We start from the raw sequence: 142309 nt of genomic DNA, 5'->3' as shown, positions 1-142309 counted from the left end.
AAGGGATGTTCTGTGTATTGGGCCGGAGGTGCTGGCAGTGTGATTTATTACCCCGTGTGTTCACAGGCGGGGGCTCCAATCAGTGCAGTCCCGCAGGAAGTTCACCACGCCTGCTCCTCCTCACTTCCTGTCCCCAGGGGAGGGGTCACATGACCTTGCAATCCCCCGCTCAACCTCTAACCTGATTTCATTTCTACTCACAAACTTCTTCCTATTCAAATTGTTTTCCGAGTGATGGGAAACCCATCCCTTCTCGTAGCGTTGGAGAGTCTCCGTGTGCTCGTTTCAGTAACGCACAAGCCGTTCTGTGCTGACTGTCTCAAATTCTCCACTCAGTAAACTTCCCGTGCCCGATTTGAATGCGGCACACATTATCAGTGTAAGCCTTCCACACTCAGCATCCCAAATATAAATCACCAGTGTTACCGTGTGTCGCAGCGCCCCCCAGTGGCACGGCGCGCTCGCTCATGGCCGCTGTGTGTTTGTCGGGCCGGAGAATGTGAAACAGCGGCTGTTCTCCTTCTGACGCTCTGATTAATGTGTGTTATTAGCGATCTGCCTACAGACAAATGAGCTTGACTCCACCTCAGAGTCTCTGCTGATTATGATACAAGCGGCAAATCAACAGAATCTGCTCTGTTTTGGAGAAAAACCAAGACAGATGTGTTTCAAAACCTATAAAGACGGCATCTGAAGGCATCATATGCACACTTCTGAGGATGCTGTACAGATACTAGGCTGCAGAATTAACCCTGTAAAGTCTGATGTGTGAAATAATCAGAAAAGTCTTGTTTGTAAAAAAAAAAAAAGTTTACTGATCCTTTAGACAAAATGTTAAAGAAAAAGTGTGCGTATGTGGTTTTTGTTGGGTATCATACATAACAAAAAAAAAAACAGCTCAGTTTTATTAAGAGGCCCAAAAAAAAAAAAAAAAAAAAAAAAAAAAAAAAAAAAAAAAAAAAAAAAAAAAAAAAAAAAAAAAAAAAAAAAAAAAAAAAAAAAAAAAAAAAAAAAAAAAAAAAAAAAAAAAAAAAAAAAAAAAAAAAAAAAAACATGGCTTTATGTTTGCGAAACAGCTCAGTTTTATTCAGATTAACAGAAAAAAAACAGCTCAGTTTTATTCAGAGGCCCAAACTGAGCAAAGATATGCAATTTGGTGCAGATGCTGATATTTATATGGCTAAAAATTAAGTAATTAAGATTTGTAATATAAATCATTTACATGAAATGATATAAATATCAGTTATCACCCTATATCTGTTATTAATATGTCTTATAAAGATGATATTTAAATGCTTAGTTTGATGAGCAAAACATATAATGCAATACAATGGTGACTGAGAGTTTGAACAAATAAACGTCCCTCTAAAGATGAGATTTGAGATGTTTTGGAGGCTTGTGAAGATCATTCCTCCACTGAGGAACAGTGAAAGTAAAACTTCTGGAAACAAACACTCCTCGAAAAGTAATCATGTAAACTTAAGCTGTTTCAGTCCAGTACGTGTTCATCTGGAAGTATTACTAACAATATCTAAGTACCTGTAAAGTTTACTTTATAAAAATCAGTAAAGATTTGACAGCAAAAAGATATGAAGCACAAGATGAAGTGTTTTGTACAACAATATTTGCGTGTGCTGCTCACTGGGTTTGTGTAACAGGTAGTTGCTGTATGTCTGTTTGTGTGATATAAGTGATAGTTTTGTTGTTGTTTGTCTGTTGTGTGTTGATCTTTTTGTCATTTTGTGTTTCCAGGGTGGATATGCAGCATACAGATATACTCAGCCTTCAACAGCTACAGCATACAGCGACAGGTACAGGTTCATACACACATGCAGTGTTGCATGACATGATAATAACAAAACATACATTTTGACATGCATCAAGTTTTTGAGATAAACGAGATCCCTTTAAAATTTTAGTTAGTTTTTCTATTAAGCTTCAATTTGTATTTGGTTAATAAACAGAACTGCATGCATCCCATGGAAGAACATTCTTACCGGAGCTACTTCTCCAAGTTTATGTCTATGGCGATTCACACGGGTATGTGTTACTCCGCAGCGGTGACGACCCGAACAGCATACAATAGTCCAAAAATAATCATTTAATAATCATAATCATAATCAATAGCCTATAAGGCCTTAATTAAAAACTCAAAACTTCACAAAACTAGGTGAGCAAATGTTACAGGTGATTCTTAACAAGCATGCAAAGTTGTATGGAGATCGGACCTCAGGTGGCACTATAACAGTTAAAAAAGCTTCAAAAACACTATATTTCTATGGTAAATTACCTCAAATTCCAGAAAATGTTCACATGTTCACACATACACTAGATCTTCACATCGTACAATCGATCTCCTCATTCTGAAAAAATTTGCCTATAGGAACACTGCTGTCAATCAAATTGTTCTTTAAATATTCAACATTATTTAAAAAAAAACTACTTTTGCAAACTCCTCCAATCCGACCATAGGTGGCACTGTAACAATCATAAACATTAACAATCATCAAATTTCTATGGTAAATTACCTGGATTTGCCAAAAATGCTTTTTTAAATCATCGATTTAGGTGGTTACAGGCTTACTAAATACATAATGTCTTTTTTCATAAATGCTTTAAAGTGTTTGAATCCCGATAAGCACTGCTTGCAGCTATATTTTTACTATTTAAAATAAACTGAAAACAGTATTTTTTTATAGTTATAGTATGCATTAATAATTTGAGTTTTTATTAGTTTATTAATATCATTTTGTATATTAATTTTATTTTATATTTAATTTCTTTTTATTTTAAGTTTTTGTTTTAATTTAAGTTTTAGTACTTTTCCTATGTGTTTGTCATTTTGTTTTGTTGCTTTTTTAAATGTTTCTCCTTAGCTTTAATTCACATTTATTTCAGTTTAAGTAATTTTAGTGCTTAAATTTATATCTCTACAACAACAACTTTCCAATTTGTATTTACATTTTCCATCTAATTTATTTCAGCTTTATCTCACATGAGGAGAAAATAAAATACAGCCAGAGTCTGTATAGCGAGTGAGTGTGGCTGCAATTTGCTAATGAGGAACTTGATTCAAGACCTGTCACCGAAACCAAGTCAACATTTTAATATGCAATTTTGCTTTGCAAGCAAATTTGTTTTAAAGGATGTTTTGATATTTTCACTTTAAAACAAGACAATAATACTGATTATACAGATTAATTAAATGTTTTGCGCTGTGCTGAAGTCAGTGTTGTGCTTTCAAAGCAGGTTTCTTGCCAATCCAGACTGAGTCAGCACACTTAATGTCCAGTTTCAAACACACACACAGCGTATATATCTCTTACGGTAAAGCTGGCCTTTTCTCTCTCGTCCTCCATTCGTCTGCTGGAGTTGTTGCCCGCAGCCGAGGGCTTGTGTTTTCTTATCTGCTGTCTGCAGACCTTCATTTGCAAGCTGTATGTGGAGAAGAAGCATAAGAGAGTGGAATATGTGCAATATATAAATGAAAGGAAATTACACGTGTTGTCTGTCCTGTGGAGAATTAGTTCCAAACCAGCGACACAAAACCCACAGCACCTTGTTTGCCTCCTTCACCTTTTTTTCCCTCGCTCATTATCTCTTTTCAGTCATTCTTTGGCTCTCATGCTTAATTTGTTTTCTTCAGTCATCTTCTCTTTTCTTGTTGTTTACCTGAAGAAAGTTCCCTTATGCAGACTAAAACATGCTAAAAGCATAAAAAAGATTTGACTCCCTGTGAACCCGTTCACATCAAGTCTGAAAAGTTTGATGCAGTTTCAGTATGCAAAAAGCCACAAAAATTCCAACACAGACTCACTGAAAAAGACAAAACTCCAAAAACTTACCTACACATACAATTCACTGCAGTCTCCAGCTGAAATGAACACTGGTTCTCACAAATTTTGATTACAGGAGCAGATTATTGATTGATAAATGCTTATTTTAATTCGCAAAACTATGTTATGACCTCAACAGACTTTTATCATAGCACCTGGTTTGTAAACTAACACATTTTGAGGTTTGCGTCACATAATCAGCTTCATTTTTATGGCTTTTCTGATGTAGTAAACTTGCTTGGTAGCGCACCCGGTACAGCATTGCACTTGTGATGCGAATCATGATAAAGACATGTGATAGTGAGCTAAAATGTCATGGTTGCTTCAGCAAATGTATTTTTAATCTCATGTTTACTTTTGTTAACACTATCGGTTAGGTTTATGGTAGGGTTTTTTGTAGGTGATACACTATTTTCAACGCAATAGAGCATTAGCATTTTAGCAGCACTCACTGAACATTTCATTTACAAACTTCCACGATATTGGACTAACTAACATATTAACATATGCAACATAATACAATTTTGGAGAAATGTCACCACAGACACTTTTCACCATTTTGTTGCATGCCATGCTTTTTAAATATAGTATTTATTACTTTTTGTAACTTTTTTTCGGATTTTTATTACATTACTTGGGTTAGGGTTAAAAATAAAATAGGGATATCAGAAAGGCATTTATTTTTAATTGATTATTTTGTAATTAATAATATTGAATTAAAGCAATAAATTGAATCTTTTTAAAATTGTTTTATTATATTTTTTAGTTTCATTTTTAATGACACTGCTTGTTGTCCATATGAAAATTCTGATACAAATTAATATTCCAAAAAATCATACTGGGCTTGGTGAGAATAGTTTTGGTGCATATAGTGTTTTTTAAATTATAATATTTATTAATATTTTGAAATGGCTTTATTTTTTTCCAGTTTTTTTGTTTGTTTGTTTTTTGTTTTTGTTTTTGTTTTATATAATTTAGCATTACTTATTATTATTATTATTATTTTTTTATTGTTTAATGCATTTTTGTTTTAGTAATTACACTAAGTATTCATGCTCAGTCAAAAAATTTTGGTGAAGTTTCTTTGTGCAAAAAGTCCAAAAATTCATACCAAACTTGGTAAAAAAAAAAAAAAAAAAAAAATTTTGTGCATACATTGTATTTTTAATTGGATATTTGATAGTTACAAATGCGGTTTCATGAGTGTTTACATGTCTTAAAGTATCTCTTTTTCTCCAGTTATGGGAGAGTCTATGCAACTACTGACCCATATCACCACACCATCGGCCCGGCAGCTACTTACAGCGTGGGGACCATGGTAAGATAAACCACTGTTATAAACCCAGAAGAGTCAAAAACAACATGCAAATGTATCATGCACTTTGTTAGAATTGCATAAAGAACTGTTTTCCACCTTTTTTGTCCACCACATATGTGCCAGGTGTGTTTCTGTGAGTTGTTTTTACCATGACACGCTCCCTGACGAGAGGAAGTCAGTCGGTTAATGTCTGTTTTTAGCTAGCGTTTGCAGCTAACATCAAAGATGAAGGCACTAATGGGCCGTCAGAGTGAGGAGAGCTCGTCTCTTCTCCACTGCGTGGTTTGCTCTCTATTTCCCCTAATTTAACGAGCATGCAACGCATGCAGCAGTGTGCCGTGGGACAGACTCGACTAAAGGAGATGACAGAGGACGGTTTGTTTCCAAAAAAATGACTCTTGTTTGGCACTCCAGAATGCATGCAATTTCTCAACGACAAGGATGTCAGCAAAACACATTAAAATGAAATAAGAAAGAAAAAAGAAGCAGTAGTAAACAGTTCCCCGGTGCAGCTGCTAGCTAAAAGCTTTCATTAATTAAGACGCTTTCTTTGAGACTCCCTTCTTTTACTTAATTAAGACTGTGCTTGTACGTTTTTCTTTAATTCCTGCTTCCCTGCAAATTTTCTTCCTTGTTTGTTCATCAACAGTGAGAAAAATGACCCCATCACAGAGCCGAGAAGCCCCATCAGTGGCTCTGTTCCAAAACATAGTGAGCTGCCTGTCTACTGTTTACAAAGAGACTGTGTTCTGCTATAAACTGCTATAGAGCACAATTTTTCACAGCTGAACTTTTGTCTTGATACAGTTCGTTTGAAAATATTCTTAAAAATTTTGGATGGATATTTTTATTGCAGTGCATTCTGGGAATGCACACAAAGGATGCATTGCAAAAAAAAAAAAAAAAAAAAACTTACAAGGGTTTGAGTTCCTTCTAAAGTGCCTCTATATTGTCTAGTTAGGTAGCTCACTAGGTTTTGGAACAGACCCCAACTTGTCTGTTTAGATATACAGTATTTGTGTGTGTGTGTGTTTTAATACTGATGTGGAAGAACCTGAGAACTATGACTTACAGAGCAATCAAATGATCCCTCATCTGTCAGAGAAAGAGCACTTTGGTTTTTGGCTCTTTCATCATTACTGATTAACGCACAAGATAGGAGAGCTTTCACTTTAAAAATTCCTTTAATAATTAGTTCCTCTGAGGTTGCATTACATTTTCTTTGCTGGTTTCCTCAGCATCATGAAATTGCAGAAGGCTTCCTCCCAGACCAGCGAGTGGGTTCCCCTTAAATTAAGGAGAATTATCCTTTGAAGGTCTCCGCTTTCTGGAGTAAATTACACGTATGGTCTGGTATTGCTGGGCATGTTCGAAGACGATCACTCGCACCCAACGCCTGCAAGCTTTCTGCATGCTAAAGTTTAAAGAGAATAATTGTACACGCTTTCGAACACCATCAGCATTAATTTTATGCATAGTAGTTTGAGGTCTATAATGCTTTCAAAGGCGACCGATGCCATTTCTGCACAATGAACGCAGACTGAGCACTAGTGAAATTGCTAGTAAGTGACTCTGTAATGAAATACCAAAAAAAGCATGGCAATCTCTTCATGCGCTGCATGACCCCTTGATCTCACCATTATTAAACTTAAGTTTTGAGAAGTTTTCTAAATAAGTTCTCAGAGTTCATCATCATAAGTGAACACACACACACACACACACACATACACCTTTAAAGGAATAGTTCATGCAAAAATCAAAATTTGCTGAACATTTTGTCACCCTTAGGCCATCTAAGATGTAGATGAGTTTGTTTCTTCATGGAAATGTAGAAATGTAGCATTACATCACTTGCTCAGCAATGGATCCTCTACAGTGAATGGGTGCCGTCAGAATGAGAGTCCAAACAGCTGATAAAAACATCACAATAATCCACAAGTACTCCACACCACTCTAGACCACCCCTTAATGTCTTGTGAAGTAAAAAGCTGCATGTTTGTAAGAAATTAATCCATCAAGACATTTTTAAATTCAAACCGTTGCTAAAATAGTCCTCTTCATAATATTGCATTTTCACTGAAAAGGTCGTCTTGTCTGAATCAGGTGAGAAATGTGCACAGATCAAGCACCATCTACAAGCCAAAACAGTTCTGAATGAATATGTGGGTGGATTTTGATGTGAGAGGAAAACAGGGGATGGACTTTTGTGGATTATTGTGATGTTTTTATCAGCTGTTTGGTAGGGGTGGGAATCTTTAGGCACTTCACGATCTGATTCTGATTCTGGGAGTCACGATCCAATTCCAAAATGATTCTTGATCTACTTTTTTTCCTAATTAATTCTTCTGCTGTGCAAATACATTTTACAACTTTACATTTTAACCAAAAATGCTTTTCGTTTATAGTTGGAATCTCTTTATGTCAGTACTGCCATCTTAAAAATAGGGGTGTGAATCTTGACTGGTTTCACGATTCAATTCAATTATGATCATTATTAACTCAATATCACGATGCGTCACATTCTCAGTTTTCAATATTATTGCACATGGCTATATTTTCATACAAATTTATCAAATTTAATTTGTGCAAAATTTACTTAATGCATTTTGTCTGATCGAATAGCTATCCGATCGTGAAAAGACCAGGTGTAAATGCCCTCTGAAACCTATTAAAGACTGATATAATCCGATCGCTCAAACCACTTCAGGAGGTCGTGTGGGACGCATTCCAGACGAAATTGGACCAGTGTAAATGCATCTGGTTGTTGAAACCACATATGGATATTTTACTCCTCCCAAAATGTTGAAATAATAAACGTGTGAGAGTGTGTTATAGGCTATATGACATTCTAGTCAGATATGGCTGCACTAACGCAACTCGCATCACCGCAGACGAGTAGCCGACTATCTCTTCAGCAAACCGATGCGCAAACTGCCGCGAATTAAACAACGTACGATGCAGACGGTCAACACACAATCATCTTCATTAAAAGTAGTAAGACAAACTTATTTTTCCAGTGCTGATGCCGCACGCTCTCCTATTGCAGTCTTTGGCGCTTATCTTTTGATTTCGTTGACGTGAACTCCTTTAAATTTAAATATAAATCGGGAAGTGAAGATCGGATTTAATCGTCTCTAGCACACACATATGCCATTTGCGGGAAAGAAAAAAACAAGCTCAGAAATATTCTGAAATATTCAGAATTGTTGAAGAGAGAATCGCGATGCATCAGAGAATCTGTTTTTTCTCCCACCCCTACTGTTTGGACTCTCATTCTGACAGCAACCATTCACTGCAGAGGAACCATTGGGGAATGATGCAATAATATAACTATATAACTAGCTTTCTTTCATTTTTTGAGTGAACTGTTCCTTTAAATTAATGCCTGAATTCTAAAGGAAGGAAATCTGAGGAGCAGGAATTCCGTCGTTGCCGTGACCACCAGCTTGACTCTGATTGGTGCTCTGTCATCTTTGATGTTGCAGGCGAGCCTGTACAGAGGAGGCTACAGCCGCTTCACACCCTACTAGAGAGACTAAACCACTGATTACGCAAACTAACACACTAAACCGCTAGACTCGTTCTGCTACATGGAGTGCGATTTCAAACTAAAATGCTTCCAGGTCACCCTATGACCTCATCCCGACAACATTCTCTCAAGTGGACGTTATGGAAATCAATGGGAAAATCAGAAGAGCAGCTCATAAATGTGGAGTTGATGTCTGATTTTTTGACGATTTTTTTTACGTCAGTTTTTGCATTTGTGTTTGGTCTGCAAAAGCAAGGACAGTATTTTGAAATGTGTTTTAAAATAGGAAGAATGTGAACTATCATGTGGTCCTTTAGATTTTTGTTTTTCATTATTGATCATTTTGTTATGTATATAAGCTGCTAGTGTGAATTCAGACATGAGACAAAAATATCTCAGGACTCTATTCAACTTTTCTCTTAATACAAAACCACTCCAGCAGACATTTAGATTGACTATATCTCACCAGATATCGCCAGCATACTGTAGTCTCAGTGGTCTGAAACTGTGTGTTTGCTGTATGAATAATCTGTTCTTGTATAGTTGCTGGGATTTTATTTGAAGGGTTTCTATGCATGCTGGTTCAGAGATGAGAGGACTCGTCATGTGTTCGGCCCTCTCACGTTTGCACTAACAGATTTACCTCTGTAAAGAGTGGACAGGTTTAACTCACGCTAACTAATGCTGAATGGATGTGTGAGTGCTTGTACATTAACATATAAAAGATTAAACCATCATTTCATATATGGGAATATTGCATAAAGTAATTTTAGAAGTTAACAGAGACTTTGGGAGCAATATGTAGAGAGAAAGGAGATTTTAAAAGCAAGGAGAAATAATTAGATTCATGAAAATATAAGGAAACTTAAGACATGATGGGGTTTAAAGAGATGTGAAATTTAAAGAGAAATTTAAAAATAACTATAAATAGTTAGACTTTAGAAAATATATAAGGAGATGCAGGGAGATTGAAGGAGATATACAGAGAAATTAAAAAATAATAGTTAAAGATTAAGAAAATGTTTAAGGAGACATAGGGAGATTTAATAAGATTTATAGGGAAGTGAAAAAAAAAATATATATATATATATATAAATTATTATGGTTAAGAAAATATGTAGGGAGACATGGAGAGGTTTAAGTGGATATATAGAGATTTAAGGGAACAGGAGAAATATTTAAATTTAAGGTAAGACACTACAGGCAAAACAATGTTTTATGCCACTGTTCAATTTTGCGATTTTGGGCTAGAATAGTGGAAATAAAGCATCCAAAATACATATTTAAGTGTTTATTTTATTACACGATTTTATTATTGCGCTTTATTTGCATCTGCAGATTTCAATTAGAATATATATCTTTAAATCTGATTTCTTAAAAGTTTTTTTTTCTCCCCCCTCTTCAGTTTTACCTACATACAACAAACTTAACATATTTATTCCTCTCTATATTCTGAAGGTTCTTATAGAGGGGTTTGTTCATATATAATTCACTTGATTTTATTGCACTGCAACTATTTATGTCTGTAGATTTCAATTACAATACATATCTTTAAAGACAGTTTTCACAAAATGAATTTATTTCTCCACTTCAATAGCACTTAAATATACCAAATTTTAGAGTTTTATTTCTATCTATATTCTGAAAGTTTTTACAGAAGGGTTTGTTCATACGTCATTTGCTTGATTTTATTGTTGCACTTTATTTGCGTCTGTAGATTTCAATTACAATACATAAAATACTTTTTTTTTTTTCGAAATGAGTTTATTTCTCCACATTAGAAGCACTCACATACACCATATTTTACAGTTTTATTCCTATATACATTCTGAAGGTTTTTATAGAGGAGTTTGTTCATATATCATTTGCACTGATATTACATTTTATTCCTAAAAACATGATGAAAATGTATTTTTATTTCTGGCTGTTGAAGGTATTTTCTAATTTATGGAGTGACAAAAAGAGATATTAAAAATCTCTTCTGTAAAATCCTTCAACTCTAATATGTCAACAAAATCAAACTAATTTTTTTAACCTGGCTTTATCCACTGCTATTCTCTGGAATTTTTTCAAATAAGTGCATATTTATTTAGAAAATGCCTCATTTGCGTATTTAAACATAACCTTTCTGAACAATTGTAATACAACACAGTTTTCTTAATATACTATATGTATGATGAAATATTAGCGCAAATTTTTACTCTGTTCACCTGTAGTGTCTTACCTTAACAAAAGGTAGTGAGGCAAAAAGAATCATAGAAAAGTATAAAGAAACCTAAAGAGACATGAGGAGAGCAGCTGTCTGCTGACAGTTCCTTGTCTTCATCAGATGTCATGGGAAGGTCCTGCACTTCCTTTTCCTCTCCAGACCTTCAATCTGAATGCAGTAATGATTAAATGTGAATCAGTTCAGACCGAATGTCTCTACCTCACTGATTCAAATGCAAAACATGGATAGAGACCTTAAGTAGTGCGACACTTGTAAGAATTAAGATGCAAACTCTCAAAATCACATCCCTGAGCTCATGTTTTGATGCTTTGGACTGAATTCAGCTCTCATGAGCTGAAAATTGTCATTTGATTAACATAATTAGGGCTATATCCTTAAGGTGTACGTTTAAACTTAACTTTGAGTGAAGTGTATTCAAAGTTAACAATGTTTACACACAAACATATCAGCAGAATCTTTAAAGACATTTCCTTTTTTTTCCCAGATCTGCTGCAGATTTTTGCGTCTCTTAAAGTCAGTGTCACATTCATTTATAACTTTTCTTTTATGGTCTCTAGGGACTTAGTTTGCTGTTTTGAGAGAGGTCTTGTCATTTTTCATTGTGTAAAAATTGCATCTCCAATTGCAGTTACATCTTCTCTGAAGGGAAATTGCATCAAAGTGTAATAGAATAGTTTACACTCCAGTATTAATCATGTTTTTGCACTGAATTGCAGTATATGCAAGTCTCCAACAGACAGCTGCTCTCAGTTTTCCTCTCTGTATCTCCTGCGCTTTTATTCTGCTTCGACCTGTTAATGTTGCTGCTGCTGCTGCTGATGAAGTTCAACCAGAAAGAGCCTCTGTGGATGTGAAAGATGTGATTTGTTGTTTTATTTCCACTGTGTCGACTCACATTAATGTACAAAGAACCAGCAGACGGTAAACTATACATATGTATTTGCTTATTGTTTTAATATATTAAGTACTCTTATAACTATTCTGCAGCTCATAAAGTCAACATATCAGCACAAGGATTGATATGATTATTACTCACGTCTATGAAGTCTTCAGGTCTCGACTCATTCAGGCCAGCATGTTTACCTGCTGTTTGAGCAAAAAAAATAAAAAATATAAGGCACTTAGAGTTGGGGGAAAAAAAAGAAAAGAAAAGGACAAAAAGCAAAAAAGTTTGTAAATACATTTATATATACTTCATGAATATATGATTATCTTCCTAACCGTTTCAATACACATATATAATGGATTTTATGTGTGTCTGAAATGTTTTATTCTTTAAACTCTATGTAATTTATTTTCATTTGTTTTTGTCTGAGAGTTTTGTCAAAAGTACATTGGTTTGGTGCATTCAACACTGTATATGACGTGATCTTTTTGCATATGAAAATATTTGATGTTTATATATACAAGTTCATTATAATTCATGAATATGTCTACATAAAATAAAGAGCTTACATGCGCTGGGGTCTCTTCCCTTATGTGTATATAAAATACAGTGGCTTCACGTTTAAGAAATGTTGTGCTTACAAAATGTGCCTCTGCTGTCATTCTTGAAAATAAATTACAGTCGGTTTAATATTTTGTTATATGATTTAAGGAATAGTTGATTCGCCCTCCTGTTGTTCTTGTATTCTGTAATTTTGTGTTTTTAGCACAAACATTTTTGAACAATCTTTACATTGTGTCATTCTGTGTCCCTCACTTAATTTAAGGGAAAAACAAGACAAAACACAAGTTATTTTTGTTATTGTTTATTATTTACTTTATTTTATTTGTATTTTTTATTGTATCATTTTTTATATTTGAATTTCATTCATTCATTCATTTTGCAGTGTATGATATCTTTGTGTGAGGAACAGACCGATAAACTTCTCCATGAAAACTGTGAAATGTCAATAATGTTCACACTCATATTTAAAAACTGATGTTGTGCCATGCATGTTTGATGACTTAAGGTATTGTTTACTGTCAATAACTTTAATTTGGGTCTGTTCCTTACATAAAGCATCATACAACTTATACAGTAAGACTTATAATATAGTGCACAAGTCATATGGGTTGACACGAGGGATTTGGGGGCTGCTGTATATTTCATCCTGAAACTGAAATAACATCATCTGAAACCAACAAGCACCACTGAATAAATTCTTATCTGCTTTTGCTTTTCCAGTAAATACAGCAGAAGAAAAAAAAAATAACTATGAGAGAGAGCGAGATCTGTACTGAGCACTTCAGAAAAGCAAGGACCATCATGAGAAAAGCAAATCTAGAGAAAACCAGAGGAGAATGAAGAAAAGTGCCAGCAGAGAACATAAAGGACAAGAATACAAACGGATGGAAGAGAAAGAAAACACATTCAGAAACATTTTATTTTTCTATATGTTAGCCGTCATGGATGGAGCAGAGACGTGTGAGACAGACAGTAAACTGACGCTTATATGACTGTGATATGATCCTCATGCTATGGCCCCGCCCACAGCATCATCCACCAATCAGAGGCGATATATGACAGAGGCGCTGAAGGCTTCATGACTAATGTGTTTCCTGTGGGTGGAGTCGTCGTGTGCGCTGTGATTGGTCACTTCGCAGCACTTCCCAGAAAGGATATCACTCTAGCCACATGGGGGCACCACTTGTTGCGTCGTGTGCCCCAGTCCTCATTGGTCATCCATTCACTCGTTTCTTGTGGAGACATGTCGTCAGACCACTTACAGAATTCGATTCATCATTTGTGGGTGGAGCCGCTCATTCACTTCCTCTTGCTGATGTCATAACTGATGTGATTGGCCATGCCACTGACCAATTTCCTGTGGTGTTCCTGGTGAGGGCTCTGAAACTAAAGATGTCAACTACTGATCAATGTTGTCTGTTGGTGGAGTATGTGGGTGTTGGTTCAGAGGGGGCGGAGCAAAATCTCTAGTTAAGATTTACAGTTTATATAAGAATGATTTTATGGACAGTTTACATTGATATTCATTCTTTTGCTCTTGTTTCATTAAGAATTTTATTAAAGCGCAGTGCATAATGCCTCCTCTGCCAAGTTGCAGTCAAATAAAAAAGTTGCCATGCCAACTTGCTTATGTAAACAAAAACTTACAATGCTTGCCCCGCCTCTGGGGTATTTTGATTGGTCCACTGTTTTGGAACTGATGTTGATGAGCAGCGCTGCGTGTAAAATTTAAAATTCTTTTAACTTGACACAGCGTTAAAAACACGGCACTCTTGTGAGACACTGCAAAAGATGCGAGCGCAACTGTAATACACGTCCTTCTAGTGTGTTTACATAGAAAAACTATAGAAAAGTATTGCATTGGATTGGAAAAATGCTTTCTGTGTGAAGAGCCCCTAAGATTTTACCATGTCAACTGCCACTCAGAATTTTGAAGTAATTAAGATTTGTTTATGTTTATTATATTAGTCTTGCATTTATCAAGTCTGCATTTATCTGATCATAAAATACAGATAATATTGAGAATTGAAAACAATAATATTTGAAAATGTATTACGATTTAAAAGAACAGTTTTAATATATATTACAATAAATATTTTGTATTAACAATGTTGAAAACATTTTTTGTTGTTTTTCATATTAAATATTTGCTGTTTAATTAATATTTGCTAATATTTTTCAACATTGATAATCAGAAATGTTACTTGTGCAGCAAATCATCATATTAGAATGAGTTCTGAAGGATCATGTGACACTGAAGACTGGAGTAATGATGCTAAAAAATGCAACATTTTACAGTATATTCAAATAGAAAAATGGTAATAATATTTAACTTTTTACTGTATTTTTTATCAAATAAATGCTGCCTTGGTGAGCAGAAGAGACTTGTTTTCAAAAACACTGGAAAATCTTAAAAGATTACAAACTTTTGAATGGTTATGTAATGTTATATGCATTTCTTTTACTTTATTTATGTAATTTAAAATTATTTTATTTGCAATTATTTTAATGTGTCTCAGCAAAGTAAGGGCTGTAGATTTCTGCATGAGTTTCCATGTTTACCATTAACAGTGCCAGGTGTATGAAACATGAGTGGAATGAATGTCTATGTAAATCATTTTTAATATTTATGCAACAATTTATGCAAAAAAAAAAAAAGCTTTGCATTTACACCTAAACAAACTGACGCTCCACCCGTTCGGGTCCAGAGCCGACAAAGATGTTGATCAGTGATTTCCGGTCTACGAAACTCACTTGACTGAAGCGTGAGATTACGATGTTTACTCTTAAACCAGGGGACAAACTTTCAGCCAAAATGAACTGAACTGCAAATGTATCTAGTATTTAACTTAGGGAAAAAAGAGAGAAAGAAAAGAAAAAGTAAAGTATTATTCATTGAAATATCATAGTGTTATATGACAAATATATCTACACGTTTATCTACACCTACATTAAATGCTTCCTTTAAACCATGTTTTACACAAACAGTGACTGTTAACCTGTTCTTTGGTAAATTTTGTCAGCTGTATGAAGTGTTTCTTTGGTTTGATACACCTGCAGGTGCGTTGGAGGGGGAGGGATGGATGTAACAAACAGAATTTTATTTGGGGAAATGGCTTAAATTTTTAAAGCACTCTTTCCCTTTCCACATGTTTTAAAGAATGTATTGATATCCGTTTAGAGTGTAACAGTAGTTGTATTTGTACATACTGTACGTAACATATTTATTATCGAGTTGAGAGCTGGGGCTGTGTGTGTGTGTTTCTGAGTGTGTGTTACGTGTATCTTATTCTGTTTTAATCCATTTTATTCTGTTTTAATTTGACTAATATTAAGCTTCTTATATTTGCAGCTCTAAATGCCCTACAGAAACCCTTGGCATGTTTAGCGTTTAATTAAGATGTTAATTATTCAACAGTTTTATTTATCTAACCGAACCTTTAGAGAAATTTCTTTATAAGTGCATCTACATTTCTACAAAACTTAGACTTGAACTCATTGAATAAGCAACCAGAACATTAGCAAAGGCACTTTATATGCAAAATGAAATCAGATTAATGGATTTATCCGAGAGTGCTTTAATGACTTTTATATTTGGTTTTATAACTTTTACCTGGTAAAAGAACACTTTAAGGTTTACATTTAATGATTATTAAACAGCTTACATCAGGGATTCCCAAACTTTTTTGTCAGCCAAATTTTACTTTGACATTTTTATGATTTAATTATAAGCTTTTCATTGCAGTTCCCTGATGAATTCCCGGGGGTTTTGCAAACACCAGTTTAGACCAGAAAAGAGGTTAACAGTTTAGCCATTTATTTATTTATGTATTTTTCTTGGGGGGGGGGGGGGGGGGGGGTGTTAGTTTTTATTTTTATACAGTTTTTTTATTATTATTATTATTTTGTGCTTTTTGTCAATTTTAAATCGTTTTTATATTGTTTAAACATGTATTTATTTATTTACCTGTATTTATTTTTATTTATTTTCATTTTGCCTAAATATTTTTTTTTTCCTTTTATGTTTTACTTTCAGTTAATATATATATATTTTATTTAAAGTACTGAAATTGGTTTTAGTTTTAGTTTAATAACCCTAATCTGGATCACTCATCGTTCATGAAGTTCTATACATCTCCATCCCATTTCTGTTTGTTTATTAAACTTTATATTATTAATAATGTTGCACATTTTACCATATTTTAATTCATTCCACAGATTCCCCTTAAAAATCAACATAAAAAAATATAGTTTTTCTGGTTCTGCTTGAACTGGTAAGCTGACATACTTTTCATGTATCATACATCATAATTCTGAAGCATCTGCACTCATTACATTTACTTCAGACATCACTGCACCTCATACATCTATAGTTGAAAAGGACTTCACCCAGGGTGAAGGAGGAGCTGTGTGTGTGAAAAGTCTGGTTTTACCGTGGTAAACGGTTGTTTTTCTATCTCTGCTGTGCTGTAAATATCAGTCACGTCTCCTCTACCCCTCAACCCAGCAAAATCTTGTATTTTGTCCTAAAATGTTTACTTGTAAGGATTTTTACAAATCTATCTCTTTCTCATTTTTGTAAGCACTCAAATGATAAAATATCTTTAAAAAAAAAAAGGTTTAAAGATGAAATCCTGAAAGATAAATGTGTCTCTCTGAAGCCCTCCAGATCTGTGACCGTACCAGTTTGTGTTTTCTTTCTCTTCTACTATCGCAAGCCTCAGATGAGAACTCTATTTGTTATTCTGACATTAAAATTATTATCACCATGACATCATATTTATTACTACCCATTGATATGAACCCCATCTTTATTATTACATAAATAAACTTGTCTACTTAAGAATTTGGTGGAGTTTATTTTTTCTATATTGTCTACAAATGTAAATAATAATTTTCTCTTTAAATATTTCCCAGATAATTTTTCATAATTCACGTTATTTCTCATGTGCAGTGCAGGGATTCCCAAACTTTTTTTTTTTTTTTTTGTCAGCCTTACCTCTTTCAACTATATTTATTTAATGTACCACCTGGGATTTTAAGGTAACAAGTTAGTAACTGACTAATACATTTGCACTTCACGGTTCTCTGATGCTGGTTAATGTTCTTGTCACGTGACATGCAGATAAACAATGCATATTTTTACTAAGTGTTTTAATTGGCATAATGTGTAATGCACTACATGTTGTTATTAACAACAAATGAATATATATTTTCATTCTAAGCAAGAAGAGAGGAAGCGAGCAAATCCCCCTTCAGGACTGTAAGTTGGAAAGCACCTGTCCGTCTCCTAGGCAAAAAAACACTCATGCTGTTACACTGAGACATATAGACCATAATGGACAATGACAATGCTGTTAAGACAAGGCTAATTGTCATACTTTTTCCAGTGAATTCCAGCAAAAGGGAGACTTTTGACTACTGTAGCTATTTAATGAGAATATAATGCGTTCTCAAGTAGCTTGTTTTCAAATCAGTTAATGTAACAGGACATAACTTGTTTAATTTGAAAGTTTAATGCCAGAAACTGGATGATGTTGCATTGATGTGTGAGTGCTGTGGGCAGTGGAGACTTCAGTGCTGCTTTACTCACATCTAGTGGTGAAATGGTGCAACTGACTCAAAAGTTGATGTTTTTAGGTCCAGTAGATGACCGTGTTTGAACATCATCTTGAACATCAAAATAAATCATAATGTCTATCATAACATCTCTTACAACCCCCCATTTCACCACCACAAAAATAAATAGTAAATTTATAATAAAATAAATAAATACATTTTTAGGGATCAAATGTGGTTTTGTGGCTCCAAGTGAATTTTATTCGATGAGAAAGGGGCCAAAATGGCTCTTTTAATGTTGAAGGTTGCAGACCTCTGGCCCAGCACTTGAGACAACTAGCCTCTTTTCCATTCACAAACTTTAATATATACACACAATCCCATCGTGAAAGAGAGAGAGAGATTTGCTCATCATCCTGACATGTTTCTTGTGTGGAGGATGTTTTCCTCCTGTAATCAGACCCGGACCGCCGGTCATCCGGATCATCAGTGATTTGTTGTGCTGTTCTGATTGTGTCCAGGTAGATGACCGTGTTTAAACATCTACAGTGTAAGACTGTCAGAATTAAAGCCTTGATTAACTAGACTTTGACTAGGTGAATATAACACATGAGGGAGATTTTGGATTGGACTGACTCAATAACTTTTTCTGAGGAGCTAGAGCTCTGTCTGTTGCAAGGTTTTCAGTATTATGCTTACAACTTTCACTGTAGTTTAGTTTTGAAGGGAATCTTGTTAACCAGTGCCAGCACACATGAACTTGAATAAATCTTGATGGTGCTGTCTGACCTGCCACACAACATTCCCAAAGATGATCAAAAACTGGTCCACCCTATTAAAACACATACCAGGAAGCCAGTCTCATTATTTCACTCTTCTCTGTCATACTGATGTGTTTATGAATCTATGGACATAATCAAAACACTTTCAAACAGGACTTCTGAGGAGTTTGTTTCTGAACAGACAGCGGATCATTGTGATTCTTCTGGTGATTGATTTTTGAAACCATCGTTCATAAAGTGAAAGTTAAGTTTAGATCGCTGGAGCTCAAACTGTGAAAATGGATTCACTAAATGTACCTGTAGAAGAACTTTCTTGTCCTGTGTGTCATGAAATCTTCAAGGCTCCTGTTGTTTTATCATGCAGCCACAGTTTATGTACAGAGTGTCTTCAACAGTTCTGGAGAATCAAGGGAACTCAGCAGTGTCCTGTCTGCAGGAGAAGATCCTCAAGAGTCAATCCTCCATGTAATCTAGTGTTAAAAAACGTGTGTGAGCCGATCCTGAAAGAGAGAAATAAGAGGCATTCATCGGGATCTGAGGAGCTCTGCAGTCTACACAGTGAGAAACTCAAACTCTTCTGTCTGCAGGACAAACAGCCGGTGTGTTTAGTGTGTGTTAACTCTGAAAAACACATCAATCACACATTCAAACCCATTAGTGATGTTGTTCCATCATTTAAGGTAAGACATAACTCTTGTTTCAAATGTGAAGAACAATAAATAGCTATTAACACAGATAACATTACATTCATAAACTCCGTTTTCAATTTGTTCAAATGTAGGAGGAGTTGAAAAAAGCACTGACCTCCTTACAAGAGAAACTTACATATGAGGAGAAAATAAAAGGAGAGTTTGAGAAAACAACTGAACACATCAAGGTGAGGAAACAGAAACAAGAATCAAATGCACAACAGTCACAACAGAGTTTATCATGAACTTACACTAGAAACATGTAATAGATATAACTGAAAAAAAAGATGCTTGTTTAAAATCTAGCCCAGCCCTGTTTAAAGTTCCCCTATTATGGCTTATGAAAGGTTCATATTTTGGTTAATACCTGATAAAGCAGCGTTTGTGAGCGCAGTGCTGCTTTGTGTACAGTGTTACCGGGGAAAACATTATTTTTTTACTGCCCCAAAAGCGACACTTAGTGGCAAAGAATGAATTTGCATTTTCATTCAGACCAATGCAAAAAGACCAATAAGTGGATGGACAATATGCTAATGTTTTATGTTGACATCAACGTGAAACTGCTTGGGATTCATTTTAAAAATGACTCGTTTAAATGATTCAGAGTCGACTGAATTATGTAAAAGTGTTTAGGCGAACCTGAGGCGTAAGCTCGGTCACAACTCTTTCTTTCATCACAATTAAAAGAACCAAATACTTAAACTACTTCAGTCTGTGTGCACTGAATTTATTTAATACACGAGTTTCACAATTTTAGTTGACTTACTGAAATAAATTAACTTTTCCACGACATTCTAATTTATTGAGATGTACCTGAACACCACTGTGTTTATATCATATATTCCTTTATTAAAAGTAAAAAAAAGAAAAGAATAATAAATAAATAAAAATAAGCATTTAAAAGTAATTCAAGTTTAATGAACTCTGGATCTCTGGAGATGAGCCCTTGTTCAGCGGGTGAACTGCGAACCTCAGACTGCCACCCTATGTTTCACTCAAAACTGAAAGATGCTGTGACTGACTCCATAACCTGTCTATAAACAAACAGTGCACAAACATTTTTAACATTATAGTAACTGGATTCAGTATTTTTAGAAATAAAATCTTTTTTATGCAAAACAAAAAAGTAAAATTCAAATCACAAATTGTATTGCAGCATTTGAATGTTGCTGTTGTTTAATGTAAGATTTACATTATTCGGTTGTGTTGAACTGTTATAAAATGTTTGGGGAAGGGCTGCCTCACTCCCACGTGTGTGTGTGTGTGTGTGTGTGTGTGTGTGTGTGTGTGTGTGTGTGTGTGTGTGTGTGTGTGTGTGTGTGTGTGTGTGTGTGTGAGGGTTACTGGGGGAAAAGAGGCAGAGGAGTTTCCCGCTGGTTCAAGTTTGGTTCTCTGAGCAAGTCAGGGTGTGTGACCAACACCTGCATTAATAAGCAGCCCTTTTGGTTCAACAATGGCATGTAATCGTCTCTAGATCACTATAGTATCTTCTTCAAAGTTGCCAACTTTCATAGATTTTTTATGCATTAATACATTTCTTAACTTGTACAGATAGACACAAGTCGTATATGTCTACAAAACTGATTTAGAACATTTAAGCAGAAGGACATAAAGGGTTAGTTCACCCAAAAATGAAAATTAGGCTGCGTTTTACTTACCCCCAAGGCATCCTAGATGTATATGACTTTCTTCTTTCAAATGAATCCAGTCGGAGTTATTTTAAAATTGGTCTTTGATCTTTCAAGCTCTATCGTTGCAGTCAGCGGGTGTTGCATTGCTTCAGTCCAAAAGATGTGAAATAAAAAGCGCCCTTCCATAAAAAAGTCTCTCACAAGGCTCCGGAGGGTGAACAAAGGCCTCCTGTAGCGAATTGATGCATTTTTGTAAGAAAAATATATATATTTAAAACGTAATAATCACTTTAATCTAGCTTAGGCTCACTGTTGTAAACGAAGCAGTTCCAGAGGAATGTAGTATGAGTCAGCTTTGCGCATGCGCCGCTCAGAAGTGACACATGCGGAAACGCAGTGGAGATATCAAAACAAAACAACGGTTACTAATTAGAACTACAAAATGAGGATTTGTAAAGAAGAATTTTTATTTCACTTCTTTTGGACTGAAGCAATGCAACACCCACTGACTGCAATGATAGAGCTTGAAAGATCAAAGACCATTTTTTTATAACACAGACTGGATTCGTCTGAAAGAAGAAAGTCATATAGGATGCCTCTGGGGTGAGTAAAACGCAGCCTAATTATAATTTTTGGGTGAACTTACCTTTAAATCGAAAGGTTAACAGAGATAACTTTAGTCTGCACATTCGACTAGTGCTGTAGATGAAGTGATATTTGTTGATTGAGATGACGTAAATGTGATTTGATTTCAGTCTCAAGCTGATCAAACAGAGCATCAGATTAAACAGCAGTTTGAGAAGCTTCATCAGTTCCTCAGAGATGAAGAAGAAGTTACAATCACTGCACTGAGAGAGGAAGAGGAGCAGAAGAAAAAGATGATGAAGGAGAAGCTGGAGGAGATCAACACACACATCTCAGCTCTTTCACACACAATCAAAGACATGGAGGAGATGATGAAAGACAGTGACATCTGCTTTCTGAAGGTCTGATTTCAGATCATTAATTGATTGATTGATTGATTGATTGATTGATTGATTGATTGATTGATTGATTGATTAGTTGTTGATGATGAACTGTGTGTTTGTTCTGCAGAAGTTTCCAGACTCAATGGAAAGGTGAGTGATCTGCTGCTGTCTCTGCTCTCTCTGCTTCTGATCCAAAGTCACTTCAGTTCTGATCCTGAATGTTCTTCCAGAGTCCAGATCTCATCACAGCCGGATCCACAGACTCCTTCTGGAGCTTTGATTCATGTGCCGCGTTACTTGGGCAACCTGCCCTTCAGAGTCTGGAAGAAGATGCAGGACATCATCCAGAACAGTGAGTCTGCAGAAGATCTGAGCTCTCTCTCTCTCACACACACACACACACACACACACACACACACATACACACACACACACACACATACACACACACACACACACACACACACACACACACAGGAAATGATGCAAGGGGAAAGATTTACCGATTTAAAGATGTCTGTGTTTGATCAATAGGATGAGTGTCATTATATTTATAATCTGTGTTGGGTTCACTCTTGATCATTATATAAACATCAGAATAAAAGCAGCTGTTGATTGTGTCTCATCAGCTCCTGTGATTCTGGATCCAAACACGGCTCATCCACGTCTCCTCCTGTCTGATGATCTGACCAGTGTGAGATGGAGCGAGAACAAACAATCAGTTCCTGATAATCCAGAGAGATTTGATGACTGTTACTGTGTTCTGGGTTCAGAGGGTTTTAACTCAGGAACACACTGCTGGGATGTGGAGGTTAAAGAGAGTCTCTGCTGGAGTGTTGGAGTAACTACAGCTTCAAACCAGAGGAAGGGGTGTGATTTCTATAACACTGATGTCTGGAGTGTGCAGTATGATCAGTATGAACTTTATGAACGGTCTGGTTTTAATATTAAACAATATCTTGAGCGTGTGAGAGTGTATCTGGACTATGACAGAGGAACAGTGTCATTCTCTGATCCTGTAACTAACACACATCTACACACATTCACAACCACCTTCACTGACACTGTCTTCCCATCCTTTGATAGTTTTTCCCCTCTCAGGATCTTACCATTGAATAGTGAGTAAATGTTACACCTGTAGGTCTGAATCTTCCTGCTTCCATCTTTTATATTTATCAAATAGTTTTAATTTTTCTGTAGCAAATCAGGTGTTTTTTTTTTTTTTCATTTTTTTTTTTTTCATTTAGTTGTTTTATTAACTCCCTGCTGTCTTAAAAGTGTGTGTGTGTGTGTGTGTGTGTGTGTGTGTGTGTGTGTGTGTGTGTGTGTATAATATATATATGTTTTCTGGGTTAGAGTTATTTAGACTAAAATTAAATAACTGTTACATCTATGAGGTAATGCTGTTATTCTTTGTTGTTGTTGTTTCTGTTGTTTGCTATTTCTTCTGATATGGACTACGTTGACGAAATAGAAGTATTTTGCTGATTGGACCAGAGAAGAGGCCTGGACTATTAATTCTTCTAGAAGTCGTCTGGAAGGAACCTCTTGATTGACTGTTGTAGCACTGTGTGTTAGATGGTGGAAATGTAGTGTGACAGAGTGTGGTTTCTGTGACCTCTTTTCGTTGGGGTTTAACAGAGTGCTGTTAGCCTTTGGATACCCTGTGACCTTTCATGTTAATAACATCAATGTTCTATATGAATCTTCATAATAATTTGGGAAGCTGTAAGGGGTAAGTGCCTTTGTTTCTTTTGTAGGCCAAGAGGCCAGCATCTTTTCTTGTGTTTATTGATAGACAAGGAGATAGGGTATATTATTATATGTTTTGTTTGCTTTATTTAATTGTTGGGAAGGTAGCTCTTTGTGGGGAAGTTAGCCTGGTTGCCTATTGTTTTGGCATTCGCTCACCCCTGAAGGTTTTGCTTCCATTATTTCTTGATTTTATTTTCTCCTGCTTTCTTTGTTATCTCTTTCAATATATTTTTTGTAAGCACAGAAGAACAACGCTATACAAAACAAACAAGGGAATGATAATTGTTTCTTTGTCGTTTATGTTACACCCTGACCTCGATCAGGGATCATAACACTGTAATTACAGATTTAGCCTAAATTAACTTGTCCGCCTTTATTTTTCTTAGAGCAGTAGTAGCTCTAGGGCCATTCACATCAAAAGCTGCAGGTCAGCCCACAATACAGCAAACTTTTTAGAAACGAAATAATAATAATAATACTGTTGCAAAATTTTACTGGTCAGTAAAAAAAAAAAAAAAAAAGTTCCTTTTACCCAGAAATTATAGAGCTGTTATCCACAACATTGTTGTGATCAGAACTGTTTGTTTGGTTACAAAATGCAGTTGTCACTCCCGTATATAACAGTGTGTGAATTTAACCATATTAAGAACTAAAATACAGGACTGATAACCGTATTCTGCTGCTGTGTGAACGTGCTCTGTGTGTCAGTTATCAGTGGTTCGGGAGTGAGTCATGTTCCATGCTTATGGAATTACATTTGGTTCAATAAAAATGAACGTTACCTTAATAAAACTGAACGTAACTTTTTCAGAAACTATAAAAAATATTCCATTACAAAAGAAGAAAAACACAATGAAAATGAAAAAAAAAAAAATGAACTCAGTCGCACAAATTTAACAGGCTCTTCAAATATGCTTCATTCTTTGTTAATGTTTTTCAAAGATTTGTTTTCGCTAATCGTGGATTCTGAATGCTTTGCCACAGATTTCGCTTACGCTTCGCAGCTTTTCGTTTGGTGTTTTGACACAAACCTCTCGTGGGGGCGGGCTTAACAGTGATCTACTCTGATTGGATAGTGAGCTTTTGATGGACAGGTGTTCTCTGACCGGGAAGTACAGACGCCATTGGTGGTGCGCATATTGAAAAAGCTCTCGCGGTGATTAAATCTGGTCTCTACCGCAAAAAAATTATTTTTCACAGACAAAGTGAAAGAAATTTATTTTAAGCTCATACACAGGTTCTACCCTGTAAAGAAGTTTATACAAAGATTTAAATCTGACATTGATTTTACAAGCTCTTTTTATTCGAGTTCTGAAGAAACTGTAAACTTATTTTGGTCATGTCACTACACTCAGAAACTTTGGGATGATATTGGTGTGTTTGTCAAGTAAGATTTTGCCAGGCTTCTCAGTACATATGAAAAACATTATATTTGGGTATTATGACTCTGACCCCACAAACGAAAATATTAGTTTTGTTATTAATTTAAATTTTTTCCTAAACAAATTTCACATTCACAAATGCAAATTCTCCAACTGTAAACCTGTCTTCTCTGTTTTCCTAAAAGAAATGGAAAACTATTTGAATGTAATCTCAGTATCTACTAATTGTCATGAGTCCGGACCCGGTGTTCCTCCCTGTCACCACCCAGAGGGCGCCACTTCCATTCTCCCGGACTCATTAACTTCACTCCGCTCAGCTGTGTCACCCACTCACACACTTACACTCACACCTGGACACTAGTTCGACACACCTGTCACATACTTCATACACAGCTGTCCCCCATTTGTTCACTAGTATATATTCTCCACACTCCCACCTCTCGGCCTGCCTGAATTAATGTTATTTGCTATGTTTGTTGTCTTGACGTGTATCTAGTGTTTGCATTTCCGGCTTGTTCCTGTGATTCATTTCTGTTTTGTTTTTGCCGTGTTGGCCTTTTGTTTATTAAAAAGTAAGTTTTCCCCTGCGTTTGGACCCAGACCCGGTTACTTCCACGGCGCCCTTTACCGCGCCGTGACAGAATTCAGGCAGCAAATATGGGTCCAGCAGGGAGGTTCCTCGATGTCCGCCAGGGAGATCGGAGCATAGAGGATTATGCCTGGGACTTCGTCGGGGCGGCTCGGTTTTCGGCGACAGAGAAGACCTGTCTTATGGTCTTCTTTTGGGGAGGACTGGCCGAGCCCTTTAAAACTTCAATGCCATACTGGCACCCCGACGAGACGCTGGAGGACTACGTTAACCTGGCTCTGCAGCTGAGTGGCTCAGCCGTCAGGGTGGGGGGGCCGACCCAGGAAGTTCCCTGCGAGGCGGCGGGGCTCGCTTCCGGCTTTCACGAAGCGGCCGATCACGACTCTCCCTCCCGGCGAGGCGGTGGGGCTCGCTTCCGGCTTTCATGAAGCGGCTGAACCCGTGGATGTTCCCTGCGAGGCGGCGGGTGCCGCTCACAATTCCTAAGAAGCCACCGAAGCTGCGATGGCCGCTCACGACTCTCCCGAGTCTCCGAGTTCCCCGAGGCGGCGGCGGTGGCCGCTCACGGACTCTCCCGAGTTCCCCGAGGCGGCGGCGGTGGCCGCTCACGACTCTCCCGAGTTCCCCGAGGCAGCGACGGTGGCCGCTCACGAGTTTCCCGAGTTCCCCGAGGCGGCGGCGGTGGCCGCTCACGACTCTCCCGAGTTTCCCGAGTTCCCCGAGGCGGCGGCGGTGGCCGCTCACGACTCTCCCGAGTCTCCCGAGTTCCCCGAGGCGGCGGTGGCCGCTCACGACTCTCCCGAGTTCCCCGAGGTGGCGGTGGCTGCTCACGACTCTCCCGAGTCTCCCGAAGTCCCCGAGGCGGCGGCGGGTGCCGCTCACGACTCTCCCGAGTCTCCCGAAGTCCCCGAGGCAGCGGCGGGTGCCGCCCACGACTCTCCCGAGTCTCCCGAAGTCCCCGAGCCGGCGGCGGGTGCCGCTCACGAGTCTCCCGAACTCCCCGAGACGGCGGTGGCCGCTCACGACTCTCCCGAGTTCCCCGAGGCGGCGGTGGGTGCCGCTCACGACTCTCCCGAGTCTCCCGAAGTCCCCGATGCGGCGGCGGGTGCCGCCCACGACTCTCCCGAGTCTCCCGAAGTCCCCGAGCCGGCGGCGGGTGCCGCTCACGAGTCTCCCGAACTCCCCGAGACGGCGGTGGCCGCTCACGACTCTCCCGAGTCCCCCGAGGCGGCGGCGGGTGCCGCTCACGAGTCCCCCGAGGCGGCGGCGGGTGCCGCTCACGACTCTCCCCGAGGCGGTCTCACGAGTCCCCCGAGGCGGCGGCGGGTGCCGCTCACGAGTTCCCCCCGAGGAGCAGGCGGGTGCCGCTCATGATTTCACCGAGGCGGCGGTGTCTGCTCACGATCCTGGTACTACCCCTATATCCCACCCCAACATATCCACCTCAGTCCCCTGCCACCCATCCTGCACAAGCACCTTTACCTGGACCCAGACCCCCCCCTCGCGCACGGCCTCCTCCCTGGGTGGGGGGGGGGGCCACTGGAACGTCTGGAATCCGTTCCTTAGAGGGGGGGTCCTGTCATGAGTCCGGACCCGGTGTTCCTCCCTGTCACCACCCAGAGGGCGCCACTTCCATTCTCCCGGACTCATTAACTTCACTCCGCTCAGCTGTGTCACCCACTCACACACTTACACTCACACCTGGACACTAGTTCGACACACCTGTCACATACTCATACACAGCTGTCCCCCATTTGTTCACTAGTATATATTCTCCACACTCCCACCTCTCGGCCTGCCTGAATTAATGTTATTTGCTATGTTTGTTGTCTTGACGTGTATCTAGTGTTTGCATTTCCGGCTTGTTCCTGTGATTCGTTTCTGTTTTGTTTTTGCCGTGTTGGCCTTTTGTTTATTAAAAAGTAAGTTTTCCCCTGCGTTTGGACCCAGACCCGGTTACTTCCACGGCGCCCTTTACCGCGCCGTGACACTAATAAGAAAGCTATAAGGACTGTTAGAATTTGCTCTGCCTTTGATCTCCTTGTGTAATTTTGTTTAGATTTTGGCCCTCTTTTTCTTTAGTTCTGTTTTTATTCTTTATTGTTTTTTTTTTTTGTTTTTTTTTTGTTAGTTTTTTTGTGGTTGATATTATGTGATGTATGTTTATACTTTTGTATGTTTTTGTTCTCTGCATTGATAAAAAAAGAAAAAGAAAAAAAAAGCTCTCGCGGTGATTTGTATGCAATACGTCGTGCCTTGTATTACTAAATATGTAAATAATATTTGACCTTCGATCGTCTCAGTCTGTAAAGATGAGCTCTCAGGAGAGACACGGAGCGGCATCATCTTCCTCCTCCACTTGTCCTTCAAGGCAGCTTGAAGTAAGCTTGTGTTAACTGAAGTAACCAATAACATCGATACCAAGGTTTTTCATGTTACAGTGTGCAACAGTTTGTTGCGGGTTATTATTGTCAGTCAGTAACACAAGCTTACTTCAAGCTGCCTTGAAGGACAAGAGCTCATCTTTACAGACTGAGACGATCGAAGGCCAAATATTATTTACATATTTAGTAATACAAATCACCGTGAGAGCTTTTTTTTTTTTTTTTTTTTTTTTTTGTTGATGTTTATTTTTGATTTTTTTTTTTTTTTTTTTTTTTTTTATTGAATTGCTAAGAGCATACAAAGTCAATGCCAGGGATAAATACAATTGTGAGGCACAGCTACAGATTATATAGTCAGGAGAATATTATGCAAATGACATAGTGAGACAGTTTTAAGGGCTTTGGAATTGCTGGATGTACTGAGAATGTCCAGGTAGGATTTAAGTTCCTTATAGAAAATAAAAAAGTAGGGCTTAGCATCCTGAAATTTACATTTATGTATAAAAAATTTCGCTAGAAAAATAAATAGGTTTATGCAAAAATATTGGTCCTTTACATATTTATCGAAGTTGTGCTGACCAAATAAAACATCTTTATATAACAAAGAAAAACTCTGTGATGAAAATGTGTGAGCAAAGATAAAAAAATTTCTTCCAGAACAGACTTGTATATGTGCATTCCCAGAAGAGATGAGAAATGGATTCGTGTTCAGCACCACAAAAAGAACATAAAGTGTCAATATCCGGAAACATCTTTTTTAAGTAAAGCTTCACAGGATAGAAAAGATGAAGTAATTTGTAAGACACATCCTTAACCTTATTGGTTATTAAATATTTAGATGACAAAGTCCACACTTTCTTCCATGGAATATCAACAAACTGGCCATTCCAGTACGACACAATGTATGGGAGAGAAACAATCTCATTTTGAAATAGTTGTCTAATTTTCCTGTTCCGACTACAAGAGTTAGATAAAAAAACTAATATTTCCAATCGTTGTATCAAAAGGATGAGCAACTGATAAGGAAATCTGGGATCTAGCTGAATCTCTGAGAAGAGTTATTGCTCCATAAGGGATAGCATCCATTACAATAGCAAACTCTCGTGGAGTGACAGGTATATTGTACTTGTTCAAAAACTCTGAATATGAATACAGGTATCCATCAGTATTGATTAATTGAGAAACCAGAATAAAATTATTTTTAAACCCAGTTTGGGAAAAACAACGACTTATTTTTATAGATAATATATCACAATTATTCCAAATAAAGTACCGGTGAGGACTAAAATTGTGTTTATAAATTAGGTGCCAGGCCAAAAGCGTTTGTTTATGAAAATTAGACAATTTAAGGGGCAATTTGGTGACGTTGTAGTTACATAGCAATAGGAAAGGGAGACCACCCACCTTAGAGAAAACAAGACTAGGAAGAGTATTCCAGAATGAATCAGGATTAATTAAGTACTGCTTTAACCAATTTATCTTGAAAGTATTATTTAAAGAAGCAAAATCTAAAAAGTTTAGACCACCACATTCATAATTATTAATAATCACAGACTTTTTAATATAATGCCTCTTATGCTTCCACAGAAAATCAAATAGCATTCTATCAATATCTGCACATGCAGCTTTATCCACATATAAGGAGAGAGCAGGGTAAGTCATTCTTGAGATACCCTCAGCTTTAGCAATAAGAGTTCGTCCTCTCAGAGATAAATCTCTCTGTAACCATGAATTGAACTTCCTTTTAGCTTTCCCAACAACTGGGTCAAAGTTCAGTCTGCATCTGACTTTATCATCCTTACATATGGATATACCCAGATAGGTCACCTGTGACTTAACTGGAATACCGTAAAGAGAGAGAGAAGGACAGGTTTTAATGGCTAACAACTCACATTTATTAAGATTTAGGTTTAACACCAGAAGCTTTAGAGAAAACTTTAATGTGTTGGATTGCAATCGGAATCTGTAATTCGTCTTTTAAGAACAGGGTAGTGTCGTCAGCGAGCTGACTAATAAGTATATGTTTGTTGGCAATAGTAATACCTTGCAGATGAGTACTCAGAAGAAAGGAGGAAAGAAGTTGTGCAGCCACAAGAAATAAATAAGGGGATACAGGGCAGCCCTGACGAACTCCTCTTGACAACTGAAATCTAGGTGAGGTACCCCGATTTAAGGTTGATGGAACAGTTGGCATTATTATAAAGAGTTCTTATAAACTTGCAGAATGGATCACCGAACCCCAAGCTTTTGGAGAGCTAGAAAAAGAAACTCGTGTTCAAGAGAGTCAAAAGCTTTGTAAAAATCTAAAAAAAAGAATAAGACTGTCATCAACAACTAATTCGCTATAGTCTAATAAGTCTAGAACAAGTCGGATATTGTTTGCTATATGTCTTTTTGGCATAAATCCTGATTGAGTCTCATCAATAACTGAACTCAAAACACACTTAAGTCTTTTGGCCAAAGCCCAAGCTATTATTTTATAACCGTTATTAAGAAGACAGACAGGTCGCCAATTATCTATCAATGTTGTATCTTTTTTAGGTTTAGGTATCAGAGTTAAAAGTCCTTGAGTTAAGCTAGAAGGCAAAGTTTCTGACTGAATACTCTCCAAAAACATCTTTAGCAGGAATGGTGCTAATTCTTCAGCAAAGTTTTTATAGAACTCGGCCGTTAGGCCATCGGTTCAAGGAGATTTGTTATTTTTAAGGCCCTCAATCCCCTCAATTACTTCAGAGATAGTTATAGTTTTATCACAGGCAAGCTGCTCATCTTTAGATATTGATTTAACCTCCTTTAATGACTGAAAAAAAAGGGAGGCTGAGTCCTTACAGTAATTAGATTTATATAGTTTTGAATAGAAGTTACTACAAAAAGAGGCAATATCCTTAGAATTATCTGTCAGAATGCCATTGATTTGTAGAGAACTAATAGAAAGATTCCTAGAGTTGTGTTTTTCCATTCTAAAAAAATAAGCAGCGCTCTGTTCACCTTGTTCTAGCCATTTCCTCCTTGAACGAACGTAAGATCCTTCAGCTTTGTATTTATAAATCTTGTCTAATTTAGATTGGAGCTCTGTAAGTTCTGTTAGATCAGTTTCCGATAAACTTTCCTGAATTTTGCTTTGAAGTGTTATGATCTTTGATATGACCTTCTCCTCTTCATCCCTTCTCTGTTTTGCCAAAATGCTGCTAAAATGTCTAATACACATTCCTACTTCATATTTTAACAAATCCCAATTTAAGCTAAATTTTTTTTCCGAAGAAGCTTTCACCCAGTAATATCGAATCAGAAAGGAAATTCTTTTTTTCAATTCATCATGCTTAAGTAGAGATGAATTCATTTTCCAATAAGAGGCTCTAGAATTTATATTTGAGTGTCCTGTGGACAGAGGAGTAGAAAGAAGAATAGTGTGGTGATCCGTTAAGGGAGAGGGAAGAATACTAACCGAAACATTATAATCTTTGAAAGAGTATGGTAGGCCTACAAGCCAATAATCTAAACGAGAAAGTCTTGAGCGACTCTTGTTACCCCATGTATAAGATTTAGTATTTGGAAACTTCTCCCTCCAAATATCAACTAAATCCAACTTCTCCATGAACATTTTCAATTTTAAATTAGGAGAAGTAGACTGCCTAGGAGGAAATCTATCAAGATTATTATCAGGAGTGATATTAAAATCTCCACCAATACAAATTACAGCATCAGGAAATTTATTAAACCATAATAAAATTTTGTCTCCTATCTCATCAAGTAACAAGTAATTTTCTCTAGAGGCATTATACCCATAAATGTTTACCAATAAAACAAATATATTATTAATACAAATTACCAAAATAAGAAAGTGTCCCATAGGATCTATATAACTCTGTAACACTGAACCTGCGAAATGGTTTTTCACTATCATAACACCAGCAGAATGTTCTGAACCATGAGCCATCCAAACCTCATTGCCCCATTGGTTTTTCCAAAAAGAAATGTCATTGGAAACAGAGTGAGACTCCTGGAAAAAACAAAAGTCAGTTTTAAAAGACTTAGCATACAAAAACAATGCTTTGCGCTTTACATTGTCACGCAACCCCCTGGCATTGAGGGAAACAATTGAAACAGACATTCAAAAGAACAGAACAAGAGATAATAGAACAAAAATACCAGTAGTAGAACCCTCGAGAAAAAAAAAAGTGCATCGATAGCTGACTAACAGTGCCGGGTAAAACCAATCTTCGGCATGAATTCAGTCAAACAGGTTTAGTGAGCTTTCTTAAAATGAAATATTACACCCACTAAAAAAGAACTGATTTCCCATGCTTAAGGTGGAAAAATTTCAGATCCATCAACAAAGGCACGACCTCCAATGAAGTGAGCTTTCTTTCCCTCCTTTCGAGCCTTATCTACAGCAGGCCAAAGCAGCTGTCTTCTTTCTCGATCAGTTGCGATGAGATCCTCAGTGAAGCGAAGATGATTGGCACGAAGAAACTCCGACGTCCTCGCTGCCTTCAACACACAGTCTCTCGTAACTCGCGAAGAAAACTGAATGATGATCGATCGTGGACGTGAACTATTCTGGAGCCTCCTTCCAATGCGGTAAACTGTATCGATTTTGTCTGCTAGACTGCTTCTTCCCTCAGGGAAAGTGGCTTCACAGATACGGATGGATTCCGCTCTTACATCCTCTCTTTCCTTCTCAGTAACACCGTGTAAACGTAGATTCCAGCGTCGGGAATATCTTTCCAAGTCAATGAGACGTTGTTCACAGAATCCCATCTTCTTCTCTTCAGTGTTCAATCTTTTCTCAACGTGACTGACTTGGCCTTTGATGTCGTTTAGTTCAGCACATACGAAGTCCACAGTTTTTTTTAAACCTTCAATTTTAAGAGCATTTTCACTCACCATTTTCTCTAAGACGTCAGAGCGAGTATTGATCAAGTTGGAAAGCGTCGAAACAACAGAAGAGATATCATCATCTGCTTTGCCCTTCTTGGAGGGAGGTTTAGCTGGGCTATCAGAAAGTGGTGTTCTGGCCCCAGGCAGCGTTTCTTCCACAGACACATAGTTGTGAAAGTCCATCTTGTCAGATTGCCGCGAAACACGGGACATATCTTTCCTTTTGTCAGCGGTCGACTTCATATTTCAAACATCAGAGAAAGCAGAAATATAGATATGGGTTATTTTGCATAAAAGTAACTTTAAGGAGTGATATTTATGCCGTTTTTAAAATTTGTCAGCAGAGCTCGGCGAAAGTTAAGTTAGCAGGATGCCATCTTGGACTCCTCAATCACCGTGAGAGCTTTCCAATATGCGCGCCACTAAGTGGCGTCTGTACTTCCCGGTCAGAGAGCACTTGTCCATCAAAAGCTCACTATCCAATCAGAGTAGATCACTGTTAAGCCCGCCCCCACGAGAGGTTTGTGTCAAAACACCAAACGAAAAACTGCGAAACGTAAGCGAAATCTGTGGCAAAGCATTCAGAATCCACGATTACTGAAAACGAATCTTTGAAAAACATTAACAAACAATGAAGCATATTTGAAGAGCCTGTTAAATTTGTGCGACTGAGTTCATTTTTTTCATTTTCATTGTGTTTTTCTTTATTTGTAAAGGCATATTTTTGATAGTTTCTGAAAAAGTTACGTTCAGTTTTATAAAGTTACGTTCAGTTTTATAAAGTTTCGTTCATTTTTATAGAAGCAAATGTAATTCCATACATACACAGAATAAGTGGATTCACTCCTGCATTTAACCCTTATTCGTTGTTGGGGACGTTTTCGTCCACTAGGGGGTAAAGTTGAGTCTTATTTTGGCCACAACTTTCCCTGTGTTTCAGCAAATGGAATGATTTTTGGTGATAAATCTTATTTTTACACATATTTTTGGAAAATGCTTTGAAAATTTTCAAAAACTCAACAATACACTGTGGGCAAATTCACTACCCTTTCGTTATGTTCGTGGATGAAAACATCCACTAAATTAAACTGCTGTAAAAATGTATCAGATAAATATTTTTTTTTCTATTTTTTTTTTTTTTTTTGCATAAATCTATTAATCAACCTCAGTTCTGATCAAAACAACCAAATGTTAAAAAAAATCCAAGATTTTAACTCTTTAGTTACCAAGTTCATAAATGATGTCACTGATTTTGGGAAAAAAAACACACACACACACTAAATGACTTATTTTCAATATAAAAAGTGATTGTGGATTTTTTTTTTTTTTTTTTTTTTTTTTTTTAACTTTTATCACAGTCTTGGGCATGTCAAAGATTAGTAACAACATTGGCTTTGATGCATTGTTAGTTTTTGTGCAGCATTAGATTTAAATTTTTTCTCCCTCATTTATTGTTCGTGGCTGTTTTTGCCCAATTGACTTCCATTATAACAACATTTTTTGATTGTAAAGCCATGCCACCATATAATCATGCATTCTTGATTGTTGGTGGTTTTCCCTGTTGGGAAGAGGTAAAATTTGTTATTTTTACAGTTGATCACTAGGTGGGACCATTAACCCTTTAGATAGGCCTGTGCAAAAAAAAAAAAAAAAAAAAAAAAGCTTAGTTTCTGGCTTGTAAATCTGAATAAAGTGGATGAAGTGGACAGATAAAATATTCTATTTTCAAAAGTACACTTAAGCATCTTCACACAGACCTGAAGCACCAGAACTGTCTCTTTCCAAACCTTTATTTTGTTTTCTAACAGTTATGACAGACAATCATTCATACTCAAAAAACTAAATCACAATCTTGAGCTCAGAATCAACACAGCAGCAAAGGGTCAAAGTACACAAAACACAATCAGTAAGATAATAAAAATGCAGAAACTTTACCCTCTTAAAACACTTACCAGGAAATGACTGTCTCATTATTCCACTGCTTCTGTCTTATCTGAATATCTGGACAAAATCAAAAACGAAATAGGATCAAGAAGGATTTTTGAGAAGTTTGTTTTTGAGTAGACAACAGATCTTTGTAATTCCTGTGGTTATTGATGGATCGTTCGTAAAGAGAGGAAATGGATTCACTATCTGTAGAAGAACTTTCTTGTCCCGTCTGTATTGAAATCTTCAAGGCTCCTGTTGTTTTATCATGTAGTCACAGTGTCTGTAAAGAGTGTCTCCAACAGTTCTGGAAAATCAAGGAAACTCAGGAGTGTCCTGTCTGCAGGAGAAGATGTTCAAATGAAGCACCTCCATGTAATCTTGCATTGAAAAACTTATGTGAGTCACTCCTGAAGGAGAGAAAAGAGAGGCATTCATCAGAGTCTGAGGAGCTCTGCAGTTTACACAGTGAGAAACTCAAACTCTTCTGTCTGGAGGACAAACAGCCGGTGTGTTTAGTGTGCAGAGATTCACAGAAACACGTCAATCACACATTCAGACCCATCAGGGAAGTTGTTCCAACTTATAAGGTAAGACAAATATCTTTTTTTTTTTCATATGTAAAGAACATGTTAAAAAGCTCAATGTCAGGACCAAACCAGGTTAGCCAGGTTTGGCCCACACTTCTGGGAGGGTTAATTAGTCAAGGGTGTTTATAACACAAGCTATGCATACAATTCATATTTAAAAGTGTTAATTATTTTTAAATAACATTTATTCAATCATAGTTTCATTAAACATTTCCAACTGGTTTGTGAAAGATGTCATTTGCTTAGATGTTCAGGCTGTGCATTTACAACATTGTGACCAGCAGGTGTCGCCAACGTGTGGATGTTTCTACTCATTTTGCGACGCAATCAACTGTTTCAATTTGAGTCACAGTTTCAAAACGCTCAGTTTCTCCCATCACACATATAATATTCGGTTAATTTTTTATATCTTCTAATTTTGTTATATTCCAGGAGGAGCTCCATACAGCACTGAAGTCCTTACAAGAGAAACTTCAATACAAAGAAAACATTAAAGAAGAGTTTGAGAAAACAGTTCAACACATCAAGGTGAGGAAGCAAGAATCAAGAGTCAAATACTCAACAATCCCAACAGAGTTTACCATGCACATACACTATTAGTAAAAGTTTGAACACATATACAGAGTTCTGGCATGAAACTCTAGATGGCGCAGTCCGATAGGTCTAACTCAGTTTGACCTAATGACATCATTGTCACATGGCACAGCTGATTCTCTCCTGTATTAGTAGCCAATGAGCTCGCTGCTCAACGTTCAAGTATATGACTAGTGCTTGCAGTAGCAGTCGCAGCTTACTTCAGAAACCCTCCACTTCCCCAGCTCCACCTGTATAGATCTGCTACGAGGTGATCATATGCTATTTGGGGGTTATTTCATGTATGTTATATTTGCAGCAGCAGTATTTCTTACATGCTCACAGCAGCATGTTGTGGATGTATTGGCAGTAAAAACTCCCATCAAATACACACCCACAGCAGCAGCGTAGCAGATCTATTCCGCCAAGAACAAATACATTCACATTGTCATGTACATTACCATGCAAATCCCTCAGAGAGTTGACATGACAGAACTAATCTGTCCCTGCAGTTTGTGTGGGTCCTAATGCTCCAGTATAGTTACAGGGACACTATACTTAAAAATATGTGATGTTAAAACCGAGGACCTGACTCTCTGTTTGGGCACTTTCATGTCAAAAGAGTGGGGCTGTATGATTGCAAAGAGCTTTGGGTGTACAGTAGTACATGAGCATTAAATGCTTCATTCATTCTCTATCCACATTTTACAACAATAGTGAAGTCATCAAACAACAGAATGATAAATTCAGTGTGCCCAAACGTTTGACTGGTGCCACAGATGATGTGAGGTGTTTAATCAGATGATTGAAGTGAATGTGATTTGATTTCAGTCTCAAGCTGATCAAACAGAGCATCAGATAAAGAAGGAGTTTAAGAAGCTTCGACAGTTTCTCAGAGATGAAGAAAAAGCTACAATCACTGCACTGAGGGAGGAAGAGGAGCAGAAGAAGCAGATGATGAAGGAGAAGCTGGAGAAGATCAACACACACATCTCAGCTCTTTCACACACAATCAAAGACATGGAGGAGATGATGAAAGACAGTGATGTCTGCTTTCTGAAGGTCTGATTTCAGATCATTGATTGATTGATTGATTGATTGATTGATTGAGTTGTTGATGATTAGCTGTGTGTTTGTTCTGCAGGAGTTTCCAGACTCAATGGAAAGGTGAGTGATCTGCTGCTGTCTCTGCTCTCTCTCTGCTTCTGAACCAAAGTCACTGCAGTTCTGATCCTGAATGTTCTTCCAGAGTCCAGATCTCATCACAGCTGGATCCACAGATGCCTTCTGGAGCTTTGATTCATGTGCCGCGTTACTTGGGCAATCTACCCTTCAGAGTCTGGAAGAAGATGCAGGACATCGTCCAGAACAGTGAGTCTGGAGAAGATCTGAGCTCTTACACACACACACACACACACACACACACACACACACTGGAAATTATGCATGGGGAGGATTTACAGATTTAAAGATTCCTGATGTGTTTTATCAATTGGTCCAGTCTCATAATTTATAATAATCTGTGTATGGTCATCAGAATAAAAGCAGCTGTTGATTGTGTCTCATCAGCTCCTGTGATTCTGGATCCAAACACCGCTCAGCCACTTCTCGTCCTGTCTGATGATCTGACCAGTCTACGATGGAGCAACATCAGGCAACCTCTTCCTGATAATCCTGAGAGATTTGACATCTATCCCTGTGTTCTGGGTTCAGAGGGTTTTAACTCAGGAACACACTGCTGGGATGTGGAGGTTAAAGAGAGCTCATCCTGGGGTCTTGGTATAACTACAGGATCAAACCAGAGGAAGGGAAGTGATTTCTTTAACACTGATGTCTGGAGTGTGCAGCACAAAATGTTTGAAGACTTTGGTTTTGCAGTTAAACAGGTGCTTCAGTGTGTGAGAGTGAATCTGGACTATGACAGAGGAACAGTGTCATTCTCTGATCCTGTAACTAACACAAATCTACACACATTCACAACCACCTTCACTAAAACAGTCTTTCCATTCTTTCATAGCATTTACCCTCTGAAGATCTTACCATTAAATTATTCTAGGTCTAATACAATCTACAACCAAAGTAAATTATAGCATGACCCAGGGGCGGCTCTAGGGCTGTGCTAAGGAGGCTGAAGCCCCAAATGTTTTCAGTAAAGCCCTGAATGTTTTTATTGCCATGTCTTGTACGCATCATGATTGAGTTTTCATGTGCATTAAAATCATTTCTATTAAACCAGCACTTAAACAGCAAAATGCAGCTGCTTCAGATATTAGTGTAGCCTATAAATTCATAATACCAATCTCACCATCTGTTAAAATTAGATTATTGTTACTGTACTGTACATAAATGGTAAACTGAAGCAGGATGCCTTTTTTTTTTTTTTTACCTAATCAATTCTGAGTTTTTGATCTAAAATCAATGAATATACACAGGGGCATCGCTAGGAATTCTTGGCCCTGTGCACTTAATTTGCTATGAGGTCCCCTCAAAATCATAACTCCCTTAGATGTGTAGTGTGTAATCACAGATTATGGGAGTTAATGTCAAATACAAAGAGTTCTGTTGTTACAATCTAGCCCACTACTGGGGTGAGTTGTAACACTAGCTGGGGATAGATTTAACAATGAGAGGTGATTTGCTGAAAAAAAAATCTAATTTTTGCATAAAAATGATTGAAGAACAAAGACAAAAACAGTTTGGAACAATGTAAACCATTTAAACAGACATTTTAGATTTAAGTGACATTTTACAGGCTCATTTCTGTACTGTTTTCATTGAGTTCAGCAATACTTGTACATCTTTTCTTGCATCTTCCTACTGAAATAAACTAAGTGAATATGATGAATTCATTCAGACCTGAGCGATTTTGAGTGCTTTTGTGTGTTTGTTTGTGTGTGTGATTATTTCGATGTTTGGAGAGAGAACTGCTACTGATGTCTCATGATCTCAAGTGAAAAATCATTTAAAAGTTTAAGATCTGTGAAGGAAACTGATGGAAATCGATCTCAAGTATTGCAGCACTGTGATTTCATTCCTACTCTTTTGAAATCTTTGGAAGATCAGATTTGTTATTTACTTTGCATTGCTCATATTACTGTCATACTGTGAGAAATTACAGTACAGTATTACCATTTAATAGAGCAGTTTTATAGTTTTAGCATATATCCTGACTCAAATAATCAGTTCCTATTCTTGATTTCTCATTCATTCATGATGCTGAAGAACATTCATGTTCTAAAGATTCAAGCACTTCGTCAGATTTACAGTAGATAAATAGTTCTGGTTCACTGTTGGCAATAAACAGTAGACACCAAACTGCATCTAGTAAATGAACTTTCGAAAACTGCAGATAGGGTTGGTAATCAAACATAATTTAAGCAAATTAATTTGTGTTTCTCATAAATTATATATGTTATTCATAGTTACAGAGATTCCTTTTCTTCAAAAACATTGGAAAGAGGATGAATGCAGGCAGTGCTACAGTTTGTGAAACACTGAGACAAAGCATTTAGATGATTTTCTTGTTTTCCCATCATGCTGCATAAAGAGCCCAAATGATGTCACAATTTAAAGAAATGCTAAATTTTTTAAAAGGGGGAAAATCATATTATAAGTAACAGTGCAAGGCTGAAAGAACCTCAGGAACTTTGATCTCCTGAGATACGAGCAATACAAACACACCCAGACGTCTGTTTTCACAGCCCACTGAGTGAAGATGTGGGAAAGCTTTTTCCCTTCTTTTGCATTTGTTCCTTCTTGACAACTTCCTTCCTTGACCCATCATTACCTCTCAGTTCACTCAGAATGATTATATAAAAACATAATGTTCATTGTGTATCATTTGACATGTCTCAGTGTGACCGGTGCAATGGTCTTGTGTCCAGAGGGACAAGGAAAGGCAAGGCAAGTTTATTTACATCAACCAATTCAAGTGGTCGACTTTACCTTGCTTCCATATGCGATCTTTAACTACCACGTTATTATTTAGGATCATTCTGGTAGCATGTGAAGGCAGCATCAGTGAAAACAGGCAGAGACAATGGTAGATTTAGCAACATTGGCCTTACAGAGAGCCAAGAAGCTCTTTTGGAAAACAAAATATGATGCGTGATGTTTACTTTGTCTGGAGTCTGGAGGTTTGCGCACAAAGCGTTGGTATCGATCCCTCTTTCAGAAGCAATCTTTGCACAACTCCAGCACTGAACTGACCCTTGTTTGTGAGGCAGTCTGACGTAAAATGTTAGCACAAACATATAGGACTTTTCCGGGGGGGGGGGGGGGTTTCAGGACGTTTCCTTTGAAAATGAAATGTAGCCACCGTGTCCTCAGCAGTCTATGGAGACTCCTATCTTCGTTGGTGCATCCCAACACACAACACTTTTAATGGCTCTTTGGCACTGACATTGTATCTCCAGCAGCTACAGCAAGAGAAAAGCAATGGCGGACCGCATCTTCTCACTCAGGGCGGTGTATATGCTAATAGGGCAGAGAGCATCACAAATGGGCGGGACTTTCCCTGACTGTAATGTCATAGTAGTGAGTAATCTAGAGCCGCTTGTTTGGAGAGACTTTATGATTTATTGGGATTATAAAAAAATTAGCGGGTGGATTTTTACCATTATAGGCTGGTTGTTTTCATACACTAGGGCCACAAAATGGTGTTCAAACACCTTATAAAAGTGCATAATAGGTCACCTTTAAACTGCACAAAGACATCATCCAGCATCGATGGATTATTTTAGGGCTGTCCCGATCAGTTTTTTGCACCCCTGATCTGATCCGAGTCATTGAATATTGAGTATCTGCCGATACTGAGTCCCGATCTGATACTTGTGTGAAAATATGACGTATTGTCCAGTTTAAAACCACCACAGAAATTTATCTGAGGTAAAGACCACACTCAGAAACTAAACAACTAACAGAGTTTTGGTGTTCCGCCTTAAATGTGGCTTTGCAATTTAATTAATTGTAATTGAATTGCTGTGTAATTTAATTACAAAATAAATGTAACTGTAATCTGTTACAAAGAAGGTTACATCTAAATATTTTCACACACCCACATACAGATTTAATTGAATTCTTTCCCAAATTGCAGCGACTGCTCTAACATATGAGACTTCAATGTTTCAGGAGTTCAGGACACGTTTATTTGATAACTGTTTTATTTCCTATTTGGGTTTATGTATATGATTTTTTTTTTTTTTTTTTTTTTTTTTTTTTTGTAAGATTAACTGTTTTTCCAAGGCATTGTTTCCTGTCATAGCTATGCAAAGATTTGATTTCAAAAACAGTCTCATAGCAATTAAATTATATATTATGATTTTAAATCTGTATTTAAATTTGTATTTGACTTTTTTAGGATGTTTTACATGTGACTTTACAAGAGAAACTTAAACATGGAGAAACAATGAAAGAAGTGTTTGAGAAAACAACATCACATCAAGGTGAGCACTGATTATACAGCCAAATTGGTTTGTCTGACATAATAACATGTTCATTTATTTTCTGTTCAGATATTATTATTATTATTATTATTTTTTTTTTCTAGTCTGGAATTAAAACCCTCATATAGTTGGTACAGCATCAGATCAGAGCTCAGTTTATCCTGTGATGCCATCACTTTAGATGGTTTCTGTCGGGACTCTTGACATTTGGGTTGAAGCTCTTTTTAGAAACTTCTGGCAAGGTGGATGGTTGAACTCTTTAGTCTGGGTACAAAAATATAGATTTTCAAATATAAGTATAAAGACATGTCATGTATCTGTATTGAAGTATTTTAAAATCAGATGTCTGATGACAAATATTTAATATTTTAAGTCACTATCCAGGGTCATATAAGGCAGACAAAGAGTTAACAAACATGAGACCAAAACAGAGTGAACCAGAAACTCCACCCTCTTACAGCACTTACCAGGAAGTGACTTAATATTTCTCCTTTCTGTCATCCTGACTGTCGACAAAAGCATAATTGTCAGGAATTTGTGATCAGTAAAAAAATAAAAATAAAATAAAAGGAGAAATACTTCAAGAAGGATTTTTGAGAAGTATGTTTCTAAACAGACAGCAGATCTTTGTGGTTCTCTTTTTTTTTTTCATTTTTGCAACATCAGTCAGGAAGTGAAAGTAAAGTTTAGATCGCTGGAGCTCAAAGAGTGAAAATGGATTCACTGTCTGCAGATGATTTTTCTTGTCCCGTGTGTATTGAAATCTTCAAGGATCCTGTTGTTTTATCATGTAGTCACAGTGTCTGTAAAGAGTGTCTTCAACAGTTCTGGAGAACTAAAAAAACTCAGGAGTGTCCTGTCTGCAGGAGAAGATCCTCAAGAGATGATCCTCCATGTAATCGTGTTTTAAAAAACCTTTGTGAGTCGCTCCTGAAAGAGAGAAAAGAGAAGGGCTCATCAGAGTCTGAGGAGCTCTGCAGTTTACACAGTGAGAAACTCAAACTCTTCTGTCTGGAGGACAAACAGCCGGTGTGTTTAGTGTGCAGAGATTCACAGAAACACATCAATCACACATTCAGACCCATCGGTGAAGTTGCTCCATCATACAAAGTAAGACGGATTTAAATCTGAGGATATAAACTTATATAAGTTGTATACCATGTACTTATGTCTCTACACCATTTTGCATTTGTGTATTATGTACGCCAACATATTACAGACATCTCTGGTGTCTTACAGATTTTCATTTTAATTCCAGGAGGAACTCAAGACAGCACTGAAGCCCGTACAAGAGAAACTTACACGCAACGAAAAAATTAAAGGAGAGTTTGAGAAAATAGTTCAACACATCAAGGTGAGGAGTCTTGACATTTTTGCAAATTTGATTAGAACAGCTGGATTGGGTTGCATGTTTACTTATTGATTGGAATAAACACACACAGTCGTTTGCATAAAATGGTGACCAAGCAGAAGCTTCAGTTAGCTAGCTGCTTCATCAGTGGGCGGAACTTACACACAAGCTGCAATTCCATTGGCTGGTACTCCCTTGTCACCTTTCATATTTCGATGTCAACAAATTTGTTTGGGTGAAGTGAGGCAATGTCATTAATATTCATGAGCCCATTAGCCTGTCAGCCATTAGGTCGAATCAGACACTCAGCTTTTGACAGTAGCCTATACATATTACCTGATATGAGCAAAAAGAGAAGTCCATCCATCCATTCTCCACTTGTCCTATTGCTTGTCCCACAGCATCTCGAGCCAAGGCAGAGAAACACCCTTGACAGATGGCTAGAACAAAATCGTCACTTCCTGATAAACTTGCACTTAATCTCTAAGAAAACTAGGAGAAGCCACTGAATATAATCATTTTCATATGTTATAAATTACTTGCGCTTCAGAAAGAGCAGACGAAACAATAAATTGCTTTTAGAGGTGGATGCTGCTGTTTGGGAACGCAGTCATGTAAGACAGTAATTATACAGAAATACTTTGATGACAGACTTTCCTCAGGCATTTCAGAACGACCAAAACAACATATAGATGCTGTGAACGAGATTGGTCCGCTGGTTAGTCAATTTATCCCATCTCATAGCACAAAGTCACATGACTTTTTCAATGCGCATGGTGGAATTTACTCGGTAAATGTGTTTCCATCGTAGTTTATGCACATTTTTTCTTATCGGATAAAAAGTTTATCCTACTCAGTTGAAAAAAATGTGCATAAAAAACTTACGCGCATTTTTAGAATTTATGCGCATCTTGGCATTTCCATCCATCGGTTTTTATGTGATAATCCAAAATGTGCATAAAAATAGGTGGATGGAAACATAGCTATTGTTAAACTGATGAAAATACTTTACTTCATTTTTAATCTCAAACCTCATTATTTGTTAGTCTTTACAGAAACATTTAATGAATGTCTCAAGCACCACCACCATATTATTATTTTTTTCTTATTCAAAAGCCATTTGAAATTGCTCTTTTGTGAAGAGATTTTATGTCTAAGTCATGATTCTGAGATGATTGAGGTGAATTTGATTTGATTACAGTCTCAAGCTGATCAAACAGAGCATCAGATTAAACAGCAGTTTGAGAAGCTTCATCAGTTTCTCAGAGATGAAGAAGAAGCTACAATCACTGCACTGAGGGAGGAAGAGGAGCAGAAGAAGCAGATGATGGAGAAGAAGCTGGAGGAGATCACCACACACATCTCAGCTCTTTCATACACAATCAAAGACATGGAGGAGATGATGAAAGACAGTGACGTCTGCTTTCTGAAGGTCTGATTTCAGATCATTGATCGATTGATTGATTGATTGTTTGATTGAGTTGTTGATGATAAACTGTGTGTTTGTTCTACAGAAGTTTACAGTCTCAATGGAAAGGTGAGTGATCTGCTGCTGTCTCTGCTCTCTCTGCTTCTGAACCAAAGACACTTCAGTTCTGTTTCTGAATGTTCTTCCAGAGTCCAGATCTCATCACAGCCGGATCCACAGACTCCTTCTGGAGCTTTGATTCATGTGCCGCGTTACTTGGGCAACCTGCCCTTCAGAGTCTGGAAGAAGATGCAGGACATCGTCCAGAACAGTGAGTCTAGAGAAGATCTGAGCTGTCACTACTCATTCATTTCTATGGTCTCTGCTATGAAAGAGATTCAATAGCATCAGGATATGTTGTGATTGGCTTATAAAACACACATAATCCAAGTTGATGGTTACGCTTTCTCTAATGGTGTAGTTGAGGAGGCTGGTATCTCCTTATATAATAAAAATCTCTGGTTTGTCTGACTGAAAATGAACAGGGAGATCCTCTGAGTTTCAGTCTGTGTGTGGGTGTGTATGTGTGTGTGTGTGTGTGTGTGTGTGTGTGTGTGTGACTGATGGTGTGAAAAGTTTAAAAAGAAGAATATTCATTTTTGTACTTGAAAATCATGTTTAAGTCATAATTGTCACTTATTTGTGAATTATATCAGCTGAAAAAGGGCGACCTGTTTAAAAACATTGAGCAAGAATCCTGTGTGTCCAAAGTGCTGGAATGCGGACATGGTTTATGCATTTCCATCTGTAGGGATATGCAACTTTAGATGAAAACTAGCCTTTAAAAAATATTAAAATAATGACAAATAATGCCCATGCATCTTTCCTGTTGCCATAGTAGTTTCAAATGAAATAAAACAAGGATATTTGCATAAATTTCTTCCTATATTTCAGTGTATTTCATATTTCCCCTCATAATCTGGCAAGCAGTCAATCACCAGCCAATTTATTTTAAAGGGTCATTAACTGGCTTTTTAATTATTATTTTATACTGTTTTCTGAGGTCTCCTTATGACGTCTGCATGGTTTTTACATTCAACAACATCAAAATCAATAAGTAATTTTAAGTATTATAAGTATTTTCTAACATGGTTTTGAGGCTGGCTCAAGAAACGTTCAGTTTTTATGGGCATTCAGTGAGAGATTGAAGACTTGGAAGTAAATGCCTACATTTTTTTTTTGCATAGTAAATGCCTCCGTTTACTGTCGTAACCTCGGTTACCTGAGAGATGGGAACGAGACATTGCATCAGGAATCTGACATGATGGGGGACTCCCTTCCTTCCTTAACCTACCTGAAATCTTATTTCAAAACGCCAACTTCACAACATGAAGTTGCACTTCACACTGGCCAATGCCAGCCAAGACGGCGAAAAGGGGCGGATCCTCGCTGCTATATAATGCAGTCTTGGTGGCATAAACTCAGAATCTTCTGACTGAACTACCAGCACAGCAGATCTGAGCAGTAAACACAGCCGTGTAAGCAATGTCTCGTTCCCGTCTCTCAGGGAACCAAAGTTACGACAGTAACTGGAGACATTCACTTTTGAAGACGGTTCACTTCGACATTGTGTCAGGAATCTGATGCGACAGGGACTTTATAGAACAACACCGTGAGAACAGGGAAGAGGGAGCTCAGCCTTGGCAGACCTAAGAGTGCGCTACACACCAAACACTCCCCAACCAATCACAGACGACCCCTTGACAGGCCCCCAGGTGATTGGATATATATTCCTACCTAGAGAACCAATCAGATTACTCAGAACTCAAACTCAGCCGTTTTGTTGAGAGAACGCTTATGCCAATGTAATAAAATTAGGTTATTATAGAGCACAGCAATATGCATGTATATAAGCATGTAAATGCAAAATATAATAATGCAGACACAGGATGTGAGCTGCGCGGCCACATGTGGAAGCATGAATCCAGCTCACCAACATGACCTGTGAGGCCAAGGAGCACACGTCCAAATTGTAAAATCTGGGAAAGGTATTCAGCGAAGACCATCCAGCCACCATACAAATGTATTTGATAGAAACACCCTTAGTCCAAGACCACGAGGAGGTGACCACTTTCGTAGAATGAGCTCTAACACCAATGGAACATTCTATTCCCTGGCTAGAATAAGCCAAATCAATCGCATTGACTACCCAATGTAATAGCCGTTGCTTAGAAAGAGGCTGTCCTTTAGTTCCACCTCCAAAGCACACAAACAACTGCTCAGACTGATGAAACTGAGCCGTGCGGTCAACATAAGCATGCAAAGCTCATACTGGACATAGTACATGATGTGGGGCAGCATCCGAGGAGGCCACCGACTCTGGAGTGAAAGCAGAAAGCGTCACCACTTGTGCTCTGAACGGCGTCGAGAGTGACTTGGGCACGTAGCCCAATCTTGGCTTGAGTGTGACATTACAATCACCTAGTTCAAACTGCATGCAAGCACCATTGACAGATAGCGCTTATAAGTCCCCCACACGCTTGATGGAAGCGAGGGCGAGCAGCAGTGTGGTTTTAAGCAAGAGCTCCTTCAGGCCGATAGACTGAAGCAGTTCAAAAGGCGGCAGAGCCAGCACCAGAGCCAGATCCTAGGATGGCACAGTGGGAGGATGAGAGGGTCTCAGCTGTCTCTCACCAAATCGTGTTTACCAACTGAGTGCCCATTGATCCTCTTGAGACAGGATCTGCCACGGGGAAACAGTATCTCCAGCAGGTAAGGGAACAATGGTCTGTTTGGCCAGTATGGAGCGATTAGAATCACCGGGGCCCTCTCCTCTTTGATTTTGTGTAACACTTGTAGCAAAATCTTCAGCGGGGGTAATGCATACAGACGGGCTTTCGGTCACGGAATTGTAAGTGTGTCCCTGCCCAGGGGAGAGCGTGACAGAGAAAAGAACAGCAGGCAATGCATGTTCTCCACTGTCGCAAACAGATCCACTTCTGCCTTCCCGAACCGCTCCTAGATCAGTCTCACTGATCCGGGGTTCAGCCTCCATTCTCCATGAGGAATCACGTTCCTCGATAGCATATCTGCGCCGCTCTTCAGGCAACCCATGACGTGTGCTGTGCGAATGGAGAGCAGATGGAGATTGGCCCACAGCAACACACCTGCCATCTGTTTGCAGAGGGCTTTCAAGCGTACCCTGCCTTGGCAGTTTATGTACGATATGGCGGTTTATGTACATGGTTTATATACGTTATGTACAAGTGCCATCGCAATGCGCTCCCCAGCCTGTCATTGACCCATTCGCCATGACCAGTCCCATCTGGACGTCACGGAGGTACAGGTCAGGGTCTCGCCATGGTTTCAGCGTGCTCAGGCACCTGCAAGTGACCAGCATGCAAGCATAACCCGATACCCAGGCCCTTCTCACTACCTGAGTCTTCAGTTTCTCTCGCTCGGCTGGACCACTTCTATTGCGCATTTCAAGAGGAGCTTGAGAACCTCTTGCCCCAGCACCGATGCGCTGTGTGCCAGTACTGTCAATGTGACCACACCATTGAACCGGGGTGGTCTGCGCTGAAACTGAAGCATGTAGCTGTTCTTGATTATGTTTCACATCCAGTATGGGATGCCTGGAATGGATTACAAAGCACCTGCGAAATGGCACAGAGGGCGGAGTGCTTTGTTCTTTATATTCTGAGTAACACAGCTGAACACCATGGTCATGTTTAGAAGACTCACAGGATGAATGGAAGCGGTGGAGATTCGACACTTAACGCAGAGGCAAGAGCTGTCCTTCTTCAATGGACTGTGATGCATCTTCGGCACCCTCTGTCATGCGGTTTTGGCGTGAACAGAAAGGCTCCTGATCTGGTGTCGATGCAGCGGGAGCTGGAGGGGCTTGCTTCACTGGGTGGCAGGAAGCAGACGTTGACTTACTTTATGCTGAGGCATGCGGTGCTTTAGTGCTGCGTGGCAGGAAGTGACTCATTGCTTTGGAGCGTTTCTGAGCTTTTGAAAAGCATTCTGCGATGGCCTCCATGGCATCTCCAAAGAGGCAGAAGGGAGACAAAGGCATGTTGAACAGAGCCTTCCTGTCCATGCCCTTTAGCTCTGTCAGCATCGGTCACAGATGCAGGTGAAGCACCACCATGTAACCCATGCTTTGGCTGATCGCCTGGGCCGTCTTTTTTAGTAGCTTTTAAGGTGAAGTCCGTTGCCGAGTGCAGATCCTTAAATGCCTCTGGTTCCATCTCCCCCTTGTTCAGGGATTTCAGGAGCTGTGACTGAAAAACCTGAAGCACTGCCATCGTATGAAGCGCTGAGATCGCCTCTGCCGAGGCAGCATATGCTTTATCCAGGATGTTGGCGGTCAGACAGCAGGGCTTCAATGGCAGCATCACCTCCCCTTTCAGAGAGGCCAACAAGGGGCAGAGGTAGGCGGTGACAGACTCCTCTATGGGCAGAATGCGCGTATAACTGTGTGCTTCCGCTTTGTCGATTTTAGTGAAAATCTCAGATCTGCCAGTGTGGCTGCGAGCCGACTTGGGCGCTGCCCATGCCTCAGCGACTTCGTCATGCAGATTGGCTTCCTTGGCACGGCAGCTTGGCAGCCCAAGGAAAGGAACCACGAATCCAACTTACTCTTAACAGGTTCGTCGGGGGACTCCCACTCCAGACCGAGATAACTCACGGCCCTGGTGAGAATTCGGACGAGCTCATCTTGAAACGCGGTGGGCCTTTCTACTTCAGAGCGTTCCTCTGGAGTCTTTGCCAAGTCCTTCTTGGATGCTGTTAAAGACATATCCTCACTAAAGTTGTCATCCCCTGCAGCACTGAACGAAATAATCTCTAAAGCAGGTGGGTCGAAGACTCTCTTCAGAAAAATGCTCCCATGCGGCATTCCCACCAGTGGCTCACTGGCAGCAATGGGACACTGCCAGGAGAAATCAAGTGCTGCTTCCACATGGGCGAGACCCAGGCATGGAATGCAGTACTTGTGGGTGTCCGGAGCCTCGATGGGTCCCAAACACACTAATAACTCGACATGTTGGAACACCAAGAGGGAAATACGTCTTATTGAGTCTTTCCCACAGCTGTCTTGAAGTAGGATGCTTAAAACAGAAAGATTCTGCGTTTATGTCACCAAGGCAGTGCAATACATAGTGGCAAGGCCCCTTTCCGCCCCTTTCCGCCGTCTTGGCTGGCATTGGCCAGTGTGAAGTGCAACTTCACTGGCGTTGTGCAATAAGATTTCAGGTAGGTTAAGGAAGGAAGGGAGTCCCCCGTCGAGTCAGTCGAAGTGAACCATCTTCAAAAGGGAGCTAACTATCTGTGTGTCTGTTGGACAAGCAATGTCCTACATAATTGGAGCCTTCTGTGACTTTGGTTAGACACGTACACATAATCAGGAAATATCAAGCGATCTCTAGCAAAGCAATAGTGACACACAGTACAAATAATTTTTTACTCACATAAGTGTGCTGCGCCATTCCTGTCGGATCCAATATAGATGGCACAACATTGCTTTTTAATCTCAGTAAATCCACAAACCAACCATCTACCTTTTACAAAATAACAAACGAATAAACAAAGAAAAAAAGTTCAACTACGCATTCCTAATATTTTAATTCAAAGGAAGGTTATGCAGCGACTGTGTTCTTCCCCAACCAGGCATTGCACAATATTTTTAATCATTAACAGCATGTTTATTGCTTGGTTGCTTGATCCGCTTTAGCGCCACTTCTACTGTGTTATGTGTGAATCAGTGGGTGGGGCTACAGAATTAGGTTTTGATTCTTCTGTGGAGGCGGTGTTTAAACTATCTATGGCGTCATTCATAGGCACATTCCAGGATCTGACTTTCGCTGGGCCTGGTGTCAATAAAAGCTTTTATTTTAGCAAACGAAAATGTTTTCAGTTCTGAAACTTATAGAATATTCTTTTAGTACAATGATCTCTAGTATGTCAAAAGCTCAAGTAAAAACAGATTTCTCAATTCATGACCCCTTTAAAAAACTTTTTTTTTTTTTTAAAAGCACAGTGTGTGCTGAAAAGGTTTAAAATCTAAATGTTGCCATATAAACTGTATATGAACATACTATATGAAAATATAACTTGCTTGTCTACAGTTTGAAAGTACCAGGACAGTTTCAATGACTAAATTATTGACTAAATAATAATGAAGAAAAACAAAAGCACAACCTTCTGAAATTTCAGACTTTACAAATTAAGACCCAACATAATGACATGACAAACATGACATGGCTGAAGAAACACAGAATGTTTAAAATTTTTCATCTATAGCCAAAGTCATAAGTCAAAACAGGTCTAATTGTTATATTGTTAACTATGAATTACATCTGAAGTGCACACATCGATCAGGCCAAGAGCTCATTTTGGGTGCACACCAACAAAAAGTTCCTTTAGAGCTCAAAATGTCACCTGTGGTAAGAACATAAATATTTTTCTGCTTTTGGAGCTGTGGTGTGCCAAATTTGAACTTCCTTTATATTGTTAACTATCCCATAATATCAGTTACTCTTGACATAATATATATATATATATATATATATATATATATATATATATATATATATATATATATATATATATATATATTGTGTAACTAATAACAACACTGACAGTGATCAATGGGACGAGTGTCATAATTCATAATAATCTGTATTTCGTTCACTCTTGATCATTGGAACAAAAGCAGCTGTTGATTGTGTCTCATCAGCTCCTGTGATCCTGGATCCAAACACGGCTCATCCACTTCTTGTCCTGTCTGAGGATCTGACCAGTGCAAGCTGGAGTGACAACAAACAACCACTTCCTGATAATCCTGAGAGATTTGACTTCTATCGCTTTGTTCTGGGTTCAGAGGGTTTTAACTCAGGAACACACTGCTGGGATGTGGAGGTTAAAGAGAGTCTCTGCTGGCATCTTGGAGTAACTACAGGATCAAACCAGAGGAAGGGAGATGATTTATTTGATACTGGTCTCTGGAGTGTCCAGCACGGACTGGCTGATTATTTTGGTTTTCCTGTCAAACAGAATCTTCAGAGGGTTAGGGTGAATCTGGACTATGACAGAGGAACAGTGTCATTCTCTGATCCTGTAAATAACACACAGCTACACACTTTCACAACCAGCTTCACTGACACACTCTTCCCATTCTTCTATAGCTTTGCCCCTCTGAGGATCTTACCGTTCGAAAGGCAGTAAATGTTACACCTGTAGGTCTGGATCTTCAATTCAAGTTCAATTCAATTCAAGTTTATTTGTATAGCGCTTTTTACGATACAAATCATTACAAAGCAACTTTACAGAAAATTAAGTTTCTACAATATTTAGTAGTAGCTTATCAGTGATGACTGTCAGTTTATGTGCATACGGCAGAAATGTTCAGAAAAATCAATAAAAGACGTAAACAAACAGACAATTAACACTATTAACAGCAATTATGCAATCAAACTTATAGCAAAATGTGGTAGTTCTGTATGTTGTCTCTGGGTTAGCATCATCTGAGGTCCTCTGAGGGGTTGGCATCATCTCTTCTCAGGTGTTCTGGATCTTCCTGCTTTCATCATGTTTCCAATATTTAATCCATATCACATGAGTAAGAGTGCTGTTGATCTGAATATCAGTAGCCTATGGCTGTGATTGGGCCGCAGCTGATCACATGATATCAGCACTAGAGACACACTGTCAGTGCAAACTATAATGTTCTCATTGCTTTGGTTTCTTTGTCATTGTTTTCACCTTGAACACATGGTAGACATACTACTTCCATCTTGGGCTTTACCTTTTCTCTAACTGTTTATGAACGTACAGATGCATCCTGCCTGTAAGAGCTATACTCTATTGTGCTTATGGGTAAATTCCAAAGTTTATAATTTTATGATATGTTAATTTTTTTTTTTTTTTTCAATCATGACAATGCTCAAAATAGTTTAGTATGCTGATGGATATGACAACGTTAAAGTTTTTGGTCTTGGTGGAACAGATATGTTACGCTGCTGCTGCTGATTACTGTTACTTCTGTTGTTGTTGCTGCAAGAATAAATAAGTGATAATTAAATTAGAACAGAGAGACTATGTATGATGCAAATAGAAAAAAAAAGCTTCAACCAGTAAAATCACTCACAGAAATCAGATGAAAACGTCAGTAACACAAGTGTATATGAACATTACTTGACGTGTATTTAGTGTTTTCTGTACTGCCTTTATAATTTGTGCTGATTTAAATAAATAAATATCAGAAGGCAAAAAAGCTTTGACAATATGTGTACATAGATCAAGACAGAGTTCTTTCTTTTTGGCTATGGTGACAGTGTTGAGAATAAGCTTTGCCCCCTTAATTAATTATTTGCAGAGCAGGTGTTACCATTTAACATACTCATACCCAAAAATATAAAAATATATTCAAAAAAAATATTCACATGCACACTTACAACAAAAGAATTTTTTTTTTTATTTTATTTTTTTCTCTCTGAGATTGGGAATAGGGTATGACTAATTTTGAACAGGTTCAAAAGAGAATCTCTGGCCACATCTATTGATTATGCAAATAATGTTTAACCAACACATATGCAGGTTTGTGCATAGTAGCTAATACATATTAGCTAGATTAAATAGAGAATGAAAATTCCACCAAAGTAGTTTTTAACAATAAAAAAAAAAAAAAAAATTAAAAGGATTGACTTTTCAGAGGGGTATAAATAATTTTGAACTCAACTGTATACATCTATATATATATATATATATATATATATATATATATATATATATATAGCTTTTTACTATTCTGCTATACATCATTCCTGTTGGATAGTCAGGTAATGCTTGTTCAATCTTGTATAGTAGCAGCTATTAGTAAAATGACCTATGGCATTTTCTCTCGTGTGGTTCTTTATACCAAGTTCCCACATGTTATTTGATGATATAAAAACAGGATGTTCATTACACAGACTCAGGCATCAAAATGAATCACTACTGTGCAGACTTGGGCTCCAAACGAAGTCACTGGCACAAGATGACAGCCACCATAGCTGTGACATTTTGCTTCATTTTCTAGTGGAAGGAAGTGCAGACGGTTTCCATACTTTTTTATTTTTTTACAGTCTATGGTCCCAGATCTGAAAAATGCCAAATCTCATTGCACTTTACACACACAAATCTCTAATACAGCTTTGGAGTGTTATTTTAGGCTAAGCATAGCCCTGAATTTCACAGATGTTGAGAAACATTTTGCAGTGTAAGTCATTAATACAGGAAATACGTCATGTAAGTTGTCGGGTGCAAAGACCGTAACCACTGAAGTAACCACTGAATCTGACTTGGTGCAACAGGCCTCAAAAACTACACCACTTACCAGGAATAGACTGACTCATTTCTCCTTTCTGTCATACCAACTCTCTCAAAAAAATAATCAGCAATGAAGAATGAAGGTAAAAACGTTCCAAATGGATTTTTGAGAAGTTTTTTTTTTTTACAGACAGCAGATCTTTGTGATTCTTGTTGTTGTTGTTTTTTTGTTTGTTTGTTTTTTTACCTTTGAAAACCATCATTCAGAAAGTGAGAGTAAAGTTTAGATCGCTGGAGCTGAAACAGCGAAAATGGCTTCATAAATAGGATTCTTTTATTTATTTTTTATTTTTTTTCCTGTTGTTTTATCATGTAGTCACAGTGTCTGAAAAGAGTGTCTTCAAACCAAATACAGTAAACTCAGGAGTGTTCTGTCTGCAGGAGAAGATCCTCAATTGATCGTCCTCCATTTAATCTAGTTTTAAAAAACATGTGTGAGTCGCTCCTGAATGAGAGAAAAGAGAGCCGTTCATCAGAGTCTGAGGAGCTCTGCAGTTTACACCGTGAGAAACTCAAGCTCTTCTGTCTGGAGGACAAACAGCCGGTGTGTTTAGTGTGCAGAGATTCACAGAAACACGTCAATCACACATTCAGACCCATCGGTGAAGCAGTTTCATCATACAAGGTAAGACAAATCTATGAGGATTAAAACTTAGATCATAAGTTGTATATATTAACAATGTGTACATTTCTCAGTAGGCTACCATTTTGCTCATACTATGTAGCTATTACATATATGAACATATTAAAGAAATCTCTGGTTTCTTATATTAACTTTAAATTCCAGGAGGAGCTCAATACAGAACTGAAGTCTTTGCAAAAGAAACTTAAACACAGAGAAAAAAATTAAAGAAGAGTTTGAGAAAACAGTTCAACACATCAAGGTGAGCACTGATTCTTCTGACATTATTTACAAGTTTGCTTAGAACTGCTGAATTGTTTGATGGGAGGAGAAACTTCTATATGACGGTGCGTTGTTCGCTCTGAGTGTAGGTCCGGTGTGTTGCGTTTGTAGAAGTCTAGCATTCCAGTCAGCAGTGGTGCCTCTAAGGCCTCCACTCTTGTCAAACTCTGCCTCCACTTGTTCATGGGAGGATCACTTTGAACTTGAAATGGACAAAACTCACAAGCAAGCATGGAGACAACATACTTAACCAAGAGATCAATTTTGTGTTCAGAAATGTATGTCGTAATAAAATAAACTGGCCAGTACAAACATAAGTTTGATATTCAGATGAATAAATATGAATGTTCTCAGCCTGAATGAGGATAAAGGTCGTTGATGAAAGGTGGATACGACAGGTGATGAACATCTGAACAGCACATACAGTGTTTTGTAGTCTTGCATTCATCATGATGTAGATCAGTTTATAGATGCTGTGTGGAATCATTGTGAAAATTGTGGCTAACTCAAAAGCTGCGTCAGTAAAACAGGATAATGATCTTTAACTTGTTTGATCCTATCTTATCTTATTAGACTACAGTATGAGAACACTCCTTCAGGGCTTCTTTTGAACTTCACAGCTTATTCTGTTTGTTTGTTGTAACTTTTCCAGAGTATTACTAATAAAATTGTTTTATGCAAACAAAATTATGCATTTGTGACACTTGTATGTAATGTAATGTAAACCTGTAGTTTATTTGGCTAAATAGAGTATTAGCACCACCTAGTGGAAATATTGGGTGAATTACAAGTGGCATTTTGGTGTATTGTACTTAAAAGACACTGAAGGACACTCAGAATCAATCAGAATACATTTTATTAGTCAAGTGTGCACGCGAGATTGTTGTGCAATTTGTTGTGGCACTGGGCATTCCAGTAGCCTACCAAATATTAATACATTATATAGAATATTTACAAAAATGCAGTTTACGCAATTTACACAAGTATAGGCCTATGCAAGTTATTTACACGCAGGGTACAGGTGCAGAGATTTTTGTATTGTTGTCGTGTTCGTAGCGCGCGGCTCGTGAGGATTCTGGGGAGTATTCCAGAAAGTAGGTTGTGACATACCCGGGTATGTTTAAGGTAAGTAAGCGGATAAACTCAGCTTTCGGTTCCAAAAACAGAGATTACTTTCAGCATAGGCGCCGATTTCTGTTTCTGCCGGTGGGTGCACATGAGTATAATATCAGCGGGTTCTTTCTTCTTCTTTTGTTCAATGATCATTAACATAGTGCATATTTCCACCTAATTTATGGTTGTGCAATATATATATATTTTATTCGTTTAATCGTTTATATATAATAATATATAACTGAAAATAAGAAATATTATATATATATATTTTATTCGTTTAATCGTTTAAACACTGAAAATAAGAAATATTTTGTTTGTTTTGATTTTAGTTATATGATAACATTATATAAAATGCAGTTCCACGATGTGTAAGATGATAATAAAATATAATAAATATTACCTTGTTATAATAATTATAAAAAATTAAAATACATATAAAACTACTATAAAATAAAAAAAAAAAAATAACATATAAAAATAATATAATATTACCTTATATATTACTTATAATAGCGCTTTATAATTAACATATCATACAAGCTGGGACCTGGGTGGGTCTTGTCTATGTTGCCCAGTTGATTCCCAACTCGTGGCAAGTGCAATCCTATATGTAATCAATGTGGGTAGTTAACATGGGGCCATTATGGAACCCGCGGACAATCCTACATGGGGCCCATTTTTCAGCCCATTTCAAACCCATATGGGCCCCACATACAAATGTTGCCTGGGGACTATAAAGTAGATTTGATAATTATATTGTAATCATATCTACTATTATAAGGTTACGCGTGTGCTGATAGCGCTTAAGTAAACTAACCCTGAAACTCTGGAGCAGGTTATGTTCACTGAATGAGTTGCTATGGCTACAGTACCTACATACCCTGAGAGTTAGTTTATCTGCTTACTTACCCTTAAACATACCCGCGCATGGCACATAACCTACTTTCTGGAATACCCCCCTGGTCACGTGATCTTGAGTCATCATGTTCAGTGAACAACACATGGCTTTTGTTGTTTGTTTGTTTATGTGCCATGTGTTCTCCTGTAGGCACTGTTGTGTTACCCTATAATTTCCTTCCCTGCTTACAATACCTAAACTCTCTATCACAAACCATTATATCCAGTTGGCCACTATGTCATATTTGTGCCATTTTCGCTGTGTACTGTACATGCAAAAAATGACTACATTCAAAAGACCTCTTTAACATTCACAATTCAAGCTTAAAATTTCAAACTATATCCAGTTGGCCGCTATGTCATATTTGTGTCATTTTCGCTGTGTACTGTACATGCAAATGTTGTGTTTTCTGGTTAATGTTAAGATTTTATTTAAAATACAATGTAGTATATTTTTTATATATATATTTATTTATTTACACATTTATTTACTATTTTTTAGACCACCAAGTGTAAGTTATTCTCAATGCCAACAGGCAGGAAAACATTGTAAATTCTAACTTATTATTATTATAACTTATTATTATTATTATTATTATTTTACAAAAGACTAATTGCTGACAATTCATAAAACTATTTCCTTAAGCTATTTTTTAAGTTGCTACTCTGTATCAATACAGAACTTCAGACCTACATGTTTACACTTGTGTGTTTTCGTTTTAAAACACATAATTTTTGCCATGTTATTTAATTTTTGCATGTAATGCCTTATTATGGAAGTAAAAATGGGGCTACAAGCCCCACCCATGTGCCGCACCTGCCAAATGGATGCCCTAAGCAAAATTGTATTGTTGTGCCCCTCCCCCAAATATTATGGAAGTAAAAAAAAAGAAAACTTACTGTAGATCAAAACATTTAATAAAACATAAAAGTAAATACTTGTATTGTTTTACGTATTGTTTAAAAAAAAAAAAAAAAACTATATATTTTGCCATATATATATATATATATTTTATTATACTGAAAAATAGCTATAGATTAAAACAACACAAAAAAATAAATTTCAAAATAAACAATAATAAATTCAATAAAAAAATCAACGGCAGCGGCTATTTGCACCAAGTATACATTGCGAAAGAGGCTTTTTACACCAAGCGCAAACAGCTATAGATTCCATTTACACTATGATAAAATAGCAGGACTTTATGCTATTATATTCATTTACAATTATCTACTTCAATAAAATAGGATGCCACCTTATTGGGACAATAAAGCCTCCGTCAGCTACCCTATACTTTATTTTCATTTGGCAAAAGGCAGATTCAAACTCGGGTCGATAGCGTCAAAACAACTACGGCACACACCAAACAAATTCAGAATCAAACACTAGCCCAATAACACCAAAAACAACTACGGCACACACTTTACCATCTACTCCACTGGAGATGCTGCTTGTCAATGGTCTTTTGTAGTGTTGACTAGCCCAATCACACATAGGTGGGCAGAGTTAGTGTAAATAGCTTCTGCCAACAAGGCAGTCTATTTGCACTTAGTTTAAATAAATCAGCACTGATATACGTCGTCTGCTGGAGCATTCCCAATTTCAACATTATCAAAGACACACTCTTGCTTTTTCTGGAGGCGAAGTCGTCAATGAGCTCATCATATGATAATTAAAACATGAATTAATGCTGATAAATGCTTTTAATGTCAACAGCCAAAAGAGTTCAACAGGATTATGAATGTACCTGAAAGGCATGCTTCATCTTGGGCTTTTTTACTTTTTCTTTTCTCTGCGCCGGACTGCTGATGTAATTTTTCCGGGCATATGTTCTGCACCTTGTTTTATTATTATTTATTAGAAAGGCATATACTGTTCTAATTTAACTCTGTAAATTAATTTTTGATTGTTTTTCAGTGCATCGACGTGCTGTACTTAGACTCGTGCTCGCACTGGCAATTTAGCTGATTTAATTTGATTTGCCAACATGTGAAATACAAATCCAGTCTGCAGTTCAGCCTCTCCTTCACACATGATTCGACTATCAGTCGAGTATAGGCAAGGCTTGACGAATCTGATTCCACTATGTAGTCAGAGACACCCCTAGTTTTGAGCAAGCACCCTCTAGCGGCGAAACATACACATAGTGCCTTTAAATGAATGTTTTATGTGTAAATTTAACTATCAAATACAGTCGTGGCATTTTTATGTAATATTTTCTGTTTAATTATATTTTTAAACTCTGCTCTTCTATGATCCTGACAGATGAGCCATATCCAGCAAAAAAGGCAGGGTATAAGGGTTCAGTGAAAGTGGTCTGGACTCTGTGAAGGAGAGTTATTTTGTCAGAGACGCTGTAGAAGGACAGAGTTCCTGCTCCATGATCCAAAAACACTCCTACTCTAGAGGAGCAGACAGCAGGGACTGAGACTTTCTTTTTGTCATGTGTGAAATAGAAATTTTTTAGGTAAAAGCTGAATCTCCAGGACTTTTTGTTGTCACCAAGTCTACAGTCATCACTGTCTCCTTTACGTCCAATTCCTTTGTAACAAACTGCTACGGCCCATTGCTTTCCAGTGCACTCGACCTCCCAGTAACCGCGACCAGACAAACCCTCTCGACACATGACATTCACATATCTATCAAATCGCTCCGGGTGATCAGGATAATGCTGTTTTTTATATGTAAATGATACTTTCCTGTTGTCTTCAGATAGTTTGAGGGCATTGTTTGTAGTGTTTGGATCCAGGTGAAGATCACAGAAATCTGAGGAGGAGAAACGCAAAATATATATACAGTATATGTATTCAACAAAGTACACCAAAATGGTCACATTGTAACAGATCATATACTTTATCAATTATTAAATGTTTGCCTCAAGAAAACCGCAGATGAACTTACACTGCAAAAAATCATTTTGGGTCTTTGCAACACAGACTTTTGACACTAAAGAGACAACACAAAACAAACATGATTAATTTTTGGTTTAATCCTGCATATTATGAATGGCAATCCAATATATCAAAATATTCAGACCTTCTTGGGATATTTTAGCTGTTTGCTGTTGACAGACGTCTTCCAAAACCTCCTTGAAAATTGAGATTGAAACATCTTTAAAATACAGATGAGTGTGTTGAGTGATGGGAACGTTTTCAAATGTGGGTAAAACACACACAGACCGACAGCTCTGAAACGAGACAAACAGCTTGTTATTTAAAAGAGACTATTTTGAAATGTGAGTCAGTATAGAAACATGGTGGTATACTGACTTTCATCACCTTCAGAAAATTGACCTGATCCTCAGTAATCAGAAGTTTTTCTATCTCAGCTTGTCTTTTTCTAAGTTCTGTCAGCTCTTGATCCAGATGTCTGTGAAGTTCTTCTGCTCGATCTATCTCAGTCTTCTCCTGAGCTCTGATCTGCTCTTTAATCTCAGAGCGTTTCTTCTCAAGAGAGCAGATGAGCTCAGTGAAGACCTTCTCAACGTTCTCCATGGTCTCTAGTGCTGAACTCTGTCAGAGACACAAAGATCTGATCTTGCAGATCATCGTTGTGACTCAATACAATGTAGATAGACAGTAAATTAGTGGCTGTCAAGCTCCAAAAAGGGACAGAAGTCTCAATAAGAACACTGTGAAATTTATAAACACTATTTATATCCATTTTTGGAGCTCACAACCCATTGGTCATCATTGTCCACTTTTATTGAATTTAAAAGATCTACTTTTGTGTGTCAAACAAACTTTAAACCTAAAGAAGACATAAAGAAACATACTTTAAGAAGCTTCAGAGCTTCACTGAGTTCCCGCTGACCTCTCTCTCGCTCCTGGACCAGTTTGTGACACGTCTCTTTTATCTCCTTTAACTCTTCCTGAGGATTTAAACATGACAAATAATAAAACAATAGACAAAAATAGACTTAACACCATTCCACTCTAGTAAAGGGGTTTAACAAGGGGAATCAAAATGACAGACAATAAACAGCAGCGGCTCTTGACTGTAAATCTTGGTTGGGCAGATTCTGGGTTTTAGCACTAGTTTATCATTCATATTTTGTAAGCTTTATATTTTAATCACTGGCTTTCACGATCACACGCATAAAATGCTACCTTAGAAAAACAATTGCCTTGATGTTTTATTTATTGTCTTCGAGTGTTGTTTTGGATTACAAGGAAAAAAATCGATGTCTATTCTCAAACATAAATCAAATACAACAGAACTATATAAATGCTATTTGCATGAGCATGATTAAACAAAAGTATTTAAGCATTCATTATTTTGATATGCTACTCCACGTCGGAAGAACAGATGTGCCAACTAGTTACTGACCTGACGCAAACAAATATCTGACCGAAGCAGATGTCATCTTTGTCTGGAGTCTTGAACACATTTACAATTATTGATTGAATTTACATAGAAGTCTATGTTTTGGACGAATACTTTGGTAGGGCTCTGCCCCACCTGATATAAATGTATGCAATAAAATAATGCATTTTTTAGTATCGTCAATATTACCTTTTTTCTAGTCCATTCTGAATCCACAGACACCACACTGTGTCCTTTATGATCATCAGTACACAAACAACAAATGCACTGACGGTCGTCCTGACAGTAAATCTCCAGAAGTTTCCCATGACTGAGGCAGATGTTCTCCTGAATGTTTCTGGAGGCTTCGACTAGTTTGTGCTTCATAAACGCAGGAGATTGATAGTGAAGCTGCAGGTGAGTTTGACAGAAGGAGGCCAAGCACTGCAGACAGGACTTTACAGCTCTGCTCTTCTCTGTAGTGCAGACATCACAGTCCACAGCAGCTGTTTGTAGAGACGTCTGCTGCAGTGTCTCCATCATCTCAGCTATCAGAGTGTTCTTCTTCAGTAGAGGTCTCTGACTGAAGCTCTCTCTGCATTGGGGACAGCGGTATGTCGACCCCTGCTCCTTCTGGCCCCAGCAGTCAGTAATGCAGCTCATACAGTAACTGTGTCCACAGGGAATTGTCACCGGCTCCTTCAGTCCATCCAAACAGATTGGACAGCTGAACTGATCCACAAACCGACTCGCTGCTGATTCTGCCATTTCTTTCCAGTGATTTTTGACTTCTGTCTTGTAATAAGAGCTGTTTCGCCAAGAGAAGCAACAATATTTGTCAAATGCTATTTTTCACTTAAGTGAACTACGTATGGATAATATTTTACAAAGTCCAAGTATCTAAACAACAATACTTTAAAAGAAGCATAATCATATGCTTATCAACTGCAGGCTGCAAATATTGTTGCTCTGTCAATAGAACTCGTATTTAGTCCAGAATAGTCTTTATGGACATGTTCACCATAGAAGTAAGTTTGTAGTTTTAAAGTGCCCCTATTATGGATTTGTATAAATTACATTTCGTGCAGTGTGTAATGCAGCTGTATGTGAATGTAAACAGACTGCAAAGTTGTAAAGCTGAAAGTGAATCATAAATAAATATTGTCTCTAAAAAGAACGTAACTGAAACGAGTCTTTTTATTTCTTTGCACAGTACATTTAAATGAACTGCTTGTTTTTTCTTTTTCTCTTATTTTTTTTTTTTTTTTTAGTTTTAAATTCCAATCCCATTCCGCGAATTTCACACGTCACAAATTCTTATATTTGCATAATGCGCGCCTACATTATACGTGGACCTTACCGTGAAAACTTCTGGTTTGTGTGGTTAACATAATGTCGAGAAGACACTGTGCAAGTAAATTCAGTTTATTTTCACTTGCAAAGGATGAGGCTGTGAAGAATCAGTGGTTAAAATGCATCTTTACTAAGATACTACAGCAGTATAATCACAACTTTTTTTGTGTGTGTTCTCATATTTCACTGACAACTGCTTCTCCGAGCAAAATGCAGGATTTGTAAACTGGTTGTCTTTGAAAGATGGGTCAGTGCCATGTTTATTTGGACCTGCTTGCTCCTCCGAATAACAGCCTGTAAGTATGATTAATAATTGTTGCTTTGATGTTCTGTTGAGTGTGCAAAATATGGAGGCTAGTTGTTGTGTCTCTGTTAATGAATGGTCCAGATGCACGGTTTCATTTACTACACACATACTGAAGCGCACGCGACACTCGTGGTGATTTCAGCGTCTGTCGTCTCACTAAATGAGGATGTTAACACATTAACAACATCTCCAGAACTGCTCTGAGAGTCACTTCATGAGCATCTGACCATTTGATTTGAGTAAATCTAGCGTCATATCACATACACAGAACTGTAAAGGTATTCACAGGAACCCGTCAAAATAAAAGTCTGGGTTGATTTAAAGACAAGTATTTGCCAGAAATGTTTTACTATTGTTCAGCAGAATGTACATAGGCTAGACTACTACTACTACTACTAGCCTACTAAAAAAGAAACAAAAATTTTTTTAAGGAATAATCACATTATTTCTTCCATTTTTTAATTTTAATAGTAAATCCCATTTGTTTACAAAAAAAAAAAAAAAATAAGTTTGCTTAATTTTCTGCAATTAAAAGATAAATTAAATTAATGTTTTATGCCTTCATTTGATAACCAGAAAAATGTAAATACACAACAGAATTTCTGTTTTATTAAATTTAAATAAATAAATTAAGTTGTTTTATGCATTTAAATAATCAGACACGCTAAAACACAGAATTGGGTAACAATTAAACATACGGTGAAGGAAAAATAAAACATTTCATAGGGCCCTAAAAAGGTCATTTTTGTTAGACTTTTAATAAATTGATGTGAAAATGTATAAGTTTTATGATTTTAATTAATTAGACACGCTTTTGATTAATACAATTTAATTTTACCATTAAAAAGGAGTCGAGAAAAAATTAAACGGAATTCAGACAAATTAAAACCAAAAAAAAAAAAAAAACGGAATTTGGAAAAAATAAATAAAACGGAATAAGGGAAAAAATAAAACGGATTTCATAGGGACCTATATTAGCAAGAAATGTGTCGATTATTATAGAAGGTCTGTTGTACTTGTACTTGTACCTGCAGTGCCTTCTCAGTTCTGTGTCTGTGTTCGGCTAATGCATTGACCTGTTTTGGTCTTTACAAGCTGTGGGTCCGGTTCTCTAATATAAGTGTAAAACGACATTATTATTATTATGCAGCTAACGCAGAATATGGCTGAAGGCCCTGATTGAACCCCCACTGTACGCATGCATGTAAACCTGTGCAACCAGATTATAAACATTTCAAATACCATAATAGTGGCGCTGTAAAGAATTACTGAAATTATAAAGAATAATTAAAAAATAAATAAAAAATAGCTTTGTAGTATAATTATGTAATCGAGGATTCTGTTTCAAAAGCTTTACGTTTTTATTAGATAACAATCTAAAAATAATTGTTTAGTAATGAAGTGCAAAACTAAATTTAGTTTCACCAGTTCTGAACAAACGATCTGTAGCCTACACACTTATGAACTAATACATAATTGCATGCGATTTGTGTTTAAAAGCTGTATTTTCGGATATTATTAAGTCCTTACCTCGAGATAAATACACCTCAAATATCATTTGCTTTTATAGCTTTGCCGCAAAGAAGAGTGCAGCGGATCTATCGTTGTGAGGAAATAGGTTTGGTTGGTTTCATTTCTCTTGGTTTTTACTTCCTGGTTTTCAGGGCGTCATCAAAATGGGAGTGTCTCAAATGAGAGAAGTTATGAAACACAGAGAAAAAGAGAAATATAATATTGATTTATTTTTTTTTTTTTTTTTATTTTTTTTTCATATGATCGACTGGTGGACATTATTGGACTGCAATTATTAAACTTATAAAACATTTCAAATAGATGAAAGCAGATTATCTTGACCACAGTTGATCACAGCTGACATTTCTGCAGAATATGAAGAATACATTGGATAATTTTTTTAATGTAAAATGTTGAATTAAATATTCTATATGAATCTATATATTTTGACAATTTAGTTAAATCACTGAATAATGACAGACAAATTAAATTACAAAACCTCAGTCAATGCATTACATGTGAATTACACGCACAGTACAGTTCTATAAACTATATACTTGTTTTTAGCTAAAGGTATGTCATAATAATAAAAGACTATGAACTGATATTAAAATGACTGAACTTAATTGGCCTACATGTTATAAAGATGTCTGAAATGTAGCATAAACAAATGATTATATCAATTATAATAATTTTAAAATTAAATTATAAAAACACAAGCAAAATTGGGATAGAGGGTTTTATGCACCAATTCTAATAAGGGTTTATTACCTCAACGGCTTAAAAATCATATTTGACTTTGAAATGAAAAGAACCATCATTCAAATCTAGATCGATTGTTTGTATACAAATCCCACTTTTAAAATAAAATAAAATTCATTAAATCTAAAACATCCAATATAAATGTTCAAAACACTGTTATCTAAAACAGAAAAAAAAAAAAAAAAAAACAGAAAATAGGTAATTTTCTAAAATAAAGAAAAATAGGTAGGTAATTTTACCTCAAAAACCAATGGAATAAATCTAAAAATAGTTTTCTTAAAATTATTAAATCATGATAAATGAGAGCATAACCATTTAATACATCATAATGACCTCTTGCATTTATGAATAGTTCAGTTAATTTATGGTGTAAATTCCGTTAAATTATATCTCACACGTTCATAAAGACAGCTTTCATTCGCCTTGCAATTTAGGGTGGATACTTGGTCTTTTTTCAGCTCTAGGATCCTGACAGATGAACAGTATCCAACCTTAAACGCAGGGTATAAGGGTTCAGTGAAAGTGGTCTGGACTCTGTGAAGGAGAGTCATTCTGTCAGATACTCTGTAGAAGGACAGAGTTCCTGCTCTGTGATCCAGATACACTCCTACTCTAGAAGTAACAGGGATTGGAACTTCTTCTTGATCATGAATGAAACTGAAATTATGCAGATAATAGCCCAGTCTCCATGACATTTTGTTGAAGCCAAGTGCACAGTCAACAGTGCTTCCTTTACGTCTAATTCCACTGTAACAAACTCCTACAGCCCATTCATCCCCACTGCACTCGATCTCCCAGTAGAAGCGACCGTACAAACCGTCTCTAGACAAGATATAGGGACGCTCATTAAACCGCTCTGGTTGATCAGGATATTGCTGAGCTTTATCTGAAGATAATATTTTCCTGTTGTCTTCTGACAGTTTGAGGTGATTGTGTGCAGTGTTTAGATCCAAGTGAAGATCACAGAAATCTGAGAAGGAGAAATGAACAAAAAACAAATGTTGAACAACATACACTTTGGTTCCAAAATGGTCACACTTTAACACATTTTATCCGCTGATACTTATCAATTAATAAGTGTTTGCTTCGATCACACTTACACTGCAAAAAATCATTTTGGGTCTTTGGTTCTGGAGGGTTTGTAACATAGACATTCGACACTGAAGAGTCAAAACAAAACATGCATACGGTCAATTTGTTGGTTTAACCCTACAGAGTATGAATGGCAATATGACATATCAAAATATTCAGACCTTCTCTGGATATTCTGGCTGTTTGTTGTTGAAAGACGTCCTCCAAAACCTCCTTAAACATTGAGATTGAAATGTCTTTAAAAAACAGAGTGTGTTGAATCATGGGAACTTTTTCAAATGTGGGCAAAGGACACGCAGACTGACAGCTCTGAAATGAGAAAAATACAGCACTGCTTGTTATGTTAAAAAAAAAAAAAAAAAAAAAAAAAAAAAACAATAACACAAATGTGAAACAGTGAGTTAGTACAGAAACATGGTAGTATACAGTGATGAAATGACTAGGGCTGTGACGCTGGTGTAGTGTGTGGGGATATACAGTGGCAATCAAAAGTATTCAACCCCATTGCAAATTGGGTTTATTGGTAAAATTAACAGACTTTCAGCTGTTTGCAGTAAATACAATTAAACAAAAGTAATCGAAATTGCAATTGCTCAGTCTCAAAATTATTCAACACCTCCATGGCAAGCATCTTTAGTACTTAGTGGAGCGCCCTTTTTGCTGTTATGACCTGCTGCAAATGAGATGCATAGCCAGACACCAGCTTCTGGCAGCGCTCCAGAGGAATTTTAGCCCATTCCTCATGAGCAATAGGCTCCAGTTCAGTAATATTCTTGGGTTAACGTGTTGCAACCTGCTTTCTTCAAATCCCACCAGAGATTTTCTATCAGGTTCAAGTCAGGTGACTGTGATGGTCAGTGTAGAATATTCTGCAACCAAGCCTCGGTGGAATTTGAAGTATGATTGGGATCATTGTTGTGTTGGAAGGTCCAGTGACACCCAACTTTCAGCTTCCTCACAGACGGCATGGTGTTTTCTCCTAGGATTTCCTGATACTGCAATAAATCCATCTTGCCTTCCACACACTGCAGGTTCCCAGTTCCAGACACAGCGCTGATCCATAGAACCGAAAAGTTGTCTCATCACTCCACAGAACAGAATACCAAAACTTCTTTGAGCAAATTGGAGCTGATTTTTCTTGTGCTTTTGGGTCAGTAGTGGTGTATGTCTTTGAGTTTTGGCATGGAAACCGTAGGCACGAGCATGTACAGAGGCCATCTCTTTTCCAATATCTACAAGTCTTCTCCCAAAGTTTAAGCAAGTGACAGTTGTGGTAAAAGGTCTGAAATTTTATCTTCCACTGGTTCAAGTCATTTGATTTTACCCTGCCAAAGAAAGCTAAACTAAATACTGGCATGTGTGGAATACTGTATGTGCTAAACAAATAATTTTGACATGCTTTAATTAAAAAGCACAAACTGTATTAAATAGAATTTGACATGAAAGTAAAAAGGTATCTTTCCTACAGTTTTTTTAACTTTATTACAGTAAAGGATTCAAATATAGTAATTAAAAAAGAAACAAAATAAATGAAAGGAATAATTGTTTATAGGCTAATCCCCTACAAAAATAGGTGAGACACAAGTGAAAATTTGGCAAAAGAAACAAGAGATTCCATGTGCAATGTAATATTTCATGGAACATTGTTAAATTTGTGGAAAAACAGGTAAGCAGATTGCAAAACAATGCATGTTCCATGTTTGCAAAGTAACATTTAATTGCAAACCTATTATTTATTTTGTAAATAAAACTATTCAACAGCATTCACAAACCAAAAAAAAAAAAAAAATGTTTTGGTGTACCACTCGGACACTGTGGTGGGGCGGTTGTTAAGTTGACCAGCACAGCCCTAGAAATTCTTTTTATTACCTTCAGACAATGGATCTGATCATCAGTAATCAGAAGCTTCTCGATCTTGGTTTGTCTTTTTCTAAGTTCTGTCAGCTCTTGATCCAGATGTCTGTGAAGTTCTTTTGCTCGATCTATCTCAGTCTTCTCCTGAGCTCTGATCCGCTCTTTAATCTCACAGCGTTTCTTCTCAAGAGAGCAGATGAGCTCAGTGAAGACCTTCTCAAAGTCCTCCATGGTCTCTAGTGCTGAACTCTGTTGGTGAAAGATGTGATCATGCAGATCATCGTTGTGACTCGTTTTGGTACACTAACCAAAATAAATGCAATTAATGTGAGCAATTTTTAGCAAGTTCTCTAAATGTTCAAGCAGTCAAATTAAGCTGTTTCTGTTCAGTGTAAACTGACAGTAAACAAGTGTTTGTCAGGCTACAAAATAAGAACATGATGATTTGTTTGTCACTAATTTTATAGCACGTTTTAATCATTTTTGGACCTTAAAACCCATTGGTCACTGTCTACCTATCTACTTTTCTGTGTCAAACAAACTTTAAACCTAAAGAAGACATAAAGAAAACACACTGTAAGAAGCTTCAGAGCTCCACTGAGTTTCCGCTGCCCTCTCTCTCGCTCCTGGATGAGCTTTTGACACAACACCTTTGTCTCCTTTAACTCTTCCTAAGGATGTAAACGTACAAAATTAATAAAACCATAATTCACAAAAATATACCCCTTTCCAGTCTGGTAAATTGGCATAACAAGGGGAATTGAAATGACTGTCTAAATAAAAAAAAAAGGTAATATAAAATAACAACAACAATAACAGTTATTATTAAAATATTTTATAAATTTTTTAGTATCGTCAATATTACCTTTTTACTAGTCCATTCTGAATCCAGAGACACCACACTGTGTCCTTTATGATCATCAGTACACAAACAACAAATGCACTGACGGTCGTCCTGACAGTAAATCTCCAGAAGTTTCCCATGACTGAGGCAGATGTTCTCCTGAATGTTTCTGGAGGCTTCGACTAGTTTGTGCTTCATAAACGCAGGAGATTGATAGTGAAGCTGCAGGTGAGTTTGACAGAAGGAGGCCAAGCACTGCAGACAGGACTTTACAGCTCTGCTCTTCTCTGTAGTGCAGACATCACAGTCCACAGCAGCTGTTTGTAGAGCCGTCTGCTGCAGCGTCTCCATCATCTCAGCTATCAGAGTGTTCTTCTTCAGTAGAGGTCTCTGACTGAAGCTCTCTCTGCACTGGGGACAGCGGTATGGCGACCCCTGCTCCTTCTGGCCCCAGCAGTCAGTGATGCAGCTCATACAGTAACTGTGTCCACAGGGAATCGTCACCGGCTCCTTCAGTCCATCCAAGCAGATTGGACAGCTGAACTGATCCACAAACCGACTCGCTGCTGATTCTGCCATTTCTTTCCAGTGATTTTTGACTTCTGTCTTGAAATAAGAGCTGTTTCGCCAAGAGAAGCAACAATATTTGTCAAATGCCATATTTCACTGAAGTTAAATCATGGATATTGCCAAGATTTTTCATCGGGTCAAAAATAATATGAGAGAAGCTTGGGAATACGAGTGCGTGAATCATCTATTCATTTTACAAACCGGAGGTCCACAGCATACAGCGTAATATAATACAGGTATACATTCATTTTTAATTCCTTATTAAACTGTTTAAGTAAGGTTTATATATAGTGTCCATGACAGAGCTCAATATAAATCCTTTCATTAATACTGAAGCTGCCAGTTTGCTAATAAATTTCTAATTGTTATTAAAGAGCAAGCACAAATTCTGCAAAAGTGGTAGCACTTCCGGTGCGTTCAGCATTCACTCATTCAAGTAAACTGTACTAGTGGACTAATGTAGGGAATAGTGAATGAGTGTCACACTCTTGTGGATGACAGGTGCACGGAGACAAAGATGATTCCATAAGCATTTAATAATAATTCAAGATGATGAATATTCAATAGACAAACAGGGAGGGTATAGGGCAGCAGTTCTCAATTCCAGTCCTCGCAACCCCCTGCTCTGCAAATTTTGCAGATACACATGTATCTCTTTGTTAACACACCTGATTCAGATAATCAGCTCGTTAGAAATGAGCTCCATGCATGAACTGTGTTCTGATTTACATGGTCCCTACACAGTGCTCATTGCTCCCTACTCCATTAGCAGGGGAAATCTGTTGAAGTTTACTTCACTTCGGAATATTCATTCATGGATTTCCACTGTGCAACTTCTTCACCCACGGACAAGTATGACATCATATACCTCTGTAAATAAATACAATTTAAATTCACGTCTCGCACACTTCAATGCACTTTGAATGGAACATATACGCTCACCTAAAGGATTATTAGGAACACCTGTTCAATTTCTCATTAATGCAATTATCTAATCAACCAATCACATGGCAGTTGCTTCAATGCATTTAGGGGTGTGGTCCTGGTCAAGACAATCTCCTGAACTCCAAACTGAATGTCAGAATGGGAAAGAAAGGTGATTTAAGCAATTTTGAACGTGGCATGGTTGTTGGTGCCAGACGGGCCGGTCTGAGTATTTCACAATCTGCTCAGTTACTGGGATTTTCACGCACAACCATTTCTAGGGTTTACAAAGAATGGTGTGAAAAGGGAAAAAACATCCAGTATGCGGAAGTCCTGTGGGCGAAAATGCCTTGTTGATGCTAGAGGTCAGAGGAAAATGGGCCGACTGATTCAAGCTGATAAAAGAGCAACTTAGACTGAAATAACCACTCGTTACAACCGAGGTATGCAGCAAAGCATTTGTGAAGCCACAACACACACAACCTTGAGGCGGATGGGCTACAACAGCAGAAGACCCCACCGGGTACCACTCATCTCCACTACAAATAGGAAAAAGAGGCTACAATTGTGGGAGATTTTTATTAATAAGATTTTTTATCAATCAAGTATAATTAAGGTGAATTTAGCCACATATGTCAATAGTTATTATTCCATTATAATCCTATGGTTTTAGTATAAAAAAAAATGATGCCTACGTGGCCAGGATGTCCAGGGATGAGAAACACATCTGGGAAAAGGGTCTTTCTCCTTACCAGACCAAATAGGGGGCCCCTTCTCTCTAGGGATCGAATTGTAAGCCTAAGGAAAATTATGGAATATTGGAAACGCCCTGTATATGGTATATAAGGAGATACCACATAACATTCGGGAGATCTTCTCGCAGAGAACATCTCGGCTTTCTTTTCTCTCTGAAATAAAGTCTATCTTCTGGAAACAAAACCCCAAGACTGAGTGTGATCCCTAAGATCCATGGCAGCAGACACGACACTACACAATTTGCACGAGCTCACCAAAATTGGACAGCTGAAGACTGGAAAAATGTTGCCTGGTCTGATGAGTCTCGATTTCTGTTGAGACATTCAGATGGTAGAGTCAGAATTTGGCGTAAACAGAATGAGAACATGGATCCATCATGCCTTATTACCACTGTGCAGGCTGGTGGTGGTGTAGTGGTGTGGGGGATGTTTTCTTGGCACACTTTAGGCCTCTTAGTGCCAAGTGGGCATCGTTTAAATGCCACGGCGTACCTGAGCATTGTTTCTGACCATGTCCATCCCTTTATGACCACCATGTACCCATCCTATGATGGCTACTTCCAGCAGGAAAATGCACCATGTCACAAAGCTCGAATCATTTCAAATTGGTTTCTTGAACATGACAATGAGTTCACTGTACTAAAATGGCCCCCACAGTCACCAGATTTCAACCCAATAGAGCATCTTTGGGATGTGGTGGAACGGGAGCTTCGTGCCCTGGATGTGCATCCAACAAATCGCCATCAACTGCAATTTCTAAGGAATGCTTTCAGTACCTTGTTGAATCAATGCCACGTAGAATTAAGGCAGTTCTTAAGGCGAAAGGGGGTCAAACACAGTATTAGTATGGTGTTCCTAATAATCTTTTAGGTGAGTGTACGTTCGCTTCGAACTGGAGTCATGGTGGAATATCCTGTGATTTCCACTTCGCAGGGCACTTATGTTCGAATAGAACAAACGTCTGAAGCCATAAGAGAAACATACCAAATGTGCAGAGCAGGAGGTTGCGAGGACTGGAATTGAGAACCGCTGGTATAGGGGACAATTTCGGATTCAGCCAGAAGTTCCCAGAGACAAGCATATGTCGGCTAGGGCAGCAACAAATTATTATTTTTGTCAATCGATTAATCTGACGGTTATTAGAATGATGAATTGACTAATCGGTTATTTCACTGATGAATCAGTAGTCTTTGATTATTCAGCTATTGCAATTAGTTAAAATATTGATTTATACATATTCTAACAAATAAAGTTAATCATTTAAGCTTTTGAAAATCATGTCATTTCAATTATTATACAATTTATACAAAAATATATTTGGCACACAAAATGAACATTCTAATTCAACATTTATTTAGCTATATGAAAAAGTAACTGAATGACATTCAGCCTAACATCTCCTTTTAAGTCATATGAATAAGAAACAAAATAAAGGTAAGTGATGAGACGTCTTATTTTTGGTTAAAGTATTTTATTCACAACAAAATCTCTCTTATAGAGTTATGATAATCAAAACAGTCCTGAGCTAGATCAAGCTTTCATCCCTGCAAACCAAACTATCACTTTAATTCTTTTTTTTTTCTCCACTAATAAAAAGATTTTATCATTAGCTACCCAGACAGAAAGCAGTTTCGGCCCAGATCTGGCCCGCATGGATTTCACATGGGCCAGATGTGGGCCGGATCTGGGCCAACACTATGTTGCTGTCTGGGTAGCACCACAGGAGAGCTGCTTTATAACAGAAAATCAAATTGTAACTCTAACTGAAAGCGACACTGACTCTGCTTTAAAAAGTGAAAGTAAAAGTGACATGACCTACAGCCAAGTATGGTGACCCATACTCAGAATTCGTGCTCTGCATTTAACCCATCCAAAGTGCACACACGGCTTGTAGCAAACAATTTTTTGTCCAAAAAATACTCTATTGTGTGGTGTCATTAGTACAATTATTTATCTGCTCCCGATCGAGACGGAACTCAAATTGTAAATATCAAACATGTCTGATATTTTTGACTCTTGATCAGGCTGCCTTTAACCTGATACCGGCGATGGCCAATGAGATCGAACAAGCATCACCTACTGGATGTAGCTGAAACTTGGCAGCCACAAACATACCATGAAAGCAGAGAACATCACCCATATTCTTTTTTATACTTTGCTTCTCACTGTGAAACAGAACGCACACCAGGAGAGCCAGCTGACAATGTTGATTGTCCTCTATTTTTTTTCTCTTGTCAAGTTTGATCTCGAGTGTCTGTGAGATCACGTGTCACTTTGAAATCGATCCTACAATCAACAAGTGTGTGGTCTCATGGTCTGGTCGAATCATCTAGTGCAGTGGTTCTCAAACCTGTCCTGGAGTACCCCCTGCCCTGCACATTTTGTATGTCTCCCTCATCTATCACACCTGATTCATCTCATCAGCTCATTAGTGGAGACTGCAAGACCTGAAGTGGGTGTGTCAGATATAGAGAGACATACAAGATAGCAATGCTGGGGTACTTCATGGAGAGGTTTGAAAACCACTGACCTAGTGTGTGCGTTCAGAGGATTATAAGGCTAAAAATTGGTTGAACTGTCTTTATGTCTGCGGTCTCCCATGGTTTTAAAATCGTTTAAGATTTGAAAATCGTCTAGTGTGCTGCAAGCCTTAATCTCGCGCCAAATTGGCAATTCTGCTTGCAATGTTAAACAAAGCACCAGCTTTCAAGTTTTGTAAGTTTTAATACTAAATTCAAACCAAAAATACCATTTTGGCGCACTTAATGTGCTGTAAACCATAAAATGTAGGCTTCAGTTAAAGCCAGAGCCACTGAAAAACAAGCTTTGATCTCGCCGGCGTCGCCACATGGTCACGTGGTTCATGGAGCTCTCCAAACAAAACAGCGCACAACACAGTTGAATGGGTTCAAGTAGGACAGACGGCAGCTTCATGATACAAGTATTTGCAGCAATTTTTTTGGTAAACAGTACAGAATATTATGCATTGATTATTACGTTGATGACATACACAGTATCATATTTATTCTGGTTTTCTTAACCCTCAGGTAGGTCTTTTGCTTACTTATAATGTGAACATACAGCTTAACTATTTTTCAGTTAAATAAGTGTTGTGCATATTTTAGTTCAATAATATTTATTTAATATTTTGAGGAGATCTTTTTGTACTAAATACTATTTGTGGAATAATTATGGTCCATTAATCACTAAAAATTATATATATATATATATATATATATATATATATATATATATATATATATATATATATATATATATATAATAATTTTTAGTGATTAATGGACCATAAATTCCTAATATTTCTACTACTTGTATTACAATTGTGTAGTATTTAAGGTTAAAATAGAGAAAAGGGTTTTAAATTCCTAAGCAAAGAGGCAAATTACAGTCATTTTGTGGTCAGAAAAAAAAAATGAAATTTTCATTTGTAATGCCATGGTTTACCCACTAGGTATTTCTCTTCACTAAATATATCTAGAATATTGCAGGTCATACCTGCTTACTTATTAAGTTCTTCTTTTGAATAATTATTTAGACATGATTAAACACTAGATTTTAAAATGAGAAATTTAAAAAGTTAATAACTTGCATACTTTTATAATGATGCTTTAATTACATACAACGAAAGCAAGCAAATACTTTTTAGTTTAAAATGGTGCTAAAAATGCATTCAACTGCATTCATTGCGGTAATCAATACACACACACACACACACACACACACAAAAAAAAAAAAAACACGACCTGTCGCTTAAGTTGTTTACGGGTTTCACTTTCACTTGATCTCTATTGTTGGTGGTAAAGAGCTGAAAACCACATGTTTTCAGAGAATCACATGTTCACCGGGAAACGAAGCATCGCTTTCTTTCCAGTCACATGTATGCTTTCCTTTTAGCTGGTGTAGTGGATTTAGTTATTGTAGAATTAAAGAAAGTTTGCACTGTTATGTTTGAAGCGGATGTCATAACAAATGTCAGTAGACCAGAAAGATTTTTATACAAGCAGTTCATTCACGGGTTTTCCAAAAGCATTGACTCTAGTAGGCTATACTATCAACTTAGGATGCTTCTGAGAATCACAGTCCGTTACAGGAAACGCTCTGTACACACAGATGAATAATACACAATTGTATAAGATTTCTTTATAAAAGTAGACAACATGATAAAGTCATCTTTTTGGATCGTATTAAGTTCTTACCTTGACAGGAATACACTTCAAATATGATGTGCTTTGGCCCAAAGAACAGCGGTGTGGCTCTATTAGAGGTTACATCACTAGTGGGGGAAAAATGTTTCATTTCTCTTGAATTTAAAGACTTCTGGTTTTCGGTGAGTGCGTAAACAAAATGGGCATGTCAAAGTAAAAATAAACCTCGGAGAAAGCGAAAGAGAAGTAAAAGAGAAAAAAAATCCCATATGATCGACTCGTTAAAAAAAAATGTTGCTGCCTTAAATTTTTTACGTAGCTACAATCAACTTGGCTATTTAAGTCATTTCATATTAAAGGACATTAGGGCTTTGAAAAAATGTAGATAAAAAAATATAGAAAATACTGTATACGTTCAACAGTAAAGTGTAGGAGTAGTAATAAAATAATCTTATTGTAGATGCACGGAGAAGAACATTTAATATGAATTGTACATGGTTTCCCAATAATGTAGAAATAACTGTCCAGTAGAGGACGCCAGCTCACCAACAATGTGGAGAAAAACACTTGCCAAGTACAATCTTTTTTAATGACACATTAAACTTACTTGTCACAAGATTCGTTTGAAAACAGTATAAGCCTACTTATTGATTTTATTTTCAATTGTGCTACTAATATCGTTTACACACATTGATACAGCTTACACTATAGCGTCCAAAGACATGAATATGTTTTATAATATAGCCTAAGTTTAAATTAATTGAAAGTGACGTGACATTCAGCCAAGTATGGTGACCCATACTCAGAATTCGTGCTCTGCATTTAACCCATCCAAAGTGCACACACACAGAGCAGTGAACACACACACACTGTGAACACACACCCGGAGCAGTGGGCAGCCATTTTATGCTGCGGCGCCCGGGGAGCAGTTGGGGGTTCGATGCCTTGCTCAAGGGCACCTAAGTCGTGGTATTGAAGGTGGAGAGAGCACTGTACATGCACTCCCCCCACCCACAATTCCTGCCGGCCCGAGACTCGAACTCACAACCCTTCGATTGGGAGTCCGACTCTCTAACCATTAGGCCACGACTTCCCACAAACTTGATTAACTGTTGTGATGGCTTCATACAAATATGAAGATAATTAGGGGGTTTGCCTTCTTTTACACTCATTCTCACTCAAGTACAGTGGAGCCACAATCTTCTTGAAGTTTATTTTGAAGATGTTCTGAATTTTTCTCAGCCCAAAATATATCCTTAAAGACAAAGACTTTTACCGTGCTCGACACAGTTCTCCAAAAGCTACATAGTGTACCTTTAAAAATATTTGTGTAATAATAATCATGAAGCTCTTATGAACCTGCACCAAACACAAACAGACACATGCACAAAACATATACAAACAAAACTGAAAGACATAGAAAATGGCATCCTTGCTTCATCAGGGAAAACAGGTGCATTCAGCAAACTGTGCTTCTTCAGGAGGGATTTTGATCTTCATATCTAGCGGTAACCGTATATGTCCATGTCTGATGCATTTCTTAATGTGAAGCACTAAGACAATCGGTAGAATTATTTATAAGCTGCAGTGAATGTGAAAATAATCTTGTTGAATGGAGCTGAATGGAAGCTACTGTAAATGAATTCAAGCTACTTACCATAAGGCATGAACTCTAGTCAAGGTGCAGCAAGGTTTTTAGAGATTTTCAGATTTACCTTTTCTGAGGTCATAAGGATTTATCCAGAACCAAAAACCACATATCATGTGACAGCATGATTTAAACCACAACTTCTTGAGACAATAAAATGTCTAATATTATGTTATATTATATTATATTATATTATATTATATTATATTATATTATATTATATTATATTATATATTCTTTTACCAATCACTAGTGAGGCCACAGGATGAGCCACATGCTGCAAGTATTCAATCACACTCAACTTTTGTTTCAGAAGTTCAAATGTGTGAAAAACAAGAGCAGAGTAGCAGCAGACATTTTTTGCTATGTGTTGAATGCTGGGCTTTTGTAAAGCATTAAAACATAACTGAGTGAACTACTGTACTTCTGGTGGAGATTAATACAATGTTGCTTTTAATTGAATTGAACACCTTTATTGTCATTGTATTTTTCTGCATTGTATTTTTTAGGAGCACTTCTCCTGACTGGTGTTAGGAAAACAAACATTTAACCACAGACAATAAATTAGACTATAAGACTGTACAGTACAATTTTACAAATAAATACAACAAGTGACTGAGTCGTGATATTCACATTGAGCAACCTGAGTAAAGTGACCATTTATAGTATTGCACGTTGTCCTTCACATTGATATGCACAGTATGTTTAGACAAGGTACAATTTAAATGGAGTGAGTACCTGTAGAGATTTAGTGACTAGATATAGTATTGCACAATTGACATATGGTGTATATTATTGCACATGTTTTATTGCACCTTACTGCATATATAGTTTTTCACATTTAGAAACCAGATATGGTAATTTCACCTGACATTAGTGTACAGACAGTGGTATTGCAGACTGACATACTGCATATAGTACAATATTGTATATCTTGTATGTTGCATGTTGTATAGCAGCAGTATAGACAGAAGAGATTTAAATGAAATAAGTGACTGAAGTTAAAATAATAACGTGGTTGGAATAGTATTTGGGATTAGTGCATTTATGAGTTTAAAGTCCTGATAGCACCTGGGAAGAAACTGTTCTGTAAGCGAGTGGTTTTTGCTCTTAAGGATCTGTACCGCCTGCCTGAGGGCAGAAGATTAAACAGGTGGTGTTCTGGATGGATGTGTCCTTGATGTTTTTGGCCCTTGAGAGATAATGGGAGTGAGCAATGCTTTCCAGGGAGGATAGTGAGCAGCCAGTGATTTTTCTTGGGCTGTGTTGATTATTCTTTGGAGGGCTTTCTTGTCTGCTGCAGTGCAGCTGGAGTACCACACTGAAATGCAGTACACTAACACACTCTCTATGGTAGAGCGGTAAAAGGACACCAGCAGCTTACACTCTTGGTTGTTCTTCCTGAGCACTCTGAGGAAGTGCAGCCATTGTTGTGCATTTTTGATGGTTGCTGAGGTGTTAGCAGACCAAGTCATGTCGTTGGATATGTGTACTCCCAAGAATTTGAAGGTGTGAACCCTTTTGACACATTCCCCATTGATGTAGGGTGGGGCTGGTTCAGTATGACGCCTCCTGAAGTCCAGAATGAGCTCTTTTGTCTTAGAGGTGTTCAGGGACAAGTTGTTTACAGAGCATCACTCCTCTAGTTTCTGAACTTCATCTCTGTAGGCTGATTCATCATCTCCTGAGATGAGTCCAATCACTGTGGTATCATCCACAAATTTGATGACTGCGTTGGTGGGATGAGTGGGAGTACAGTCATATGTGTACAAGGAGTAGAGTAGAGGGCTCAATACACAGCCTTTGGAGAGCCAGTGCTGAGCGTGATGGTGGAGGAGAGGTGAAGGCCAAGCTTAACAGTTTGTGGGCGGTTTGTGAGGAAGTCCTTTATCCATATGCAGATGGAGTGGGAGAGGCCCAGTGCAGATAATTTGCTGATTAGAATGTCTGGGATAATTGTATAAAACGCTGAACTGTAATCTATGAAGAGCATTCTTACATAGGTTCCCTGCCGTTCAAGGTGGTTGAGTGCAGTGTGAAGGGCTATCGTGATGGCATCATCTGTAGACCTATTTGCTCTGTAAGCAAACTGGTGTGGCTCAACGGTGGGGGGAAGGCTGGTTTTGATGTGCTGTGAGACCAATCTCTCAAAGCACTTCATGATTACTGGTGTTAGTGCAACTGGTCTGTAATCATTTAAGCTGCTGGTGACTGCTTTTTTAAGGAAAAATAAAAATTGGGTTTGCCAGATTAGTGGCAACAAATCAGATGTAAATATAAAAAATTAAATATTGTGTGAAGCATTCAAGAGTGAATGTATGAGCAGAATTTATTGTTGTTTCCAAAGTTTACGTACATTTTACAGTGAATATTATGGTGGTTCCACAAGGGATACATCATTAATTTAATTAGGCACAGAACAGATGCTCAAGAATGATACATCAGATATCATTCTTGAATATTTTTTTATTTTATAGCCCATTGTGTGCTGGGCGTTTAAAGAAAGATTTGTTAAAATGCCACCCTTTGATCACTGACATAAGCATTTTCTAGAAAATAAAAAAAATTACTTATTTATTTTCAAGCAGACAGTTAGTATTCACATTTTTATTTTCCACACATTTCCAACATTCCATTTCATCACTGGTTCTCTTACACCGATAAAGAGGCACTACCGCATTAATCTTTAGAAATTCTTCTGCCAGATTCTTCTTTCTGTCCTTCTGCCAGATCTCTTCAAAGACAAATGCATTCATTCCTTTTTTTCTTGTGTTTATCCAGTTTAAAAGACCATTAAAAATATTGTCTTCCCCATGCATGCATGTTTTCACACAAGGAGAGTTGTAAGAATAGAAAACTACACAGCTACTCTGATCTGCCTGCTCTAGAAGTTTGTCCATGGGAGATTCACCTAAAGGATAGAGCAGAACATGCTCAGAATGTTCATTTGTGGTAAGATTTGGCCTTGCAGCAATGACGTTGCGTGAGTCTGTGCAGAGTAAACATTTCTGTCCTTTATTGAGCTCATCTCTGACATGTTTTGCATCTTTATTACTGAACACATTCTGGATATCAGCATCTACGTCTGTACAGTGAGCACGTAGAACAGAGATTGCTATTGCATATTGAGCATCTTTTTGCATTGTGGTTTTTGGCTGGACACTGCAGAGATAAAATGTTCACAATTTAACATTATCACAATTTAAAAAACTAAGAATGCATCTTTACATCATGCAACAATTTTAACATGCATTTTACTGATTTAGTATGTTGATTTTAATTTACTGAACTGTACAAATACAGTACACTTACTTGTCAGCAAAATACTTGAAGATATTAGCAAGGGCACCAGGGTTCACATCCCTCTCAGTGCTTTGAACACCCAGATGAAGCAGGACGATGAGCAAACTCGATGGAACCAGTAATGCCTTCAAATAATAATAATAATAATAATAATAAATAATAATAATAATAATAATAATAATAATAATAAAAACAAAAATAATAATAAATAATCCGAGAAAAGATTATACACTGAGAGAAACAGTTTTATAATATTTCTGGTTTTCAGAAGCCCATAACTGGGTTTAACTTTGGCAGACTTATTAAAAACTGCTGCTGTTTTGCCTTCTTGCAAATGGAAAACTCCCAACATTCCTATTCAGACTTATTTAAAATAGGCCTATAAAAATATGTAGTTTTTTTGGAGCTGTATGAATATAATCAGTATGAATGTGTACTAATTAAAAATTAAATAGAGCAACTAATTAATTTGCATACAATGTTGCCATTGTGATTGACATGGAATGAGACGTTCACTTTTCGGAGTGGTGGTGGTGATGATGATGATGGTTATGGAAGAAATTAATCTTGTTTATTCAAATCGAAGTCATACCCCTTAAAATGACATTTGAATGGGGTGGCATGTAGATCTACTGTTAACCATGTCAGAATTGCACAAACTCTTTGTTTCAGTAGTGTTTAAGATCATATAAAACATTAGAGAGTAACTCAAGAATACAGCAGATCATTGAGAAAGCATTCTTGAGTGATGATGCATATCTTGTGCAAAAATCCTTTCCACCTAAAACCCTGACATACACGGTCATTCTGAACAGGTTCATTTCAAACTTGAAAATATTTTTTCACTGATGCAAAAATGAGACAAATTCTGCTGTATAGCCCCTCTAATAAAGTCAATAGTGTCATTGTTCATTGTCAGTGATTCAAAGATCAAACAATCCTCATCAATAGTGACATTAAAACACATTTTAGGTTTAATATTAAGAAATACTCCAAATAAAATTTAATTGTAATTTTAAAATCATTCAGTCTTGAGTGATATGTCAGCAAATACATTAATGTAATTAAACTATACTTGGTATGAAATAAATGTATTTTAATATATTACTTGAACTGTTTATCTCAGTTCACTTCTCATGTCAATAATATGGCAGAACTAAAAAGTCAAGTCAGAGGCAACAGTGGCAAGAAACCCAAACTCCATCAGTGATAAAAATGTACAGTGGTATATTTTTCTTGCTTCAAAGCAAGTGTTTGTTATAGCTTTTAGTTAAAGTCTAATGTAGTTTTTGTTCACAGAATGAGCTTTCTTCTAAATGAGACTAAAGGCCATAAACACAATTCTCATTTAAACATCCACCTTTTGTTAAAAATGCAATTCCCCAAAATGCATGAAAACACATATGCTTTACAAACCTTAAATAGTTGTGATCGTCTCACTGACTTCATTTTTCATCTGTAATAGTTTCTATCCGTTATGAGAAATGGTGCTGAGTTGTGAGTAACGAGAAAAACATCAAATAAGTTTTAAGCAAGGACATTTATAGGAAAACTGTAGGCAGTTGCTTAAGGATTCTTCAGTTTAGGAGGGCCAACAAGAGTGTCACATTCTCTTTTTGTTTCTTGAAAATTAAACTGAAACAAAAAGAGATAGGACACCATTGTTGGCTATCCTGGAGCCTATTTTTTCTAGAAATGAACTTGCTTAATACCTTATTTTCATCATTAGTTCTCTCGGGAAATATATCCATCTCTTTAGTTTGTTAATTTTTTTTGGTGTGGTTTTGTTTGTGCATATCTGTTACGTTTACTCTTCATGTTGGATTCTCGCTTTTGTTTTATTCACTAAAGCATTTAGATCCGCTGTGCTTCCTCAGCCAGGCTTTGACAGAGGGAGACACAAATGGGAACAAAATTCTACTCTGTTACAAGAGTCTGAGGCACTAAATGGCAAATAACCATCCATGAGCAGAATTTAATATTATGTCTGCAAGGTCATTTATAATAAATACACATGATTACAATTTTATTAGTCACAAAACATGTTTAATAATAATACTGTGTGTTCAGTGAGTAATAATTCTAATTTAATAACCCGATGTGAGCTGGGAAAAATTAGTTTTATTAAAAAAAAGGTATGTAAAATGATTTATCATTACCGTTTGATCATTGACAAGTGTTTTCCAGAAAATGAAATGTAATCATTTCTTTTCAGGCAGACAGAGCACAACTCATTGAATGACAAAAATATATGATTTATTGAGCTGTATAATATAGCATATAAATGGCATGTGAAATATAGCAACTAATTAATTTGCATACAGTGTTACCATTGTGGTTTATATAGATGAAATAAGATATTATGTGAAGTTGGTTCACTTGTCAGAGTAGTTATGATGATGATGATGATTATGACGACACAGTTTTGGTCAATACTATTAGAGATAAATTTCTAACCATGCAGCCGTCAGCCACAGTATTGCTTCAGATGGAACAATTTCACTCATTCTCTGCTATAGGAGATGAAGAATTGTATAAACTTGTTAAATCATCAAAACCAACAATATGTATGTTAGACCGTATTCCATCTAAGATCCTAAAAGAGGTGCTTCCAGAAGTCATAGATCCTCTTCTGAATATTATTAATTCATCAATATCATTAGGATATGTCCCCAAAACATTCAGATTGGCATTTTTTTAAGCTTCTCATTAAAAAAACACAACTTGATCCTAGAGAATTAGTTAATTACAGACCGATCTCAAATCTCCCTTTTCTGTCAAAAATACTAGAAAAGGCAGTATCCTCTCAGTTTTGTTCCTTCTTCAAGAGAAATGGAATCTCTGAGGATTTCCAATCAGGATTTAGACCGTATCATATACTGAGACTGCTCTCATCAGAGTTATAAATTACCTGCTCTTTTCATTCGATCGTAGTTATATTTCTCTATTAGTTCTACTGGATCTTATTGCTGCGTTTGACACTATCGACCATAACATTCATTTGATAAGACCACAAAATTATGTTGGCATTAATGGAATCACAAGTGCAGCATGGAGCACCGCGAGGCTCAGTACTAGGACCGTTGTTTTCACACTTTCACCTAGCGTTGTTCGGGAGGCAGACACACTATCTCAGTTTAAATCTATAGATTAAAGACCAATCTCTTTAGACTGGCATGCACATAACACACTATCACATTGCTATAATTCAAATATGTTCAAATATTGTTGGGCTGCATTAATTATGTCAACTGGTACCTGGAACATTTCCCATAACACCCGATGTACTCGCTACTTCATAAGAAGAATGGCATCTACGCTACTATTAGTGTTATTCCGAGGTCACTGTAGCAACCAGATCCAGTCCATATCCAGACCAGAGTCAGCGGAGACCATGTCAACTAGATGAGCCCCAGAGACAGATCCCCTGCGAATAGTTCATCACCTCGACGGACTCACTGATGGAGTTTTGGTTCCTTGCCACTGTCACCTTTGGCTTACTTAGTTGGGGACGCTTGACTATTTGCACAGACACTATTGGAAGAGAGCTGAACTGGATGATGACATCACTGAATCATCAATGAACTGACTTTACCTGTTTTTTTGTTTTTGTTTTTTCCATTGTTGACAAGTTATTTTCCTGTTTTACACTGTAAAGCTGCTTTGACAATCAGTATTGTATAAAGTGCTATACAAATAAAGGTGCCTTGACTTGATGTCTGGAATGTGCAGTATGATCAGTATGGAGTGTCTGAAAGGTTTGGTTTTCCTGTTCAGCAGGTTCTTGAGCGTGTGACAGTTGATCTGGACTCTGACAAAGGAACAGTGTCATTCTCTGATCCTGTAACTAACACACATCTACACACATTCACAACCACCTTCACTGACACTTCTATCCATTGTTTCGTAATCTTGATAAAATAGCCTATCTGAGGAAGTTACCAGTTAAACTCTAACAACAGAAAATCACTGCTGAATCTAATCCTGCTAATAAATTAATTAAAAATATAGATAAATATGAGATACTAGATAAAAACCAGTGTCCACATGAAAGCTTGCTTGTTCAGCTCCAACCCAGATCAAACACAACTGAACCAGCTGATTAATCAGCTGATCTTCAGGAACGCGTGATAATTAAAGGTGTGTTAGAGCAAGGTTAGAACAGAACTGAACAATTTGATCTCCAGGAACAGGACTTGGCACCCAAATTTCATGTAAAGAGGCAGTGACTGTTCCAATTTGTGACTGGCTCTTTTATTTGGAACGCAGGATTTATTTTACTGGAGTTGTCAATTTGGTTTGGTATTTTAATTTCATCCACTGAAATGATCAATGGACTGCTGTAACTTTATTATTAATGCTTAAATATGCCACATATTTAACAGTAGGCCTTAATGAATCAGTACCACCCATTTAATTCATTCAATAATTTTACTCACCAGAATTGAAAATGTTGTGTTTTAATGAAAATGTAATTTTATCTGATTATAATATAATTATTTCCTGTAATTAACGTACTGAATTCAACAATCTGAGGTGTTTATGTATGTAGTGTAATGTTTTAAACAAAACTGAAAACCAGTATTTAAAATCTTGTTTATTGTCACTTTATTATTCTAAACAAATCTCAATTACACTGAATAATTCTGAAGAAGATTGTGACGAGTTTATAAAACAAAACAATACATGATAATGTATACAACAATATAAGAACATCCAAGTATATATCCTGCAATTTAACATGTAATTAAACACTTTCAAGACCTGTGGACAAATATATTACAATAGATAATAATTTGTTTACAAAAAAATTTTGCTTTCATTTTTCAATTCATAAATTTGCCGAGATATTTAACAATATATATATTACTCTGACAAACAACTAGAATGACACATTTTTACAAATTCATAAATTCAATCATGAACAGGGTTTTCACAGGTTTGGAGATTTCCCAGCTGAAAACATATTAGTTCAATCCCAGACTCCTCACACAGGCATTTCAAGTCAGGAGAACTGTTTTCATATATGACTACAACTTGTCTAGAGTGGCAGACATGAGCTGTGTATTTCTCATATTTCTCATTTATACGGAGCTCCAGATATTTCAGGACCAAACCGAGGATGGACCTAGTGAGTGGACAGCCTTCTTGTAGCTCTCTGAAGTCATCTGAAGCTTTTGGGATAATATCCTCTAACATATTTCTTTCCTCTGTTTCCATAGGAATTAAACCTTTAAGGAGAGTGTTGATATTTTTTGATTTTTTAGATGTTTTCTGTTTCCCTTTCTTCTTTTTTTGAGACTCATTTTGAGTCTTTTCTGCACTTTGCTTTTCTTCCACTTTGCTTTTATTGCACTTTTCGAGTAGGTATAAGAGGCTGTTTTTTAAGAAGGTCCATTTGATTTTCTTTGGTTTTTCTGCAAATTTCACACAGTAACACAGATCACAGGTGTTTTTTTGACTCCTTTCCTCTGAGAATGCCTCCAGTAGCACATTGAGGCGTTTGGCCAGAACCATAGTGAAAATCAAATAATCCACATTGAAATGTTTTCTGCCATCTGATGTAGAGCTACTTGCTTTGAAATCTGGAGGCAATTGGTAGGATTTAATAAAAGAGTTGAAACATGTTTTTAAGATCTCTGTAAATTGACAACAGGAATTCTTGTATGTCTGTACACTTTTGCCATTAGGACCTTTGTGGCCAGAGTCAGTTAAAGACTTGATCACACTCAGTATCTCTGCACCATTAATCTTTCCTGCTCTTCTGTCTGGTTCATGGAATTTCTCTAATTGTGAAGCAACATTTGGTACTTCTTTCACTTTGAGACACATCAGTAGAAGCAAATGATCTTGAACAGTTTCTTTCTTACCACTCTTTATTTGATCCTCAGTCCTTTTAGCTTCTTGGATTTTGACATGTTTTATTCGTTCCAAATTGTCTTCACACAGAAGAAACATGTCTATTCTAGAATAACTGTCCTTTTGATAGTATGTGAATGCCTTGACTGTTGGGTGGAAGTATGCCCAAGTATCCATAAGATTTAGAGAGGCAGTGAATTTTTTAAATGGGCCCCACTGTGGTGTATGATGTACTGTGTTTGCTTTAGATGTTCGATCACAGCTAAGATCAAGAACGGTGTTGAAATCACCTCCAACCACAAGCACACCCTCAGCTGCTTCCCTCAAGTATTCCTGCAGTCTGTATAGCATTTCTTTGTCATCTTTGTGATTGTACACATTAACTAGAGTGAACAGCTCACCATGAAGACGACAGAAGAGTACGACATACCCCCCACTATAATCCTCATCATGGCTTATGTACTGGAAAGGTACACCATCTTTTATAAGGATGGCAACTCCTTTGCTTTTGGAATCATAGACTGTAAAAAAAGATTGCCAGCCTTTAGGCTTTTCTAAAGGCATGTCACTTTCAGGTCCAATACGTGTCTCTTGCAAAAAGAAAATCTCTGCCTTTAGCTCTTTTGAGTACTGGTCAATGTTTGGGGTTTTTTGTCCACATATATTCCATGAGACAAAGCAAAGAGTTTGCTCTTTAGATGATTCCATTGCAGCATTTGCGTGTGAATCCTCTGTTGAGCAAGTTGATAAAAACATTAATTTATGCCTTGCCCATATGTATTTTTGGAAAAGAGATTTCATAGTATTTTCATTACAATTAAATGCAAAATCAACACGTTAAATTGACAGTCAACTTGAAGGAACAACTAAGAATTTAGTTTCTACTTTAACTAATAATGAAACGCACTTAAAATATTGTGGAACTTACCTTTTCCACTATGACAAATTTCTAGCCTACTCACTGCTTTGTTGTCCGTACAGTATTTTTGCTTATAGGGTTTGATGGCAATGATGTGTCCAATTTACAATCACGTCACTGTGGGTGAGGCATCATTCCAGTGGCTTTCTTCACATTTAGGTGTGTTCTCAGAGCTTTATATCACATGCACACATGTATAATTCAATGGTCTAACAGAATAGTTTCACTTCATTTTCAAATGAATTTTCCATTAGTTAGAATATCAGTTGTGATGACAGTAAGGGAAAGATTAGCGATGCATATGTTCACAGTGAGGATACCACCATGTTCTTTTTGAAAGTCATGACATTTATGAGTAACCCATACTCAGAATTGGTTCACACCATGAACACACACCCGGAGCAGTGGGCAACTATATATCCAGCACCCAGGGAGCAACTGGGGATTCAGTGCCTTGCTCAAGGGCACTTCAGCCATGGGTATTGAGGGTGGAAGAGAGTGCTGTTCATTCACTCCCTCCACCTACAACTCCTGCCAGCACAGAGACTCAAACCTGCAACCTTCGGGTTACAAGTCCAAGGATCCAGGACCGTGTTCTTCCCTTCAGGGTAGTGTTTTGTTTTATTTTTGATTATTAATAAAAAGTCCATCACTCTGTTCTTGAGACCTTGTGTATGACCAGTCACTGGTCAAACTTTAAATTGTAGATTTCAAACCATGCTGTGCTGCATCCAGTTAACCTATCCTATTAAAGTCATTTTCACTGTATGCAGCTGGTGTTACTGTCTGACCTGCTGCACAACATACCTAAACTGATCCACCCTCCTAAAACACTTACCAGGAAGAGACTGTCTCACTTCTTTCCATTCTGAGGCTTTTTATAATATCTGTATGTAATCAGATAGGAATCTATGCAGCAATCAATGGAGAGTGAAAACAAACACTTTCAAATTGGATTTTTGAGGACTTTATTTAAAAACAGACAGAAGATCTTTGTGATTCTCATGATTATTCATTTTTGAAAGTAGCAATGAGGAAGAAATGTTTCGATTTTTAAAGCTTGTGCAAACAGTGAAAATGGATTCACGCTCTGTTGAAGAGCCTTCTTGCAGTTTACACCATGAGAAACTCAATCTCTTCTGTCTGGAGGACAAACAGCCGGTGTGTTCAGTGTGCAGAGATTCACAGAAACACATCAATCACACATTCAGACCCATGAGTGAAGCCATTTTATCATACAAGGTAAGACAGATGTGACCCTGGAGCACAAAACCAGTCTTAAGTCACTGGGTGTATATATGTAGCAATAGCTAAAAATACTATAGATTTTTCTTTTATGCCAAAAATCATTAGGATATAAAGTAAAGATCATGTTCCATGAATATATTTTGTAAATTTCCAACTGTAAATATATTAAAACTTAATTACTGATTAGTAATTACAAATATATACAAATAGTTATATCTCTGCCAAATATTGTCCTATTCTAACAAACCATACATCAGTGGAAACTTTATTTATTCAGCTTTCAGATGATGAATAAATCTCAATTTCGAAAAATTGACCCTTATGACTGGTTTTGTGGTCCAGGGTCACACATGTCTCTTGATTCATATGTAAACAACAATACATAACAATTTTTTTTTTTATATAAATTCTAGGAGGAGCTCAAAACAACACTAAAGTCCTTACGAATTAAAATTACTCAAAGAGTGAAAATGAGAGAAGAGTTTGAGAAAACAGTTCAACACATCAAGGTAAGGAAACAGAATCAGGAGTAAAATACATTTTAATCAAGTGTAGGATCATTTATAGTACAGGTAACTATACGGATTTGTTGATGTATTCCAGTTTATTACTGTTAAATCCCTGTTTTAATAAATAGGGCAAGTAATCAGCACTATAGTGTACCCATTAAGATCAGAAGCCCACTTTCCAGTCGTTTATCTGATAAAAAGTACAGTAAAACAGTAATATTATGAAATATTATTGTAATCTAAAAAAAAAGTTTTCTGCTTCAATCTAATTTAAAATGCAAGTGTATTTCTGTGATAGCGAAGCTGAATATTCAGAAGCCATTATTTGTTACTCCAGTGTGTTTAATTTCAGATCAGACAAAATTCAGCCATTTATGGGGATTAAATTATTATTATTATTATTATTATTCATTTTATTTATTTTTAAGAAATTAAAAGCTTTAAATAAGAATTGATTTATAAAAACTAAAGAAACATAAATCTGAATATTATCTGAAAAAAGATCTTGGTTGGTTTACATTACACAATTGTTGATGTTTATCATGAATGATGTGTTGTGTTGATGTGTGTTTGAGATAAAGTGAATGTGATTTTATTTCAGTCTCAAGCTGATCACACGGAGCGTCAGATTAAACAGCAGTTTGAGAAGCTTCATCAGTTTCTCAGAGATGAAGAAGAAGCTACAATCACTGCACTGAGAGAGGAAGAGGAGCAGAAGAAGCAGATGATGAAGGAGAAGCTGGAGGAGATCAACACACACATCTAAGCTCTTTCACACACAATCAAAGACACGGAGGAGATGATGAAAGACAGTGATGTCTGCTTTCTGAAGGTCTGATTTCAGATCATTGATTGATTGATTGATTGATTGATTGAGTTGTTGATGATTAGCTGTGTGTTTGTTCTGCAGAAGTTTCCAGACTCAATGGAAAGGTGAGTGATCTGCTGCTGTCTCTGCTCTCTCTGCTTCTGAACCAAAGCCACTGCAGTTCTGATCCTGAATGTTCTTACAGAGTCCAGATCTCATCACAGCCGGATCCACAGATGCCTTCTGGAGCTTTGATTCATGTGCCGCGTTACTTGGGCAACCTGCCCTTCAGAGTCTGGAAGAAGATGCAGGACATCGTCCAGAACAGTGAGTCTGGAGAAGATCTGAGCTCTTACACACACACACACAAACACACACACACTGGAAATGATTCATGGGGGAAGATTAACAGATTTAAAAAATGTATGTTTTTGATCAACAGGACAAGTGTCAAAATTCATAATGTGTGTTCAGTTCACTCTTGATCATTATATGAACATCAGAATAAAAGCAGCTGTTGATTGTGTCTCATCAGCTCCTGTGATTCTGGATCCAAACACTGCAAATCCACATCTCATCCTGTCTGATGATCTGACCAGTGTGAAAGACATCTTATTAAAAAGTCAACCTCTTCCTGATAATCCAGAGAGATTTGACTATTATTCCTGTGTTCTGGGTTCAGAGGGTTTTAACTCAGGAACACACTGCTGGGATGTGGAGGTTAAAGAGAATCAGTTCTGGAGTGTTGGAGTAACTACAGCTTCAAACCAAAGGAAGGGACGGGATTTCTTTAATACTGATGTCTGGAGTGTGTGCTATGGATTGTGTGTACCGTCTGGTTTCCCTGTTGAACAGGATCTTGAGCGTGTGAGAGTTTGTCTGGACTGTGACAGAGGAACAGTGTCTTTCTCTGATCCTGTAACTAACACACATCTACACACATTCACAACCACCTTCACTGATACCGTCTTCCCATTCTTTGCTAGTATTTACCATCTGAGGATCTTACCATATAGTTATGGTACTGTAATAGTTCGTAAACGTTACACCTATAGCTCTGAATCAGTGCGAGTGCAGTGAAATAAAAGCTGCTAAACTCAAAGACCCTGCCCTGAACAGCTTTACTTACTGCGTTTATCTGATCTGGTTCTTATTAGGGTCCTTTCACTTATCAATCAATTATAATACATTGATTAAACAAATAAATTAAAAGGTTGTAAGACTTGAAAATGATTCTCTTTCATGACTGTTATATCTCCTCGTATAAATTATGAATTAATACTTAGACAGGTTTCCTAAGTATTATTATTGTTTATGAATTTGCAAAAATGTACTATGTGCCTGTAAGAGTTCAGTCTGATCCTGTTTATGGATAATTTTATAATTTGTTATGAGAATTATTTTTAGCTCATTTCTTCAGTAGCCTTTCAATCTTCTGTAACTACATCGTTTTAGAAAGTTATGTTTTTAAGAGTTTGTAGGAGTGCTTGTGTTTAAGTAGGAGTATTTTGGAGGCAGTGCACAGAGGAATTTTTAACAGGTGTTTCATTCATGGATGGGGAGGAGGCTTTGTGGAGGGAGGGAACATAAAGTATACAATCTTTAACACACTAAAGTTGAATGTCCCAAACAGTTTATGTAAACATTTTCGCATATTCCCAGGGGTGTGTATAAGTGGTGCGCATGCGCAACCAAAATCAAAAATGCAATGTGTAAATATGTTCAGACCGCTCCGTAACACGGGAGCAAAAGGGGTAATCCAGTATCCAGAGCAAAACGGTCAAAACACGAGTAACAGGGCAAGGAAAGAAAAAAAGACTAAACTATGAAAACTAGAAACTGAAACAAAACTATGGAAACTAAAAACTGAAACAAAACTATGGAAACTAGAAACAAGACTATGGAAACAAACACAGAATGGCTTGGTATCGCTAGGAGAGAAATATGTGCAGAACAATATTCAGCAGTGTGTGAGCGGAAGTCCAATGCTTATAAAGCGTGTCTGATGATTGTGCTGTGTGATTGGTCTCAGGTGCATGGTGTGATTGTTATCAGGTGAATGCAATTGGTGCAATAGAGCATGGGAAATGTAGTCCAGGGTGTACTGTGTTGTGGATGATGACCTCTGGTGGTGAATTAACGGTTTAGTGACCGGATCATAACACTTTTGCATATCGACATTATTTGACAGCTGTAAATGCTCAATCACTGTTTTATATTGGCTAATTGTTATACTGTACAATATTTCCAGTCAAACTAAAATCATAAATCTCATTCACTGACGCGCTTCACTCGGAAGCGCACCTGAATCACACTATAAGTGCAGTGTGAGTAGACTACCTGTGTCAGCAGTGGATTCGGGGAACAGCTGTTATTTTGTATGCAGGGCCGTTCTTAGTGGGGTGCACCTGGCGCGGCTGCACCGGGCCCCACGGCGTCCTGCGGATGAGACGTTAAACCGAGGTCCTGACTCCCTCTGGTCATTAAAAATCCCATGGCACTTCTGTAAAGAGTAGGGGTGTATCCCCGGTGTCCTGGCTAAATTCCTTCCACTGGATTTCTCAGTCATGGCCTCCTAATAATCCCCATCCATTAAACTGGCTCTATCTATCTCTCCTCCCCACCTGTAGCTGCTGTGTGGTTTACAGGCGCTGTCTACTGTGGCTCATTAATTAATCCATTCATTCATTCATTAAATAAATAAATAATTCACTATAAATAGAAAAAAATAAATATACAAAAATAATAATGAATAAAATAAAGAACAAATAAATAAAAATTCACAAAAAAAATTAAACGAATGAATGAAATATCTTATATTTTTATTTTGTGACTTAAATATTTTTTAAATATTAAAACTATATAAACCAAAATATATTTTTCTTATATTTTTATTTTGTGACTTAAATATGTTTTGAATAGGGACACGAGATAAACCATAAACTTATGTTTGAATTTTAAAGCAGCGTGCACAAGTTTGGTCTACTGTGCACGCGCCTGAATTTAACGGTCACTTTCCAGCGGACGGACCCCAGAGATAAGGCAAGCGCTGTCAATCCCGATTTTATTCATCGATTTTGCTCATGTAAATATAAATGTAACTCTAGATGTGTACTGTTTTGTGTCTTTAAACGTGATTTTGTAATTAAATGCACTGTTTGGTTAATTTGTGCAAGAATATATCTAGGCGAAATTTGAGATAAATAGTTCCCTCTTACTTCTGGTCTTGTTAAAACACCCTAAACTGCCAACTACACAGTAATCACTTTCTATTTTTGAACTTCAGCTGTAATAGAGAGTTTGTCGCTTGCTCTTGATCCATGATGCTCACTTGAGCCATATGCTCTGATAATGAATCATTTACGAATCATTTCCATTCATTCCAAGGCCATGAACGACTCACTGTTTTTCGATGAATCATCGAGTCAGTGATACAGAGTTGTTCAAATCAAAAGATGCTCATGTGTCACCACCTACTGGTTAAATTGCTTAGTTGCTACTGATGTTTAACTTTTTTAAACAGCATTAATTAGTGCGTAGATTGCGCAATAATATTTGTGCTGATCATCTCTGAACTGTCTGTTTATATTGTGCTATAAAATACAAATAAATGTTTGTGTTTTTATCATTACCATCAGTGCATTATGGAGACAGATGTGACGTCACATCCTAAAGATGGTCTAAAATAAAGGATTCAGACTGATAATTGAACTGATAATTAGTGCTTGCAGGTTAATTCTATTGTGTGCTAATGGACCATGTTTGCTTGTGTGTTTGTTGGTGTAGCTGGACAGTTTCTGCGGTCCTCTGTGTGGTAAACACAGTAATAACAGTCATCAACAGTGGCAGCAGCACATCTACTCAGAGAAACACAAGCAGAGATTGGACCCTGTTCCCTTGTCTGCCTCAGGTACACCATCATCAGTGTCAGTATCACTATGACAGCACTAATTAGTTCACTCAAACATCCTTTAAGTGCTAGTCTGAATGTGTAACTCATGTTGTAAATAGATTGTTGCCAAAACAAAATGTGCTACATGCCCTAATTATTATCTGTTCGTTTACAAATATGTTAATGTTTCCTTAAAGTCCTTATATTTAAATAATTATGATCATTACATCAATAACAATAATAATAAAGATTTAAAACTGAAATCAGTCATTTTAAATTCAGTTTGAGAAATTAATCTGAGAATTGTTAAAGATTCAATTTAACAATGTTCATCAGTTATTAGTGTTTTTAAATATATTTAAGTAATTGTTAGATGACCACAATGTTATGTTTTAGCAATCTGATTAAATTATGCACATTCTGCTTTTACGTTTAAGTTAGGCTGTTTTTATTAAGTATTTTTTACGTCATGTTGGTTAAAACCAAGAATAGTTGATGAGAAACAGGTGGGGGCGCAGTTAGTATGTTTTCAATCTGTCTGGACTGAATCTAGATCACCTGAACTGGTTTTCTTTTTAATGTTCATTCTGTTCATACACTGATTGAATGTTTTCATCTGTTAGAGAGGGATCAGAACATTTAGTCTTTCAGCTGTTTGATCTGCATGCAGTATTTGACCAGGACTTCAAGAATACTCGTACCAAGAATGGTACGAGAATACAGACATGTTATTAATTTTTGTTTTATTCTTACTTAATAAATTCATTGTTTACATAAGACAAATCTTGAGCATCATATCATCTATTGATTACAGTATTATGTGATTAAAAAATATATTAATGTGGTTATGTTTTAGCAATCTGATTAAATTATGCTTTTCTCTAGCATTATTTAGAAAAACTGAATAAAATAGATCCATGAACAACATTTCATAATTTAGCACTGAACCATGAACCTTTTAACTAATCCGTAATTACTGTATGTTTTTTATTTTTTTGACTGTGTGTTGTTGTCTTTTGTGTACTGGAAGATGAACCTTTTAACTAATCCGTAATTACTGTATGTCCCCACTGGATGCAATAAATGGCTCGTTTGTAATGGGTTTTATAATAATTACTGTATGTCCCCACTGGATGCAATAAATGGCTCGTTTGTAATGGGTTTTATTGGTTTTGTAACATTTCCGTTACACGCTTGAGGTATTCGCCCAATCACAACGCACTGGAAAGCTGGCCAACACCTCGCTTTTCAGAACGATGAGTGTTAAATTACAAAGTAATAAAATGATCCCGTTCTGTCTCGTCACCACCAAAGTTTTCTCAGTCCTCCAGAAGTGTTCATGGCCTTCAACCACAACAGACACAAAATCTGAGTATACCTTCACTTCAAATCTTTATTGTCTTACACTGGGTATATATAAGGATACAATAAGGGTGGTACAGCCCTTTCAACCAATAGGATATAGATTACATATGTGTTGAGTATGAGGCAAAACAACAAGTTATATAAGGCATACATATGATCAGGAACTACTGGACATATAAGGAATAATACTGGCAGTGGGACTCTTCAACTTTCAGTAAAGGACAACCTAAACCCAGTAACCTGCGCCTACAGAAGTCCCCCACCATTCTTCACCGATTGAACTCTATATATCATCTGCGCATGCATGTATACACTGAGGTAAAGAGATATAGGAATAGAGACGAGAGAGAGAAAGAACACAGATGGGAGGAGGGAGAAAACCAAGGGGAAAGAAAGGGAGGGCAGGAGTAAGGCAGCTGAGATCACTCACATTGAAACAATAAGAGGAAACATCTGGAAGGGAGTGTACTTTTTCTAACAATGAGCTTTGTAAAAAACGACACGTTTCAGAAGGCGGGGCATAGAGGAGAAACGATAATGTACAGTATGTGGAAAATAATGTTTTTGAACCTTAAACCACATAAACACATTTCATTACACCAAATAATGTTCTTTTTAGTAACATCATATGACATCATAAAGTTAGTGAAGACAATAGGCAGAATCACGCTGATAGAAGTGCTCTCTCTCTCGCGCATGCTCCACTTTTTCAGTTTTCATACAGCGTGCAATCAGTTCTCAGTGCTCAAATACACACACACCAGTCCAAATGTGTGTAGAGTATCTCACATAAATACAGTCAGTTATGGATTAAGTGAACGTGAACAGGTGGGTGAAAACTAAACGTGTGTCAGTATGCCTTGCCTTCTGTCTTAAAGGGACAGTATTCCTAATTAAGTACATATCTGTGTCATTAATGTTAACCAACAAAACATCAATGACACATTAATGAAACATTAATGAACAATAGATATTAAATATGTTAAATAATCCTACTGTATCAGAAAAATGAGTTTAATTTGTATCTCTTTCTTATTTGTCTTATTGTCTTTTTCTGCTTCTTTTTCAAAAATTATAAATTATATACATTATATATTGACAACTATAATTTTTATAAGTTGCTCCCTTTGCACTACTGTTTAAAGGGATAGTTCACCCAAAAATGAAAATTGTCATCATTTATTCAAGTTTTTCCAAATTCAATCCTTGATTCAAATTTCTCATTAGCTTTATTGATTTGGTCTAAAGAGAGAAGAATTAATGACTATTTTTGTTTGAAGACTATATAAAATAGCTACCAAAATAAATATTGGTAAGTGCAGTTTGACTGAAAGTAATGACTAAAATGTGACTAAGACTATTTAGCATTTTCGCCTCAAGATAAAGACCAAGACTAAATCAAAAATGCCTGTCAAAATTAACACAGTTTCTCAGCTGGCAGATGATTGGCTATTTTCATAACAATGACAATTTCACATATGGACGGGATATTCACAATAATAGTTTATAATGTCAAAACAAAGTCGCACATTATATATATATATATATATATATATATATATATATATTATATTAATAGATATATTAAATAATTGTAAGATGACACTTATCACCTTCCTGCCCCTCCTGCTGTCCTGTATTGTTGCCAGAGGACATTATCATCTGAATCATTGGGATAAAAAGATTGATTGCTTGCTACCGCTGATGTGCAGATGCTAGTAGACAAGTTTGTTGTATTCTTGTAATTCATCCCATTTAGTCCAATAACACGATGGAAAGAACACAGTGATCTCCATCATGGTTTTCTATGGTATTGGTGCAGGTAGCTTTACAGAACAGACACTGAATCCAACAGCACTGGCAGAAGTGATCACTCAGAAGCTCATCTGGTCTGAACTTATAGTCCAGATTCTTGGGAAACTTGTTTTTAACAGAAAAAAATAATTTATGTATTACAGCTATGAGCGTGAAAAAAATAAAATAAATAGAAAACACTATTCTGCCCCACATTTACAAATTCACACTCATATATGTTCATGGTCATATATGACATTTTATCATTAATAGCTTTATCTGAAGACTTGGAGATTTATATTTTTGTCACAAAAAAATGTGTTCTTAAAAAATTATGTTTTGAAGTTCAAATCATTTTGCAGATGCTTGTATGAGGAATGGGGTCTTGTCTCTCAGCCTCTTGTATCTGGAGTATTTGCTGAGATTTATAATAGAAATTCTTCTCTAACTGTGATCTGAGAAGAATCCCAGAATAGATGTTGCAGTCTCATTCTGTATCTGTTTCTTCAGATATATTGATCCAAACTTTCAATAGCATCCTGTTTTGAACATTTTCTCCATTCATCTGGTATCTTCCCCCCCACCCAAAATAATTAAAATAAGCATTTTTCCAGATCTTTCTTGAATCTGCAGACAAACCACTTCCAGTACGGCAGCTCAGAGAGGTCAGAGGTGATGCTCCAGTCTGCATAATCCCCTCCTGCTGTCCTGTATTGTTGCCAGAGGACATTATCATCTGAGGCATTGGGATAAAAAGATCGATTGCTTGCTACCGCTGATGTGCAGATGCTAGTAGACAAGTTTGTTGTATTCTTGTAATGCATCCCGTTTAGTCCAATAACACGATGGAAAGGAACACTGTGATCTCCATCATGGTTTTCTATGGTGTTGGTGCAGGTAGCTTTACAGAACGGACATTGAATCCAACAGCACTGGCAGAAGTGATCACTCAGAAGCTCATCAGGTCTGAACTTATAGTCCAGATTCTTGGGGAAAGCCTTTGTGTTGAATCTGAGGCTGATCTCAGACATTACAACAGGAAGTCTATCTCTTATCACATCTTGTAGGAGGCTAAAATCATCAACATCATCATGATTCACTCCACTGAGGTCTTTTTCAGAGAAGATCAGCACGTCTGAGAGCTGCTGAGTGAAAATCTTCAACCACAAACCAACATTTCCATTGTTCACTTGAGCACCCTCAGTTGATTCATGAGCTGCTTTCATGATCTTCTGCTGCAGGAGTTTAATGTTCTCCTTCATCTTGGGTGAAACACTGACACTGAATTTATCAGTGATGTACCGACTGACTTCATCTCTGATGAAACTCTTGAAGTGATCTTTAGGATTATGAATGTAGTTCATGTATTTGTCAAAATCATTCTCTTCTGCCAGTGTCTTCAGGATGTATTTCTCCAGTTTTGATCGGTTTCCATTCAGTGATTCACAGTTTATTCTGATTTCATCTGCTAAATCTCTGGCAGTCTGCTTGTAGACACTCTGCTCAATGGGCTCTTTCAGTTTCTGACAGATGATCTCACCAAAAATGGTAACTGATGTTGGTTCATGACAGTATTTCTTAAAACTACTATAGTACTCTGCTCTCTTCTTCTTAACATATATTGCAGGATCATTGGCATCCCTGAAAAGTCTGTGTTGGTCAGTGATCATCTTGTTTGCTCTCACACAGATGGAAAGAACCAAATCCCTGAAGAATTCATTCTTGAACACATATTTCACTGGTCCTTCCTGATGTTCTGTTACTCTCTTCTTGATGTAATCTGTGATTTGTTGAATGCATCTGATGTTGTAGCCCATCTTTGAAATGTTAAATGACATGATCATTGAGTCTGTATGCTGAGCAATGTCTGTGACTAATGATCTTATTTGGGCTTCTTCCTCTCTTGACAGACTGTAACCAAACTTCTTAGTTGATCTGTGGATGTTTGTTCCTGATCCTGTAAATCCACTGGATTTCTTTAGCTGTACATAATCTGAATAACTCGGTACAGAAAAAACATCCTTGCTCTCACTTTTCTCCACACGTTGGTCCACAGAAACACTTTTATAGATGTCACTGAGAAGGAGTTTCAAATCTCTCATTATGTCAATGTCTTTGATTGGAGGACTCTCTGTGATGATCGTCTTCACACACTGTTTCCAAAACAAATCAAACTCTTTCTTCAGTATTACTGCATCACTTGTTTTGTCTTTGAATTCTAAGGCAAGTTTTTTGCTCTTTTCAATGAGAGTGTTTTCATTGTGTGTCCTCAGAGCATCAGTCTTTTTCTTCAGGTCTTCCTGCTGAAGAATCTGATTTAGTTTCCTCTTTGTTTCTCTCACAATGTTTTCCTGAAGTTCTTTGATTTTGATTTCAAATGATGTTTTCCACTGAATCAGTATTTCAGCGTCAGTGTATTTCTCAAAAAATTCAGACATTGATTGTGTCACTTCTTCACTTGTCTTCTTCATTTCTCTCTGAAGATTAGTTTCCTCAACTTCATGAATTGTTTCATTTTCTATTTGATTGTGCAGTTTGTTCTCAGTTTCCATCATGGCACTGCGCAGACTCCAGGACCATTTGCTGTATTCGGTCTCCAGTTTCCTGTAGGCTGAAATCTCCAGAGATTTTCTGAAGTTGATGATGAATTGTTCCTTCAGTAAAGCATCCCAAAGATCTTTAACACGATCTTTTAAGTGTGTCAGTGTCATTCCATGTGATTTTGATGCATAAGTCTCAATAGTTTCCTTTAGTTCTTGAATGTTCTCACAGTAGTTTGGGTTCGGTGGTGCCATTGGTGGGCCGCCCTCCCAGAGCTGAGCAAGATATTTCACATCTTTCTCAACATCAAATCTAATGACGTCACTGAAACATTCCGCATCATAGCCTTCATCTTTAGCAGCGATTTTTGTCATCTCATCCAGTTTCTCCTGCAGTAGTCTCCTTCTCTCCATGTTTTTCTCTCCAGCTGTGACGTCTGAAATGTTCTGATGCACAAACACACAGCTGGGATTCAATCTGACCTTTTTCATCCTCATGAAGGCCTGAACAACAATCTGAAGAATGTCCTGCATCTCAGATGGGTTTTCTCCAAATGTACTGATCAAGGTTTGATTTGCAAGACCTACAACAAATGTGGCCAATTCATTGTCATGATCTCTTGTTGATCTTCCAGACTGTTCTAGAGCTCCAAGACCCTCAGTATTCACAACCAGAATATAGTCAAAGCTCATCTGTGTTTTCTTCTTGTCTGAAACTTTGACCAGCTGCATGAAAGCTCCTCTGGTGCACCTGCCAGCACTGACGGCAAACTGGAGTCCAAACATGGCGTTCAGCATGGTGGATTTCCCAGAGCTCTGAATCCCTAAAACGGACAGCACAAAGACTCTCTGGTCTCCCAGTTTCTGGACGAGTTGATCTAGAACAGCAGAGATCCAGATCACAGCAACATGAGCAGCATCTCCATCCATCAGCTCCAGTGGAAACCCAGAGATCATCAACTCAGCTGCAAGACTCGGGAGAGAAGAGAAGTGAACCTGCAGGTCTTTCTTGTTCTTCTTCACAGATGAACATGATTCATAGATCTGACCGATCTCCCTCATGATGTGCTCCAAACCAAAGCCCGCAGTTTGCATTTCCTCATATATTCTCTCAAATTCTTCTTGTTCAGATTTGAGTTGTTCAGGTTTATAATTCTTCTCTTTCAGTTTTACAATTGTTGACCACTTTTCATCATACTTCTGATGAAGAACAGACATATCCATTGAAATATATTCTTCCAGGAAGATTTCAAGCCATTTTAGAAAATAGATTTTATTCTCAGCATGCAAGTTAAATTCTTTAATAAAGAACTGTATAAAAGTACTTATGTCAAATGCATGCTGCTGCTCACGTAATCTCGTGAGATTGGCTTGTTTTCTGCTTATGTCCATTTCGGTCTCATCTGCTCGAGGTCGATGTAGTTCTTTGTTCTTCTGACTCCACTGATGCCACAGTTTCCCCTGATGAGGCAGAAACGATTCTTTGATTTCTCTCAGATCTTTCTTCTCCAGTAAACTCATCATCTGCTGTGCTGCTTCTCTTCCTCTCCTACAGTCATCATCATCTTCCTCATCTACTCTGATATCTGAGTGTTTGGACACATCTTCAAGTCTGAAAGTGGCAGAAGTTTCTGACAGACAATCATTTATAGCTCTCCTGAGTTCTTCAGATGCATCTGAATGACTTCTTTCCTTCAGACCGATTTTGAATTTTATGTTATTAATCTCTGTTACAGTAGATTCATCCTCAGTTAGAAGACAAATGAGTGACTTTTTGTTTGTGTACAGATTTTGGACCATTTTAACGCTTTCGTTCCTGTCAAGTTGTGGTAGAAGAACAACATTGACTGAGGCCATTTCAGTGAGGATCTGCAGCTGTTTCTCATGGTCTCCTGCGTCACCGTGTAGATTACAGAACGCAACACAGTCAGTGAATTTATCATCATTTGTTCCAGAAGGGCAGAACCAGGCGATCTCCACCACTCCATCCATCAGGACTCTGGTTCTGCTGCTGCCAGGGCAGTTCCTGTGGAAGAACGTGTTGTGTTTCTCATTGATCAGACTGTTCATCAGCTGAGACTTGGATGTAGACACAGAAACAAAAATAAAAAAAAAACACCATTCTATTCCCTGCATATTAGATGGGCTTGACTGATGATTTCATTATTGGTGTTTGTTCATCATCTTCCAGCTCTTGTTGATTTGTCTGAATGTCCAGAGAGGAAACTCAGTCTGTTGAGTGAATGGATCAGGAACAAGCAGAGGCAGAGCGTACTGACACTGAGACAGTTTAGTCACCATCAGCTGTTTCAGAAAACCATCAGCACAATGAAACACAGCCATCTGAACATCCATCGGGTGGCTTCGCTCAGATTGGCCTGTTTCTTCATTAGACATGGACATTTCTTTCAAATCATCACTGTCTCTTTGTTGTGTGTCATGCTGTTCATTGGTATCTTTAACATAAGTGTATTTTGCTCTGTAGTTCATCGTCAGTATTTTTTGTATGAAACTCCAAACCAGCTTCTCCTCAGCATAAGACTTATGGGGCTTTAATGAATGAGCAGTTAACTGAAGAACTTCTACAGTTTTCAGTTTATTTTTGTTCTTGTCGAGATGAAGTCTGTGAAATAGTTGCTCTATTTTTTCTCTTTCAGTCTTTTCATTTTGAAAGTGTTGGTCTGGACTGGCTCCTGTTGTGTCTGTGTTTTCTCTCTGTTTAGTAGACAAAACAATTATACATCTTTAAACAGTATTTTCCAGTTCTGTTTTAAACAAATCTGGCATTTCATCTGGCCTTTCTTACAATTTGACTGATCAGTGTGTTTAAACCACACAGCACTTACTATTCTGACACAATTAATTTGGTAATTTTTCCTATCCACCTTATTTTTTCCCATAGGAACGGTCACGGCCAATTGTCAATTTTATGGCTCTGGCTTGTGGTATCATTAACTTCTTGCTATTTTTATTTGCTTCTTGTTTTGCTGCTTGATATTGCAAACTAGTTTGTCTTACCATATTATTTGGATGTATTATCTTAATTATGAACACACTTGTTTGTAGTGGATACAGTTTTACCGTTTACTGCACTTTGTTATTCTCCTCGTTATTTCCCTGCAGCAGCTATTGAACCGGAAGTCTCGCACATTGACAGAAAACTGCTTACTTCCACATTGCAAAATAAGGTGGATTGATGTTTTTAAGGTTTTTTTAAAAACTCACCTGTAGTGAATCATTGGTTTCAGTGCAGATTTCTTGTTCCCATTCCTCTTTCTTCTCCAACTGCCTTCTCTTTAGTTTCTCTTCATGCTGTTCTTCAAGGAGTTGCAATTTTTCTTCAAACGTCTTTTGTTGATCTTCTCTCATGTTTCTTTCTTCTTCCAGTCTCTTCTCAAACTCCTCTAGTTGTTCTCGTCTCTCTCGTTCTATTCTTTCTTTCTCTCTGATCACTTCCTCCATTTCACTCTTGAGTCTCTGATAATGTTCCTCAGAGATCTGTTTCTCTCTCTCCCACCTCTTCTTATCTTCATCTTCTCTTCTCTTTCTCTCTTTTTCTTGATTCTGTCTTGCTTCCTCTATCATCATCTTCATGGCCTCTTTCTCTTCTTCTAGTTTTCTCATCATTTCTTCTTTTTCTCTGTTCATTTGCTCCACTCTCTCCATCAGGATCTTCATGTTGTTTTCTTGTGTTTCATGTTTATAATGAAGATCTACTTTCTCTGTTTCCATTCTCTCTCTTTCTTGTCTCAGTCTCTGATTAAATTCATCCCACATTCTCTGTTCTCTCTCTCTTTGTTTCTCGTCCTCTTCTTCTCTTCTCATCTTTTCTTCTTTTTGTTTCTGTCTCTCCCATTCCTCTCGTTCTTTCTTCATGTTTTCATGGATCTCTCTCTCTTTTTTCTCCTTTTCTTTTATTTGTGTTTTGTATTGTTCTTCCCTCTCATTAAACTCTTCTTCTCTTCTCCTTCTCTCTTTTTCTTGATTCTGTCTGTCCGTCTCTAGTTTATTCATCAGTTTGTCTATTTCTGTGTCATATTGGAGTTTAAGTTTTTCTCTTTCTGTTTTTACTTTCTCTTTCTCTTGCCTGATTTTCTCAATTTCATGTTCAAACATCTCTCGTTCTCGTCTCATCTCATCTCTCATTTCTCTCTGATGTGCCTCTTGTTCTGTTATTTCTCTTTTGAGTTTCTCTTCTCTCCTCTTTCTTTCTTTGTCATGATTTTGTCTTTCTTCTTCTATCATCGTCTTCATTCTCTCTTTCTCTTCTTCTAGTTTGGTCATCAGATCTTCTTTTTCTCTGTTCATTTGCTCCACTATCTCCATTAGTAGCTTCATGTTTTCTTCTGCTTCATGTTTAGATTGAAGATCATCTTTCTTTTGTTTCATTCTCTCTTTCTCTTGTTTAAATCTTTGATTAAATTCATCCCACACTCTCTGTTTCTTCTCTCTTCTTGTCTCATCCTCTTCAGCTCTTCTCATTCTTTCATCTTGTTTTTTCTGTTTCTCCCATTCCTCTCGTTCTCTTCTCATTTCCATTTTATATTGTATTTCTCGCTCTCTAAATTCTTCTTCTCTCCTCTTTATCTCTTTTTCATGATTTTGTCTTTGTTCCTCCATCATCATCTGCATTCTTTCTTTCTCTTCTTCATGTTTCTTTGTCAGCTCTTCTCTTTCTCTGTTCAGTTGCTCCACTCTCTCCATCAAGAACTTCATTTGTTGTTCTTGTTTTTCTCTTTCCATCTGTCTGAATATCTTACATGAGTAGAAACTCCCACCGTTTGCTTCCACCATGGCGTCTATCTTCTCCAGCAGATCAGACACCTGTGTTCGGTCTTCAGTCTGATTATTATTGAACACATGGTATCTGTTTCCACACGCTTCAATTAGATTCATCAAAGGAGATCCAGGTTTCCCCAAACACTGTTCAATGGTTTTGTTCTTCAAACCATCTCCTCTGGTGAAGAGCACCATGGTGTACATTAAAGAATTTTCCCCAAACGTCTCTTGGATGATCTTCACTGATTTAGCTTCTTCTGGAGTGAATCGTCCCAGTGGTATCAGTAAGAGAAACACATGTGGTCCAGGCAGTACCATGGAGATGCAGTTGGTGATTTCTTTCTGGATCTCCTCATTAGTAAGTTCAGTATCAAACAGTCCTGGAGTGTCGATCACAGTAACATGCCGGCTGTTGATTTCAACTGTTTCTCTCTGAGTCTCACTGGTCACTGATTGAAAAGATTCTTCTGCTTTAAATGCATTTCTTCCTAAGATGGTGTTTCCTGTAGCACTCTTCCCAACTCCAGTTTTTCCCAGCAGCACAATCCTCAGATCATCTTGACTCTCTGTTGAACCTGTAAAAGAAGAAATGCATTAGACTAATACAGGTTTTCAAAGGTTTGACTTATCTTTTGAATAACCCTGTTTGTGAGAGGACTGCTGTCTGCTTGTTTATCATGTCACATCAGTATATAAGGAGTTTTAAGTGGTTTGTTTGATATATTGTACTTTACACATAGTGTACTCTAGGGTAGAGTAATGATGTTAAAAAAAATTCAAAACTTTAGGCATTTTTCTTTCTCTATAGTGTAAAAACCCCAATTGATTTTCTGTTCATTACCTTTTGACAGAAAATGTGTCTCTAATGAATGAATTTGTTTCTTCATCTCTTCAAATTTTAGCAGTTTTTTCATTTGAGCCTCCAAAAATGTCTCTAGAGAAAAACTGTCCTCTGTTTTCTTCCAACATCTGCTCAATGTTCTCCATCAATGTAGACACTTGTGTGCTGGGACCAAAGAAATGATGTCGTCCTCCAAAACTCTCAATGACAGACTTTGTTTCTTCATTGAGTTCTGCTGTCTGATGCTCTGAATCCTGCATTATGAGGATTATGATGTGTTTGTTGATTCTTGAGCTGAAAATCCTCTGGATCTCCTCCATTTCTGCTTTGTCTTCATCAGTCAGTGGAGCATCAGGAATAATGAGGAGGAAAACATGAACTCCAGGTTCACATAGAGACACACAGTGAAGAGTCTGACGCATCACTTCCTCCTCTGAGAGACGAATATTAAACAGATCTGAAACCCCAATGACCCTCCACCTACGTCCATGAAGCTCCACATCTGATCTTCTGTCTGTCTGTTGCAGGATCCGCTCTGATATGGAGGATTTTAATGTCCCGTCACTTCCACACACAACCAGATTCAGCTTCACACCCTCTGAAATTAATACAAGATAAAAAAATAAAAATAAAAAAAAATCTAATTTATCATTTATCAATGCAAACATATTTTCAAACTCACGTCTTTCTATGGCCTGTTGCTTCATTGTCAAATACTGTGAAGTTTCATATTCGGCACAAGCCAGGTGATGGCCTTCATTCATTCGTACAATGTCCTCAAACGTCTGCAGAAGATCATCTAGAGAGCTGCTTCTCTGAAGACTGAAGAGTCTGTTGAAGCATTTCTGAAGGATTTTCTGAAGGATTTCATTTGTTTCTGTGGGCTCTTGTGTGGTGATCACCATGGTGTGTTGAAAAACCTGCTCAGAGAAAGAGTGCAGCACCTTCTCCACACACTCTTGATCTTCTGTTGAACACTGATCATGTTTGAGGAGCAGCACGATCACATGAGGTCCTGGATCAGACAGATACACACACTCTCTCACTGTGTGTGTGATCTGATGATCTGAGATGTTTGTCTGGAGCAGCTGAGGACTGTTGATGATGGTCACATGTCTGTCCTTCAGTCTTCCTCCGACTCTCTCTACAACACCTGGAGAAGCTTCACTGTAAAACGCTGCTCGTCCTAATATGAAGTTTCCCACTCGACTGTTTTCTGACACGTTCTTCCCCAGCAGAACAATCCTTAGATCACTCACTGAAACAAACATGTGATATGTAATCAGTTATGATGCTAAGTGCTTCTATCATCTTGGACTGAAATAAAAAATCCACCTTAAGGAGGTGAATTTAAGTTTTTTGTATTAGGTAATAAATTTCCCTTTATTTCCATACACTCTTCATCAGTTCATGTACTTGGTTATCTATATAAAAACTTACGTGTAGGAGGTGCATTGTGACTCCATTTTCTCCTGAGAGCAAGTTTTTGAGCAACAGCCACTGTATGAAAACAAAAGTTTTGCATGTACTAACAGAAAACAAATTCTTCAAATGATTATTACAAGAAGAAGTGTGACCCTGGACCACAAAACCAGTCATAAGGGTAATTTTTTTCTAAATTGAGATTTATACATGATCTGAAAGCTGAATAAATAAGCTTTCCATTGATGTATGGTTTGTTAGGATAGGACAATATTGAAAATCTGGAACCTGAGGGTGCAAAAAAATCCAAATATTGAGAAAAGCGCCTTTAAAATTGTCCAAATTAAGTTCTTAGCAATGCATATCACTAATCAAAAAATTTGTTTTAATATATTTACAGTAGGAAATTTACAAAATATCTTCATGGAACATGATCTTTACTTAATATCCTAATGATTTTTGGCATAAAATAAAAATCAATAATTTTGACCCATACAATGTATTTTTTGCTATTGCTACAAATATACCCCAGCAACTTAAGACTGGTTTTGGGGTCCAGCATCACATATGTGAAAGTATGAGATATTGAGAAATCAGATTAGAAAATACAGTCAGTTCAGAGTTGGCGTTTTAGCCTTAAGGAAATGAAAAGAACAATGCCAATTTTAACTAAATATGTAGTGAAGAAGCTATATTGAAATTTCCTGAGATGTTACAAACAACAATCTTATATCTTTTAAGCTTTTCTTATTTGGTCAACAATATTTGAAACAGATTTGTCTATGATTCTTACCTCTGCCAACTCTGCTGGACATGACGATATTCACTTCACTCCTATGTTTCTTTCTTTAGTCTTCATTCGATCAACTTCTTCAACTCCTGACATCTGACTGTTCTTTGGCCAGTAGGAGATTTCAGAGAAATTGTTTTTAAATCAATAACATCTATTAATTACTTATTCATAATTAAACTAAACTCGTAATTTATTGTTGCATGATACATTTACATTTAATATAACAATTATAAACTGGGTATTTGTAAGGAAAATAGGATACCTGTATATCAAGGTTTCATCTTGCGGTAAGTTTCTTATTACTAACAAGCAGGAAAAGGTTCGATCAGGTGTCAGTTACACTGCAGGTAAAAGGTTAAAAAAAAAAAAAAAACTGTTTGTCTGTCTTGTTTAACAACCTGTCTAACTTGAATCTGTCCACTGGATTCTATGTAGCAAACTTTGTCACATTCTGCTCACTGCTCAAGAATTTGTGATATGGCACCAGTCACATTACGAAACATGTCTGTGTATTTTTGTCATCTTATTTATTTATTTGTTTGTTTGTTTCCTACCAGAATCACTATTATAACAGTAACAAGGACTGTGGGGTCACCCAATGTTTCCTCCTCCAGACAGTGTTTAATATGTGCTTAACAATTATTTTGTCTTTTTAGCAGTGAAAATCAATGCTATCTGTCACCATCTTGCCAAAAATGTCCCTGCACACCAACTTCCTTTGTGCTTTTTTGCTGTTCAAAACATCATAAAAGCACAATTCAAGGGTCATACACACAAATCTTTATATTTTATACCAATTCTACATTAAAAGTATCTGCATCATCTACCTGTTTCATTGTGAGTAAAAACCAAATATCTTGCATCTAATTGTTTGTTTTAAGCTTTAAATGATGAATATAGTTGCGCTTTTCATGTAAATTTGCACACTGTCTTCTGGCAGTGAGACTGTACAACTGCAGCTCCAGATATTACAGTAGGAAAGACTTCAGGCTGTAGTCTGTGTTTTCATTTATAGTTATTGAATCATAATGTTGAATTCTGATTCACAGTCATTTGTGATGTTTATGTAGGTCATAAATGTGACCCTTGACCACAAAAGCAGTCTAGCCAAAAAAACATTGTATGGGTCAAAATTATAGATTTTTCTTTTATGCCAAAAATCATTAGGATATTAAGTAATGATCATGTTCCATTAAGATATTTTGTAAATTTCCTACTGTAAATATATCAAAACCTAATTTTTGATAAGTAATATGCATTGCTATGAAATTTATTTGGACAACTTTAAAGGCAATTTTTTCAGTATTTAAATTTTTTTGCACCCTCAGATTCCAGATATTCAAATAGTTGTATTTGAGAAATTGACCCTTATGACTGGTTTTGTGGTCCAGGGTCACAAATATGAATACATACTTCATATAGCCTTATTTAGGTATTTGGCTAAATATTGGGAACAAAAAAAAAAAAAAAAAAAAAAAAAAAATATATATATATATATATATATATATATATATATAAATATATATATATATATATTATATATAATATATATATAATTTATTTAAAACTCAAGTATTAAATAAATTCAGTGCACACAGACTGAAGTAGTTTAAGTCTTTGGTTCTTTTAATTGTGGTGATTTTGGCTCACATTTAACAAAAACCTCAACAAAGTAGAATACTTCATAAGACCAATTAAAAAAAACTAAAAACATTTTTAGTGAATTGTTGGCCTTCTGGAAAGTATGTTCATTTACTGTACATGTACTCAATACTTGGTAGGGGCTCCTTTTGCTTTAATTACTGCCTCAATTAAGCGTGGCATGGAGGTGATCAGTTTGTGGCACTGCTGAGGTGGTATGAAGCCCAGGTTTCTTTGACAGTGGCCTTCATCTCATCTGCATCTTTTGGTCTCTTGTTTCTCATTTTCCTCTTGACAGTACCCCATAGATTCTCTCTGGGGTTCAGGTCTAGTGAGTTTGCTGGCCAGTCAAGCACACCAACACTATGGTCATTTAAACAACTTTTGGTGCTTTTGTCATGTGGGCAGGTGGCAAATCCTGCTGGAAAATTAAATCAGCATCTTCAAAAAGCTGGTCAGCAGAAGGAAGAATGAAGTGCTCCAAAACTTCTTGGTAAACGGGTGCAGTGACTTTGGTTTTCAAAAAACACAATGGACCAACACCAGCAGAAGGCATTGCAATCATCACAGACTGTGGAAACTTAACACTGGACTTCAAGCAACTTGGGATATGAGCTTCTCCACCCTTCCTCCAGACTCTAGGACCTTGGTTTCCAAATGAAATACAAAACTTTCTCTCATCTGAAAAGAGGACTTTGGACCACTGGGTAACAGTCCAGTTCTTCTTCTCCTTAGCCCAGGTAAGACACCTCTGACATTGTCTGTGGTTCAGCAGATTCCTTGACACGTCTGTGTGTGGTGGCTCTTGATGCCTTGACCCCAGCCTCAGTCCATTCCTTGTGAAATTCACTCAAATTCTTGAATCAATTTTGCTTGACAATCCTCATAAGGCTGCGGTTCTCTCGGTTGGTTGTGCATCTTTTTCTTCCACACTTTTTCCTTCCACTCAACTTTCTGTTAACATGCTTGGATACAGCACTCTGTGAACACCCAGCTTCTTTGACAATGAAAGTTTGTGGCTTACCCTCCTTGTGAAGGGTGTCAATGATTGTCTTCTGGACAATTGTCAGATCAGCAGTCTTCACCATGATTGTGTAGCCTAGTGAACCAAACTGAGAGACCATTTGAAGGCTCAGGAAACCTTTGCAGGTGTTTTGAGTTGATTAGCTGATTGGCATGTCACCATATTCTAATTTGTTGAGATAGTGAAATGGTGGGTTTTTGTTAAATGTGAGCCAAAATCACCACAATTAAAAGAACCAAAGACTTAAACTACTTCAGTCTGTGTGCATTGAATTTATTTAATACAAGAGTTTCACAACTTGAGTTGAATTACTGAAATAAATGAACTTTTCCAAGACATTCTAATTTATTGAGATGCAGCTGTATACGATAGTCAACTTTAGATATTCTGCTAATTATAAATAACTACATGGGAACTGTCACTCATTTGCAACTACTCAGAGTTGCCAGGCAGTGTCACTATGCGAAGTTGCTTGGGCACTTTTTCCATTGAAAATGGGCAACAATTTTCTTTCTGGATACTTTACATAGAATTGGTTGCCCATTTTCAATGGGAAAGTTTCCAAGCAACGTCGCTTGGTGACATTGCCCAGCAACATTACTCAAAAAGTTGCCCTGTGTATAGGGATCTTACAAATTGATCACAATTTGATGACGTCAATGTGTGAGGATGTGCATGATGCGTGGGGACATAAATGATTTGGCGCCGCAGTCATGTCATTGCCGGTGTGGAAATGCTATGACGTTTCGAGAAACAATGATACATTTGCTATTTGTCGTGTATGTTTTGCATGATGATATGATGAATTGATGGTTCATATTTAACAGCAGTTTTAGTGACGTTAGAGCTGATCTGCACCTCACTGCACACTTCTGCGGCCGATCAGAGATTCCTGTCTCAGCTCACGCTCAGCGGTGGTACAGTACAGCGGTGGCTTTCCTCCGAGCCCTCGCTCTCCACTGTTTCATCCACCATCGTGTGCGTTGTTGCCGGCTCTCGCACCTGGTCAGATGATCAGTGAGGCTCTGGCTCCGGGGCGATCCTCAGCTCTGTCGCTCTTTCTTGCAATGGCTTGTTGGTCAGACTGGGCTTTGGCTCTTTATCTGTGGTGGACTGTGGCTGTTGTTCTGTGCAGCAGGGTGACAGTTGGCCGGGTTCTGGGTCAGGAGTGGCGCTGGTGGTGTCCTCCTCACCAGGGCTAACGGTGAAACTGAATCCATTGCTCAACAGCACCCACTCGACAAACACGGTGAAATCCCCTGGAGGACCATCTCTGGACAACTGCACTCTGCACATTGTGTTAATGCTCGCAATGTAGAACAAGCATCGTCTGGGAAGCTGGTTTGGTGGGAAATGTCCAGGAATAGTCCGGTGTGGTCCTTGAGGGAAAGGAGGAGGAGGAATTCGGGGCGATCCATAAAAAATAAAAGACTATTAGAAACGAAAAACGAATGTGCGAAAACACGCCGCTTAACTTCTTGTTTGATCAGATCTTCTGTCACACTACGGTGCACTCAAAACACTCACAAACATGATAAAGGTAAAATAATCGTTAATTATGCACACAGAAGGTAAATCCACAAGAGGAAAGCTTAGCAAACTAACTAACTGAATAGACAGGAACTTAAGTACCCAGACAAATGAAGACATTTAACCAAGACACACCAGAACATAAATACAAGAATCAAAAACCAGGTAAACAATCCAAGAACAAAACATGAAGGCAAGACAAGGCAGGAAACAAGACAACATGGGCTAAACAATACTCTGCAGTGAATGGTGGTGTGAGACTGAGTTATAAACTGACAGAATAATGAGGTAATGAGCTAATCAATTACTATAGAAACTAACAAGATGGGCATAGGAACAAGGGAACACAGAAACAATGGGGAGAACATTTCAAAATAAGAGTCCACAAAACCAAACACAGGGGGACATAGACTGGGATCCTGACAAGATACTGATTTGTCCCATTGTTTTATTTTTTGTTCCAAGATACAGAGTTACTGGAATGGAATTTTTGATGTGCTTTCTGATATTTTTAGGGTGCAAATTCAGCCGGATCTGGCACTTTTCATTTTGGGACTTTCTGAACATATGCATCCATTATCAGGAGCACAACTCAAACTGCTTGCATACAGTTTAATTACAGCAAGAAGTTAATACTGTTGTTCTGGAAGAAAATGGAGGCTCCAACAGTCAAATTATGGCATGGAGAGATGATTTCTACTCTACAGTTGGAGCGAATTAGATACTGTTTGAAGGGCAAATTTGAACAGTTTAACAAAATTTGGCAGCCTTTTCTCTTTTATCTTGATGGAAACCCTATGGACTAATGCATCACTTTTTAATGTAATGTTTTACTATTTCTTCATCATACTTTACATTTTAATGTAAACAGGTCTGGTAAGGTATGGTTTATGATGTTTTTTTTTTCTTTCTTTCTTTTCTCTCTTTTTTTAATTTGGATTGTATTCTTTGTACAGGTAAAAGGGACGAAAACGTAAGACTGCAAATCCATCTTCAAAATCTTTGTCTTCAATAAAACTTATTTGACAAAAAATAAATAAATAATTAAATAAAAATAAATAAATAAACCTTTTAAGTTTCAAAAGGTAACTAAATATGCTTTATTTTATTCTTTTGTCATTGTTATTAAAATAATAAGAGAGTTTTATACTATGGCAGCAGTTAGAGATCCATCCGTGTTGGATATCTAGGTCTGGGTCGCTAAAGATCCGAATATGTAATAATGATTGGTGAAACACCCATGCATTTAAGGGTTATTGATCAATCTGCACTTACAAGCAATGTAAATGTTTGAATTCTGTAGACAGAATAAAATGGAAATTTTGATTTGTCTGTGAATCTTGTCACCTCTGTCCACTCTGCTGGATATGTTTCTTTAGCCTTCAGCTGATCATCTTTTCTGACTCATGATGTCTTTGTTCATTGTCCTGCAATAAATTCAGCATAGACTGTGTTTATCTTATAGTCTGCACTGTCTTCTTGAAGTCACTTTAGATAAAAGCGTGGTGAGTGACACTCCTTAAAATATATTAATCATAAAACAGAGTAGCATTTCTTTTCATATCAGATATATTTCAGTTATGTTCTGTGAACTGAAAAAAAAAGTAATTTTTCTAACTGTTTTAAATTGTAAATGATGAAAGTGTAAATAGAGTGTAATTTCTTATGTAAATCTGCAGACTGCAGTTACACATACTGTAGTCCTCATTTTATAAAAAAATAGGATATAACAATATATTAATAAATGCTTTTATTTAATGATTTGATATATTGACTGGATTTCCAGTGCTGTTCACTTGTGGTTAATTAAAAATGTTTTGTCCTCATTTTATTAAAAAATAGGATATAACAATATATTAATAAATGCTTTTATTTAATGATTTGATATATTGACTCAGATGTTTCTCTGCAGTATTTTGCACAGTTACTGTCCGGTCGGTGGAGCTATTATTACGCTTTGTCCAGTTTTGCTCTTTCATTGTGACAGGACTTCACTGGTGTTTAGGTTTGAGAGTGCCAAGGTTTCTCCTAGCAGCTGTCAGGGTGATAAAATATTTTTCATGGTTTGTGATTGTGGGAAAAGGTTTTCCTCATTTGTGTATTATTAGGGCATGTTGTAAAAGGGTAGTTGTTTCCACTTCATTCTGTATGCAGTGGGGGCATCTGCCTTGTTTAGCTGTTTTATCTGTTTAAAGTTTTAGATATTTTTTTGTGCATTAAAAATTTGATTTGGTCTTACTGGGAGTTTTGTTCAGGGGTTCAGCTGGAAATGTTTCAGATTTTAAAGTCTGAGAGGGTCTCTCTTCCTTCTTGGAAGGCCTGTGTATCACTGTTTGTATATGGGCCGGCAATACCACGACTGAGTTGCCCTTGAGCAAGGCACCGAAACCCCAACTGCTCCCCGGGCGCCGCAGCATAAATGGTTGCCCACTGCTCCGGGTGTGTGTTCATGGTGTGTGTGTGTACTTTGGATGGGTTAAATGCAGAGCACGAATTCTGAGTATAGGTCACCATACTTGGCTATATGTCACATTACTTTCACTTTCACTTTAATGGTTCTTTTTGAACTTAAATTATTAGTGGGTGGAGTTCTAATTTATTTATCTTTTGGAAAGTCATAAATAAATGACCAAAACCCCCCCCCCCCCCCCCTTTGCTATTGAAGTTTCTGTTGACCACTATAGAAGTTAACTAAACTATAATATGGAAATGTTAAAAGGTTCCATGTGAAAAGGGCATTCATGGCCTAATGGTTAGAGAATCGGACTTGTTACCCGAAGTTTGCTGGTTCAATTCTCAGTACTGGTGGGAGTGTATATACAGCGCTGTTTTCCACCCTCAATACCATGACTGAGGTGCCCTTAAACTAGACACCAAACCCCTCACAAAACGCACTCATAAGAAATTATTAGGCTCTCTCTTACATAATTTTTCCAATAAAAATCAGCTACAATGCATAGCACACATAAATGATGGTGTGACACCACAACACATCCACAATGGAGAACAAATGCAAACACACACATAAGCAAACTAATACACACATAGAACAGCATATACAGGTTTGTCTGTGATTTTTGCATGTAATTGCAAAAAATATATAATTCAGTCCCAAAAATCAAGTCATTTTTATTATTATAATAGTGGTTTTATAATGTCTAAATAAAAGAACTTGTGAAAAGATCCATAACTATGTGGACATGAGAAATTAGGTAATGCTCTAGCGCCATCTGGTGGCTATGGTTGAAATTTCCGGGGGGGGGGGGGGGGGTTCCAGTGCTGTTCACTTGTGGTTAATTAAAAATGTTTTGTTTACTGTCATCATTATGTTGATTAGTGTTTGCTTTAGTTGGGCTCTTAAACCTTGACTTCAGTTAACATCCAGATGCAACCAGTCACATCAGCCAAATGCATCAGCCAAATGACCACTGAATGAAATACAAGACTATACATTATTCTCATTTGGACATTAGTTTTGTCGTCAGAGAAGGAAGGGTTTCATCAGAGTATGAATCAGTAGTTTTTTTTTTTTTTTTTTCTTCCCACAGTCACATTTGGCTGCTCACTGGGGTCTCAAAGAAATTAAAGCACAATTTCTGTAAATCTAGTGACATACAGTAGAGACATACATCTCAGCAGGCCTGGCACCACAAGGGGGCTTTACCCCCTCAAATTTGATTTGTGCCACCTCAACAGGGCCGGTTTACCCTAGAGCATGATTTTAACCAAGGAAACTCAGCGGGGTCCTGTCTGCAGGAGAAGATCCTCAAATGATCGTCCTCTGTGTAATCTAGTGTTAAATAAATTGTGTTATTTGCTTCTGAAGGAGAGAAATGAGAGTTGTTCATCAGGATCTGAGGAGCTCTGCAGTTTACACAGTGAAAAACAAACTCTTCTGTCTAGAACAAACAGCCGGTGTGTTTAGTGTGTGTTAACTCTCAAAAACACATCAATCACACATTTAAACCCATTACTGAAGTTGTTCCATCATATAAGGTAAGACAGCGTCTCTTGTTTCATGTAAACAATAGATAGTCATAAGTACAGACATTTCTTGCTGCCATTTTACTCAACTTTACAACATATACTGTGCTGTGAAAAAGTATTTGCCCCATACTGTTTCTATTTGTTTAGTCTATATCTCATACTAAATACTTTTAGATCTTAAAAATGAAGTACAACATTAGACAAAGGCAACTTGGGTAAACACAGATTACAGTTTTTCAGCAAAAATAAAAGCTGTCCTACATCTTTTGCTCATGTGAAAAACTAAATGGCCCTTTAGCAGTAATAACTGGAGATCAGTCTTTCACAGCGCTGCGGTGGGATTTTGGCCCACTCTTCTTCGCAGAACTTCTTTAGTTCAGCCACTGAACAGTTTTCAAGCATAAAACACCCTTTTTCACAGCATCTCCATTGAAATCAAGTCTAAAACAGAAGTGGACTTACTGAATGATCAGACAATCACCTTTTCTGGTAGAGAGCATAAAAAATTAAATTCCCTCGGTGTTGTCCTTTGTCTTTTGTGACTTAGCGGATGAGCCACTGCTGGAAAGATTTGCTACTGTGTTGAGTTGTTCCCATTTGGAGATAATGGCGCTTGCTTGTGCCTCTTTGGAGTACATGAGACTCCTTTGAAACCCTTCCAGGACTGATATATTTTGGTTACCTGCTTACTCTTAATTTCTGGACTTTCTTTAGTATGTAAGTGTATTACGGCCGTAACTCCTTTTAATTAACTAATGGTTACAAACTGTATTTTGTTTTTACTCAGGTTGCCTTTTTATGTTAGGTTTTAATTTTTCAATCCATATACTATGAGATAAACACAAAAACAGAAGAAATCAGGATGAATACAGACAAATTCTAGGAGGAACTCAATATATCATGGATTAACTGATTAACTGAATTGTTGATGATGAATTGTGTGTTTGTTCTGCAGGAGTTTACAGTCTCACTGGAAAGGTGAGTGATCTGCTGCTGTCTCTGCTCTCTCTCTCTGCTTCTGATCCAAAGACACTTCAGTTCTGATCCTGAATGTTCTTCCAGAGTCCAGATCTCATCACAGCCGGATCCACAGACTCCTTCTGGAGCTTTGATTCATGTGCCGCGTTACTTGGGCAACCTGCCCTTCAGAGTCTGGAAGAAGATGCAGGACATCATCCAGAACAGTGAGTCTGGAGAAGATCTGAGCTCTTGCACAAACACACACACACACACACACACACACACACACACACACACACACACACACACACACACACACACACACACACACACACACACACACACTGGAAATGATGCATGGGGGAATATTTACAGATTTTAGCATTATGTGTGAATAACCAAAGCAGCTGTTGATTGTGTCTCATCAGCTCCTGTGATTCTGGATCCAAACACGGCTCATCCACGTCTTCTCCTGTCTGATGATCTGAAATGTGAAATACAGTAAGAACCAACCTCTTCCTGATAATCCAGAGAGATTTGATGATTATTCCTGTGTTCTAGGTTCAGAGGATTTTAACTCAGGAACACACTGCTGGGATGTGGAGGTTAAAGATAAATATATATATATATATATATATATATATATATATATATATATATATATATATATATATATATATATATATATATATATATATATATATATATACAGTACAGACCAAAAGTTTGGAAACATTACTATTTTTTAATGTTTTTGAAAGAAGTCTCTTCTGCTCATCAAGCCTGCATTTATTTGATCAAAAATACAGAAAAAACAGTAATATTGTGAAATATTATTACAACTTAAAATAATTGTTTTTAAATTTATTATACTTAAAATTATCATTTATTTCTGTGATGCAAAGCTGAATTTTTAGGATCATTATCTGTAATATGATGATTCATTATCAAAGTTGGAAACAGTTCTGCTGCTTAATATTTTTTCAGAGCATGTGATACTTTTTTAGGGTACTTTGATGAATAAAAAGTAAAAAAAAAAAAAAAAAAGAAAGCTGTTTTTAAAATATAAATATTTTTTGTAATAACAATACACACTACTGGTCAGTAATTTTGGGGTCAGTAATTTTTTTTCTTTCTTTCTTTTTTTTTAAATAAAATCAATACTTTTATTCAGCAAGGATGTGTTAAATTGATAAAAAGTGATAGTAAAGAAAATATATTAATAGAATATATATTATTAGAATTTTTTTTTTTATTTTGAATAAATGCAATTCTTTTTTAACCTTTTATTCATCAAATATATTAGACAGCAGAACTGTTTCCAACACTCATAATAAATCAGAATATTAAAATGATTTCTAAATGATCATGTGATAGACTGGATGTTACATGTGACACTGAAGGCTGGAGTAATGATGCTGAAAATTCAGCTTTGCATCACAGGAATAAATTTTTTTTTTTTTTAAGTATATTCAGATAGAAAACTATTATTTTAAGTTGTAATAATATTTCACAATATTACTGTTTTTTCTGTATTTTTGATCAAATAAATGCAGGCTTGATGAGCAGAAGAGACTTCTTTCAAAAACATTAAAAACAGTAATGTTTCCAAACTTTTGACCTGTACTGTGTATATATATATATATATATATATTTCTAGTCTGGAATTAAAACCCTCATATAGTTGGTACAGCATCAGATCAGAGCTCAGTTTATCCTGTGATGCCATCACTTTAGATGGTTTCTGTCGGGACTCTTGACACTTGGGTTGAAGCTCTTTTTAGAAACTTCTGGCAAGGTGGATGGTTGAACTCTTTATTCTGAGTACAAAAATAGAGATTTTCAAATATAAGTATAAAGATATGTCATGTGTGTACTGAAGTATTTTAAAATCAGATGTCTGATGACAAATCTTTAATATTTTAAGTCACTATCAGGGTCATATAAGGCAGACAAAGAGTTAACAAACATGAGACCAAAACAGAGTGAAGCAGAAACTCCACCCTCTTACAGCACTTACCAGGAAGTGACTGTCTTAATATTTCTCCTTTCTGTCATCCTGACTGTCGACAAAAGCATAAAGGAATTAGTGATCAGTAAAAAAAATAAAAAATAAAAAAAGAGAAATACTTCAAGAAGGATTTTTGAAAAGTTTGTTTCTAAACAGACAGCAGATCTTTGTGGTTCTCCTTGTTTGTCATTTTTGCAACATCAGTCAGGAAGTGAAAGTAAAGTTTAGATCGCTGGAGCTCAAAGAGTGAAAATGGATTCACTATCTGCAGATGATTTTTCTTGTCCTGTATGCTGTGAAATCTTCAAAGATCCTGTTCTTTTGTCATGTAGTCACAGTTTCTGTAAAGAGTGTCTCCAACAGTTCTGGAGAACCAAGGAAACCCAGGAGTGTCCTGTCTGCAGGAGAAGATCCTCAAGAGATGATCCTCCATGTAATCGTGTTTTAAAAAACCTGTGTGAGTCTCTCCTGAAAGAGAGAAAAGAGAAGGGTTCATCAGAGTCTGAGGAGATCTGCAGCTTACACAGTGAGAAACTCAAGCTCTTCTGTCTGGAGGACAAACAGCCGGCGTGTTTAGTGTGCTTTACTTCACAACAACATGACAATCATAAAGTCAGACCCATCAGTGAAGTTGTGTCATCATATAAGGTGAGTCAGATTTATTTATGAGGATTAAAGTTAAACTTCTCAGTACCATTTGCTCATATATATTGCATGGACATATTACATAAGTCTCCAGTGTTATATTGATTTTCAATTTAAATTCCAGGAGGAGCTCAATACAGAACTGACGTCTTTACAAGAGAAACTTAAACATGGAGAAACAATGAAAGGACAGTTTGAAGAAACAGTTCAACACATCAAGGTAAGCACTGATTCTTGACATTTCCAAATTTGACCTTTTTTGACTGGAAGACAGAAACGTTGAATGCACATATTTTAATTAAAATATAATAATTAGACGTTTTCATTACATAGTTAGATCATGTAATTTACACCATAGTTTACTCGATAACACTTTACAGTACAGTTCCATTAGTTAATGTTGGTTAATGTATTAACTAACATGAGCATGCAATGAACAATATATGTATTACAGTATTTATTAATCATTGTTAATGTTAAAGAAAATACAGTCGTTCATTGTTAGTTCATGTTAATTCACAGTACATTAACTAATGTTAACAAACACAACTTTTGATTTTAATAATGCATTAGTAAATGTTGAAATTAACATCAGCTAAGATTAATAAATGCTGTAGAAATATTGTTCATGCTTAGTTCATGTTAACTAAAGCAGTTAATTAATGTTAACTAATAAACCTTATTGTAAAGTGTTACCGTTTACTCAAAATATATGGAATGAAATTTTAGAAATATACCTTTAAAATGTATTATTCTTCTATTATGGGAAACAGATGAAAGATATTGATGACTGTTGACAAATGATTTAAGGGCGACAGCAACCATTATAACAGAATTGTTATGTCTTCTCACTTTTTCAAATTACTTAATTCAGATAAGATGTTTAAAGTAATGTTGCTAATTTGGTGAAAATATCTCATCTTACCCCAAGGGTCTAATTTGATCTTTTCACTTAAAAACAGGAAAACTATAACTTTTACTCCACAAAATGCTGATGTATCCACAGATCCCTCATTAACAAATTCATGTAAAAACCTTTAATTTTCAACATAATACAGTGTCATAGATGCCATAGATCACTTTCCAGAGACACAAAACTGGATCAATTCATCTCAAAACAGCTTTGGATGACTAAATCTCACAAATCTCACAAAGAGTGAGGCCATTCATTAAAAGTGCTGAGATGAGATTTTGTGCCATATATGGTCAAGAGAAAAAAATAAGGTGAGGGGTCAACTTTCCCCAGGGTGATATCTTAACAGATCAAAGATAAAGGGTAAAATGTCTTTATCTAACCTTTATCAAGTAGTGATATATATTTGTATATATGCACCCTGCTGTGTACAATGTTTATTTGTACCTACAGACACTGAACATCTGCTGCTACAGTGTTAGTAAAGTTAAAGTTGTGGTTAACTAACCAACATTTAGCCACTCACTCTTCATTCTGCTCCAGAATAGATTCCGTCTTTTAGATGCTTGAAGTGAATGTGGTTTGATTTCAGTCTCAAGCTGATCACACAGAGCATCAGATTAAACAGCAGTTTGAGAAGCTTCATCAGTTTCTCAGAGATGAAGAAGAAGCTACAATCACTGCACTGAGGGAGGAAGAGGAGCAGAAGAAGAAGATGATGGAGGAGAAGCTGGAGGAGATCAACACACACATCTCAGCTCTTTCACACACAATCAAAGACACGGAGGAGATGATGAAAGACAGTGACATCTGCTTTCTGAAGGTCTGATTTCAGATCATTGATTGATTGAATGATTGATTGATTGATTAGTTGTTGAGGATGAACTGTGTGTTTGTTCTGCAGAAGTTTCCAAACTCAATGGAAAGGTGAGTGATCTGCTGCTATCTCTGCTCTCTCTGCTTCTGATCCAAAGTCACTGCAGTTCTGATCCTGAATGTTCTTCCAGAGTCCAGATCTCATCACAGCCGGATCCACAGATGCCTTCTGGAGCTTTGATTCATGTGCCGCGTTACTTGTGCAACCTGCCCTTCAGAGTCTGGAAGAAGATGCAGGACATCGTCCAGAACAGTGAGTCTGGAGAAGATTTGTCTGTCCAGGACCCACTGAATGATCTCCTTCCCAATGATGAGAAGGAGCACATTCATACAATTAAAGGAAGTATGTGAATGTCACCCTCAGATGTGCGATGCTGTGTCAATCCTGTCACACTAACACTGCCTCTGACCTTTGACCTCTGCAGTGCAGCACCAAGACCAAGCTGGTCAGCAGGGCAGCTATGAGATTAGCGCCCACTGCAGAACCCTTGATAATCTGGTGAAAGAGTATGCAGTTCAGGGCCGGTACGAGGTGGCCATGCCGCTCTGCAGAAAGGCTCTGGAAGACCTGGAGAAAGCCTATGGACACGACCATCCAGACGTGGCCACCATGCTCAACATCCTGGCACTCATGTACAGGTGAGAGAAAGTCCTGCTTCACTGGGTGAGAATGAGGAGCATGTGTTTGTCATGATATGGAGAAATGTAACTTCACATTTTGGATTGACGATGTCTGTTGAATCAGCGGACTGGATTTTAGACTGCTGGATTTTAACATTTGGCTTAAAGTAGCTTTTCCACTCAGAATTAAGAAACAGCAGAATCAATGACATCATGCATCTGAGTCATAGGATGAAATATCTCTTTTTGTTTGTTTCAGGGATCAGCGAAAATATAAAGAAGCTGATCGCTTGCTGAATGATGCTCTCTCAATCAGAGAAAAGACACTTGGGAAAGACCATCCTGCTGTAAGTGAAATAAATGTTGATTTGAGCAACTGATGGAAAGTTATTTAACATCTTTTATGTGTAGAAAATGGCAGCAAAATAGATGCTAGAAAATACATTTTTTATTAGATATTAGATAGAATCTAGCACAGCTCAAAAGTGTTTCATTACCATTATATGCATTTATTAAATACAAAAGCAAAGGCTGGTGAAAGGATGCAAGTTCTTTCAAAAGCATAATAATAATAATAATAATAATAATGCATTTTATTTCATGGCGCCTTTCAGAACACCCAAGGTCACCTTACAAGCAATATACAGGTCATTGCATAAGACAAAACAAACAAACAGCATATACATATAAAGTGCATTTAAGTCTCAATAAAACATGTTATTAAAAAGCCTGTATAAAAAGATATGTCTTAAGGCGCGTTTTAAAAGTCAACAAGCACTCGCTGTTGTGAACATCGAGGGGAAGAGAGTTCCATAAGCGGGGGGCAACATAACTAAAAGATCTGGCACCCATAGTAGTAAGTCGAATCCAAGGTACCACAAGAGAAATTGAAGATGAAGATCTAAATGCACGTGAAGGAGTGTAAACCTGGAGAAGTTGAGTAAGGTATTGTGGTGCAAGATTATGAAGTGCCTTATAAGTGAGTAGCAAGATTTTGAATTCAACTCTATATTTTACTGGAAGCCAGTGCAATTGCTGGAGAACCAGAGAAATGTGATCAGTATAAGTTGTTCTAGAGAGAACAGGAGCTGCAGAATTCTGAACCAATTGAAGCTTATGCAGCAATTTGGAGGGAATACCTGTGAGAAGAGCATTGCAGTAGTCGATACGTGAGGTGACTAGTGCATGAATGAGAACTGCAGTATTATTATTTGAAAGAAATGGACGGAGATGATTAATATTTCGCAAATGGAAGTATGCAATCCGTGTGATATTATTAATCTGAGCTTAAAAAGATAGTGTGCTATCCATGATGACACCCAAACTTTTAACCTGAGAGGAAGGACAGATTGCAGTACTGTCAATGTGTAAAGAGAAACAATTAGATTTAGACACAACAGATCTAGTGCCAACAATCAGAGCCTCAGTTTTATTGCCATTTACCTTCAAGAAGTTCGCTGAAAGCCAGTCTTTAATTTCAGCTAAACTTGACAAAGATGGTGGAGGAAAAGAACCGGTGGGTTTGGTAGACAGGTAAAGTTGGGTGTCATCCTCATAACAACAAAAAAAAATAACACAATACCTCATCAAAAAAACACAAAAAATAAACATATATATATATATATATATATATATATATATATATATATATATAATGAAAAGAAGCAGGCCCAAAACAGAACCCTGGGGAACACCAGTGGTGACTGTAGATATTCTTGAACTAAAACCTTTTAAATGAATACACTGACTGCGTCCAGATAGATATGACCTAAACCAAGACAGAGCAGTGCCAGTAATACCAATGGAAACTAATCTGTCAAGAAGTATGTTATGTGAGACAGTATCAAAGGCAGCGCTCAAGTCAAGAAGGACAAGTATAGTTAAAAGCCCAGAGTCAGCTGCCAACAGTAGATCATTGGTTATTCTTACAAGAGCAGTCTCAGTGCTGTGGTGGGGACGAAAACCAGATTGGAATTGTTCATACAAGTTATTATTGGACAGATGTTCATGAATTTGAATTGCAATACACTTTTCAACTTCCTTAGAGATAAATGGTAAATTTGAAATTGGACGAAAATTTTCAAAATCAAATGGATCACCCCCTGGTTTCTTAAGTATGGGTGTAATAATAGCAGATTTAAGAGATGGAGATACAAAACCAGAACCAAGTGAAGCATGAACAATTTTAGTAATCAATGGCAAAAGGGCTGGTAAACAAGCTTTTACTAAAGGAGTTGGTAGAGGGTCTAACTGACAAGTCGAAGATTTAGATTTACCTATCAGACCCACTATCTCTGAAATAGTTGGTAGTGTAAAGTTAGAGAAAACAGATTGGGGAGGTGTGTGAGTGATAGACTGACAAGAGTCATTGTGAAGAGTACCAGTAAGTAATTGCCGATGTACATTTTCAACCTTAGATGTAAAAAAAGTCAAAAAGTGATCACATAAGTCAGTGGAATACATAGCAGATGGCAAAGAATCAGGTGGTTTCGGAATATTGTTTACCACCAAGAAAAGAGACCTAGAGTTCCCATTGCTAACTCCAATTACGTTGGAGTAGTAATCGGATTTAGCTTTAGTCAGTGCATTTTTATAATTTTGAATATTTTCAGCATACATTTCTTTATGAACAGTAAGGCCAGACCTGACGTACAGCCGCTCTAACCTACGGCCTTTAGTTTTAAGTTCACGCAGTTCAGGTGTAAACCAAGGAGCTGAATGTACAAATGAGACAGTTCAAGTTTTCACAGGTGCGAATTCATCTAAAATCATGTTCAGTCCATCATCGTAATATTTTACCAGTTCATCAACAGTAGTGAAATCAGATTTACTGGAAAAGATGGCAAGTTCATCAGCAAAAGTAGGCAAATCAATGTTCTTAATATTCCGAAATGTAATCTGGCGACACAGGTTTACCTTAAAAATTGCCAGTTTGGCACAAAATGACACCAGAAAGTGATCTGATATGGACAGATCAGAAACAGTACAATTAAAAGGTGTTATACCAGAGCAGCAAACAAGATCAAGAGTATGTCCCTTAGTATGAGTGGGGAGTGTGTTAAATTGTTGTATACCAAAGCAATCCAAACATGATAAAAATTCGCTTGTAAATGCATTACTGACATTATCTGTATGAATGTTAAAATCACCCAGAAGGATAACATTTGAAGATATGGAACATAGATAAGTCAAGAGTTCAGATAATTCAGTTAAAAAGGCATTATTGCTCTTGGGAGGGCGGTAGATAGTTATGAGGATGGTTGGAATCGCACCATTGATTTTTATGGCAATTGACTCAAAAGAAGAATATGTAGACAAAGTTAACTGAGCTACTTTCAATTTCTTTTTATAAAGTATTGCTAGCCCCCCTCCCCTTCCCGTATCACAAGCATCTCAGATGTCTCAGTGGTTAATGAATTTGGAGCATTAGGTGAATGTTAATTATGAATTATTGAACACTAAAATACAAACCTCAAATGATCAGCTGGATTTGCTCATGTACCATAAAGGTGAAATGTCATACTGTATCTCATCAAGATGTTGTGTCATTGTGTTTCAGGTGGAAGCTACTCTCAATAATCTGGCTGTGCTGTACAGGAAACGAGACCAGTATAAGGAGGCTGAGCCATTGTGTAGACGAGCGCTAGAGATCCGAGAGAAGGTCAGTGAATGTCCTGTTGTCGCATCATCCCTCCTCAAACCTCAGCAGTTTCATCCACACATGAACGTCGAGCTTTCAGTATTCATGATAAATGTCACACTTAACACCAACAGAACCAAGAAACACCAGACTTAGCTTCTTTACGCCAATTGTTCATTAATGTTAATAAGCACAGAAAGACCTGTTATTTCATTTAATGACTTTTAATAGCACTGCAATTTTAATAGCAATATCAGTGTTAAAAATGCATCAGCACGTACTGAGCAGTGTGTTGTGGACCAGGTGTGATGGGATACTTGTGATGGCAAGTTCACTTTTTAGTCCCAGTCCGCCCCTGCACTTTAGGGGCGAATATGTCCCCAGAAGAGAGCTAAATATGACAAAACCTTCATCTTGAGGACTAGATAATATACTATATTAAATTCTGCATGTCAGTTTTACTTTAGTACCATAATTGTTCTTTGTTATTTATAACTAAACTCTGTCTTGTTGAGCCAGACAGACCTACAAAAAATAAATACATATATACAAATTATAATGAAACATAAATAAAAAAAATTAAAATGTAATAAAATGGCATAAGTACTAAAAATGATTAGGGTCTTGACATAGAGCAAGAATACTGATTTAAGTGTGAAATATTTTAACGTCTAATAAAAGAGAGCGTTGAATGATGCATGAAACACAAAAGTAGAAAATCAGCAAACAGTTATAAAGTTTAGAGTCATTAAACACACACCACATGAATGAAGGGACATGATTGACTTGTCTGTTTCTCTGTCTGTCTGTCTTTCAGTTGTTGGGGAAAGATCATCCCGATGTGGCGAAGCAGTTGAATAATCTGGCCCTGGATTGTCAGAATCAGGACAAGTATGAGGAGGTGGAGTGTTATTACCGCAGAGCACTGAAGATCTATGAATGCAAACTCGGCCCAGATGACCCCAATGTGCCCAAAACCAAGAACAACCTGGTTAGTTTGTCAAACCGCTGATCTGCTGGAAAACAATGTGAGATTCTATAGACCATATTAGACCATGTTAAAGAAAACTACAGATGTGTCACTGAGGAAATGAATATATGAATATATCCACTAAAACTTGTGTTGTTTCTGTGGAGATGAAGTGACTCTAAGTTGTGGGTTCTTGACCTCAAGGCAGTGTAGTTTTATATTTGTTTTCTTATCAGACATTGGTTGTTCTCCACCCATTTGGATCCATACCTGTTAAATCCTCAGCCATGCTCACATTCACTCCATTCACACTCCATGTATGAAGCAGTGAAATATTCCTTGTCTCTTTGCAGGCATCCTGCCTTCTCAAACAAGGCAAATATAAAGAAGCTGAGGTTCTTTACAAAGAGATTCTGACCAGTGCTCATGAGAAGGAGTTTGGATTGGTGGATGGTGAGCTGTCAATTATTATTTTTATTTTTATTTATTTTTTTTATTTTTTTCGTTTTTTGATAGAACAGGTCGAGTACAAATAGGGGTGCAGCCCACACAATGTTGAGATGGTGTGTTCAGACAGATCTGAAATGGATGCTGCTGTAGCTTTTATATAAAACAAACATCTTATTTGTTATAAAGTCTGTAATAAGACATAAAAATGCAACTGTGTTTTTTTTTCTTCTCTTTAAATTTACTTTACTTTGCATACAGTATTAATCAGACTTTAGAAGATCAATGTTAATTTTTGACATATTTGGCTGTTTGTACTCTACCTGTTCTATTTAGACATAATGACTGCAAACATTATGAGATGACATATTTGGCTTGTCACATTCCTTTTGAAATCTGGTCCAATCATGAGGCAGTATTAGAGAGCCTACTGTCCCACAGCATGATAAGTAATGATGTTACTTGTGTGTGTTTGCAGCTGAAAACAAACCCATCTGGATGCACGCTGAGAAAAGAGAGGAAGTGAGCAAGGTGTGTGTTGTGGATGAAACGAGTGTTTGTGTTTCTGCCCATCTGTTGTCACTCAAACTATCTGTCTGCTGATATTCAGGGGGAACTCAGTGACAACGCACTGTACGAAAAACACGGAGGCGGGTACAAAGCCAGTAAAGTCGACAGGTAAGCTGCAGGAAAACATTATGTTCTTAAAGCTGCCTGTATTTGATTCTTAGTAAGTTCTTGGTGCCATAAATCAGACAGACACATATTAATGATCACAAACCACCTGGTGGAATATTGTCACATAGTCCTCACATCGTCAAACAGTATTTTTAACCAGACACAGAGTACATGAAGAAGTTGAATGTGTCGAAATGCCTCAACATCACAAAATCAAAAGAAATAAATCAAGAATTAAGCCTATTAAATTTTGTTCCACTCTGAGATTTGTTTGATTTTTTTATTATTATTAGTTTTTCTCTTGGTTGTGTATCCTTCCTCACTGGATGTGTTGTTTTGTCTGCAGTCTGATCATGAATACGACACTGAGGAATCTAGCCGCTCTGTACCGCAGACAGGGCAAGATGAAGGCAGCAGACATGCTGGAGGAATGTGCCACAAGATACCACAAACAGGTACAGAACACACTTCACTTGTCATTTGTCATTTGTCTCATGTTTTTCCTCCTGCTTATTATTTGAAGAAATGCTTGCACCTCATAAGTGATCTGTAAGCCCAACCTCATTCAGTGCACCATCAATAAAACTTTTTTTTGTATGTGTTTTGATGATCATTTGTGTTTTTTCACTTGTCAGAATCAGAATTTTTTACTAATATTTGTTATCCTAGTATTCTGCTGTGGAATTGGGAATTGTTAAATTTCTCTAAATGTCTCTAAAATGTAGATGTCATAGCAACAATATTTACAGAAAATATATATTTGATATATCGCTATCTTTAAATAAATCACTCATATAAAGTTTTGCTCATGTGGCCCACTCATAATCGTGTTAAATTATCGTGATTACAATATTGACCAAAATAACCGTGATTATGATTTTTTCCATAACCGAGCAGCCCTACCCAAAAAAAGTATCATCATTTACTCACTCAAAAGTTGTCCTAAACCTGTATGAATTTCCTTCTACTGTTGAGCACAAAAGAAGATATTTTGAAGAATGTTGGAAACCAGACAGTTAATGGACACCACCTCCATAGTATAGAAAACGAAAATGCTATGGAAGACAGTGGGAACCAGAAACTGTTTGGTTTCCGACATTCTTAAAAACATCTCCTTTTGTGCTCAACAGAAGAAGAAGAAATCATACAGGTTTGGAACAATGTAAGAGTGAGTAAATGATCATAACATTTTGGGGTAAACTTTTAGATTTTAGTTCTCATTATTTCTATTAAATTCACGAAAAGTATCTTTATTAAAAATCATCAGGCTTGATGAAAAGCCTTAAAGGTGTGTTACAGAATCTGATGGGTCAAGCAAGCAGCATGAAAGATTTCTGTGCTTGTTTCTGACAGCTGCTTTGTGAGGCTCATGTTTGTCGCTGAGTAGCAGAAAAGCTGATCTGAGTTGTATAAAGCAAACACAACATACTGTGTGAGAATAAGATGAAGGCTTGTATAGATTAATTTTAATGCAATACACTCAAGCTACTACGTTGTGAATACTGTAGGCCAAACTAAAGTGTGTTTAATTGTGTCACTTTTAAATGTGAGTGTGTGGGATGTGTATTGAGTCTGTGTGTGTTTGTGCAGGATGGCAGCGGAGAATTGAATCACAGCAACTTATTAGCGCAGCTCAGAATACTGATGAAGAAACAACAGGAACGCAAACCCCCACAGATGCACAAACCCAAGTACAAGCACATACAACATACAAACACACGATGTAATGCACAGTGTAGAACATTGTGGCCAAAACTTAACCCTTATAATTGTTACAGCAAATCCTGATCTAGTGTAATGGGACAGAATCTAACCGGGGCTACCTGTAAAACACCTTAAGCAACTGACAAAATGTAATGTCGCTGCTGGTTAGGACAGATCCATGTTAAATAGTTTTTGCTTTCTAATGTTTTATAACATTATTTCTTTTGGGCTGCATTGTCATCTCTTAGTGTAATTAGTCAATCTCAGCTTGTGATAATGGCAAATGCTTCATTACAATGACTATAGTCTCACCCAATCCTTAAAAGAAAACATTTAGTAAAACATAAATATTTTATTAGCCATTATTTCTCTGTTTTCATTTTTATTTTAGTTGTCATTTTCATTGTATTTTTCTTCTCTAGAAAATGAAAGCATGACACCTCGCTGAACAAGACCAGTGACAGGTAACTAATACACAATCTCAGCTCTACTGTAAAAGATGTAAACTTACTCTAAATGATTATAAAATCACTGTAATGCACTGCCCCATGTGGCTTATTGTTTTTTCATGAGTAAACAAATCAGTTCATTCAACCTATTTACTGTTTAAGTTATTATATTGTAATGAAAAATTATGAAGACAAACATTTATTTCCGTAGAATAACATCATTGATGAATCTGTCATACTCAGACTAGCAAGATGAATTAAGACAGTGAATAGATTGTAATTGTATTAATGTTGACTTTAACTCTCTCAAAATTCTGATCGATTCATCTTTCAGATAATGGTCCATTGTTTCCTCTCACACTTTCAGCTCACATTCGTTTGTTGTTTTGTGTCTCTCTCTTTATGTTTTTTTCTTATATTCAGAGTCTGAGCAGCTGACGTCTGAAAGACAGTCGAGATTTGAGCTCCAGTAATGTGGATCTGTACAATAGCAGTTAAAATCTGTCCACACTAAACTGCTCCACTCTTAACCAACCAGAACCTTCATATGAGACTTATAAACTTAAAAAAAAATTCAGCACCATGTTAGATTTTACTTTAAGCTTTTAGCCATGCTGGTGTTGCAGTTGCTATGCTGTTTTCAGGGAGATTTATTATTATTATTTTTTTTTACATGCATACAGTACATGGCATAGTTCAAATCTATGGTGTCTTCTGTTTCAGCATGCACTCTTTGAGTATTTCCATTTGCAAAGAAGTCTTACTTTATACAGGCTGATGCTTCTTTGTATTAGTTGGCTGAGTAATTATGTAATTAGAAATTGTAAAAGACCCCAACAGTCACACTTCTAATGCAGATCAAACTACATGCATGATCAAATCAATCAGTTGCTTTAAAAACTTTATTAGCATAGCAAATTTGACACTCACCAATAAAGCACAGTAAAACACTCACAAATAAAGTGTCTTAAGACTTTTTATTATCATTATTTGTGTTTTCCCATTGTCCTTTACTGTCTTATCTGAGGTTTTCTAGCATTATATTTGAGAGAATGTCAATGCAAGTTAATTTTGAATGCATTTTGTTCAAATTTAATGTGAAGAAATAATGCCGTCTGACCTGTTTTCCACACACCCAAAGGTGATCAGAAACTCCACCCTCTTACAACACTTACCAGGAAGAAACTGACTTGTTGTTTCTCTTTCTGTAATATTGACTCTGTGCTCATTTTCTTGGCAAGATCAAAAACGAATCAGCATTCAGCGAAGAATGAAGAAAAGTACTTTCAGGGTGGATTTTTGAGAAGTTTGTTTCTGAACAGACAGCAGATCTTTATAATTCTCATGATTATTCATTTTTTAAACCATTAATCAGAAAGTGAAAGTAAAGTTTAGATTGCTGGAGCTCAAACAGCAAAAATGGATTCACTCTCTGTGAAAGAACTTTCTTGTCCTGTGTGCTGTAAAATATTTAAGGCTCCTGTTGTTTTATCATGTAGTCACAGTTTCTGTAAAGAGTGTCTTCAACAGTTCTGGAGAATCAAGGGAACTCAGGAGTGTCCTGTCTGCAGGAGAAGATCCTCAAGAGATGATCCTCCATGTAATCTAGTGTTAAAAAACTTGTGTGAGTCATTCCAGAAAGAGAGAAAAGAGAGGCATTCATCGGAGTCTGAGGATCTCTGCAGTTTACACAGTGAGAAACTCAAACTCTTCTGTCTGGAGGACAAACAGCCGGTGTGTTTAGTGTGCAGAGATTCACAACAACACGACAATCACACATTCAGACCCATCGGTGAAGTTGTTCCAACGTACAGGGTAGGACAGATTTATTTCTGAATAACTAGAGGATTTTGCCATAAAGACAAATGTCTGTGATATTTGTCACACAGATATATGATACTATTTATCACATTCATGAACATACTACAAAAATCTCTAATGTCTTATAGATTTTCCTTTTAAATTTCAGGAGAATCTCAGTACAGCACTAAATTCCTTACAAGGCAAAGTTAAAGACAAAAAAAATATTGTAAGAGAGTTTGAGAAAACAGTTAAACACATTAAGGTGAGGAAACCAAACAACTTCATGATTTGTAAAGACATTCAATTAATATAAATTCGGTCTGTCCAGAAAGTTGGCTGTTGCTGTAGATGATGTCATGGGTTTTTCTTCAGATGCTTGAAGTGAATGTGGTTTGATTTCAGTATCAAGCTGATCAAACAGAGCATCAGATTAAACAGCAATTTGAGAAGCTTCATCAGTTTCTCAGAGATGAAGAAGAAGCTACAATCACTGCACTGAGGGAGGAAGAGGAGCAGAAGAAGATGATGATGAAGGAGAAGCTGGAGAAGATCAACACACACATCTCAGCTCTTTCACACACAATCAAAGACACGGAGGAGATGATGAAAGACAGTGACGTCTGCTTTCTGAAGGTCTGATTTCAGATCATTGATTGATTGATTGATTGATTGATTGAGTTGTTGATGATGAATTGTGTGTTTGTTCTGCAGAAGTTTCCAGACTCAATGGAAAGGTGAGTGATCTGCTGCTGTCTCTGCTCTCTCTGACCAAAGACACTTCAGTTCTGTTTCTGAATGTTCTTCCAGAGTCCAGATCTCATCACAGCCGGATCCACAGACTCCTTCTGGAGCTCTGATTCATGTGCCGCGTTACTTGGGCAACCTGCCCTTCAGAGTCTGGAAGAAGATGCAGGACATCGTCCAGAACAGTGAGTCTGGAGAAGATCTGAGCTCTTACACACACACACGCTGGAAATGATGCATGGGGAACAGTTACATTTCAGCATTATGTGTAAATAACCAGATGAGCTACTGCACCAAAATGAGCTTTAAAAAAGAGAAGGACAACTGATGTTTACAGTCCACATGATGTTTACAGTGACAGTGATACAGGAGATCTCTGCACTGTAAGAAAAAAAAAACCTGTAGAAAATATACATATATAACGATAATGTCCTGGCAGAAAATTAACAGTATTTTTTAACAGTATAGTTTACAGACATTTCCTTCAACCCTAAATCACTACACAAAGCAATGTGTAATATGGGTAAAAGTCCTGTAAAATATCAATGTGGAAAATTCCTTTTTATTAACACACTTTTCTTAAAGTATACAGTTCAGTTTGATTGTTTTTGTAAATAGCAGTTTTTGTTGACATGAGATGCACATATAATACATATACATGCAGTGCGGACAACAACGCCTTTTGGATATTACAGACGATTCTAAGGACCACCCACTGGTCCAAAGACCAAATTCAGTGGTGTGGACAAAGGTATTGTGCATGTATGTTTTTGCGCTTTGGTGAAAAAAAATCACTATAAATCATTAAAATTTGTCATCTACTTTAATTCTGACTACCATTTAATCTAACTCAAATTTCATGTAATTACGTTTAAATTACGTTTAAATTGTGTTGATAATTTAAACGCGTATTATAATATTGGTTGCAATATCTTTAATTTAGATATTGATTATTCTGAGTATAAGATATTTTCAACTTCAACTTCAACTTCCTTTATTTATAAAGCACTTTTAAGACCACTATGTGGAAACCAAAGTGCTGTACAAGAAGACTAAAAAAATAAAAAATAAGAATAAAATCAAGCATAAAACATTATAAACATACCACAACAACAACAACAACAAAGAACAAATTACAAAACACTATCAAATGCTAATGAAAAAAAAATGAGTTTTAAGCGCACTCTGAAATACAGGAAGTGTAGGAGAAGATTTTACAGACAGAGGAAGGTCATTCCAAAGTCTTGGAGCAGCAACAGAAAAGGCCCAATCACCTTTGCATTTTAAACGAGATCGAGGAACCATCAGATGTAACTGATCATTTGAATGCAAAGACCTATTAGATTGATGCAAACTGATTAAATCTGAAATATACTCTGGTGCTAAACCATGCAAAGCTTTAAAAACATATAATAGCACTTTATAATGAATCCTGTATCGTACAAGAAGCCAGTGTAATTAAATAAGCACAGGAGTAATATGCTCTCTCTTCTTAGTACCCGTTAAAAGCCTATCCGCTGAATTCTGAACAAGCTGCAGGCGGGAGAGAGAGGCCTGACTCACACCCAGATACAATGCATTACAATAATCCAAATGAGATGACACAAAAGCATGCACAACTTTCTCCAAGTCCTCAAAAGAAAGGATTGACTTCAACTTAGATATAGATCTAAGATGGAAAAAACTATTTTTAACAACGGCATTAATTTGTCAATCAAATTTGAGCTCTGAGTCAAAAATGACACCAAGGTTTTTCACTCTAGAAAGATTTTTCCCAGGAAGTAACCCCAAGCAGTCAGTGACATCATCCACACATCCCTTTTTACCAAATAAAATAAACTCAGACTTATTCTCATTCAGTTGAAGAAAATTATTAGCCAACCAACACTTAACCTCATCCAAACATTCATACAGAGACTGAATGGATAGATGATCCTTGCGCTTTAATGGTAAATAAATTTGTGAGTCATCAGCATAAAAATGATAATGAATGCCATGTTTTTCAAAAATTGATCCTAGAGGGAGCATATAAAGGGAGAACAAAACCGGTCCCAGGATTGAACCCTGAGGAACACCACACTTGAGAGGGCCAACAGATGAAGAGTAATTCCCTAGACTGACTGAAAAAAGTCCTATCTTTTAAATATGAAGAAAACCATTCTAAGGCTAAACCCTGAATGCCAATATGGTCTCTGAGGCGATCAATGAGAATCTTATGGTCAACTGTGTCAAATGCTGCGGTAAGATCTAAAAGTAACAGAACAACACAACTTCCAGAATCAGCGCCACGAAGAATATCATTAGTGATCCTCAAAAGAGCTGACTCCGTACTATGACCGACTCTAAATCCTGACTGAAATCTATCCGAAATGTTGTTCTTAACCAAAAAATCATTAAGCTGGGCATACACAATCTTCTCCAGTATCTTTGAAATAAAAGGCAATTTTGAAATGGGACGAAAATTATTCATATCAGAGGAGTCTAAACCAGCTTTTTTAAGAAGGGGCTGGATAACTGCATGTTTAAAACTTGGTGGAACAACACCTAATGTCAAGCTACTATTCATAATAGTTAGAATGCATGTACCAATAGAATGAACCACCTCTTTAAATAAAAGAGAAGGAATCACATCACAGGGAGACCTAGTGGGCTTCATGTGTGCAATTATTTCTTTGAGCTGTGGCAGACAGACAGGCATAAAACAAGTCACTTGATTTGGAGGAGCAGAGGGTACAATAAGATCATTAGTTACAGATGAAATCTGGGATCTGATTCCAGCAGTCTTATCAATGAAAAATTTTGAAAACTTTTCAAATATGTCAACAGAAGGAGAGAGTATGGCATAACAACAGCATGGAGAACAGTGTTTACAGTAGAAAAAAAGCACTCTAGGATTATGGAAATTCTTCAAGATAATATCAGAAAAATAATTAGATCTAGCTAATTTAACAGCTCATTGGTATTCACTCAAACAACTCTTCAAAATCTCATAAGAAACCTGTAGCTTATCTTTAAGCCATTTACGTTCAGCCTTCCTGCACTCTTGCCTGAGAGCACGGGTATTACTATTATTTCAATAAATTAAGTTCTAAACGTAGGTAGTCATTCTGTCCTGTCAATCATCACTACGCGCATAAATAAGCAGCAGTCATTACACCATCCAGCGACAATTCCTTCAGTATTTGGCTCCACCCTATCCTGTTAAACATGTCCCACCATGATAAACTCCAGCTATTTACCTTCGACAATGAATTTTCCTGTTCTGTGGAAGCTTGTTGAGTGACTCTTGAATCTCCCAACGGGGGCGTGACTTGAGCGATGAACATGCTGATTAGTTGAGTTCACGCAGCATTGTGATTTCAACCACTATTCATCCTCCACGTTAGCCGACAGCATTGGACAAAGCGTTGGGCCGAGGGAATAACAAATTGTGCCTCTTCCTCTGGGAATAATGGGGGGTATATCCAAACTGGCATTCAAAGGGGGATAGTCCGGTGGCCGAGGACTGGAGGGTGTTGTGGGCATATTCAGCCCAAATTATATAGGTGGTCCAAGACGTGGGATTGCTAGACGCCATGCACCGTAGGGTGGTCTCCAGATCCTGATTAATTCGTTCCGTCTGGCAATTAAACTCTGGATGGAACCCAGATGATAGGCTGGCTGTGGCCCCAATAAGCCTGCAGAAGGCTCCCCAGAACCGGGACGAGAACTGGTGATGTCCAGGGGAATACCAAATATCCGGAAGACATGGTTCATGAGGAGCTCCGCAGTCTCCTTGGCCGAAGGCAGCTTGGGCAGGGGAATGAACTGGGCAGCCTTAGAGAACCGGTCTACAACCATCAGGATGACCGTATTGCCCTGGGATGGCGGAAGCCCGGTAACAAAGTCCAGAGAAAGATGTGGCCATGGCCTGCGGGGGACAGGTAAGGGACGGAGCAGTCCCTGAGGTCACTGATGTGTAGACTTTCCTTGGTTGCACACAGGACAGGCCTCCACATGAACCTTAACATCCTTCTTGATGGACAGCCACCAAAACCGCCGTTGGAGAAAATTAAGGGTGTGGGCACTTTCTGGATGGCAAGTCAAGGGAGACTCATGAGCCCTCTGCAAGACCCGGGACAGAATTATTGATGTCAAAGGCTTCTCTTGTGTCTCAGGAGAGTAGGCTCTAGACAGTGCATCTGGCTTGACGTTCTTGGTGCCGGGTCTGTTAGATAGGAGAAACTGGAATCGATTAAAAAACAGTGACCATCTAACTTGCAGTGGGTTCAACCGCTTAACCTGCTGGAGATACTCTAGGTTTTTGTGGCCCGTGAGAACCTGGAAAGGGTGCTGGGCCCCCTCGAGCCAGTGGCGCCACTCCTCCAAGGCCAGTTTTACTGCGAGCAACTCACGATCCCCCACGTGGTAGTTGCGCTCGGCATCCGACAGGCGACGAGACATGAAGGCGCAAGGGTGTAATTTTCCATCTTCACCTCTCTGTGACAGGATGGCCCCTACCCCCACCTCTGAGGCATCCACCTCCACCACAAAAGGTCTGTCTGGGTTAGGGATCAAAAGAATGGGAGCGGAAGTGAAGGGGAATATCGTCAAGGTATACAAAGATGAATTGATTAAGCAGGTCCCGGAGGACGTCATTAATTAGCCCTTGGAATACTGCAGGGGGAATTGGTGAGCCCGAACGGCATTACGAGATACTCATAGTGGCCTGTGGGGGTGTTGAAGGCAGTCTTCCATTCGTCTCCCTGCCGGATCCGCACAAGATGGTAAGCATTGCTGAGATCCAGTTTAGTGAAAACGGAAGCCCCTTGAAGCAGTTCAAAGGCTGTGGCCATGAGAGGTAGGGGGTATTGATTCCGAACCGTGATTTTGTTGAGGCCCCGGTAATCAATACAAGGCCTAAGACCCCCGTCTTTCTTCTGAACAAAGAAGAAACCTGCACCAGCTGGGAAGGTTGAGGCACGGATGATACCGGCTGCCAAGGACTCCTTAATGTAGAGATCCATAGCCAAGTGCTCTGGGGGAGACAAGGAGAAGATCCGGCCCCTGGGAGGGCAGGAGCCAGGGAGTAATTCAATAGCACAGTCGTAAGTGCAGTGAGGTGGTAAGGAGGTAGCCCGGGACTTGCTGAACACTGCCTTGAACTGATGATAAACACTGGGAACTCGGGAGAGGTTGACTAGGGGCTGGGGGACTCTGAAGTAGGCAGGAGAGTTGGCAAGTAGAACCCCAGCTTAGAATAGTGCCAGTGGGCCAGTCAATATGGGAATTATGTCTGCGCAGCCAAGGGTGACCCAGGATAACAGGGTACTCAGGGGAGTCAATAAGATAGAAGGTCTCCTCCTGCTGGTGTTGAAAGATGGTAAGTCGCAGGGACAGAGTGGCCTCTGTTACTTTGCCCGGTTCCAGAGGTCTGCCATCCAAAGCGGTAACTGCCTGGGGGTGAGGAAGAAGTTGGGTAGGGATCTTAAGTTTCTTAGCCAAGGTTAGATCTAAAAAGTTGCCTGCGGCCCCAGAATCGATCATAGCCTGGACCTGATGCTGGTGCCCCTCCCAGGACAAAGTGGCTGGAACTGCTAGGACGGCATTAGCAGGAGGAGCTCTAATTTTCCCCATCACAGCCCTCCTGTTGCTGTACGGGGACAGGTGTTTCCTGAGAGCTCGGGGCAAGAGGAACGGAAGTGGTCAGAAGCACCGCAGTAGAGGCAACGACGCTCCCTCATGCGACGTTCCCCCTCGTTGGGAGAAAGCCTGGAATGTTCTGGATGAAGGAATACAAACTGGAGAAACAGACCTCCTCAGAGGAACTTGGGACTGAGACTCCTTGCAACGAGCTGCCCTCCGCTCTCTCAGGCGATTGTCTAGGCGGATGGCCATCGCTATGAGGGACTCAAGATCCTCAGCTGGTTCTCGAGTGGCTAACTCATCTTGAAGGGGCTCAGTCAACCCTCCCTGAAAGCAGACCCTCAGTGCTTGGAAGCCTCCTGACCACTGACAGGATGATCAAACACTTGCTTAAATTCTTCCACGAATGCCACGTAGGACTTACAACAGGCATCCTGGGATTGCCACACTGCGGAGGCCCAAGAGAGCGCCTTGTCTTAGAGAAGGGTAATAATGTAAGCAATCTTAGAGCGATCCGTGGGAAAACTTGAGGGTTGGAGCTCGAAGGTGAGAGAGCACTGGGTGAGGAAACCCTGGCAGTAACTGGGATCTCCAAAAAAGAGCTTAGGAGGAGGTAGTCACTCCTCCACAACAGAAGAACTCACAACACCACTCGGAGGTGATACAGATGAAGGTGAAGAACCCGGGAGGTGTTCGAATAACTGGCGGATAGAACTCATCACATCGGTCAGGAGTTGAGAATGTTTGGCCATTAGCTCCTCTTGTCGGCTGAGAACAGCTTCATGGCGCTGAAAAGATGCAATCACTGCCAACAGGTCATTGGAACTGAGTGTTTCTGGGTCCATGAGTGACTTGTTTTTTCTGTCACGAGCCGGGCTAGGACTCGGGTCTCTGGTGTGGTGGTTGAGAGATCTGCCACTAGGCCACGGAAGCTGTAATGTTGGACCCAAACGAAGTACTCAAGGCAGTACTCCAGGCAATGTTGGTTTATTTAAAAAAAAAAAGTCTTTGCGAGCCAAAAAGCCAACAAAAGTTCTTCTCAGACAGAGGAATTAATAACATAAAGCCACAAAGGAAAATAACTCCACGAGAGGAGAAAACAAAACTAGAGCACATAAACAATCAAATAACTAAGAACACCTTACTTGAGGTAGCTTGGAAAGACTGGGAAATACAAAGCAGGTAGCACACAGCCAAGACTCAAAAACCAAGTGTTAAACAAAGGAAAAACTCAGTTAAAATACTCTAGGAGAAACAAGGCACAGGTGACCTGGATAATGCTAACAAGAGTAAACGAGGAAGAATTAAGGCAGGAGGGAAAACAGGGGACCTCTAGAGGCATGGAGACAAACTACAGGAGGTCGAATGCTGACGTATGTGTGTCTGTTCACTACTGTGTCTGTGTACTTGGATGGGTTAAATGCAGAGCACAAATTCTGAGTATGGGTCACCATACTTGGCTACACTTCACTTAATTTGAAATCTGCATTTTTGTTTATTTCACCTTGCATATTCCCACTATGACCACTGGCAGCAGAGGATCACTCATGGTCGCATTTACTATTTCCACTCTGTAATATAGCTCTTTTCATGTGTTTTGCTTTTGGATTAATATTTAGAGATAATAAAAAAAACATTATAATATTTAAAAATCACTTTTTTGTCAAAGTTCAGCATTATTTTGTACTGAAGTATGAAGTAGCAAGAGTTTTTAAGAAACTCATTGGGTCTACGTGAATCACTACGTGTAAATCAAACGGCCATTCACAAACATATTGTGAATTTTTTTTCTTTTTTTCTTTTTTCTTTTTTTAGCTATCCACCTTACTTTTCCCGTAAGTGTGGTCAGTGGGCACAGCCATTTATAAATTTTAAGGCTCTGGCTTGTGGTATCATTCGCTTTGAGCTATTTTTAGCTGGAAAAAAAATGGCTCGTTTTGCTGCTTGATATGGCAAATTGGTTTGCCTTACCATATTATTTTAGTGTATTATCTTTATAATGAACACACTGGTTTGTCGTGCAAACAGTTTTACCATTTACTGAACTTTGTTATTCTTCTCGTTGTTTCCCTGCAGCAGCTAATGAACCAGAAGTCTCGCCCATTTACAGTAAACACCTTACTTCCGCACTGAAAAATAAGTTGGATTGAGATACTAAGAAATGAACTGATATTAACGTTAATACCCTCTTAGGTTATTATGTTAGATTATGTTAAATGTTGAATGATTTCAATGAAAGTTAAAAATACTACTACTACTAATAATAATAATAGGGTAAGCTTAACCAATCTTTTAGTTGACTTGGAGATTGCTGTCCTCATTTTAATGCATTGTTTTCCTTTTCCCCCTTGTCTTTTGTTTTCTGTCTGTGGCAGTAATGTGTCGAAGGGTGAGCGGTTGATATACTCAGTTTATAATAAATAAATTTTTGAACTCATAAAAACTCATTAAAATGGTAAACAACCATTAAATAAAAATGTTTCATTACATTATTTTAATAACTAAACTTTTGATTATTTATAACATTTTATTAAAGATTTTCAAAGAATAATTTCGGCAAAATGGTGCTAACCTATGTGCAGCACCCCTATGGACTGCATACCCTATTTTTGTGCCACTGATCTGTCTATGCTTCACTCTTGACCATTAGATGAACATCAGAATAAAAGCAGCTGTTGATTGTGTCTCATCAGCTCCTGTAATTCTGGATCCAAACACGGCTCATCCAGATCTCATCCTGTCTGAAGATCTGACCAGTCTGAGATGGAGTGAGTACACTCAACCACTTCCTGATAATCCAGAGAGATTTGACGTCTATCGCTGTGTTCTGGGTTCAGAGGGTTTTAACTCAGGAACACATTGCTGGGATGTGGAGGTTAAAGAAAGTCGATGCTGGGGTTTGGGAGTAGCTACAGCATCAAACCAGAGGAAAGGAGAGGATTTCTTTAACACTGACGTCTGCTGTGTGCAGTACAGACTGTATAAATGGTCTGGTTTTCCAGTCAAACAGAAGCTTGAGTGTGTGAGAGTTCGTCTGGACTATGACAGAGGAACAGTGTTATTCTCTGATCCTGTAACTAACACACATCTACACACATTCACAACCACCTTCACTGACACTCTCTTCCCATTCTTTCATAGTTATTCTCATATAAGGATCTTACCGTTCAATAGTTAATAGTCTAAATGTTAGACCTGTAGGTCTGGATCTTCCTGCTTTCATCATGTTTCCAATATTTAATCCATATCACATGAGTAGAGTGCTTTTGATCTGAATATCTGTACAGCTGTGTTTGGGCTGCAGCTGATCACATGACTGATATCAGCTCTACAGACACACTGACAAATTGCTTTCATACAACGGATCAGACACCTATGTTTAAATATGTTATTTTTGTTTCAAATTAAGGCAAAGTGGGATTAAGCATTGAAAATTTGAAAAAAAAAAAAAAATCGAATTATTTTGATTATTATATGCATTGCAGTTGTTTGGTTAATATTTTTTTTAGTATGCTGCTAAGTGAAGTTTAGGTGAGTGACATTTCTGCTATTTTAACGTTTGTTTCAAATGTCCTTTGTTTCTGATGGGACTGAATATGAATATGATTCATTGGGGTGCAAAACGGTTTTAACGCATGTTTTGTACTTTAGTAGTCAATTGTTCTGTGAAGCTTCAAATGCACCAACAAACATGGCACAATAAATAAATGGAAATAAAGTGTCTTGAGTTTTTATAATCAATGCTTGTGTTCTTCAATGTGCTTTTGAATGCATTTTGTCTGACCTGCTGCACAACAGAATGTACCAAAAGAAGATCAGAAACTGATCCACCCTTTTAAAACACTCTTCTGTCTGGAGGACAGTTTAGAAGAATCAGAATCAGAATAAGAAAGAGCTTTATTGCCAAGTATGCTTGCACATACAAGGAATTTGTTTTAGTGACATAAGCTTCCAGTACACAGAGACAACAACACACAGACAAAAAAAAAAAAAAAAAAAAAAAAAAAAATTGCAAATAAATAAATTGTATAAACAGTTTTGCTATAGATGATAATGGAATAGAATTGAGTAAGATGCAGGAATGTACTAGGATGGAGGGGTAACAAATAAATATAAGGATATTGCACATTTTTATTGCATAAGTGGGGAACCTTTAACTATTCATGAGGTAGATTGCCTGTGGGAAGAAACTGTTCTTGTGCCTGACTGTCCTGGTATTTGCGGCTCTGCAGTGCCGGCCAGATGGGGTAACTTGGATGAGAGGGATCCAGAGTGATTTTCTGAGCCCTTTTCCTCACTCTGGATGTATACAGTTCTTGAAGGGTGGGCAGGGGAGCACCAATAATCCTTTCAACAGTCCGAACCATTCTCTGTAGTCTTCTGATATGGAAGCAGATTAGTCTCAAATATAATTCACGCAAAAAACATGATTCACACATGCGTAGACAATTTCACATGCAAGAAACCTAATTCACGTACACACAAAAAAAAAATTCACGTGCGTGAAAAAAATATATATATTCACAAAAAGCAATTCACATGCGCAAAATAAAATTAAATATTCATAAAATACATTTCACAAATGCAAAACACATTTCGTAGATATACAACTGTGCACATAAACCTTTGAATGTTTAAAATGTACGAGTGTCTGAATGTACAAATCGTCATTTACTACGAATCCACTCGGATTTGTGTGTGTGTGTTTTTGAGACTTTCCTGGCAGAGCTCTCTTCCCACGTGGGTCTGTCGTACTCTTTAGCCAATCAGATTCGAGCTTACCATTCAACCAATCATATCATAAGCCACTGAGAGTGCATTCAAGGAGCACGATTCTGCGCACCTTTTGCGCAATATGGATTAATTAGAACGGAAATTAAGCCTTTACATCAGTAATCCCATAGACAGTAAAAGAAATGGACACAGCGACCCAATTGGAACTCAATTGAGACAAGTGAAGCCCATTTTTAGCGATTTTTAGCACTTCCGTTTCTGACGCACAGACTCAAACAAAGGAAGCTTCTGCCATTATTGTGACTTCATCTGAACATGTGCAAAACTACACTCCTTGAATGCACTCTCAGTTGGCTTATGATATGATTGGTTGAATGGTAAGCTCGCATCTGATTGGCTAAAGAGTACGACAGACCCACGTGGGAAGAGAGCTCTGCCAGGAAAGTCTCAAAAACACACACACACAAATTCGAGTGGATTCGTAGTAAATGACGATTTGTACATTCAGACACTCGTACATTTTAAACATTCAAAGGTTTTTGTGCACAGTTGTATATTTTGTGTGTACGTGAATT

General features: G+C 37.4%; 12 protein-coding genes and 2 pseudogenes across 20 annotated transcripts in view; 8 read left to right on the top strand and 6 right to left on the bottom strand.

Moving 5' to 3' along the window:
• Window positions 1–14491, top strand: part of LOC109059819 (RNA binding protein fox-1 homolog 3-like) — a 258292-nt gene extending 243801 nt beyond the window's left edge. For 6 of the 7 annotated variants that reach the window (XM_042734573.1, XM_042734559.1, XM_042734537.1 and 3 more), the window contains 3 exons: window positions 1753–1811; window positions 5076–5154; window positions 8640–12045. In XM_042734573.1, the coding sequence (XP_042590507.1) occupies window positions 1753–1811; window positions 5076–5154; window positions 8640–8684 (183 nt within the window). In that variant the 3' untranslated portion in view covers window positions 8685–12045. Of the gene's footprint in view, window positions 1–1752; window positions 1812–5075; window positions 5155–8639; window positions 12046–13083 lie in introns of those variants that run through there. The other variant, XM_042734550.1, reaches the window with a different exon arrangement.
• A 4281-nt stretch (window positions 14492–18772) lies between these two features.
• Window positions 18773–23217, top strand: LOC109079615 (nuclear factor 7, ovary-like). The gene is made up of 6 exons (XM_042734480.1): window positions 18773–19384; window positions 19486–19581; window positions 21780–22010; window positions 22120–22142; window positions 22223–22344; window positions 22622–23217. Exons 1-6 carry the CDS (start codon window positions 18983–18985, stop codon window positions 23116–23118), a joined length of 1371 nt encoding a protein of 456 aa, XP_042590414.1. The 5' UTR covers window positions 18773–18982; the 3' UTR covers window positions 23119–23217.
• Window positions 23218–34696: 11479 nt separating this feature from the next.
• LOC109079614 (E3 ubiquitin-protein ligase TRIM35-like) lies at window positions 34697–38927 on the top strand. Its single transcript, XM_019094754.2, has 6 exons — window positions 34697–35499; window positions 35932–36027; window positions 36904–37134; window positions 37217–37239; window positions 37322–37443; window positions 37642–38927. The coding sequence occupies exons 1-6, from the start codon at window positions 35104–35106 to the stop codon at window positions 38160–38162; spliced, it is 1389 nt and encodes a 462-aa protein (XP_018950299.2). The 5' UTR covers window positions 34697–35103; the 3' UTR covers window positions 38163–38927.
• A 3056-nt stretch (window positions 38928–41983) lies between these two features.
• LOC109079622 (zinc-binding protein A33-like) lies at window positions 41984–52569 on the top strand. Of its 2 annotated transcripts, none has more exons than XM_042734495.1 (7): window positions 41984–42626; window positions 42775–42870; window positions 44069–44299; window positions 44382–44404; window positions 44485–44606; window positions 51021–51524; window positions 51850–52569. In XM_042734495.1, the coding sequence occupies exons 1-6, from the start codon at window positions 42231–42233 to the stop codon at window positions 51506–51508; spliced, it is 1356 nt and encodes a 451-aa protein (XP_042590429.1). In that variant the 5' UTR covers window positions 41984–42230; the 3' UTR covers window positions 51509–51524; window positions 51850–52569. The 2 variants fall into 2 exon arrangements, with proteins under 2 accessions (XP_042590429.1, XP_042590421.1); XM_042734487.1 differs by having other exon boundaries at window positions 51021–51531; window positions 51857–52569.
• Window positions 52570–57974: 5405 nt separating this feature from the next.
• LOC109079625 (E3 ubiquitin/ISG15 ligase TRIM25-like) lies at window positions 57975–64197 on the bottom strand. Its single transcript, XM_042734446.1, has 7 exons — window positions 64064–64197; window positions 61084–61681; window positions 60344–60439; window positions 59847–60080; window positions 59605–59755; window positions 59470–59514; window positions 57975–59334 (listed from the first exon to the last, which is right to left on the bottom strand). Exons 2-7 carry the CDS (start codon window positions 61639–61641, stop codon window positions 58796–58798), a joined length of 1623 nt encoding a protein of 540 aa, XP_042590380.1. The 5' UTR covers window positions 61642–61681; window positions 64064–64197; the 3' UTR covers window positions 57975–58795.
• A 573-nt stretch (window positions 64198–64770) lies between these two features.
• LOC109079624 (tripartite motif-containing protein 16-like) lies at window positions 64771–75217 on the bottom strand. Its single transcript, XM_042734363.1, has 7 exons — window positions 75064–75217; window positions 68619–69216; window positions 68329–68424; window positions 67769–68002; window positions 66061–66208; window positions 65908–65967; window positions 64771–65777 (listed from the first exon to the last, which is right to left on the bottom strand). Exons 2-7 carry the CDS (start codon window positions 69174–69176, stop codon window positions 65170–65172), a joined length of 1704 nt encoding a protein of 567 aa, XP_042590297.1. The 5' UTR covers window positions 69177–69216; window positions 75064–75217; the 3' UTR covers window positions 64771–65169.
• A 3778-nt stretch (window positions 75218–78995) lies between these two features.
• LOC122138962 lies at window positions 78996–82143 on the bottom strand. The gene is made up of 3 exons (XM_042734684.1): window positions 81380–82143; window positions 79973–80088; window positions 78996–79822 (listed from the first exon to the last, which is right to left on the bottom strand). Exons 1-3 carry the CDS (start codon window positions 81410–81412, stop codon window positions 79231–79233), a joined length of 741 nt encoding a protein of 246 aa, XP_042590618.1. The 5' UTR covers window positions 81413–82143; the 3' UTR covers window positions 78996–79230.
• Window positions 82144–84568: 2425 nt separating this feature from the next.
• On the bottom strand, window positions 84569–86906 carry LOC122138931. Its single transcript, XM_042734431.1, has 2 exons — window positions 86751–86906; window positions 84569–86553 (listed from the first exon to the last, which is right to left on the bottom strand). Exon 2 carries the CDS (start codon window positions 86528–86530, stop codon window positions 84878–84880), a length of 1653 nt encoding a protein of 550 aa, XP_042590365.1. The 5' UTR covers window positions 86531–86553; window positions 86751–86906; the 3' UTR covers window positions 84569–84877.
• A 704-nt stretch (window positions 86907–87610) lies between these two features.
• On the top strand, window positions 87611–90547 carry LOC109065308 (annotated as a pseudogene).
• Window positions 90548–96153: 5606 nt separating this feature from the next.
• LOC109065286 lies at window positions 96154–104974 on the bottom strand (annotated as a pseudogene).
• Window positions 104611–107044, bottom strand: LOC122135621 (GTPase IMAP family member 8-like). Its single transcript, XM_042715662.1, has 6 exons — window positions 106995–107044; window positions 106733–106834; window positions 105958–106017; window positions 105200–105775; window positions 104717–105115; window positions 104611–104645 (listed from the first exon to the last, which is right to left on the bottom strand). Exons 2-6 carry the CDS (start codon window positions 106752–106754, stop codon window positions 104611–104613), a joined length of 1092 nt encoding a protein of 363 aa, XP_042571596.1. The 5' UTR covers window positions 106755–106834; window positions 106995–107044.
• An 8651-nt stretch (window positions 107045–115695) lies between these two features.
• On the top strand, window positions 115696–116394 carry LOC122139045 (E3 ubiquitin-protein ligase TRIM35-like). Its single transcript, XM_042734725.1, has 3 exons — window positions 115696–115892; window positions 115977–116098; window positions 116303–116394. The coding sequence occupies exons 1-3, from the start codon at window positions 115843–115845 to the stop codon at window positions 116377–116379; spliced, it is 249 nt and encodes an 82-aa protein (XP_042590659.1). The 5' UTR covers window positions 115696–115842; the 3' UTR covers window positions 116380–116394.
• A 1486-nt stretch (window positions 116395–117880) lies between these two features.
• On the top strand, window positions 117881–129785 carry LOC109093708 (kinesin light chain-like). Of its 2 annotated transcripts, none has more exons than XM_042734351.1 (16): window positions 117881–118533; window positions 118655–118750; window positions 120036–120266; window positions 120348–120370; window positions 120451–120662; window positions 120745–120958; window positions 121200–121287; window positions 124500–124601; window positions 125398–125571; window positions 125904–126003; window positions 126476–126519; window positions 126608–126675; window positions 127022–127130; window positions 128266–128366; window positions 128802–128843; window positions 129252–129785. In XM_042734351.1, the coding sequence occupies exons 1-15, from the start codon at window positions 118138–118140 to the stop codon at window positions 128806–128808; spliced, it is 1965 nt and encodes a 654-aa protein (XP_042590285.1). In that variant the 5' UTR covers window positions 117881–118137; the 3' UTR covers window positions 128809–128843; window positions 129252–129785. The 2 variants fall into 2 exon arrangements, with proteins under 2 accessions (XP_042590285.1, XP_042590275.1); XM_042734341.1 differs by having other exon boundaries at window positions 126476–126528.
• Window positions 129786–130007: 222 nt separating this feature from the next.
• LOC122138938 (nuclear factor 7, brain-like) lies at window positions 130008–140919 on the top strand. The gene is made up of 6 exons (XM_042734504.1): window positions 130008–130643; window positions 130798–130893; window positions 131034–131264; window positions 131343–131365; window positions 131439–131560; window positions 139694–140919. The coding sequence occupies exons 1-6, from the start codon at window positions 130248–130250 to the stop codon at window positions 140176–140178; spliced, it is 1353 nt and encodes a 450-aa protein (XP_042590438.1). The 5' UTR covers window positions 130008–130247; the 3' UTR covers window positions 140179–140919.
• Window positions 140920–142309: the final 1390 nt, after the last annotated feature.

Source organism: Cyprinus carpio, chromosome A3 (genome assembly GCF_018340385.1).
Source record: "Cyprinus carpio isolate SPL01 chromosome A3, ASM1834038v1, whole genome shotgun sequence".
In the NCBI taxonomy this organism is placed as follows: Eukaryota; Metazoa; Chordata; class Actinopteri; order Cypriniformes; family Cyprinidae; genus Cyprinus; species Cyprinus carpio.
Note: the sequence above shows the minus strand (reverse complement) of the source record. Positions and strands in the feature narration are given on the sequence as shown.

What these genes read in the sequence shown, in the direction of transcription:
- LOC122139045 (XM_042734725.1), top strand. Translation starts at nt 115,843, where the DNA reads ATGATGAATTGTGTGTTTGTTCTGCAGGAGTTTACAGTCTCACTGGAA. An exon ending in TTTACAGTCTCACTGGAAAG is followed by an intron (nt 115,893 to 115,976) that starts GTGAGTGATCTG and finishes ATGTTCTTCCAG; the next exon opens with AGTCCAGATCTCATCACAGC. An exon ending in GCAGGACATCATCCAGAACA is followed by an intron (nt 116,099 to 116,302) that starts GTGAGTCTGGAG and finishes GTGTCTCATCAG; the next exon opens with CTCCTGTGATTCTGGATCCA.
- LOC109093708 (XM_042734341.1), top strand. Translation starts at nt 118,138, where the DNA reads ATGGATTCACTATCTGCAGATGATTTTTCTTGTCCTGTATGCTGTGAA. An exon ending in AAACAGTTCAACACATCAAG is followed by an intron (nt 118,751 to 120,035) that starts GTAAGCACTGAT and finishes GTTTGATTTCAG; the next exon opens with TCTCAAGCTGATCACACAGA. An exon ending in CGCTAGAGATCCGAGAGAAG is followed by an intron (nt 124,602 to 125,397) that starts GTCAGTGAATGT and finishes TCTGTCTTTCAG; the next exon opens with TTGTTGGGGAAAGATCATCC.
- LOC122138938 (XM_042734504.1), top strand. Translation starts at nt 130,248, where the DNA reads ATGGATTCACTCTCTGTGAAAGAACTTTCTTGTCCTGTGTGCTGTAAA. An exon ending in AAACAGTTAAACACATTAAG is followed by an intron (nt 130,894 to 131,033) that starts GTGAGGAAACCA and finishes GTTTGATTTCAG; the next exon opens with TATCAAGCTGATCAAACAGA. An exon ending in GTGACGTCTGCTTTCTGAAG is followed by an intron (nt 131,265 to 131,342) that starts GTCTGATTTCAG and finishes TTTGTTCTGCAG; the next exon opens with AAGTTTCCAGACTCAATGGA.
- LOC122138962 (XM_042734684.1), bottom strand. Translation starts at nt 81,412, where the DNA reads ATGAAGTCAGTGAGACGATCACAACTATTTAAG. An exon ending in GACGATCACAACTATTTAAG is followed by an intron (nt 80,089 to 81,379) that starts GTTTGTAAAGCA and finishes TATTATTTGAAG; the next exon opens with GCATTACTGGTTCCATCGAG. An exon ending in TTCAAGTATTTTGCTGACAA is followed by an intron (nt 79,823 to 79,972) that starts GTAAGTGTACTG and finishes TTATCTCTGCAG; the next exon opens with TGTCCAGCCAAAAACCACAA.
- LOC109079614 (XM_019094754.2), top strand. Translation starts at nt 35,104, where the DNA reads ATGGATTCACTATCTGTAGAAGAACTTTCTTGTCCCGTCTGTATTGAA. An exon ending in AAGTTGTTCCAACTTATAAG is followed by an intron (nt 35,500 to 35,931) that starts GTAAGACAAATA and finishes GTTATATTCCAG; the next exon opens with GAGGAGCTCCATACAGCACT. An exon ending in AAACAGTTCAACACATCAAG is followed by an intron (nt 36,028 to 36,903) that starts GTGAGGAAGCAA and finishes ATTTGATTTCAG; the next exon opens with TCTCAAGCTGATCAAACAGA.
- LOC122138931 (XM_042734431.1), bottom strand. Translation starts at nt 86,530, where the DNA reads ATGGAATCATCTAAAGAGCAAACTCTTTGCTTTGTCTCATGGAATATA.
- LOC109079615 (XM_042734480.1), top strand. Translation starts at nt 18,983, where the DNA reads ATGGATTCACTAAATGTACCTGTAGAAGAACTTTCTTGTCCTGTGTGT. An exon ending in ATGTTGTTCCATCATTTAAG is followed by an intron (nt 19,385 to 19,485) that starts GTAAGACATAAC and finishes GTTCAAATGTAG; the next exon opens with GAGGAGTTGAAAAAAGCACT. An exon ending in TTTCCAGACTCAATGGAAAG is followed by an intron (nt 22,143 to 22,222) that starts GTGAGTGATCTG and finishes ATGTTCTTCCAG; the next exon opens with AGTCCAGATCTCATCACAGC.
- LOC109079622 (XM_042734495.1), top strand. Translation starts at nt 42,231, where the DNA reads ATGGATTCACTGTCTGCAGATGATTTTTCTTGTCCCGTGTGTATTGAA. An exon ending in TTTACAGTCTCAATGGAAAG is followed by an intron (nt 44,405 to 44,484) that starts GTGAGTGATCTG and finishes ATGTTCTTCCAG; the next exon opens with AGTCCAGATCTCATCACAGC. An exon ending in GCAGGACATCGTCCAGAACA is followed by an intron (nt 44,607 to 51,020) that starts GTGAGTCTAGAG and finishes GTGTCTCATCAG; the next exon opens with CTCCTGTGATCCTGGATCCA.
- LOC122135621 (XM_042715662.1), bottom strand. Translation starts at nt 106,754, where the DNA reads ATGTCCAGCAGAGTTGGCAGAG. An exon ending in GTCCAGCAGAGTTGGCAGAG is followed by an intron (nt 106,018 to 106,732) that starts GTAAGAATCATA and finishes GTTTTCATACAG; the next exon opens with TGGCTGTTGCTCAAAAACTT. An exon ending in TCACAATGCACCTCCTACAC is followed by an intron (nt 105,776 to 105,957) that starts GTAAGTTTTTAT and finishes TGTTTGTTTCAG; the next exon opens with TGAGTGATCTAAGGATTGTT.
- LOC109079624 (XM_042734363.1), bottom strand. Translation starts at nt 69,176, where the DNA reads ATGGCAGAATCAGCAGCGAGTCGGTTTGTGGATCAGTTCAGCTGTCCA. An exon ending in AGCCAGAATATCCAGAGAAG is followed by an intron (nt 65,968 to 66,060) that starts GTCTGAATATTT and finishes TTGACTCTTCAG; the next exon opens with TGTCGAATGTCTATGTTACA. An exon ending in CCAAAATGATTTTTTGCAGT is followed by an intron (nt 65,778 to 65,907) that starts GTAAGTGTGATC and finishes TCTCCTTCTCAG; the next exon opens with ATTTCTGTGATCTTCACTTG.
- LOC109079625 (XM_042734446.1), bottom strand. Translation starts at nt 61,641, where the DNA reads ATGGCAGAATCAGCAGCGAGTCGGTTTGTGGATCAGTTCAGCTGTCCA. An exon ending in CAGAATGGACTAGAAAAAAG is followed by an intron (nt 60,440 to 61,083) that starts GTAATATTGACG and finishes TTAAATCCTCAG; the next exon opens with GAAGAGTTAAAGGAGATAAA. An exon ending in CCAAAATGATTTTTTGCAGT is followed by an intron (nt 59,335 to 59,469) that starts GTAAGTTCATCT and finishes TCTCCTCCTCAG; the next exon opens with ATTTCTGTGATCTTCACCTG.